Here is a 144,179-nt window from a genome sequence, read left to right as displayed (position 1 = left end):
TATAGTGCAAAGTATTCAAGTCGTAATAGTATTGTACTGAAGTCTTAAGGTCTTCCGCAGGTATATACACTTACTATTAATTGGTAACATTAATTTAAACATTAAACTAAAAATAAATACTAATGAAATAGCGATATTCCTTTCTTTCAAAGTTCAATTGATATACATATGGCAGTTAATACAATCAAATGTCAACATTTTTTATTTCATCGTGACTCAGAAAAATGGTCTTTATTGTAAGAATCATTACATATTGCAAGTAAAATATTTTATGTTTCATATATCAATTAATACAGTCGAGTTTATACGTTTTATAAACATGTCTTCTTTCATTCCCGTTGAGAAAATGTTCTTTATTGTAAAAATCGTTACATATTATAACCGTATGAGTTAGATGCCATTTTCATGTGTTTCACACACAAAAAGTTTTTTCACGTCTTTGCTCCGTGGGCACTTTTTACATTGTCCCTTCTAGTTCCTTTCATCTTCAACCTCTCTGTTTGCCAGTCCTTGTCTTTCAGCTGAAGTTCCTTGGTTCTCATCTTCTTGTGTTGTTATCCTCGCTACTTTCTGTTTGATGGATTTGCGTAGTGGTGTCGTCGCTGCTCTCTTATTGGTCTCATCATTCTTGGTAAATATTAATGACCATTAATTCCAGATACATTCTGTATACAGAAAAATATTGCTCAGGGTGAGCTTCTTGTTTTCTTGTTGTGGAGTAAGTGGTGTACATTTCATCCATTATCTAGAATCGTGTTATTGTGGAATTGTACATTGTGGTAATTTCAGACTTCTTTTTCTCTCCAGTACTGTCATTTATTTTATTGTCGAAGTACACAGAAGAGGATAGTCACGTTCTTCTCCTTTTTTGGCATGTACGGGACGATTGTCAAATCGTTTGAAAATCCAAATAAGCTACTGTTTATTTCACGTTGCTGCACATTCGTTAAATTCATGAGGAAGTTCAGCTTCATTTTTAAAAAGTGTTCCACTTAATTAACTTTCTTCCTCAGCAGCGCTTTCTACAAGCTACAACTAGTAAACGAATAGTCTGCCGCTATATTACTACCAGTCTCATCAGTTACCTTGCTCAGACGAACTACCACACATTTCGGCGAGTTTGACATTCTATATGGCCCAATGGCTGTTCCCGGACGTATATATCGACTGCAAGGGCGTATCAAGTCCTGGCATCACAGAGAGTTAGAATTTTCAGACGACCGAAAACTACACTTTCCTCTGAAGGCGACTAATTGTTCACCCCCATATTCGGACACTGTGTAGTTCTTGTTACATTTCTCCTGAAACAATTCCAGCATTTCCCTAATAGGTGCAAGATTAGCCATTTTCTTTTTACTTTGTATGGTCTGAATCTCATACCACCGTTTGCAACTGAACAGGAAAAGGAACTAGTATAAACACATCGTAGTGTGAAGTATCACAATTCCTAAAACAATGTATCCCATAGATCCCTTAGTTTCATATGTCTCTAGCTGTAAAAACAGCCCAAAACAAGTAAACATACAACCGTCTTAATTTCAGACACATGTGCCTCTTTGGCGTTTCGCTTCCGGGCAAAATTCACCGAAATTTTTGTTATTTAAACATTAGTATGTTCGCATATTTTACATACCTGGCTACACCTCTCACACCTGACAGATGAGTAATAGTACTCTGATGTCGTGTCCTTGCATTTCCTGTTCAGGAGTCTTCATTCATTTTGGTGACTTGTGTTTCCCAAGCAGAAATTGCTATTTCCTAAACTTATTTCCTTATTATATTATCATCTTAGCATCCGTTTCATGCTCCAGTTCTTCCCACGCATCAGATGATTCTGAATCTGATTTAAAATACATTTCTTCTGTTGTAACTTCTTCAGATCACCTCTGTATTCGTATTTCGTTTTCTTCATATTATGCATATTGTAGAATGAGTTGCTATACAGCGACAGAAAGCAAAGTGACTCCAACATTTTTATTTCACTTGAAAAGCAGAAGGAGTAGCGGTGCTAGATAAAAATGGGCTTTGCTAATATAACATGAAATGCGACGACTAGGAAATGGCTGTAACTTGGTGTTACTTTCATTTTTTTTTTTCATATTAGTATTGACGCGGCATCTCCTGAACACTCTATTGTATATTTTTGTAAATTAAACAACAGTGATAATTGAAATTTAGTATATTTTAATTAATTATTTAAATGAGTATTATATAAAAGGCTACCAGTAGTTTTATGTTATTAAAAAAATTTAAATCAATAATACGAGTGGTTTTTAATGTATGGAGTTTCCACGCCGCCCTGCGCCGACACCAAAGGTGTAAGTGTATACAGCATTTCAGGGGGCTGTCCTAATCACAAACGTATTAATGGAAATGTCAAAACTGCCCTGGTCAATGACGTGTAACAAAAGGCTTCAAAGGTTAACATGAGACTGGCTAGTAAGAGCCAGATCGCTGTATTTACCGGCATTTCCTCGTCAGCAGCCGGCTGACTGCAGTGGTAGCGTTTCGCAAGGGAGTAAGCTGCGGAACCCGAATCGCTACCGAATGCTAAATATTATTACAGCACAGACAGGTTCGTCCACGACCGTGGAAATAGATTTAGACTCTACTTACATTATTTTATCTGAAATAAAAACTCAAAATGCCATTTTCTACCATGGAATACAACTGTAGAATAATGTTCGGTAGGAAATTAAAAAGATCACTAAAACACTTATTTAAACAGGGAGTTAAAAAGCTCGTGTAAACAATAAATTACATACAGTGAAGAATTACTTAGTTTACATAGAAATTGGTATCGTAAACAATATAACACATGTAAAGAATTGTCATAGTACATCTCTGATGTTTCACACAACACTTTTGCACTCTAAAATCATGTTTTTATTTTCTCTAAAATTGTTCCACAGGTGTCCAATGGATAATGCTAATATTTTATTCTCTCTCAACATATCATTCATTATGGAATGATGGAGACTCAACTTAATGGGAAGCTACTATACACAAAATTATCCCCTCTCAACATTAGACTCGCTAAGGAGGTATGGAGTCTGTAATTGTGAGGCAAGCAACTGGGAAGCTGCGGTATACAAAATGGAAATCATGTATTTTAGCTTTGGTCCTGATGTGAACTGTTGGTGTGTGACTTGTTACATTGTGAAATAAAATCTATATTGGGCCATTCCACACCAACAGGTCTAGCCTCCCCGCCGTAGCATATTACATTTTGTGGAACTACGATATTCAATCTCTTACGAAAAGTAATTCCGCAAAAATTTAAGCTTTTGACATGCAATACTTGTCACGTTGCACTCAAACCGTTAGGGCTCTTTGTCATTTTTCACTAAAGCTTACATTGCAGATAAGAGTGTTAAGCCTGCAAAATTTGCCTCATCAGCTCACTACTAACTAACTTTCAAATTACAGAATGTCAGGTTAAATAGTCTAGGTCCCATGGAGACACAAATTGGAGAAACAATTCGTCTTAGTTTCTTAGTTTTAGAGAAATTTTAAGGCAAATGGGTTCCAAAATGTTTCGTACCAAACGTTACTACCCTTCCAAGTTCTCAGTCTCAAAGGAAAATCTCAACAAGTTTAACTGTTGAAAGAGCTAATTTTTCTACAGGAATACTAAAACTGTTTTATGGGGATGCTTTGTGAAAAGTATTTTAGCGACAATGATTATTGGCTATCAAAATGCATCTGAGAGTTCTAGATTTAAACTATTGTGTTGATGAATAATAAACTTTCTTTGGTTTTGACCACTACTAAGTTTGAAACTTGACACCCTCTTCACCAAGTGGCCAAACCCGATAGCCCTGTAAGTGCAGTCACAAATGGGGTACATTGCTTAGATTTCCAACCATGTAATGGGTGTCTGAGCGGAGGACCTCGAGCCTCAGGTTGATGTGGTACAGGTTTCCCCATTCCCTAGCGTGCCTGACTACAGGTTTTAGCACGACTCGGCAACCTGAAAAAATTCTAAGAACGAAACTTGTCGCATTAAGTGTCAGTTCGGCTGCGGTTCTCAACATGATCAAGATTATTTACTGTCTCTCTGACAAGACAAAACGAGCAGCTCCTGCAGTTCAACGCAAAAGACTCGTGGCATGAAGATGTTCTGCGGAAGAAACGTGTCCCCACACAGTCAATTTGTACAATTTTTAACAGTAGCGCCGATGGTGTGTTTATTGATCATTAAAATTAGCGTCAGTTCAGTTGTGGTGCTTAACATGATCAAGTGACTTGAGTGTGAAATGAAACCACATTTAAACCAAGACAAGACATATTTCATGTGACGAGCATTCCGCGGCGAACATTGCGCTGGTTTTTCTTAAAAAAGCTTATGAAAGCTCTAAATGCTGAAGGATATGAAAAAATTTAACAGTATTGTTTACCGTGTACAATAGAGGAACAGTTCGAGAATGATGTTAGTTTTTATCAGTATGGCAATCCACCATGTCATAAAACAGTTTCTACGATGTAACTGTTTGTGGATAACAACATTCCTGAACTGGGCTGGCCTACCCAGAGTCCCGATCTGAACCCAGTACCTTAAGGATGAGCTGAAACGCCGATTTCGAAACCTATCCAAGCGTCCTTCGACACTACCTTTTCTGGTACCGGCTTTTGGAGAAGAATGGGCTGACACTCCTTCACAGACATTCAGATACCTCAGCGTTCGAGCCGTCATAAAGGCGAAAGGTGGAGACACTCAATATAAATGTCAACTAATAGTTATACAGATTCTTTTGTTCACATAGTGGGTAAATTCTATCAATGGCTGTCTCTATTTCTTCAGTCTATATTCTTAGATAAGTAGTAGTGTTAGTATTATCTCCCGCGTTCCCACATTTCTCCCAAACTCGAATTGTTCTCCCTAGTGTCGATTTCGGTCATTATTTCCATTCTACAGTAAATAATTTATGTTAGTTTTGTGAAGTATGATTCATTAGTCTGTCGGTTCTATTCCTGGCGAATGAAGGCAATTAATCGATTAGAAATACGAAATTTAGTACCGAAACGGTATGTTGAGAATCTACGGACGCGGAATGATATCTGAATGGACTAAAATGGGAGGCACTGAGGAAAGATGCTATTCGTAACGCTAAAATATGCATTCCAGTTCGTGTACAATTTCGTCGATGTTTGCTGCCAGGCAGTCTCGTACATTATGGAGGGCAGCACAGCAAACTGCCACGCCGGTGCGCTTGTGGCTAAATTGAGCCTGCGGCACCGGGCATGTAATACTCGTCGTTCGCACCGGGGAATCGGTCGCCGCAGCCGTTTCATTATTGGAGATCACGACCGAGGAGAGGCACGCGGCCTCGCATTTCCCTCGGAAAAAATTACGTACGTCTCGCCGCCAACGGAAGTTTCCCACGGATGTTGTCGCCTCGGGACTGAGTGTGGCTCTTTTTCTTCGGAATCTGGCACAATGAGAAAGATGTGCTCGTTTCTTTATTTAAACAACGCTCTCATTGAAGCTCAATATCGGTTTCTGTGTTGGTATCTACTCTCTGTCTAACTGAGGGAGACATGTTAATCAGAAGCACCAGTCGACGTTTCTAGAAGGGAGAGTATTTATTTATTCGCAAGAAATATTTCGAAGAAACAACACTCTGTATTCCTTCTTTATGACTAACCACGTAATTCACTGTTAGGTTTTCCTTTCTCAACGAGGGGCCATCCTACCAACTGAAGTGCAGCCTAAGTAAAAACCATGGGCATCCAGTCGTAAAGGTATCAACTACGCGGAATTTACATCCGTGAAAATAATTCTTATTGTATGCTGTTCGAAAGCAATATTTCCAGTAAAAGATAAATACTTTTAGCCCCAAGGATGCCGACGAATACACACTGTTGACGATTAAAATTTCAACACCAGGAGAGTCTCGATTTTACTAGTCGTGATATGTTCCACTTGTAGTACCACAGTCACGTAATCTTATGTCTTGATACCGTCTGTTTGCTCTACATCAGTCAGTCCACGCCTGATCAATTAGTAAATCGTTTTGTGATTTTATATACATGCTAAGAACAATACACGATCATGAGTCTCCAGTTGAAACTTGTCATAAGGAAGATCCACAAAAGAAGAAAAAAAAGTATTTACATTACGAAATAGGAAATAAATAGAGACCGCGCTTGTTATGAGCAGACAAAAAGTGAATTCGCTATTGTGTAGAAGTAGCTAGAGTTTGGGGTAGCCAAGTTCGACAGGTTCCAGGCTGCTGCCCTAATCTGCAGCAGCTAATGTGATTCTGCGACACCAGTGACTAAACTGCTGCACCTCTTGCGCCGGTAGAGTCACATGGCAACCCTGATGTAACAGTGTCTTCCGATGCTCATCATGTGCGCAGATTGTCCTCACTGGAAGGAGAACGGCGGACAATGGTGAGACCACATATCTGTGGTCGAAAGCGTAAGTGAAAACTGCTCGCATAGCTTTCCTCTTAAGCCTTAGCCACCGGCATGTGGCGCTGCCCACCGCCCACTATTAATAATACATCTGTGCCATGGTGGAATACTTCGATTTTTCTGCCATGGCCGATTGCCCTACTAAGTCCGGTGAGAGCGGATAGGGTTTGAAAGACGGTGTTTGGGAACTCCAAAATTAGACGGGAATGCGTGTAAGCTACTACAAACAGCATAGTGAACGCATTAAACCAGATGGCAGTTATAAGAGTCGAGGGGGATGAAAGGGAAGCAGTGGTTGGGAAGCGAGTGAGACAGGATTGTAGCCTATCCCCGATGTTGTTCAATATGTATACTGAGTAAGCAGTAAAGGAAACAAAAGAAAAATTTGGAGTAGGAATTAAAATTCATGGAGAGGAAATTAAAACTTTGAGGTTCGCCGATGACATTGTAATTCTGTCAGAGACAGCAAAGGACCTGGAAGAGCAGCTGAGCGGAATGGACATTGTCTTGAAAGGAGGATATAAGATGAACATCAACAAAAGCAAAACGAAGATAATGGAATGTAGTCGAATTAAATCGGGTGATGCTGAGGGTATTAGATTAGGAAATGAGACGCTTAAAGTAGTAAAGGAGTTTTGCTATTTGGGGAGCAAAATAACTGATGATGGTCGAAGTAGAGAGGATATAAAATGTAGATTGGCAATGGCAAAGAAGGCGTTTCTGAAGAAGAGAAATTTGTTAACATCTAGTATAGATTTATGTGTCAGGAAGTCTTTTCTGAATTTATTTGTATGGAGTGTAGCCATGCATGGAAGTGAAACGTGGACAGTAAATAGTTTAGACAAGAAGAGAATTAAAGCTTTCGAAATGTGGTGCTACAAGAGGATGCTGAAGATTAGATGAGTAGATCACATAACTAATGGGGAGGTATTGAATAGAATTGGGGAGAAGAGAAATTTGTGGCACAACTTGACTAGAAGAAGGGATCGGTTGGTAAAACATATTCTGAGGCATCAAGGGATCACCAATTTAGTATTGGAGGGCAGCGTGGAGGGTAAAAATCGTAGAGGGAGACCAAGAGATGAATACACTGAAGAGATTCAGAAGGATGTAGGTTGCAGTAGGTACTGGGAGTTGAAGAAGCTTGCGCAGGATAGAGTAGCATGGAGAGCTGCATCAAACCAGTCTCTGGACTGAAGACCACAACAACAACATGTTGCCATTGTATGTTGAATAACTGCGGATAACAGTAAGGTGTGTGGTTAGCGAACAGGCGTGTTAGCCCGAAACCGGTAACCACTGCAGCAGAATTTAATATCAACGCAATTGAGACGGACGAAATAAAAAGAAAAGTATCCAATCCTTCATTTTTCCAAGTAGTCCTCTAATTTTTCTAGATGGACAGACCATACACTTGAAGCTATGCTCACTGAGAAACCTGCTGATCTTGGCAGAAACAGACCGCGCATAGCGCAAGTAAGTCGCAATCTTTGCCTCATCATCCTGTTCTTCTCTACCGTGTGGCATATTGGCTGGCTGAAAGAGTTTCTGAATGTGTTTGGCTACATACCAATTTTTGCAGACGACTGAGCATGGGTGCTCTGTTTCTCATGTCAAACTACCTTAATCTGACAATGTGTGTGCACTGTGGGCCACCGTCTTTAGAACTCCAATCTTCTGCGCTAGTAGAAGACAGGCAAAAGCTAGCAGTTACAATTCAGTGTGTGTTGGTTTGCGATACAAACTGTTGCCAAGAGGCCCATCTGCTGTTATTTTGGCAAGTACACGCAGAAATGTCAGCTGACCAACCTTCTCCAGTTCCATGGTGAACTTGGCATTTGTAGGCACGAGTTAAGATGTCTCAGAAACACATCTAGCATCTCCCAACCATGAGGCCAAATCACAAAGGTTAAAGCCAGCGAACGTGCGGAGCACATAACAAAAACTCTTCAGCAATGGGCGATAGCTGCAAGTGTGTAGTACAAATGAGTGGAGAGTGATATTCATTTCTCGGTATTATTGTCATAGGCAAAGAGGTTCAAAGCGAGGCTCAGAATACGCCAACGTCATATAACCAAATATGTTTCCAAGAAAGTGGTGACAACGACTGAAAAAGCACTTAAATTTGCTGAGCTCTATAAATGGGAAGCTGAAACCTCGTCTGCAACCTATGACCCAGATTTTGACATAAACACCGACTAAACAGGATGTGAATATGTTCTTAATATGAGTCACATCGAGGCTAGAAGAAACTGTTTGTTGCGGTTAGTAGTGTGAATAAATTTATACACTCGTACAGTGCCCAGTACTCCATCACTACATCCAGAAAACCGGTGCCGATAGTGTTCTTGTGTTTGCAAGAACCCAATGGACAATTCGGTCCATAGGTCTCTCAGTAACTGGAAGCTCTCCAGAGGAAATTTGGAAACGTTTTCGTCGTGTAGTCAGAATCGGCAGAGTTCTCTTAAAAACTCTATCAGTCATATTTCGATGACGTTAGGAAACCTTATGTGCAGCAAAATAAGTTTTCCCTAATACTGAATTCAACCGACACGAAACGCTGCGAAAGCACTTTCGTAAATGGTGGTGCTCAATTCACCTGCATCGTGAAAGTGATATCATCCAAATGCACCTCTCTTTGCCAACCGTTTGACGTTTAGAGGTTAAGAGTTTCATCGCACGACTTGAATACCCTGTGACACCAGAGCAAAGCATAGATTTACAGGATAGGGAGGATGCTATCAACATTTATGCGTTGGTCAGCGCCTACCTTTTAAGATATGCCTTTAAACGCTTTCCACGAACAACATATGGAAAAACACGTCAATGGGGCTAAATTTCGTTCGCATGTTGCGCGTGATGCAAGAAATATTTGTTTTGCATATTTCTATCATAACTTTCATCCTAATGATTATGAGAAAGCTCAAGAATGAGCCATCAGTTAGAATTTCGCAATAATATACTTTAGTTGCAAATTTATACCGTGTATCACGATGAAAATAGCTGTTAATACATCATAAATACTTATTTGGTTATTAATCACATATTCCGATGTTTTACTTTAAAAAAAAACAAAGAAAAGTATTCTGATTATCAGAATAATAACAGAAACACCGAAAAAAGTATAGAATGAAGAAAAACTCACGACCAAGAAACGAAAACGTACCAGCGGTTTGGTAGCCAACGCCTCGACTGCTCGACCGACTGCGTCGCTCTGCTAGTCATGCAGAAAGACATTAACAACTCGAACATTATTAATGTTGGACCCTATACTGTATTAATAAAAAATGTTTCTTTATACATTATCTTTCGATGTATAGCATCGAAAATACGATTATCCGTTATAAAATTTGATATCGAATTTTTTTTTCAGAAGCTAGGAAGTGTCTAGCAAAAATCCAAAACACCTATCCATATTTTCAGTATAGAACGTCCTTGCAAAACTTGTCCAAAATCGGTAACCACATGTCGGACCCTCCCCTTGTAAGTTATCCAAGCACAGCTCGCGATCCTCCCTCCCAGTTCTGTTTCGATCAGCACCTGTCTCCTACCTACCAAACTTCACAGAAGTTCTCCTGCATATCTTTCAGATTTAGGACTCGTGGAAGAAAGAATATTGTTGAGAAAACTACGGGGGCCGGTCGTGAGTCATACTTGGATAGTTCAGTTGACAGATCACTTTCCCGTGAAAGGCAAAAGTCGCAGGTTCCAGTCCTGGTGAGAAACAGTTTTAGCTGCTAGGAGAATCCGTCCCCTCCCACCACTTGTGTCAGATCGTCCAAAGTTGTGCCATAAATTAATCTTCTGATCTTTTGGACTCAGTATCCTTCATTACTTATCCGATTTACTCATTTAATCTTCAACATTCTTCTTTAGCAGCATAATTCTGTTCCCTTCCAGGCTGTGGAGCTAGTGTGTGTGCGACTTCCCGTCCTCACTTCGCTTCCGCATACGACTCCACTTGAAAACAATACATAATTTCCATACAATGACAATTATAGTAATGATGTATGTTTGACAGGCAGATGGCACACGCGACTTTTTCATCTTGCAGATGATGGACACTAACTCTGGTAACTGAATGAAAATAAAGATAATTGCATAATCGAGGATGAGTGACATTTCTTCAATAGTACCGAGCGAGGTGGCGCAGTGGTTCGCACACTGGACTCGCATTCGGGAGGACGACGGTTCAAACTCGCGTCCTGCCATCCTGACTTAGGTTTTCCGTGATTTCCCTAAATCTGCCTGGGTGGTTACTTTAAAAGGGCACGGCCGATTTCCTTTCCCGTCCTTCCCTAATCCGAGCTTGTGTTCCGTCTCTAATGGCCTCGTTGTCGACGGGACGTTAAACACTAAACTTCTCCTCTTCACTAGCGGACTACGCCGCATGTGGGATCATCGCTGAAGACGACAAGATATAGGATACGTATTACCATTCACTCCATACAAATGTCTTCGTAACATGTACTAAGTTTCAACAGGACATTTAACATCACATCGACGTTGAAGTCACTGCAAACAAATTACTGAAAAAGTTTTCGGTATTGGTCATACAGTAAGGACCGAAGAATTTTTACTGCTGTCAGGTGTGGTCATGGAACAACTTGCAGGCCGTGCCATCTGCAGAACCCGGTTCTCGCCGTAGAACGCTGGAGGCACTGGCGTATGTCGGTCGCGTGGCGGGTAGGGGACTGGTGAGAGCCTCGTCGCACGCGAGTTGCTTGTTCGTAGCACATTTCTTTCTCAAATGCCACCATAGCGCCCTCGGGCGGCCCTGTCGAGGAGGGGAATTTCATAAGTTTCTGCCGTGCCACGCGACGGCCAAAGCCCCTGTGACAGCGATCAGGGGCATAAATGGATTCCGGAGGGCAAAAGCAGCCGTCCCAGAGAAAGCACCACGAATACACTGCTACTGCACGTTGTTGGTGTTTGAGGGCGGCCTGTAAGCTCCTCATCCCTTCATATTGCCCCAAGAGATTGTGGCTCTTCTTGGCTACAATTTCTTCCACTGAACTCTGAGAGGATTATAGCAGGTTTCTAGAGAAACACGTGGGCACATTTTTAAACATGCAGGGAAAATGCCTTTAGGTAGGTTACATTCTGTCTTCCTAAGCATTATAGAATAAACAAAGTCTAAAAAGATCTTGAAATTTAGATAATAATATGTTTTCTCGAGGATTTCGTTTTATAGATACGTAATCGTTCTTCACGTACAATGTTGTTTAGATTTGTGGCTTACAGGAAAAAATTCTTCCACAACTAAACTTAACGTATTCATTTGTTGGGTCCTAACACGATTCAAGTCTGAACCCCATTTGTGAAGCGCTGACGCTCGCAGAAACCAATCGGCACTGGTCAATCGTCACAAGGAGAGATATGTTATATTTGAACTGACTCTGCATCTATATACATATTCCGCAAGCATCAGTGCGGTGCATGGTGGACGGTATCGTGTAGCACGACTAATTATTTCCTTTCGTGTTCCACTCGCAAATAGAGTGAAGAAAAACCAACTGTCTATCAGCTTTCTTAGAGCCCTAATTTCTCTCACTTTATCTACACGGTTCTTACGCGAAATGTTCGACGAAGCAGTAGTAAAATCGTTCTGCAGGCGGTGTCAAAAGCTAGTTCACTAAATCCTCAATAGTGTCTCAAGAAAAAAACGTCTCCTTCCGTCCAGGATTTTCTCTTTGAGTTTACGCAGCATCTCTGTAATGCTTGTGTGCTGATCGAATCTACCGCTAACAAATCTACCAGCACACCTCTGAATTGCTTTGATGTTTTCGTTTAATCCGACTTGGATGCAGATCCTAAACACTTGAGCGATACTCAAGAATGTGTCGTGCTAGTGTTCAATACGCCGTCTCGTTTATAGATGAAAACGTTGTGTTCTGCCTTACGACAGGTCTTGTTATGGGGGAAGGCTCGTCAGAGAGGTCCACTGCATGAGCGTCTAGGGAAGTGATTCTAGTGGTGGTTTCCCGTTGCCTTCCACTGATGATGATGAAATGATAATGAGGACAACACAACACCCAGTCCCTGAGTGGAGAAAATCTCCGACGCAGCCGGTAATCGAACCCGGGCCCCTTGACGTGACAGACCGCCGCGCTGTTCACTCAGCTATCGGGGCGGACCGTTTAAAGAAGAACTGCACTTAAAATCCTCCAAAAATACGAAGTCGACCATTCGCCTTCCCTACTACTAAACTGACGTGCACGTTGTACTTTATATCGCCTTGCAACTTTACACCGAGATATGTAATCGATGTGACTTCCTCAAGCAGCACACTCCTAAAGCTGTATTCCAACGTTTTTTGGTCTGTTTCTCCTAATCAATCGCATTAACTCCCATTTTTCTAAATTTAGAGCTAGTTACCATTCATCAAACCAACTAGAAATTTTGTGTAAGTCATTCTGTATCCTCCTATAGTCACCCAATGACGATACCTCCCCATGCATCACACCGTCGTCAGTGAACATGCGTAAATTGATGCTCTCCCTGTCCGTCAGGTCATTTGTGTATATAAAGAATAAGAGCAGTCCTATCACACTTCTATGGCGCACTCCTGACGATGCCTTCGTTTCTTATGAACGATCGCTGTCTAGGACAGCGTACTAGGCTCTGTTGCTTCAGAAGTCATGGGGCCACTCATATATCTGGGAACCTAATCGGTACGCTCAGACCTTCGTCGACAGTCTACAGCGAACACCATTTCAAATGCTCTCCGTAAGTATGAGAATATGGAATCTGCCTGTTGCCTCTCATCTATAGTTTGCAGGATGTTGTTTTCGTAGACTTCAGTCCGAAGACCGATTTTCTTCGGCTTTCCAACAAACTACACTACTAGCCATTACAAATGCTACATCACGAAGGTGACGCGCTACAGACGCGAAATTTAACCGACAGGAAGAAGATGCTGTGATATGCAAATTATTAGCTTTTCAGAGAATTCACACAAGGTTGGCACCGGTGGCGACACCTACAGCGTGCTGACATATGGCAAGTTTCCAAACGATTTCTCATACACAAACAGCAGTTGATCGGTGTTGCCCGGTGAAACGTTATTGTGATGCCTCGTGTAAGGAGAAGAAATGCGTCCCATCACGTTTCCGACTTTGATAAAGGTCGGATTGCAGCCTATCGCGATTACGTTTTATCGTATCGCGACATTGCTGCTCGCGTTGGTCGAGATCCCATGATTGTTAGCAGAATATGGAATCGGTGGGTTCAGGAGGGTAATACGGAACGCCGTGCACGATCCCAACGGCCTCGTATCACTAGCAGTCGAGATGACAGGCATCTTATCCGCATGGCTGTAACGCGATCTTGCAGCCACGTCTCGATCCCTGAGTCAACAGATGGGGACGTTTGCAAGACAACAACCATCTGCACGAACAGTTCGACGACGTTTGCACCAGCATGGACTATCAGCTGCATCACAGACAGAAGCCCCTGCGATGGTGTACTCAACTACGAACCTGGGGTGCACAAATGGCAAAACGTCATTTATTCGGATGAATCCAGGTTCTGTTTACAGCATCATGATGATCTCATCCGTGATTGGCGACATCGCGTTGAACGCACATTGGAAGCGTGTATTCATCATCGCCATACTGGCGTATCACCCGGCGTGATGGAATGGGGTGCCATTGGTTACACGTCTCGGTCACCTCTTGTTCGCGTTGACGGCACATTGAACAGTGGACGTTACATTTCAGATGTGTTACGACCCGTGGCTGTACCCTTCATTCGATCCCTGCGAAACCCTACATTTCAGCAGGATAATGCACGACCGCATGTTGCAAATCCTGTACTGGCCTTTCTGGATACAGCAAATGTTCGACTGCTGCCCTGGCTAGCACATTCTCCAGATCTCTCACCAACTGATAACGTCTGGTCAATGGTGGCCGAGCAACTGGCTCGTCACAATACGCCAGTCACTACTCTTGATGAACTGTGGTATCGTGTTGAAGCTGCATGGGCAGCTGTACCTGTACACGCCATCCAAGCTCTGTCTGACTCAATGCCCAGGCGTATCATGGCCGTTATTACGGCCAGAGGTGGTTGTTCTGGGTACTCACTTCTCAGGATCTATGCACCCAAGTTGGGTGAAAATGTAATCACATGTCATTTCTATTATAATATATTTGTCCAATGAATACCCGTTTATCATCTACATTTTTTCTTGGTGTAGCAATTTTAATGGCCAATAGTGTATATCCTGTGCAAGCCCCTTCATCTTCGAATACTACTGCAACCTACATCCTTTTGAATCTGCCAACAGTATTCACCTCTCGATCTCCCTCGACGACTTTTAACTCACCCACCCCCCGACACCTTCCTCCAATAATAAATTGGTGATACCCTGATGTCACACAATGTCTCCTACCAGCAGATCACTTATTCTTGTCAGGCTGTGTCCAAATTCCTTTTCTCGATAGCTCTGTTCAGTCCCTCCTCATTAGTTACGTAACCTACCCATCTAGTCTTCAACATTCTTCTGTAGCACCACATTTGAAAAGCTTCTATTCTCTTCCTGTCTGAACTGTCTATCGCCCATATTTCACTTCCATGCATGGATACACTTCATACAAATACTTTCAGAAAATATTCTCTGACGCTTGAAACTATTTTCGATGTTAACCAACTTCTCTTCTTCAGTAACTCTTTTGTGACCATTTTCCGTCTACATTTTATATCCTCTCTACTTCAGTCATCATTAGTTATTTTGGCTCCCAAACTGCAAAACTCATCTACTACTTTAAATGCCTCGTTTCGTAGTAGATTTGCTTCAAAACCACCTGATTTAATTCGACTACATTGCACTATCCCTGTTTTGCTTTGCTGATGTTCATCTTATATTCTCCTTTCAAGACACAGTCTATTTCATTCAACCCGTGTTCCAAGTCCTTTGCTGTTTGTGAGAGAATTACACTGTCATCGGCAAACCTCAAAGTTTTCATTTCTTAAACACGAGCTTTAGTTACTACCCCAATTTATTCTTTGGTTTCATTTAACGCTTGCTCAATGTACAGCTTGAATAGTATCGGGGACAGGTTACAACTCTCTCTCACTCCCTTCTCAACTGCTGCTTCTCTTTCATGCCCCTCGACTCTTTTAGCTGCCGTGTGGTTTCTGTAGAAGCTGTAAATAGCCTTTCGCTCCCTATATTTTACCCCTGCTACCTCCAGGGTTTCAAAGACAGTACTCCAGCAAACGTTGTCAAAAGCTTTCTATAAGTCTCCATTTTGCTATAAACGTAGGTTGGCCTTTCCTTAACCTATTTTCTGAGAGAAGTTGTAGGGTCAGTATAGCCTTGCGTGTTCCCACATTTCTCCTAAATCCAAACTAATCTTCCCCAAGGTCGACGTCTATCAGTTTTCCACTCTTCTCTATAGAATTCGTGTTAGTATTTTTCAGCCATGGCTTACTAATCTGATAGTCCGGTAATTTTCACATTTATCAGCAGCCTCTTTGTTTGGAATTGCAGGGTATCATGTGAGGAAACGGCAAGCTGAGTATGCACGGGCGACGCTTTTGAAAGCGTCCTAATTTGTGGAGTTAAGGCTTCTGAACGAAATTTATCACATTCTTACCAGGGTGCACGATGACAGCTTGTCTGGGTACAACGAATATGGGAGCTTGATAATGGTGCTTCCGTCTTGAAAATACTAGTAACTTAACGAAATAAAGTGTTTTTGTTCCCGGAAACTGATCAGTACGCACCCAAAACAAAATTCCAAAACAACGGGGATCATGAAGATGTGAGGGTGTTACTATCGCCTTCATGTATACTATGGCTTTCCAGTGATGGAAGTAATAAATTATGCAAATATTTATCTTAAGTGAAAGTAAACCGAACTAAGTTTGTAAAATAATCATGCTTATAATTACTATCGTTTACCGTAGTATTTATGTTACGGAAGTGCTTCTGTGAATGTCTTTCACATGGCTACCTATTATTGTCCATGATTTTCCTTAGTCGATTAAGGTGAAAGCCGGGCTACTACATCTGATACACTTTCTCACTATTCCCCAATTCAAGCGTTTGCTCCGTCTCTAGTGATTCGAAACCCAAATATTACATGATAACGACAGCGTCCCCTAACCGCGTACTTTAAGTTTGTCCTTTGTAAGAAATCCCGTTGTTATCGTTCGGTTTACGAAGTTTCGACTTTGTAAGTAGGCCACTTCGCTGTTTCTGTGCAAGATTGCTAGTGACGTCAGTAATGAACGGAAGGGGCTTTGAGTTTGTGATGGGCTAAAGATCGGTTCTGAGATTAGTAGGCTAAGGCCATAAGACTTGAGAAGTTTACAGGTACCTGAATTTTATCGGGTACGGTGATGCAATTCACGAGAGCACATGCACCGCCTAAGACAGCGTGGTTAATGAATACAACGCGATAAATGCAAAAATCGCATACATTTCTGTGTAAATGTTATCTTTAGTTACAGTTTGTGTAACGTAGTATCAGAAACATAACGTCAGATGACAGAGATGAACATATAAAGTTCTGTATATTCACGCATAATTTTAATCTCCACGTTTTTATTTCACATTTTCTGCTGGGGAGGAAGTGAACATGAAAGTAAATTTAGTACAGTTACACAGTTTTCGGTTAATAAGAAATATTGATAAGCAAAGGTGGAATACTCAACAGCAAAATTACATCAATATACGCTGAAGCGCTAAAGAAATTGGTATAGCCGAGTTTTTTCAAATACAGAGATATGTAAACAGCCAGAATACGGCGCTGCGGCCTGCAACGCCTAAGTAAAACAACAAGTATCTGGCGCATTTGTTAGAGCAGTTAGCCGGCCGTTGTGGACGAGCGGTTCTAGGCGCTTGAGTCCAGAGCCTCTCTGCTACGGTCGCAGGTTCGAATCCTGCCTCTGGTATGGATGTGTGTCAAGTCCTTAGGTAGTCAGGTTTGAGTTGTTCTAAGTCTAGGGGACTGATGACCTCAGATGTTAAGTCTCATAGTGCTTAGAGCCATTTTTGTTAGAGCGGCTACTGCTGCTACAATGGCAGGTTAACAAGATTTAAGTAAGTTTGTATATGGTGTTCTAGTCGGGGCACGAGCGATAGGACACAGCCGAGGTAGCTATAAAGAGGGGATTTTCCCGTACAACCATTTCACGAGTGTACCGTGAATATAAGGAAACCGGTGAAACATCAAATATCCCACTTCGCTCCGGCCAGAAACATTCTGCAAGAACGAGACCAGCGACGACTGTAGAGAATCGTCCAACGTGAGAAAAGTGCAACCCTTCCGCAATATGCTACAGATTTCAATGCTTGGCCATCAGCAAGTGTCAGCATGCGAACCATTCAACAAAACATCACCGAAATTGCCTTTCGGAGCCGAAGGCCCACTCGTGTACTCTTGATGACTGCACGACAAGAAAGCTTTACGCCTCACCTGGGCCCGGTAACACCGACATTGGACTGTTAATGACTGGAAACGTGTTGCCTGGTCGGACGAGTCTTGTTTCAAATCGTATGGAGTGGAGGGACGTGTACGGATATGGAGACAGCCTCATGAAACCATGGACCCTGCATGTCAGCAGGGGACTGTTCAGGCTGATGGACGCTGTGTAATGGTGTGGGTCGAGTGCAGTTGTAGTGATATGAGACCCCTGATACATCTACATACGACAGTAACAGGCGACACGTGCGTAAGCATCCTGTCCGATCACCTGATTCCATTCATGTCCATTGTGCATTCCGACAGAGTTAAACAATTCCAGCAGGACAATGGGACATCCAACACGTCCAGAATTGTTACAGAGTGGCTCCAGGAAGACTCTTCTGAGTTTAAACACTTCCACTGTCCACCAAACACCTCAGACATGAACTTTATGTAGCATGCCTTTCAACATGCTGTTCAGAAGAGATCTCCACCCCGTCGTACCCTTACGGATTTACGGACAGCCCTACAAGATTCAAACTGTCAGTTCCCTCCAGCACTAATTCAGACATTAGTTGAGTCCATGCCCCGCGGTATTGCGGAACTTCCGCGTGCTCGCCGGAGCCCAACACGATATTAGGCAGGTTTACCAGTTTCTTTGGCTCTTCATTGTAATATTCTTGAACTCAAACTTTCACTATTTTTTCATATCGAAAAGAAAAGTGAAATTTTTTTGTTACTGCTGCCCCAGTTACAACGTAATGGGTAAGGATGACATAAAAATTAAGAATTGTGGAAGGAGAAAATATTAGTTTTAAGTCATCATAAGAAAAATATGCCAAAACGAAATATAACAAATGTATAAGTCGGAGTTAAACTACAGAAAGACATAAAATGCATTAGCAAATAGCAGGGAACTCTACTAAACAATCAAATATCGAACGCACTGTAAACGTCCATACCTTCCATGTTTTCAGTGTATAGCACGAGCTCATTTTTAAAAGTAGAGGTTCATCTGTAACATGACTATTGGGAATATTGATACTAAAACGTCACGAGCTTTATACCAATCATGAAACGTTCTTGTAGATTGACACTCGATCTCGGGGCCTTTGCCTTTCACGGGCAGTAGCTCTGCCGACTGAGTTCCCCAAGTACGGCTCACGACCCGTCCTCTCAGTTTCACTTCCGCTTGTATCTCGTCTCCTACCTCCCAAACTTCACAGAAACTCTCCTGCGAACCTTGCAAGACTAGAGCTCCTGAATGAAATGACATTCTACATCTACATCTATACTATGCAAACGACCGTGAGCTGCATGGTAGAGGGCACGTCTCATTGTACGAGTTATTAGGGTTTCTTCCTATTCAGTTCATGTATGCTGCGCAGGAAGAAGGATTGTTTGAATGCCTCTGTGCGTGCAGTAATAGTTCTAATCTTCTCCTCAACATCCCTGCATGAGATAAACGTAAGGGGCTTTATTATGTCCCTAGTGTAATCATTTAAAGCCGGTTCTTGAAACGTTGTTAATAGACTTTCTCGGGATAGTTTACGACTGTTTTCAAGACTGGCAGTTAAGTTCCTTCAGTATCTCTGTGACACTCTCCCATGGATTAAACAAACCTTTGATCATTAATGATGCCCTTCTCTGTATATATTTAATATCCCCTGTTAGTCCTATCTGGTATGGGTCCCATACGCTTGAGCAGTATTCTAGAATAGGTTACTCGAGTGATTCATCAGCAATCTCTTTTGTAGACTGATTGCGCTTCCCCAGTATTCGACCAAAAAACCGAAGTCTGCCACTTGCTTTACACGCGACTGAACCTATGTGATCAATCCACATCATAACCCGACAAAGTGTCGTACCCAGGTATATGTATTAGTTGGCCGATTCCAACAGTGACTCACGGATATTGTAGTTATAGGATACTGCATTTTTTCCTTTTGTGAAGTGCAAAATTTTACATTATTGAACATTTAGAGCAAGTTCCCAGTCTCAGCACCAGGTTGAAATGTTATCAAGATCTGACTGAATATTTATGCAGCTTCTCTTAGGTACTGCTTCACTATAGATAACTGCATCATCAGCAAAAAGCCTGATTTCACTCATAATATTGTCTGCAAGGTCATTAATACACAATATGAACAGTAAGGGCCCAATACACTTCCCCGGGGCACACACGAAGTTACTTCTACATCTGACGATAACTCACCATCCAAGATCAAATACTGTCCTCCCTACTAAAAAGTCCTCAATACAATCACAAATTTCACTTGATACCCCACAAGATCGTACTTTTGACAATAAGCGTAGGAGCGGTCCTGAGTCAAATGCCTTTTTGGAAATGAAGAAACACTGCGCCTGCTTGATTGCCTTGAACCAAAGCTTTCAGTACACCACGTGAGAAACGTGCGAGTTGGGTTTCACTTGATCGATGTTTTCGAAATCCATGCTGGTTAACATTGAGGAGGTCATTCTGTTCAAGATACCTCATTATGATTGAGCCCAGAATATGTTCTAAGATTCTACAACAAATCGAGATCAAGGATAATGGACGGTTGTTTTGTGTATCGCTCCTACTACCCTTGTTGTAGGCGGGTATGATCTGCACCTCTTTCCAAGAACTGGGGACGGCTTTCTTTTATTCGAGCTATCTACGCTCGATTATAGTTACAAGAGGGGCTAACTCAGCCCCAAACTCAGTATAGAATCTGACAAGGATTCCATCGAAGCTGCAGCTTTGTTCAGTTTTAACGTTTCAGCTGTTTCTCTACACCACTGACACTAATACTTATTTCATTCAACTTTTCAGTGATAAGAGGATTAAGTTGGAGCAGTTCTCCTCGGTTTTCCTTTGTAAAGGGACATTTGAAAACGGAGTAAAGCGTTTAAGCTTTTGCCTTGCTACTCTCAATTTCAGTTCCTCTCTCATTCGATAGGGACTGGACACTAACTTTTGTGCCCACTAACGGCTTTTACATATGACCAGAATGTCTTTGAATTTTGTGAAATGTCATTTGACAGTATTCTGCTTCGGTAGTCATTGAAGGCATTACGTATTGCTCTCTCGACAGCCAAATGCATTTCATTCAGCACTTCTCTATCTGTAGCCCTGGCCGGCCGGAGTGGCCGAGCGATTCTAGGCGCTACAGTCTGGAACCGCGTGACCGCTACGGTCATAGGTTCGAATTCTGCCTCGGGCATGGATGTGTGTGATGTCCTTAGGTTAGTTAGGTTTAAGTAGTTCTAAGTCTAGGGAATTGATGACCTCAGATGTTAAGTGCCATAGTGCTTAGAGCCATTTGATTTTTTTCTGTAGTCCTAAGCTTTGTCTTACACCAACTATGCAGTAATCTCTGTTTCTTTAGAAGTTTCTTTATAGTAACTGTATACTACAGAGATTACTTCCCATTATGAACTGTTCTACGGGGTATATATCTATCTAGTACATGGTCAACTATTCTTTTAAATTTGAGCAAGAGTTGCTCGACGTACTCCTGATCTGGGCTGAAAGTTTCAATTTTGCCATTGAGATATGACATTACTGATTTTTTTTTTCTAGTTTGCTGAACATATATATCTTTTTGCTTGTTTTAGTTGTCCTTTGTCCTTTGCTAATCATTGTTGTCACAAATGCGTCATGGTCACTGATACCAGTTTCGATGTGGACATCCTCAGAGAGGTCAGGTCTATTTTCTGCCATTAGATCCAATACATTTCCTTCATGAGTGGGGTTCCTAACTGTCTGCTTTAGGTTTTCAGAGAACGAGTTCAGTAAAGTTTTACAGGATGTCTCATCTCCCCACCACAAACAAAACTGTAATTTGCCCAATTAATTGGTGGATGATTAAAGTCTCCACTGATGCTTACAGTATGATTGGGGAACTTACGTACAAGTGAACTGAGGTTTTCTTTGAAGTTTTCGGTTACATGAGGACATGAATCTGGTGGGCGGTAGAAGGATCGAGTTATGATTTTGTGCCCACCCCTGTAGTCTTGCCAAAACAATCTTACATGAAGCTTCAATTTCCACCTCGGTGGATTTGAGTTTCTTGTCTACTGCGACAAATGCATCTCCTCCATTTCCCATTTGCCTAACCTTTCGATATACACTTAAATTTTTTCTAAAAATCTATTCCTATCTATTTTTTCAGGTTTCAACCAGCTTTCTGTACCTAGTATTATGTGAGCTTAACTACTTTTCATGAGTGATTGATACTTCTGGGTTTCCTACAGCTATTGTTATCTAGATTGGATGGAGAACCGCCCACACAGTCAGCTACCTGAGTAGCAGCCTCTGATGTGTTATGCACACCTAACCTATTTAAAAAAATGGTTCAAATGGCTCTGAGCACTATGGGACTTAACATCTCAGGTCATCAGCCCCGTAGAACTTAGAACTACTTAAACCTAACCAACCTAAAGACATCACGCACATCCATGCCCTAGGCAGGATTCGAACCTGCGACCGTAGCGGTCGCGCGGTTCCAGACTGAAGCGCCTAGAACCGCTCGGCCACCAGAGGCCGGCTAACCTATTTAGGGGGACCCTTTAGTTCTCAACCTTTCCGCGCAAGTCCAGGAAGTTGCAGCGTAGCTTAACACAAACGTCTCTGTTTCAGTCATTTCCATTCGACTCGGAACCAAAGGGGCATTCTGCAGCTTGTGAGCTTCGTAGAAACTCTACGCACAGGGCTGTTCATCCCAACCTTCTGTGCCAGTCTCTGGAATGACCCAAGAATGACCTCGGAGGTCAGACGACAGGCATCATTTGTTCCAACGTGCACCTCAACCTGCAGTTTGGTTCGCCGTGTTCCGTCAATAGCTGCCGGAATAGCCTCTTCAGCATGTTGAATGAGGCCCCCAGGCATACACACTGATTGCACCTGGTGTCCTTTCCTGTCCCTTGCTGCCATTTCCCTAAGGGGTGCCATCATCTGCCATACGTTTGAACTGACGACGATTAATAGACTCCTACCCTTTCGCATTTGCCTCCTCCTGACACCGGAAAAAACAAGTTTCCCTAAAACAGGTGAAGTGAGTCGCTCTGGCTCAGTTTCAGTTTCAGTTAAAGACAGCACTTCAAACTTGTTGGTTAGGGGGATCCGTCCAACAACCTGAGTTCTCCTTGTCACCGTCCACTCTGTACAGGACGCTTATATCTATCATTGACACGCCACTCGCAGACAGGTGGATGGTAAATAACAGATGCTGTACTTTCGGCAGAGGAGATAGGATCCACAGGAGAGGATAGTACTTGAAGTACCTCTGGTGCAGGTATCACAGGTGCACGACTCTCTGGAGCTCTTCCAACTCGCCGATTCGCTGCAGCTGCTAATCGTTTGACAGTAGTCAGGGCGATTTCCAGCTGCTTATGAACGTCAACCAACTCATCCCGTGTTTAAGAACAGCATTCACAGTGGGGCTGTATTTTGGCTGGTGCAATGTATTACAAGGCAGTGGACAAAAGACTTCAAGTTAAACATGCTGTGTACCTTTTAATCTGTTAAGCCAAAGAGCTGCCTAGCATAGGCCTACCGTCCTTAAAAATTTTAGGAGAGCAGAATTTAGTTGAACCTCACAATTGCCGATAAGAATACTAGTTAATCGCGGCACTCGCGATTGTTCGAAATGTCACAGTAAACCACAATACAAACAGGTATTCATAAAATCAATGAAAGATTACGCAGAAGATGGTTCAAATGGCTATGAGCACTATGGGACTTAACATATTAGGTCATCAGTCCCCTAGAACATAGAACTACTTAAACCTAAAGAAAACTTTTGAAAATTGTAACTGTACTAGATACACTTTTTGAAAATTTGACGATATTATCAAGTGAGAAGCGACAAAGACGCTACCAAATGCACGCTGGTTTGACAGGTGACGCTGCGCAGGCGAGTCCCGACACAGGCGAGAGTAAATCGCGAAGACGTACGGAGTGTAGCGGCCTGGTAGCCTAGCAGACGACACTTCAGCCTCTGGAATTGGCAGAATAAGACTGCCACGAAGGAAGTCGGCTAACAGAAGGGTGGCTGGAGAGTTACTGCAAGTGGGCTTTCCCAGGGAGCTTGGCCGTTGCTGGCCGCTTGTGGTGTGAGGTGCCGGCATGGCACGGAGTCAGAGGCCGCAAAATAATTTAGCAGGCACAAACTGCATAAAATCTAAACTAATACAGCCACATAATATGTAGTGACAACAAATTAAAGATAAAAACGAAACGAGAAAGTGTGTTTAAAGGCCCATTCATTATAGACCGAATAATACCTAAGATGTTTGAGATGTAAGATTTGAATATACCTGTAACTTAACAAACTATTAACTTTTAAACGCCTTAGGCGATTTTGAAGAAGCAAGCGCAACAGCTGGCTCTTGAATACCTCTTTCGAGATAAATTTTTCGAATCCTTATTTATGTACTACATACGAAGTTATGAGCGTGAATGTTTGTTTTGAAGATTAAAAAACGTACTTTAGTGCGACATAAATTACAAATTAATAAATTTAGTTTGCGGTATGAGACAATAAACTACCATAATTACCTGTAAATATGTAAGTTACACATTGTTTGATAACAGAAAAGGTCAGATAAATACGTTAACCATCTCACTTACTAAAACATAAATAAAAAAAAGGCCCTGAGCAAAAATCTGATGTCACCACCGGCATCTTGGGGAAATTCTAGTCATAAATTCTTGTCGTGTTTATGTAATACGAATAAGAGCAATCAAAGTTTGTGATTTTTGCAACAACACATAGCTTGTGTTCAAGGACGTTAGCCTCATTGTCAGGGAACAGTTTGCTTTGACACATCACTGAGGGTAGACGTATGTGTTGATGAGAACCGTATCAGTCAAAATTAAAGTGGTTTACATTTTTCTGGCGACTAGTTTAGAAACTCAGAAAATTTTTCAGCAATCAGCCTCGTTGACTTTAACTTTGACCTACATCATAGTTGCACCAGTGAGTTGTTGACGTAGTTTTGTGAACCTTAACTATGGTTCAAATGGCTCTGAGCACTATGGGACTTCTGTGGTCATCAGTCCCCTAGAACTTAGAACTGCTTAAACCTAACTAACCTAAGGACATCACACACATCCATGCCCGAGGCAGGATTCGAACCTGCGACCGTAGCAGTCCCGCGGTTCCGGACTGCGCGCCTAGAACCACTAGACCACCGCGGCCGGCGAACCTTAACTATCAACAGTATCTTTGTAAACCTGACTTACCACTTTCGGAATCTAGCTAATAATTCTATGTGTCGTTATTTCTCTCACGATATTAAACAGAAGTCTAACAAACACTTTTATTCCTATACGACGACTAGCTGATATATCGAACATTATTTATACTACTGACCATAATCCTGCCTGCAATTGATAATTACTAGAAGCTAAAACAACACTTAATAGGGTAATGTGACAGGTGTGTGGCCGTGCCACAGATGCAAACGTAGAATAGGACCATTAAATTGGTCATGCACTTAATACATCCTTTGGTGCGCGATAACCATAAAGAGTAGATGCAGGCAAGCAAATCGCACAAGGATAAAAAAGAGGGACCAAATGGTTATTTACAACCTGTGCAGAAACCAGACTGCAGGTATATAAATTGAAAGGCATGATCGGTAGTAGGCCGGTGTGGCCGTGCGTTTCTAGGCGCTTCAGTCTGGAACCGCTTGACCGCTACTGTCGCAGGTTCGAATCCTGCCTCGGGCATGGATGTGTGTGATGTCCTTAGGTTAGTTAGGTTTAAGTAGTTCTAAGTTCAAGGTGACTGATGACCACAGATGTTAAGTCTCATAGTGCTCAGAGCCATTTGAACCATTTGATCGGTAGTAGTAGTAGTAGTAGTAGTAGTGGTAGCCCAAATGGAAGTGAGACAGGGTTGTAGCCTTTCAGCAATGTTAGTCAAATTTTACACGGAGCGAGCTGTGGACAAAATGGAGAAGAAAGAATATTTTAAGTTCAGGGAGAAGAAATAAAACCACTGAGACTGTCAGATACATGAAGAGATTTAGAAGAACAGTTCAGCTGGATGGATAAAGTATCAAACAGGGATTATAAGATGAACGGCAAAGGAAATAAACGAAGATATGGATTTGTAGTCTAGTTCGGATGATGCTGAGAGTAGACAAGGAAATGAGACATTAAAACTAGTAGACGAATTTTGTTATTTGGCCGGCAAAATAACTTATAACGGCCGAAGTGGAAAAGATATAAAATGCAGACTGGCAATAGAAAGAAAAACATTTTTGATTTATAAGGAATTTAAAATCTAAAATCAATTCAAGTGCTAGGAAGCCTTTTTGTAAGGTATTTCTCTGGAGAGTAGCCTTGTATGGACGTCAAGTCTGGTCAGTCTGCAATTCAGAAGAGGAGAGAGCAGAAGCATTCAAATTACGGCACTGTAGAAGAATGCTGAAGGCTAGACGAGTGGATCAGATCGTGATAAAGGACATTTATAACACAAATTGACTGAAAGAAGGAGGGGATTGTGCAGGATGAACTAGCATGAAGAGCTGCGTATAACCAGGCTTCGGACTAGAGATTACAACATAAATTAGGGACGGCCAAATACTCTGCATGTGCTGAGTGCACACTTTCTCCACTACCACACCACGCTGTCTGAGAGGGAAGGGGGAGAAATTGCGAATGCTCCGCATCAAATGGCTGTGCAGTCATACAAGAAATATTAAACGTCTTGCATGTGGCTTGATTTCGTATTTCATATTTCTCAGAAACGTAGATCACAAACAAAACAGATTTTGAGTATTATTCAACTATCTTTCGCGGGGTTTTGACCGCAACATCGATATCACGTTTGCAACTTCATTATAGAGACGTGGGAACTTTTCCTGAGGGCAACAACATAGAACTCCTGGGCAGCTTGCCTTTTACATCTACATCTACATCTACGTGATTACTCTGCTATTCACAATAAAGTGACTGGCAGAGGGTTCAATGAACCATCTTCATGCTGTCTCTCTACCGTTCCACTCTCGAACGGCACGCGAGAAAAACGAGCACTTAAATTTTTCCGTGCGAGCCCTGATTTCTCTTATTTTATAGTGATGATCATTTCTCCCTATGTACGTGGGTGCTAACAGAATGTTTTCGCAATCGGAGGAGAAAACTGGTGATTGAAATTTCATGAGAAGATCCCGTCGCAACGAAAAACGCCTTTGTTTTAATGATTGCCACTCCAATTCACGTATCATGTTTGTGAGACTATCTCCCCTATTTCGCAATAATAGAAAACGAGCTGCCCTTCTTTGTACTTTTTCGATGTCATCCGTCATTCCCACCTGCTGCGGATCCCACACCGCACTGCAGTACTCCAGAATAGGGTGGACAAGCGTAGTGTAAGCAGTCTCTTTGGTAGACCTGTGGCACCTTCTAAATGTTCTGCCAATTAATCGCAGTCTTTGGTTTGCTCAACCCACAATATTATCTGTGAGATGGTTCCAATTTAGGTTATTTGTAATTGTAATTCCTAAGTATTTAGATAAATTTACAGCCCTCAGATTTGTGTGACTCATCGTGTAATCTAAATTTAGCTGATTTCTTTTAGTACTCATGTGAATAACTTCGCACTTTTCCTTATTCAGGGCCAATTGCCACTTTTCGCACCATACAGATATATTATCTAAATCATTTTGCAAGTCGTTTTGATCATCTGATGACTTTACAAGACGGTAAATGACAGCATCATTTGCTAGGTCGTTAATATAGATCAGGAACAATAGAGGGCCTATAACACTTCCTTGGAGAACGCCGGATATTACTTCTGTTTTACTCGACGACTTTCCGACTATTACTACGAACTGTGACCTTTCTGACAGGAAATCACGAATCCAGTCTCACAACTAAGGCGATACTCCGTAGGCACGCAGTTTGATTAGAAGACGCTTGTGGGGAACGGTGTCGAAAGCCTTCTGGAAATCTAAAAATATGGAATCAATTTGATATCCCCTGTCGATAGCACTTATTACTTCATGAGTATAAAGAGCTAGTTGTTTTTCACAAGAACGATATTTTCTGAATCCGTGCGGACTGTATGTCAATAAATCGTTTTCTTCGAGGTACTTCATAAAGTTAGAATACAGTATATGTTCTAAAACTCTACTGCAAATCGACGTTAGTGATATAGGCCTGTAATTCAGCGGATTACTCCTATTTCCCTTTTTGGTTATTGGTGTGACTTGAGCAATTTTCCAGTCTTTAGGTACTTATCTTTCTGTGAGCGAGGGGTTGTATATAATTACTAAATATGGAGCTATTTTATCAGCATACTCTGAGAGGAACCTGACTGGTATACAATCTGGACCGGAGGCCTTGCCTTTATTATGTGATTTAAGTTAGTTTGTTACACCGAGGATATCTACTTCTATGTCTCTCATCTTGGCAGTTGTTCTTGAATGGAATTAAGGAATATTTACTTCGTCTTGTTTGGTGAAGGAGTTTCGGAAAACCGTGTTTAATAACTCTGTTTTAGTGGCACTGTCATCAGTGAAGGTATTGATTGTGTCTTGCCACATTACATTTCAGGTCGACCAGTAGCATCTGTGTATACACAGGTATCCTTTCAATTGAAACGGCGAATGGTTTCAAAAGAGATCAAAATCATATGCAAGATTTGCAGTGTCCTCAAAACGCTTACATAACTATTCTTGTAATTCTTTCAACATCATAACAAATTCTGCGTAATTTGCGTTATCTTTAGCGCCAGAGAGCTTGAGAAAGTGGATGGTGTTTTACATAAGAAGTCGTCCCTTCTACGATGCAATTCTCTTGTTACTATCATCGACTTTTCCTCCATTGTATCAGGAATAAGTTGCTTCTCACCTAGCAAGGTCTTACGGGAATGATTCACCTGTTTAAAATTCGAAGTCAGTAATCCTTCGAGATATTCTAATTGAACATTAGCAGATCTTAAGTAGATAAATTGTTCCAGGCTGCCCTTTGCCTTAACAAATGTACTTTACAGCAATACGTAACGTCTCTATACTCTTCGTTCAGTTCCATCAAAAACTATTGGAACTGACTACGTGATAATGTGCGCGACTTCAGATTCTTGTCACCAGTTTTATCATATGTTCCGTGCTACAAATATACCACAAAGTACAGAACAATGAATCCCGTTCTTTCATCGTCAAGTAAATCTTTAACTTCCTTCTGGTTGATGCTTTAGTACCGTCTCATAGCAAATTTGCGGGACGAGTCGGTTATGTGACTGCATGATAGATAATATGAATCATCATCCTTCTCTTCTGTGCTAACCATTCATTTTTAAAGGGTTGGGACGGTAGGTCACAAGTTAGATCCTTTTTGTGCAAACAGCAATTAGACTTGTATTCTTCGTTTATACCACGAACAAATAGCGAATGATAAACGGCGCAAATGTAACTATCCTGCCGAACTGAAGATAGTCGTGTCGAACGAATAATGCCCTATAAAATGCCGGAAGAAAATTTCGTGTCACACAGCTAAATGAAATGTTTCTCTGTACAGACAAGGGAAGATGGCCATCGCACCCTCCTCAGGTTTAGTGGTAAGTTGGCGCAGTGGATACCCGTCGGAAACCGAACACAGATCAAGCAAGAAAACAGGAAGAATGTGTACTCTACTGATGAAAGAGAAGCAAAATAGAAGCTGTGAACAGCCCAAGCAGCAGGTGTACAATGTAGAGCGAAGCAGATTTGCCTCGTCATGGTGGTTAGGCGGTCGCGGTATTAGTCTGCAAAGAAAGATGTCCGCGTTCAAGTCTCGTTCGTGTGCCAATTTGTTTTTCTCAAAATTATTCACATTGCGTTCAGTCTTTGACGTGTCTGCCCTGCTATATTCAAATTTATGTGTGTGTTGTGGCGTAACGTCCGTTTGCAACAGCGAGGTGTATGGAAGGGACCTCCATACTGCGTACCTCCTATTTTTTCTACACATTTACCACGTGTTATGACTTGCGTTCCGTATTGGAAGTTTTGACTCACAAATTGCATTGTTGTAACATAATTCACACCAGTTTATTTGTTGTTTCCCTTTCTTAGACATGTCTATGCGGCAACTCCCCTGCTCTCACTATTCATCACATTTATTTGCGACGGTAAAATATTCTGACCACATGACCCATATTCTATAACCAGTATTTCGTATGACAGTTGCCAAGGCTACACATAAGGAGAATGATCGGATGGAATGATCATAATTTGATAGAGGAAAAATATGGGGCGGAAGGAAGATTTGAAGGCGGATCTCTCGCTTTGCAGTCCAGCACCATGACAACGCAAGCAAGAAGCGGTGATTCTTGCAATTTGCTAGCTGTTGCACATCTACCGTATGGACGCTTCACTGTTCCTATTTTGCTTCTTTTTTCGAGTTCACTTTCTACTTGCTTCTATGCTTTACCTGTGTTTAGTTTTTGATGGGCTACTCACTGGACCGTTATACTACTAAATCTGAGGTGGTTGCGACTGGAATTTCCCTTGTGAGTACCTCCGGGAAGGAGAGAACATAGACGAGACGTACCGACTGTACCCGGGCCGGTGAAACATGTCACTTCTCAGCTCGCGTGTGGTTGGCTACACTGCGATTGCGATGTTGCAATAGCTGCCACCGCACACGCCCACAACTCCAAAGTACGTTTTGTAAATGTAAGCTACAATCAACGTTTATACGTAAGTGCAACAAAGTACGTTTTTCTAACAATGGAGAGAACGACGACGAAGACTAAGCGTTTGATGGTATAAGAAACCGGGAAATAAAAAAGCAACCGAAGTTAATGACAATATATATGAAAAGCTGTTCCAAATTGTTACAGTAAAGCTGCATGTGAAACGTCGTATGATAATGTAAATCTAAGCATACCAAATAACACGCTATCCACACTTGTAGAAAGAAATAAAGCAAAACATGCATAGCCTACCCGATTGCAGAGAGAAAAATAATTAATTCTGTACACATTTACACTCACCAATTTACGATGTCAACGGCGCAATTCCATCCAATTCTCCTATACTATCATAGGAATCGGCGCCAAAGCCGTTGTCTTCGTCATCATCATCATTAAGAGAAATCATTAATTGTTCGTTTTCATTTATAATACCATCTATTGTCTGTGCTTCTCTGATCAGGTTAGCAACATGGTCTACTTTTTTGCTCCATGAGGTACCGTCTGCAGTAGCAAGACCTTCACGTAGCAGTCTTTCCATTTCTGTTATAGTAAAAGTCTTGTTGTTACTTCTAATGTACGTCTTCACTTCCCTCCAAACCAATTCAATTGGATTAAAATAGCAGTGATGAGGCGGTAACCTAATTACCAAGTGACCCTGTTCGCTGGCAATTTCATCTACAACGTACTCAGGTGTCACAGGCTTATTTTGTTTCAGGAGCGAGTATAGCAGCAGCTTTGTCATGCTAGTGTCCGCAGCAATATCTCTCGCCTGCAACCACTGCACCATAGTTCCTTTACAGTCACTAGTGGTCGTAGTTTTCTCTAAAATCACGGAATGGTACGGTGCATTGTCCATTACAAGAACTGTCGGAACACTAAAATGTAGCAACAAATTTTTAAACCACTGCAGAAACCGTGGGTGGTCCATATCCTCATGATGGTCACCGGTTTTTTTCGATCGAAAAACTAGAAGTCCTTGAGGCACAAAGTCGTTTGAAGATCCTGCATGGGCCACAATTAATCATGATCCTCTTCCTGTTGGTTGATGACCGTTGCTATTCGGAGTATTATCTGTCCAGCATTTCTCAACTGATTCTCCAGCGTTGACCCAGGTTTCATCTAACCATATGACTGAGTGTATGTCCTTTCCTACAATTTTGTGTAAGAAAATGGTACGAGCTGCTATGACATGAGCTTCTTCTAGTAACAGTTTTCGTTCATCTAACTTTTAAAACGGAAGCCAATACTTTTTAATACCATCTTAAGTGACGTTTTCCCCCTTGAGAAAAGTTCACTTTCTTTTAAAGAAATTAGCAACTTTGCTAAAGTGGGGTATCCTTTCCTTTTATAGTATCCATATTTGTGTCGACGAATTGCATCGGATTGGAAAGAATCAATATCTGTAACAGGAGGAGACTGCTTCTTTTTTCTTGCCCAGAGTACTTAAAAACACACTGTTTCTTCCACGGGGGCTTTCTTCCACACTGTTTACTTCACTGTCTTGTAAGTCTTGAAGTATCACCCCTTTCCTTATAACTGTTCTTTCACTGAATTCTAGAGTTGTTGGGGTACGCTCTAAAACTTTATCGGCAGGAATCGACGCATGCCCATGAACAGAAACAAATTCTTTTTCTTGCTCGTAAAACTCACGCGTCCTCCGTAGCAATTCCAAAGCCTGACTATTTAATGGCACTCGACGGCGTAACGGATTTTCGCTTGGTGAACGACATCGTTGTGGTGACATTGATTAACAAACAAAAACTGCAGTCAAGGTGGTAACACAACACAACAGCAGGCGTTCGTGCACAAACATACAGTGTTTACACGGAAGCTGGCGACGTGGTCGCGTCGACGCCTGAACCGGCTTTTGTTCCGTGCTGTTATTGGTTCAGAAGACGCGGCGCCTCCCGTTCCTCACTTGTTTGTTAGTTATACTACCAACTCTACGGCGCTTCGGGAGTGACCTTGAAGTGACACGTTTCAGCGGCCCGGGTATAGCGCCGCGTGAGGTCGAGTCTCTGAAAGCATGCATGCAATACATTGTGCATGCATGCCGATTTGTACTCTGTAGCTAATCCTGACATACCTGCAATGGTGTTTAAAAGTCGGGGCAGCAGTTCAAAGACACCCCAAAATACAGTGTTGTATAGCAGTTTTCAAGTTGATATCGTTCCTTTGTACATGTAAGACTCTTTCTAACAGTAATATCACAAATTGAGTCCGCCTTGATGCAAAACACCGTATTATTTGTTTATTTCAAACTAGTTTCGGCGACAAATATCACCATCATCAGTGGTTTTTTTTAAAATTTAAAACATGCAGAAAATGGTATGGTTGTACAAACACAGTAAAACATTTTTACATTTTTACACACGCAAAAGAACCACTTCTCCATCACACGCAGAGACATAAATAATGAACAGAAGTCGTCGTAATTCGCGCTACAGTTTTTCATAGCCTATCTCGCCACTTGCGATACGCCTCTCTCGACACACGCGAACAGCGAGATGGCGTAACATTCTAGATCAGGAACAAAGTGCTAAACTTTTGTTTTTCTGTGTAAAAAGCAGCCACACACCATCCAACGAACGTGAGTACACGAATAGCTAAGCAACAGCTAAATACACACCAAAATAACTGGTTTCCACAACACTACCACCACCCTAAGAATATACTGCTGACATACGAAGTTCACCATTTGAGTATTTGTTTACTAACAGCCGCTCACATAGTTGCAGATGACATGATGTTCGCTAAGCAAAAAAGATGGCAACAGAAAAAAGAGCACAGAAAATATGTCACAAACAGCGCCAATAATAGCTTAAAACATGCTGTAGCATACAATAAATAAGGTAGTATAAAAGTATCAATTTAAAACTATATTTCAAAAAAAGGATTTGTAAAAATATAATAATGTTTTACTGTGTTTGTACAACCATACCATTGTCTGCATGTTTTAGATTAAAAAAAAAAAAAAAAAAAAAAAACCCTGATGATGGTGATATTTGTCGCCGAAACTAGTTTGGGATAATAAAGAAATATGCAAATAATACTGTGTTTTGCACCAATGCGGACTCAATCGGTGATATTACTGTTTTTCTATGCAAACACTGACCAAATGGAAGAGTTCGACGATAATATTAAAGACTCTTTCTGTTTAACGATTTCTCAAATGGAAGATCCAAAGCAGTCTTCCCTGCCGGTAAGATTCATTACCTTGTCCTTATAGTAGGTGGGCAGTAAGTACAGATGCTTTGTCACAGTTTCTCTCAATGTATTCAAAACTGTGTCATACAGTTACAGTTGCGAAGTAATGCACCTCACTGACACGAGAGCTTTCCAGTTGTGTGTATACAAGCTGCAGCGGAACTCTGGTAGCATACTAACATTTGGAAGGGCATTTTATTTGTATGCACCATCGACTGCATTGGCCTTGAAAATCTGCGAGATACCTCGAGTCTTTTAGGAGGCAATGTCTCATCAATATGGAATTATTTCTGAGACGGCCTAGCGCAAATAAAGCAGTACAGTAGTGCTAGTTCGGGAGTAGGGGCAAGGGGATAGGCAGTACACATACCAGGGTCCATTCAGGAACAGGGCAAGAGTAACAGGAAAACGCACTAGTGCCATAGATGCAGCCGTACAAGCACAATTTCCAGGTCGCAGGCGACATGACTTCCGCTACTAGATTGCGCAGTTGGGCATATTAGTACAGAATCAAGGTGACTTATGGTATCACTTCTGGTATCAGGTTATGCTAATGAGCATACGAGTGCAGAATTAAGGGCCCCCTCCCCTGTGCCTCCACTATGGCCTACCCACACACTTGGGTGTACTAGCTCAGATTCGAAGTCATCCCGCTCCCATTCCCCAAACCCCTCACAGCCTGCCCTCACAGCAGAGGTACTTCTGATACTAGGTTACCCTTGAACTTGGGCGTAATGGATAGAAAAGAACTTGAGAGGGTTTATAATGTTAAAAGTGAGGCAGCTGGGCATACTAGATGCCTTTCACTATGAGTATTAGGCTACACGTCCAGCCCATGCACCCCTTCCCCTCCCCTCAGGCCTGCCCATGCACGAGAGTGAGATACTACATTCAAGACCATCCTGCAACCCATAAAAATCGAGTACGATTCTGCAAGGACGCTGACATTTCTGCACCTACTCGTAATCAGACTACATGTGCGCATATGTAGGTAACACATCCGTTGATCAGAGAAACACAGTACTTTCTGATGCTCTTCAGCAGCTTTACTGGCCACAATTTGATGACGTTATCATCAGCCGTGTGCCTGTGAGGTGGAGCCTGTGTGGACGCCATGTCCCACACTCCACAGATGCAGCACAGCTTATCACAGGCACTGGCCATGTCCATATATAAAGAACGCGATATCCATGACGTTGAAGAAAGTCCATTTTCTAGATGATTTGTGTTCCTCAGTTCACATACTGAATGACTGACCACTTACCAAGTACAGAGAGGCCCATATCAGCCACTGGATGCTGATGTGGGCAGGTGGTGTTTCCCCTCCTACTCAGACACTTTATAAAGCCTTCCCTTGTCAGTTTACACTTGACTCTGAGAGGGGGTATCAAATTGCACAAGAGGCAACTGCACTATTTATATTAGAGATCATTCCCCATCTACTTGACGAACTGCCTTGAACCAGTTCAGTCCACTGATAAGGAAATTCAGGAACTGCTCATGTGGTCTCGTCAGGGTCGCAAAATGAAGTTCACACTCTGTACAAATGGAATTCAACATACCCCACCTCGTGCTCTCTTGCTTTTATAACTATAGCACTTGAATGGGTGCTTTCATTCTAGTGCTGGACACCATATGGGTTGGCTCAAAATGGCTCTGAGCACTAAGGGACTTAACTTCTGAGGTCATAAGTCCCCTAGAAATTAGAACTACCTAAACCTAACTAACCTAAGGATATCACACACATCCATGCCCGAGGCAGGATTCGAACCTGCGACCGTAGCTGTCTCGCGGTTCCAGACTGAAGCGCCTAGAACCACTCGGCCACTGCCATACGGGATGGATGTGGTTTAGTTAAAAAGTAACGTTTTCTGTCTTTATGGGAGGAATTACGAACTTATAACAATTTTACACCGAATTAACTTGTAGCTTATCAACAATTTTTGTCATGCACCTTACAACAATAATTATTTTACAATTCTTTTTCGATCTCTATTTACAATATTTACAATTTAATAGTATCTTTTCGATCATTTTCTCTTTTGTGACTGTGCCAGAGTTTGGGGAGGTCCAGAATACACATATAGATATATAGGCATCGTGAACTGCCCTGAAACGGTAGCCATCGTCACAGTGACTAGTTGTAGATTAAAGATGGTGGTCCACTTGCAATTTGGCCTGGTGATGTAATCTCTTGTACCATAATGCCTATCCAAATGGTAGATTAAATTAAGTTCAAGGTATCCCCTGAAAATGTTCCGTTTTATCCCCAAATATTGTATTCATTATTAATTAGTAAAGTACTTTATCTGAATCACATATCGTGACAGTCCTCTCTTTAGTATTTTAATAAATATAGTCCTTCAACCAGTATCATTGGTTAGAGGAGATGCTGCAGGTGATTCTCGCAAGTTTCGTCCCCAACCTGAGATGTTGCTGGATATTTCTGTATTTGCACAGTGTACCTCTGCTTCATCTCCTTCTTTGTCATCTTGTTGGAGACATAACCTTTGCGCAGGACTAGGCACTCAGAACACAGCAGAATATCATGCAAATGGGCTGGACATCCTAGCTCTGCCTCCAGGACATATCCCTCACCAGAAACCTAAGTCTGATTTCGGATCTTTGCCTTGTCTGGCGATTTTCCCTTTGGATGTCGATTGCAACCCTCCAGTCGACAGAGACTGTTGCATGGTATACCTGTAGAGATTGCGATAAGTGGCATGTGCATCTCTTCGCTAATTCGTAGATTATTCATCCTGGCGTGTCAGTGAACATATTGGCAACTCCCCCGCCGCCCCCTCCTACATATTGGCAACTCCCCCGCCCCCCTCCCGAATCCTACTTTCGAAATAGAGAAACAGGTCAACACTATGAATTTCGACACATGTTCTTCTTAATACTGCATCCCGCGAAAGACCTGGCCTAATGAAAACATGGCAGGAATGCAGAAAGTATTTGCCCAGGCACACAGTTTGGAACAACTCAAAGATATCTACGAGCAGGCGTAAATCATTGTTTATTAATAAACTTACATATTCCACTACATCAGGATATCGAGCCGCACCTGAATATTAACCACATGCTCATACTCTGAATACGTTCCTGCTGTGCCTGTTGGTTTACTGGAGAATGCAGTTATGTCGGGCATCGTTGTTTTCGTGGAGTCTCTACACTGAATCCATGTATACATAGGGAAAGACCCTCTTCTTCATCACAAGCTGAAACTTGCATTATCGGAGTATGAGGGCCTGGTGATACCCCTATCCTCCTAACACATCATCTGAACAAGCTCCTGAACAGACTCATGCATGAAACGTAGCAGATGCAGGATGCATTGTTTTATTCTTGGTGTGATTATCATCGAAAATGAAATGTGCTTCTCTACTGTATCAGGAATGATGCTGAATTTTCAATCCTTGAGATCGAAATTATCCAAGTGGTCAACAAGAGAGAGAGAATCACACACGCTCAAATTATGGAGGAAGACTGGTATGTGCCATCGCATTGTGGGCAGCACCACGGATCTTCTGTGTTAGATGACAATTGTCTCTACGTGGAATTCTTGCTTTCCTGTCCAAAGGCAGCCCTCAAATAGAGTAATAAGCTGCCTTCTTGCAAAAGAAATCAATCTCTTGCAAGTCGGCCAGGAATACATTGTTACTACACTCCTGGAAATTGAAATAAGAACACCGTGAATTCATTGTCCCAGGAAGGGGAAACTTTATTGACACATTCCTGGGGTCAGATACATCACATGATCACACTGACAGAACCACAGGCACATAGACACAGGCAACAGAGCATGCACAATGTCGGCACTAGTACAGTGTATATCCACCTTTCGCAGCAATGCAGGCTGCTATTCTCCCATGGAGACGATCGTAGAGATGCTGGATGTAGTCCTGTGGAACGGCTTGCCATGCCATTTCCACCTGGCGCCTCAGTTGGACCAGCGTTCGTGCTGGACGTGCAGACCGCGTGAGACGACGCTTCATCCAGTCCCAAACATGCTCAATGGGGGACAGATCCGGAGATCTTGCTGGCCAGGGTAGTTGACTTACACCTTCTAGAGCACGTTGGGTGGCACGGGATACATGCGGACGTGCATTGTCCTGTTGGAACAGCAAGTTCCCTTGCCTGTCTAGGAATGGTAGAACGATGGGTTCGATGACGGTTTGGATGTACCGTGCACTATTCAGTGTCCCCTCGACGATCACCAGTGGTGTACGGCCAGTGTAGGAGATCGCTCCCCACACCATGATGCCGGGTGTTGGACCTGTGTGCCTCGGTCGTATGCAGTCCTGATTGTGGCGCTCACCTGCACGGCGCCAAACACGCATACGACCGTCATTGGCACCAAGGCAGAAGCGACTCTCATCGCTGAAGACGACACGTCTCCATTCGTCCCTCCATTCACGCCTGTCGCGACACCACTGGAGGCGGGCTGCACGATGTTGGGGCGTGAGCGGAAGACGGCCTAACGGTGTGCGGGACCGTAGCCCAGCTTCATGGAGACGGTTGCGAATGGTCCTCGCCGATATCCCAGGAGCAACAGTGTCCCTAATTTGCTGGGAAGTGGCGGTGCGGTCCCCTACGGCACTGTGTAGGATCCTACGGTCTTGGCGTGCATCCGTGCGTCGCTGCGGTCCGGTCCCAGGTCGACGGCCACGTGACCCTTCCGCCGACCACTGGCGACAACATCGATGTACTGTGGAGACCTCACGCCCCACGTGTTGAGCAATTCGGCGGTACATCCACCCGGCCTCCCGCATGCCCACTATACGCCCTCGCTCAAAGTCCGTCAACTGCACATACGGTTCACGTCCACGCTGTCGCGGCATGCTACCAGTGTTAAAGACTGCGATGGAGCTCCGTATGCCACGGCATACTGGCTGACACTGACGGCGGCGGTGCACAAATGCTGCGCAGCTAGCGCCATTCGACGGCCAACACCGCGGTTCCTGGTTTGTCCGCTGTGCCGTGCGTGTGATCATTGCTTGTACAGCCCTCTCGCAGTGTCCGGAGCAAGTATGGTGGGTCTGACACACCGGTGTCAATGTGTTCTTTTTTCCATTTCCAGGAGTGTATAAATGATATCAACTTCCTACACCAGTTTTTTGATCTGAGAGTGCAGTCATCTCACAGGATTATCCCTAACATTTGCTTTGAATTTCTTGCAGCTACTATCATACGAGCATTCAGCTTCATATGCAGCCGCATATGTAAGGTATGTACCATTGTGTAAAGGTACTGTGAGTTGTACTGCGGTCACTTTCAAAACGTGGCACAGGGGCTAGTGTAGGAGACGTTTATAGTCTACATACAGGGCGAATGGATACCGTACCACCGAGCGAGGTGGCGCATTGGTTAGCACACTGGACTCGCATTCGGGAGGACGACTGTTCAATCCCGCGTCAGGCCGTCCTGATTTAGGTTTTCCGCGATTTCCCTAAATCGCTCCAGGCAAATGCCTGGATGGTTCCTTTGAAAAGGCGCGGCCGACTTCCTTCCCCGTCCTTCCTTAATCCGATGAGACCGATGACCTCGCTGTTTGGTCTCTTCCTCCAAACAACCGAACCGAACCGATACCGTACCTGGTGGCGGGCGTTCTTAAAGTTTAAGAAGTTCTTGTCCTCCGTAGGCATTACCACTCGTACTTGTTCCTGGCTACAGCAGTCGATCATATGCCTTTGTAGATAGATTCTTTTAGAAAAACTATTGAGGCACCAGCAGATAGTGTTAAAATCACAGTCAGGTATAAAACCATTACGTAGAATCTGATAAATCAAAAGTGACGAATATATATTAGAGGTACCGCTAGTATTTATTTGGCAGCTTTTATTTATTTCCGATTGTCTGTAATCGTTTTCTGCCTGACTGTGTGATTTTAACACTGTTTTGTCTGGTTTTCACGTAACTGGTTCAAATGGCTCTGAGTACTATGGGACTTAACTTCTGAGGTCATCAGTCCCCTAGAACTTAGAACTACTTAAACCTAACTAACCTAGGGACATCACACACAACCATGCCCGAGGCAGGATTCGAACCTGCGACTGTAGCGGTCGCGCGGTTCCAGACTGTAGCGCCTAGAACCGCTCGGCCACCCCGGCCGGCTTTCATGTAACTGTTTTACACTTGACTGTGATTTTATTCATGCTGAATTTTGGTTTTGCCATGTTCTACTGAGCTGACTTTTTTTCCGACTGTATGTAGTGGCTTAAAGTTGAAGATGTGGTTTTACCATTGTTTTATGTCTGACGTCATGTAAACGTTTTCTACTTGAATGTGTGATTTCATCAGCGTTGTCCGTAAAATTTTCCTATGGATCTAATTGTTGGTATTTTCAAAACATGTTTTTGTTTTCTAGCGTCGTCGAGGCGTTCAAAATTTTTCATCGGCGTGTCGAGTATGGCGCTGGCATGATGATGTATAGATACCTTTTTGTTTCCGATACAAATTGTAACTTAAATATATTCTTTTTGTTGTATTTGACATATGTCATTTGTAATGCTTGTTGCCGGGTGTGCTGTTAACCACTTTATAGGAAACTGAAAAAAAGACGGAAACAAGGAAAACATGAAAACTAAAGTTGCCATCTAGCCTAGTCTTCCACACTGTGATGTCTCAGTTAGGTGAATGAATTTCAGACCTGTACTAATTTAGAAGATGTTTTTAAGTGGAATAGATAGGCATGTGGCTGTCGTCATGGATGTTATAGCACACCTTAGTGGTACGTACCAACTGTCATCACTTACCTTTGTACCATTTCACTGTTTTCTATTGAACAAAGTACTTATTATTTGGTTTCTGTTTTTAGAATGGTTAGATAACGAGCTTAGTCATGAAACTATTCTTCAAGTTATAAAGAAAATTAACACTGCCACTTGGACGTTTCTCTGCAATTTATTGTGTAATTTGGTATTAACAGCTGTTTCAACAAATGAACCTGAACTAGTTGCTTATATAGTATCATCCTCATTACACGAAAGCATTTATCAAATATTTTCTGAGTAGCTATTTAGTTTTTAACATAAAACTCCACAATTGTGGCACACCAATTTTAACCATCAAGTTCAGTACCGAGAAGTGGACTCACCATATAATAGTATAGCGCTAAAAATGACGACAGTAACATTAGTGACCGACAGTATCTGTAGCAAATATTCCATCAACAGAACAACTGCAGTTCACTTCAAGCATCAGTCCCCCAGAGACACATTATTTGCAAGCTGCACACTGCAATCCACCGTGCCATGCACACCTGAGAGCCGCTTACCGCTCCGTCTAGCGTAGCCTCCATAAAACAAACAGCGGAGCGCCAAACCTGCGCCCCGTTAACGACAACTAGCGTACCGTTCCCCAGTGTCTGTCGGAAAAACTGTTAAGCTGTTACACACTCTGTCACCCACTTCGTTCTTCCCGCAAAGCTCAGTCGTTCGTCCTGATAAACTAATTTTAAACCGAGATGTTTTGCTACACCAGGATACCGTACACGGCACAACGTTGAAGATTTTGGATCGCGCTGTGTTCGAGTTTTTAGGCATGACGAATACGTTGTCGATGAACTGAACTGGGGCTATGTAAGCATCACCGAGTAAGATATTGAACTGGTTTGCTGCAGGCGCTAGCTCGCATCAGCATACATCAGCCACATCATCTGGAAATAAAGAAAAAAATATTATAGATTATAGAGTGCAGCAATAAGTCGTCCTGTTTTGATTTTATTATGCAAATCCAGATTTCGGTTTGTAGCCAGCCATTCTCAATACGCTATTTTTTATTCTCAATGGATGTAAGTCCCTGTTGTTCGGGCGTCAGTCACAGTTCTTTGAATACTGAGTATTCAAAGAACAGTGACTGACGCCCTAACGTACTGAGCATTCAAAGAACTGTGACTAACGCCCGAACAGCAGGGTCTTACATGCATTGAGAATAAAAAAATATAGCATTGAGAATGGCTACCTACTAGCCGAAATCAGGATTTGCATAATAAAATCCAAACAGGGTGACTGATTGCTGCACTCTGTGATTTATATGTCACATACAGTCGCTGAGTACATCCACTTTCCGAATCGAAGGTGACCTGAAAAGAAATATTGATACGCACGCGTGGGAAAAGATACATACAGACGCCTACAATAATAATTTTAGTTTTGCACTGACGTCCAAGTCAGCGGCATCCAAGTTCGTCCACGAATCTCTCATCGCATCATTATTTGCTGTGATGTCTTGTTACATCATACCACGACGGTCAATCGGGAGATGGTCTATAGACTGAAGAATGTCGCTGAGTTGGCAAAAAAGCTGTTGTTTTCAGCCCGTACCATACTGATGATGACGGACTGAGCTACTTCTTCGACAGACTGGGCTGAGATGACGAATGGATCACCAGTGTGTAAGGTCATGAGATATTGAAGCACAAATAAGACTAAGTCTGCACACGTGCGTAACATCAGCAAGGGATGAAGAAGAAGAACAAGAAGAAGAAGGAGAAGAGGAAGTTAATTTCTTCAGACTGAAACTACAATGAACACACACAAATAGAATAAGTACCTGTAGGATTACTAGAGTCAGATCTGGGCCACTGATTAGCCTCTGATCATCAATCATCATATTCATATCCGTTATATCACTTCATCTCCTCTGATACTGCCAGTATGTTGATGTTCCTCCGAGCACGTCTCAGACAGTAACAACATTTCGCTCCTAAAAACGTTGCATTTATAGCTGAAAACCACATTTATTTGTTCATTTCATCAAACAGCACTTGACCATGTTTACCTCAAGTCATGTGGTTTTTATGTGGGATGACACCAGGTCGACGCTGGGTGTGGGCGACACTGCCTTACACCTCTTCCGCCAGTTTTCTTAAATGTAGGACCATATTTCGCTGTAGGTGTGCATGCAGTTCCATCATAGGAGCGATGGTGGAATGCTACAAAACTCATGTGATGGAAGAGAATATTATTTTGACGATGCCTACAGGACTGCAGCACGCCACGACCATTATCTGGGAAAACTACCCACGCCTCATCGCTGCTCTCCTATATATGTGTGCGGGCGACAGTGAAAGCCGCAGGGAGCGACTGCGCGAATTTCATAAAATAACACGGGCAGTCTAGGCTCTGGCCCTAAAAAATCCGCTGTTCGAGTTTGTGTAATCGTTTCCCACATTAAATAATTACTTCTACAGACACATAATAATACGCATTAGATCCCAGTCTACTAAACACAGCTCAGTCATGTGCAGTAATAGTTTTACGAAACGGGCTCTCTTGTAGACAGAGCGTAAAATTCGTTTCTGCAGCTTTGTTAACATTCGTTTTACCGTTGACCAGTTTCACTTTATAGCAATAGTGCATTTGATTATTTAAAAAAATGTGATGCATTGTGATAAACTCTTAAAAATTAAAGCCATAGGATGGTAACGGGCGCTGTCTGACCAACAGATAACAATATTGGATGGGGCTGAGGAAGAGAGAATGAGAGGCCTCTTCACTTCAGCAGCGGCAGACCTAACCTTCCACACAGTGGCGATGTGATATGGACAGCAGTCGAGCTGAGAGCATCTCCTGACTCCTTTATCTCAAATGCGCTTTGAGTCTCCTCCAATACAGTCAATGATAATGTGTGTCATAACCAGTATATTTGCCACAACTGATACTAGTGGAAAGATCAATCGAACCAACGGTATAAAAAATGAGAGAAACGCCGATCAATATTATTACTCCATTCAAACAGGCCTTGGAAGACCCAACGGTAGCGACCGGCCGCCGTGTCATCCTCAGCCCAGAAGCGTCACTGGGTGCGGATATGGAGGGACATATGGTCAGCACACCGCTCTCCCGGCCATTTTGTCAGTTTAAGAGATCGAAGCCGCTACTTCTCAATCAAGTAGCTCCTCAGTTTGCCTCACAAAGGCTGAGTGCACCCCTCTTGCCAACAGCTCTCGGCAGACCGGATGGTCACCCATCCAAGTGCTATCCCAGCCCGACAGCGCCTAACTACGGTGATCTGACGGGAACCGATGTTACAACTGCGGCAAGGCCGTTGATCGATCAATATTATTAGGTACGAACGTAATTCATGTAGATGAAATGTATCCTACCCATTCAGTGCTCAGTGACCCTTTATTACCTATCAACAAACATCTCGCCACTTCATCTGTAGTAGCATCGATATGTGATCCATGCGTATCGTTTTTTGTTGATGGAATCATATCACTTTGTACTGCATTTAAATATTTTCCAACTCGAACTCGTATGTACTGAGAGAGCATTCCACAACATTCAGAACACAAGTAAATTACATTAACGTTTCCTCTCGCACACAGAGCCGTGGGAGTATTACAGTTTCTTCTGGTATCCATGTGTCTCTAGAAAGCACCATTTTCCCACTATTGAAGCACATACGATGTCATTCACTCCCTTACACAGGGTGAATCATCTAAAAGCTGAGCTGCAAGTATTGCAGAAGTGGAAATACTATTGATGTGCGATTTCCCACAGAATGGATTGGCAGTCAGGGATCCGTATTGTTAGCCAGTAACTTTTGTGTACACATACACTTTTTAAATGAAACAATGCCTATTGACATTAAAGAACGGAAAGTACGCTAAATTAGAATTTCAGTGGTGTTTGTTCAGGATTCTAGTGCGAGTCGTTTACGAGATGTCGTACTTTGAAAAATTTCCACACCGACACTTTCCTTTGCCATCAACTTGTGTAGTTAGTAGGTAAAAAGTTGTAATGTTTGCTTGCTGTGTGTACCTTGAGTGCGCTGTGACTTGCTAGTCAGTTAGTGTGTGACATACCAAGCAGTAGTTCGTGAATGGACAATGTGATTTAGCAGTGCAGAAAAAGCCGACATGCTCAAGGTGTGTGGAGAGTGTAGGAGAACGCAGTTGGTTTCTGTAAGGTGTATGCGACAAGATATCCCAGTAGACGTCATCAACCATTTCTGCAATTATTTATCAACCTCTTCAAACAGTTACGTGAAAGTGGTAGTATAACACCTATGCAACGTAACACAAGGAAGCAAGTGAGGTCATAAGAGAGGGAAATTAATTTACGAGCTACTGTTGTAGTTGGCATGCATGTCAGTTCTCGCGCAATCGTGCCTTCGCAATCACACAGGGAAGTGGAATAGTCAGGCAAGTGTTCTACACATTCTCCATCGATATGGGTTCCATACTTATCGATTCTCTCTCCATCAAGTGCTCCATGGAAACGATTATGAGAACCGTGTTAACTTACGTACTTAGGCGTTAAGACAGGGTACTCCAGATGCATCATGTACCTTGTTTAGTGTTGAAGCCACATTTACCAATCAGGGCCAGGTAAACTGCCGAACATGCACTATTGGTCTGTTAACAATTCCCGTTGTCATCGTCAGGTGAGACATCAGCGTCCCTGGAGTGTAAACATGTGTTATGGGATAGTCAACCACAACTCATAGGCCCATTTTTCGTAGACTGCACAGTAACGCGCACAGGTGTCGCAGCCTCGTAACTGACCATCTTCCTCGGATACTAGAAGACGTTCGGCTGCAGATTCGGAAAAACCCGTGGTACCAACATGAAAGCTATCCAGCCCATAGTGAACGAAGTATTGCAACATGTCTTCACCAGTTGTTTTCATATCCTTGTATTGGACGCAGACTACCTGTACCTTGCAATGACCTTTTACTGCAGCCTGCTCGTATATTTCCGCTGAAATGCTAGCAAGTTTGCTGCAATCTTTCCGTACCAGATTGGAAGCGTCTATCGCCGCTGCCGGTGGTCATTTTTAACACAACCTGTGATGGCCAGTTGTCTCGTTACCGGTCACAATCCATACAACTAGTGTATGCACTTGTGTTGTCCTTTAGTTTGTTCTGCCACAGGTATTTCACAAGTGTAGGTGTGGGAACTTTTCAAAGTACGATATCTCGTAAACTACTCGCACTAGAATTCTGCAACAAACACCGCTGACATTCAAATTTACCTTACTTTTAGTTTGTTAATGTCAACAGGCTTTTTTCCATTTAAAAGTGTATGCTTGCACAATAAGTACACTTTATAAGTTTTATTACAGTAAGTTTATGATCTAGCAATAAGGGCCTCTGACTACCAATTCACTATATTAAAACCGCACATTCATAGCAATTTCCATTTCCGCAATCTTTGTGGTGCAAGTTTTAGATTTTCACTCTGTTTGTTGTCGTCACATTAATGACCTACAGCCTCTCTCTTGCACATATTCCGATTACTTCATCTGCATAATGATTTTATTTCGAAATTTATGTGTGACGTCATGTCTCGCCCTCCCACTGTATAAATAACGATCTCCATATATTTCTTTTTTTAAAAGTGTCTTGAGCTCTCTCATTCATTAGTGCAGATCTCTCATTAATTTTCGGACCAGACGGAGCTGTAACTCTAATACTTCTCATCCTTGGTACAAACTTGTTCCTTCCTAGAGAAGTATCCAAGACATCTCCAGACAGCTCGACAGAGTACTTAGACATAAATTTGAACTACTCCGTCTGTGTAAATGCAGATATCCTGTATGGACATTCCCTATCGTGCTTTTACAGTATTTTACAGATATTTTACAATTTTCCGTATTTTCACATTACCCATTATTCCATATTTTCCATTTCTTCCGTTTTTTCCATATTCTATATGCAAATGTGGAAGTGTGTATGTGCTCTTATTGCTTACAATGCAAGGTGTGTGCTTTTATTTTTACTCGCATTAATTCCTTGGTAACATTCGAAGGTGGACCCATCTGTTGTAGATCTGAAGGGGTAGGGCATAGCGGACCTCTCCAGGAAACCGACACACAAAATAGCGTAACTGAGAGATATGTGTGTTTATAACAGAATAAAGTGTTCACCCAATCTCCACAGCAGCCCATGCACCTGCGTGTGTTTCAGTGTTGGCTTTGGCAGTTAGAATTCTGCGAGTTGACGTTTGGAAGGATTATACGAGGGTTGCCCAGAAACTAATGTACCGCAATTTTTTCTTCAACAGTTCTTTATTGAACGTAATGAGAATTATAAACAGGAAAGACTGGTGTTTAGGTAAGACACTCTATTTTTCCACGTAATCTCCAATCCGTTCTATGGCCTTCCTCCAGCGTGAAACAAGGTCGTGCATGCGCTGTCGGTACCAATCCTCGTCCTATATGGCGGATCCAGTGCTTACTGTGTGAATCACCTTCTCATCGTCCTCAAAATGACTTCCACGAATGGCATCATTTAATCGCCCAAACAAGTGGAAGTCCGAGGGGCTATGTCAAGGCTCTCAGGTGTGACACGTCTCTCTACAGTGAGAAGTTAAATGACGGCACGTTGCTTGTAACGTACATCACCTACAGGCGTCATTTTGAAACTGCCCTGCAGCTACGCTATCTGTCGGAAGTGTTAGCAACTTGGTGCGCTCACTCAGGAGACTTCAGATAATACATAAGTAACGTTTCGCATTCGTAGCGCTCGACCGAGAAAAAAAAATGGTACATTACTTTCTGAGCAACCCTCTGGCTGGATTGTGGATTGTGTCACATATGGATAGTAAAAATGCAACTTTTAATATAAGCAATAAGAGCGCATACAAACTCGTCCATTTACTTACAGAAATCGAAAATATGGAAAAGTAAGAAAAAGGGTAAAATACGGTAAAATGCTACAAATGTGTAAAATACCGTAATATCTTCGTACGAAAAGGTCACACGGGATATATATATTTATACAGAGGAAGTAGTTCAAGTTTATGGCGTAAGTATTGGATCAAAGTGGCTGAAGATCTCTTGGATACTTTCCTAGAAAACTACAACTTTGTAACAAGGATAAGTACTATTAGAAACACTGCAACATTTGTGACTGAGAGATCTGAGATAAACAATGAGAGAGCTCCTGGTCCCCTTGATAAAATTGTATAGATTTTGTTATATATATACAGAGAGAGAGAGAGAGAGAGAGAGAGAGAGAGAGAGAGAGAGAGAGAGAGAGAGACATGAAGTCACAAATATCCTTAGGAATAATAAAAATCATTGATGGAGTAATAGGAGTACAGGACAGACAGCGTCTGTAGTTCCTGAATGTAACACTAGATATAAGAAAGTGAATGACAAAAAAAAAAAAAAAAATGGCCCTGAGCACTATGAGACTTAACGTCTGAGGTCATCAGTCCACTAGAACTTAGAACTACTTAAACCTAACTAACCTAAGGACATCACACACATCCATGCCCGAGGCAGGATTCGAAACTGCGACCGTAGCGGTCGCGTGGTTCCAGACTGTAGCGCCTAGAACCACTCGGCACCCCGGCCGGCAGTGAATGACATCACACATGCTTTAACAGTGAAAAATTGCGTATCGACAGTTACTATGACACGACCAAATTACCATAATCCGCTATATCTGCGTGCATGAGGACATGGTAATGTTGTTTATTTGGATTCTGAATGTTGTGGTATTCTCTGCCTATACATACGAGTGGCAAGTCATAAAATATTGGGATGTGATGTAAAGTGGTACGACGCCATAAACGAATAGCGACACATGGATCACATATTGACGCTACCACAGGTGAAATCACAAGAAGTTTGGAGATAGAGGATAAAGGAGACCTGTGCTCAAGAGCTGTAGCATGGATTTTATCTATGTGACTTAGGTCAGTACTTAATATACGTGCATGGCATTTACTTAAATTTTAAACTCTTTATCTTACTTTTACCCATTTCTTCCACTTTTCTCAACACTTAGCGCCAGTTGTGGGGAATAGACTTGATTTCGACGCATATACGAGGGACGTTCAGCAAGTAATGTAACACAATTATCTCTGAAAGCAGGTTGGTTCTATTATGGAATACGGTCCACCACACTCTTCCCCGTAAAACTATATTTTTCAACGTGATCACCGTTCAGTGCGCCAACCTTACGTCAGCCTATTGGGACAACCTTATGCCCGCATCGTACTACTCTACTGGCCCACGTCGGAGCCAACGTCTTGCTGCGTCAATAACCTCCCAATCATCCACGTACTGCTTCCTACGGAGTGCATCCTTCATTGGGCCAAACAGCAGGAAGTCGGAATGAGCGAGATCCAGGCTATGAGGAGGATGAGCAAAAACAGTGCATCGTTGCAATGATGACAGACGCCTCGCCAAACAGCTCACTGTGCTTTTGTTCACTGCCAGGTCTCCCTAGACATTATGAGAGTGCCTATGAATATCTGCGATGCTCTGGTTTTCCGCCAAAAGAAACTATCACAGCTATGTACTTGGAACGCACTTCCGTTACAGATACCGTTCTGAAAGCTTCGTACAGCGCCGCCATTTATCGGAACTTCATGAAGTTTTAGGGATTATGCTGAGAGTATTCCACTACCTCCGACAACAAATTCCGCATTTTCTCAACTGACACTAGCCGAGAAAAAAAGTGTCGCATTAGTTTTTGAACTTACGTCGCACAATTGTCTGGTTTGGAGGAGACTTAACGTACAATGGAGAGAGAGGAGTCCTCAGATGCAGTAAGCTCGATTGTTGTCCATTATCTCATAACTACTATTTAGAAGGTTACGTCTGCCTCTTCTGAACTGACGAGACCTCTCTGCGTGTCTATCTTACGGACACAGTGTATGACACTGGACTCTCATTCGGGAGGACGACGGTTCAATCCCGTGTCCGGCCATCCTGATTTTGGTTTTCCGTGATTTCCCTAAATCGCTCCAGGCAAATGCCGGGATGGTGCCTTTGAAAGGGCACGGCCGACTTCCTTCCCTAATCCGATGAGACCGATGATCTCGTAGTTTGGTCTCTTCCCCCAAACAACCCAACCCAACCCACACTGTATGGTTACCTGTTAGCCAGCAAGTGGCTGTCACCGCCTTATAGTTTGAACGTGTTGCATTTTATTTTTAAATAAATAAATACACTCTTTCTATAAAGTGGAATTGATTTACATTAAAATAAGTGTTATAAAATCTGAAAAAACACACTTTAGTCACTGCCTACACCACAGCGCCTTATTTAAAATTATTACTGCACATGACTAAGCTATGTTTCACAGATTTTTATCTAATGCGTACTATAACCTGCGTCTGTAGTTTTCATTATTTAATGTGGAAATCGATTACACAGACTCGAATAGTTGATGTACTCGTATGAAGTAATGTATGCTGACACGTTTATTGCAGAGAATGTCTAAGTCTATTTAGAGCATAGTCTTGACTGTCCATATTATTTTACCACATTCGCAGGGTCACAACCTGCAACATGAGTTGTGACCGGCAAACATACAAGGACGAGCAGTGCATAAGAGGTGGGCAGCACTCGTAGAAAGCGGTCGTGGCATGCTGTAAGCATAAAGGAGTCGGATAATTATTCTTTTCTATCATTGCCACATGTTTGTTGCATTCTACAACCGCTCTAGTGCCAGACCACCATGCACACCTGCATCTTATGCAGAATGACAGCTATTGAATTATTTGAAAAAAACGTAAATTAGTTACAAACTACATCATGCACACGATTTATTGTACATGTAAACGTCACTGCAGATATTCGGATTTATGTTATGACATATTCGACGTGCCTGCCATCACTGGCGATAATGTGGCGCAGACGAATAGCAAAATTCTGCATGACCTGGCTGCTGGATGTACTACTGGAAATGTTTTTGGAAGTGTGTAGCGCTAGCTGATCAGTGCTTTATTATTTTCTTTCTTTTTTTACGACTGAGATAATTGAATACAGGGACCAAAGAGAAAGTTCGAAGTGGCTAAAATGAAATTTGCTGAAAATTATCAAAACAGACGCTCGGGCTAAAATCCTAGAAAAACTGTCTTAAGGTAAGTCAATAAGACAGACAGAAGGAAATGTTTTCTGTGGGTCAGTGGATGATGAAGAAACTGATCATGACTATGTGGATTACCATTTGCCTCATAATATGTAACCAACCGAAAGAATACATTTGGATTTACTGGAGGTGTTAATGGTATTATCTGACGTGACAGGACAGAGTGATTTTTGAATGGGAATTTCTTGGATATTATTTGACGTGACAGCACAGAGTGATTTTTGAAAGGGAACTTCTTGTGTGTATTATTCTCTTTCAGAGATTAAAATCAGCATTGATTTACTAGCCAAATAATATTTCTGGGATCCTGGAAGTTAAATTAAAGTTTTCGATTAAATTTTCTTTTCATAGCTTTTTAGAGCTTTCTGAGAATACTAAATGTGTATCCGATTTTAGTTTATTACTATGATTTTGCTTCTGGTATTTCTCTGTTTAGTGTTCCTGTTTATGTTTGACTAATATGCAGAACTTCGAAGAGTGTGAAATTCGAACTCTTTGCACTAGTTTCTTCATGAGGGCGCGGTGATTAACTATGTCGCAGACTGCAAGTAAGTGCTCAAAAACAGTTATTGTTATTTTATTATCTTCAAAGAAACCAAATAGTTCTCATTAGAGATAGAGCTCAAGTTCGAAATGGTCAAGATTGAGGTGGATATTTGGCTTTCATTTCCTACAGGAATAATCCTGATTTTTACCTCGTGTGAATAAAGGAAACTGCAGAATAGCTTAGTCTGGATGGCTGAACAGGGATTCATTCCTTCGAAACCGTATTCGATATGCTCGGCTGAATACTGGGGACTCAGATATTGGTAGTTCTGAAGCCTGATTGTTGTAGTGTGAAGAAGACCACTGTCGCTACAACGAAATGATTCAGAATTGGTTCAGAAACATCTCGCATATCTTGTACGTTCCCCCGACAATAGCTTTCCGGATCATATATTGGCTTACTTGGCTTCAGCGTAGCCACTGTACTGGTCTTCTTCCAGATCTTTGGTATATGACACATGCTCGGACATTTATTGTAGAACTTGAGTAATAATGCTTCGGTTGTGGGGGTAAGGTGTTGACGTCATCTCATCAGTACCTACCATTTTGTCATTCTTACACTTCAATACAGAAACTTCCCGTGAAGGGGCTTGCAATGTACTCAGTCTTTTTTAATAACTATGATTTTTGTTAGTTCCTTTTGTCCAGATTGCACTCAATTACTCTGTTTAAAAGTACTCAGTGCTTAATATGATTACCATATGTATCAGCATGCGTTGTTTTGGATTGCATTAGTGTTGAAGCAGTTTAGTTGCCTCCACTTCATGTGCAAGCTGATTTTATTTTTATGCCTGGAGATGACATAGGTATTTCCAGACTATACTAATGTATTCAGTAAAACTACAGAGAAATATTGATTCAGTTGATCTGCTATCTCCAATGTTCATCCTTGAGCCTGACATCACAAAAGATTTTTCCTCTGAATACTTGAATGAATGTCGCAAGAAATTGGATCCGGATCGACAGCAAAGCTCAAACCACAGTGAACTAGGACTAGTCGACCTCTCTGAAGTTGAACGTCCTTTGGAGCTTTACGGACTGTGTTACGACTGCTTCATACAGTCTGCACATAGTAATGAGCCGTATTTTGACTAACAATGAGAAGGTCGTGGTTCGTCTCCGGTTTCAACATCGTTTGCGTACCCTCAGAAATAATCGCTACAGTCGATATTCCCAATGATGATATCAAGAAGACTCCATACAAATCTGATACGATCTTGCAGTCATTCCCTGTGTAAAAATGTAATCCAGGAAACCCTTTCAATCAGCAAAAGCTGGAGTGGGGGAGGGAAAAATCGTCATAACAACATTAAATCTTACATTAGGCTTCAGTCTATTTCTGAGGTTATTGTATGGTTTGTTTTAACTGAATATAAAAATTATAGTAATGTTGTGACGAAACTAATGGCATAAAAGAGATAGTAACTAACTTTAACAGAAATAAAATGACGGTCAAATTGTAACAACTGAAAGCGAGTTCTTTCAGTATGCAGACAAGAATACGTAATTACTCTAATTCTTCTTCATTCTTCATTCATTTGACATGAAGGTTGGAGTAATTTTTAACGGACCACTTTTTACAGTGTTCCGTTAAGAACACACTCCGTAAGACTGGTAGCCATGACGGTAGAGGCTCTCATAAGGAAGCGTTTCATTTTTAAGTTCCATATGCAACTTCTGTATGACATTAGTGATTAATTATGTTCAACACTAACACATTTTATTGCTTGTTGACTGAGAACTACGTGTTCCATCTTTTAAGGTGAAATATTTCATTGGTAGCCTAACTGATTATTGTATGGAGATGGAACAGTGGCAAAACACTGGACTCGTGTTATGGAGTGCGCCGGGTGAAATACCGATCCAGCTATACAGATTCGGATTTAGCATGATTTCTAAATCGCTCAAGGTGATGCCGGAATGGTTCCTCTCAAAGGGCATGGCTCATTTCCTACCCCATTCCGAACATACGCTCCATATCTAATGATGTTCTCGACTCGAGACGATACAACTAACCCTCATTCCTCATTTGATTATTGTAATCCACTTCATACAGTCTTTTCTTACTGTCGTTATTGTATTGATTAATGCGCTATTAGTTTTCCCGGCAAAGATCCAAACAAGTTTCAAGTAGGTTTCTCGTCAACATTTGAACAAGTGAGTCACATTAAACTTCAGTCACAAGATGAACCTGGCGACTGTTAATCATGAAGAACAGAGTCCTTAAATTTACATTCTCTATCTTCAGCAGATCAAAAGAAATTGTATCACTATATGTATCATCTTGTGGGCCTTGTGGGAATTCGTACTCTTACTGAACGTGTAGATAGATCTAGCAAAGTTTTCTTCGTCATGCTGGAACTGCCGCTTCCACGGGAAGCTCACCACAAGGTTTACGATCGAGCGGCGTTCTCCCTTGGTGGGGCAGCTAATGGCTAAATAGGAAAGGAAATAAACGCAGTGAGTCAGCAGGGAGCCACACCCTTCCGCAAAAATGCTGAGCTCCCCTCCGCCTTTCTCGCTCCCTTCTGTAACGGAGCGTTACACCAATAACAGCGCGCTCCAGAAAATGCATCAAATTATATGCGTTCCAGGACTGCAGCTACTCGTAACGAATTTTATGTCACTGCGGTTCGACCGAGATTGAGCCTGGAGCAAGAATGACACGAGAAAGTTTATCATTTAAAAATTTACACGATGGTATATTATGCGCGACCGAGTGCAAATACATTGGTTATCATAAATTAAGAAAAAAGTCACAAACACACCAGTAAACTGTAACTTAGTTAACATCATTACCGAGTATGTGGAAGCCAGAGGGGTTACTACACGAAGTGAGTGTCGCGGCAATCCGTATAAGTCATCTGTACGTAGCCGACAATGTTCTGTCTTATGGTGGTACGGCAGTTGTAGCTGCGTCAAAGAAAGAGAACAAGACTGGAATAGTAAATTCGGTCAAATATTGTACGAAGTGTGACTGTGTCAGGTACAATGTAGAAATATATAGCTATACGGGTGAATATTTGATCTATTGTCGTTCGCAGATAGTGCCACAGATGAAGTATTCAGAAAAAAGACTTGCCGGCCGTTGTGGCCGAGCGGTTCTAGGCGCTTCAGTCCGGAACCGCGCTGCTGCTACGGCCGCAGGTTCGAATCCTGCCTCGGGCATGGATGTGTGTGATGTCCTTAGGTTAATTAGCTATAAGTAGTTCTAAGTCTAGGGAACGGATGACCTAAGATGTTAAGTCCCATAGCGCTTATAGACATTTGAACCATTTGATTAGAACAAAGACTTCGGTACAGATGCTGGAGAACATCGACATTAGGGTGCTACTTCTCAGAGAGGCATCAAGTAGATCAGCGGAACTAAATTGTTCACCTTTGTAAAAGTTGAATTATTTTATGAGACAAAAGGGGATTCTGAGCAAAGCGGTAGACCGAGGACTTGCGAACAGTATAAGCCGCGAGGACACCCTAAATGGAACTCCATGACAGAGTAAAACTTCGGTTCGTACCTGGAACCTGGCCTTTCATGGCCAATACTTGTACCGACTGAGCTGTCCGGGCACGACTCACCGGCTTACTTCCGCCAGTACCTCTGTTCCATTTTCTAAACCTCAAAGATGTTCTCCGGCGTAACCTGTGGCACTACCACTCCTGAAAGAAAGTTTATTGCAGAGAAATGGCTTAGCCACCGCCCGCGGGGTTCCTTCCAAAATGAATTTTTCACTCAGTACACAGTTTTATTCTAGAAGGAAGTTTCAAAACGGCTCCCATTCCATTGCAAAATGAAAAAGCAGTGCTTCAGCATTTTCTGTGATGTAGACCAGATGTTTCTTGTTTTCTTCCTAATTCACAACGAATAGAAATCTTCACATGTGTAAATAACGTCGGCTGTACTCCAAGAGCGTGTCACAGGACTATTATTTTTCACAATATATATAAATAACCTAGCGGATAACGTTAAAAATTCTATAAAATTTTCGCTGAGGATTCTGTTGTATAAACAGAAATCGCCACGCGAGAAAATTGTAGGAAGACCTGCTGAGGACCGACGCTTGGTACAAGTATCAGCACTTGACGCTCAACATAAACAAATATTACGTTTTGAGCGTAGGGAGACAGAAAGAACTGTTGTTGTATGATTAAAATATTTCAGAACCGACACTGGAAGCAGTCACGTGCATAACATATGCGCTGAGGTGACAAAATGCAAGAAATACCGACATGCACATAAACAGGTGGCGGTAATATCGCGTACAATGGATGTAAAAGGGCCGTACAATGGCGGAGCTGTCATTTGTGCTTAGGTAATTCATGTGAAATGGTTTCCGGTGTGATTACGGCAGCACGACGAGACTTAACAGATTTTCAATGCGGAAAAGTAATTGGAGCTAGAGGCATGGGACGTTCCATTTTGGAAGTCGTTATGGAATTCCATATTCCGAGATCCATGGTGTCAAGAATGTACCAAGAAAACCAAATTTCAGTTGCCTCTCATTAGGGACATTTAACGACCGAGAGGAGCGGCGTTTGCTTACAAGGGAACCTCCCCATCGCACCCCCCTCGGATTTAGTTACAAGTTGGCACAGTGGATAGGCCTTGAAAAACTGAACACAATTCAATTGAGAAAACAGGAAGAAGTTGTGTAGAACTGTGAAAAAATAAGCAAAATATACAAACTGAGTAGTCCATGCGGAAGATAGGGAACAATAAGAACGATAGGAAGGTGGGGGCGCCGTGGTCTCGTGGTAACGTGGTAACGTGAGCGACTGCGGAATAAAGGGTCCTAGGTTCAAATCTTCCATCAAGTGTAAATTTTAATTTTTTATTTTCAGTTTATGTGACAAACTCTTATGTTTTCATCACTTTTTTGGGAGTGATTATCACATCTACAAGAAAACCTAAATCGGGCAAGGTAGAAGAATCTATTTACCCATTCGCCAAGTGTACAAGTTAGGTGGGTCGACAACATATTCCTATAATGTGACGCACATGCCGTCACCAGTGTCGTATAGAATATATCAGATGTGTTTTCCTGTGGAGGAATCGGTTGACCTATGACCTTACGATCAAATGTTTTCTGTTCCCATTGGAGAGGCACGTCCTTTCGTCTACTAATCACACGGTTTTGCAATGCGGTCGCAAAACACAGACACTAAACTTATTACAGTGAACAGAGATGTCAATGAACGAGCGGACAGATAATAACTATGCAAAAATAAAGAAAGTAAAATTTTCAGTCGAGGGAAAGCTTGAACCAAGGACTTCTCGTTCAGCAGCTGCTCACGCTACCACGGGACCACGGCGCTTCTAAGCACCCTTCGTCCATGATGTTGCTTATGTGGCCCATGGACTACTCAGTTTGTATATTTTGCTTATTTTTTCACAGTTCCACACAACTTCTTCCTGTTTTCTCAATTGATCTGGGTTCGGTTTTTCAAGGCCTATCCACTGTGCCAACTTATAACTAAATCTGAGGGGGGTGCGATGGGGAGGTTCCCTTGTTAGAGCTGCCAGTGTTAACAGACAAGCAACACTGCGTATAATAACCGCAGGTATCAATGTGGGACGTGCGACGAAAGTATCTGTTAGGACAGTGGGGCAAAATTTGACGCTAATGGGCTGTGGCAGCAGACGACAGATGCGAGTGCCTTTGCTAACGGCACGACATTGCTTGCAGCGCCTATTCTGGGCTGGTCGTCATATTGCTCGGACGCTGGACTACTGGAAAATCGTAGCCAGTTAAGATGAGTTCCGATTTCAGTGGATAAGAGCTGATGGTAGAGTTCGAGTATGGTGCAGATCGGACGAAACCATGGACCCAAGTTGTCAACAATGCACTGTGCAAGCTGGTGGTGGCTTCATAATGTTGTGGACTTTGTTTACATGAAACAGACTCGGTGCTCTGGCTACGTTCGTCTACTAGCAGACCATTTGCAGCCTTTCATGGACATCATGTTCCCAAACAACGATGGAGTTTTTTTGGATGACAATGCGTCATGTCATAGGGCCACAGTTGCTCTCCATTAGTTTGAAGAACATTTTGAACGATTCGAGCTAATGATTTGGCCACGCAGCTCGCCCGACATGAATTGCATCTACCACTTATGGAATATAATCGAGAGGTCAGTTTGAGCAAATCCTGCACCGTCCACACTTTCGCAGTTATGGAAGGCTGTAGAGGCAGCATGGCACCATATTTCTGCAGTGGACTTCCAATGACTTGTCGAGTGCGTTCCACGTCACGTTGCTGCACTACGCAGGGAAAAAGGAGGTCATACACGATATGAGGAGGTATCCCATGACTTTTATCATCTCAGTGTATAGGAGCATGCTGATGGAGCGGTTCGAAATGGAATGACCACATAAAACAGGTATGACAGATGCCAGACTGACATTCATTGGAAGAATCCTCAGGAAGTGTAGCCCACATATGATGGAGATATCTTACAAAGCTATCGTTCGACCGACACTTGATTGTATCTCGTCAGTCTGGGATGTGTAGCTGATGAAACTGATAGAGGAAGTGGAGAAGTTCCAAGGACGAACAGTGAGTTTCTTATTAACTAATCTGGTAAGCGCTACTGAGATGATCAGTGAAGACCAGTGGTAGTCTCTGGAAGACTGGATTTCCGCATCAAGCTATAATTTCGTTTCCTGTTAACGACCCGAGAGCGTTCGTTGCTAGACAAATCAACCAGCATATTGCTTCATTAAGACAATGGAGGTAAAATTACAGAGACTTTAACTTACACGGAGGCTATCAAGTAATCGTTCTTCCCGCCAAACATTCGCGACTGGAACAGGGAACAGAGGAAATGAAAGCGGTGGAAGAAGTACCCTCCCCCACACACTGTAAGATGGCTGACGGAGCTTGCCCATTAACGAAAATCATGTCTTCAAGTTCCCTCACCGGATACAGCTCCATTTGGATAGGGCTGATCGATGTTACTACTTCAACTTGTATACACAGGCTGAATCTACTACAGCACACACATTGTACATAAGGACTGCTCATGTCAGTACACAATACGTCATCTGCACTGGATTAGTTGAATTATTATCCATACCTCAACACGTAGATGACCGTCGGCATTGCCTACCCCACTATCATTGAAACAATTGTACTGGTACAAGTACTTCACTGTCAGACACATCAGAAGGACTTTCTCTTAAAATTTTTGACTCTGTCGTTACTGGACAAAGTTTGTTTACCTCAGATTGATGCATTGACCCTCCTCCATCATCCCTGAAAGTCTGTAACATCATCACGGGGTCACCCTGGACATCTAATGACGCTTCGGTAGGAATGAAAATGATTCAATTGAAACACTGTTATTTCACCTAGAGTTATTATATTGTCACGTAAAGGAAGGTGTAAGTAGATGAATGACGAACACTAACGTCACTGAACGAAGGTTTATTCAGCACTTGCACATACAAGAGTGCGGAGCGAACTGCCTCCGACCAGAACACATACGATGTATATAGAGCTACAGAACATTCTGGTTCAATGATACTTTCCTTTTGTGGATACTTCTAGAATGTACTCGAACCGAATATAGAAATTAGAATTGTATAGTCGAGGTGTGTTTTGAACTCACGACCCTCTATGCAACAGTTTAGTACCATATCCACTACACCACGGTGTTACTGAGCTTTTTCTGTGACAATATGGACCCCAATATTAGTCTCACTCAGTTCGACAACACACTTGCCGCTTACCCACGTATGTCGATGTGTTTTATTAAGTTCGCGCTGAACAAATATTGTTTCCGATAGTGAATGATTGTAAACAATGTCGTCTTATTACTTTTAAGCTATTTTTTCTCCGCATTAATTTTTAGCGGTGCATTTGGGTGACAGACGAACCGCCGTGCAGCGCCACTCACTACTGACTAAAAGCGTAGGCAGTTTATCAGGAAATCCTCTAACGTTCGGACTCTTTTACCGTATAGCAGTATCGCAGTCATCGAGAAAAAATTGCTAATATCCGGTCTTACTACGGGTCACGTTAACAGTACCCTTGCAACTGATACATATAATTTGCAAAGAATCAGCACATTTTCAAGTTTTTAACAATATATGAAACAGTTGTAGTACGTAGCTGTGTAAGTTCAGTGAATACAGATACACTTGGAAAATTCTCGCAAATATTTTTCGTAATAATGTATCATTATCACCCAGAAACTGCTTGAAAGTCTCTCAGGCATTCAGCTGTTGTAGAACGAATTTTCGACGAGTAGCGTGCCATCATCATCAGGTTACTTCTGCTGACAGAAATTCTGTACCAGTCGGTGCGATACACATATCGGTTGTCTCCTCCTTTCTCAACCCCGTGTATGGACCGCGCGTTGCATCAGTTGCAGTGGTGAGGGTAGTTCGCGCTCGGGAATCGAGTGGCGGTCCTCAGTCTGCGCTCCGCCTTCCCCCTGCCCACGCTTGACTAATTTGAAATCCATTGCCCTTGACGATTAGGTCGTCATGCAGCCACATTACGATAGCCTCCTTGTATACACGGTTCCAGTAGTGGGATGTAATTTGCAGAATTTTTGTGTCTACGTATTTCATTTTGTGGTTCGTTTCAAGGCAAAGCCTTCCTTCAGAGAAGAAAGGTGCACAGAACACAGACGGCACACCGACCTCCTGAGCCCGCAAAATCAGCAACTGTTGGATATTGCCTTGAAACCAACCACAAAATGAAATACGAAGACAAAGATTCAGCAAAACACGTCCTACTACTGGGATTGTGGACATACGGTGGTTATCGAAATCCGGCTACATGAGAACCTCATCAACAATAACAAAGTATTTCAACTTAGTCAAGAGTAGTGTCCATCTCTGTAAGTTCTCCAAACGCAGCGGAAAGGAACACCGAGCACGGCGATGGCGGAGCGCGAAGTGAGAACTGCCATTCGAATCCCGAGCGCGAGCTACCTCCACCACAGCGGCCGGCTCATCGCGCGGTCTGTACGCGCGGTCAGTGGGGGGACAAACGGTGTGTATATCGCACCCACTAGTCCAGAATGTCAGTCAGCAGAAGTAACCTGATGATGATGATGACACGTTACACTGTCGAAAATTCATTCTACAAAGGTCAATCAAACTGGTTGCGTGCCCGAGACACTTTCAAGCATCAAAATCGCCTGCGAAACTTACGAACGCACAGTAAAAACTGAATCGCTGCTGATGAAAAAAAAGCTCATTCAGCCTGATGAGATAATATATTTCAAATTATGTCTAATTCAGTTTATGAATCATTTTAATTCAGCTTAAAATATTGTACCATGTTTCCCTCATACACTCTGTACCTGTTATTAATTACCAAAAATGGGGGCACCATGAAGATACATAACTCTGGAATATTTAAAAAACGTGCGGTACATCGACATACAGATGACCTGAAGGGGACTTTTTTTCTGTAACTGAATAACAAATTTTTCTGAGGAGAGGCGATTTAATTATAAGGTAGCTTGCACATAGATATTCTGATCACAAACTTCAGAATTCCGAGAGTGACTTACCGAGGGGCGGGACACGAATAAATCTGCTTCCATACAATGAGTTCGATGTTTGATAGTGGAAGAGCTCGTACTGCATTGTTAGTTTCCAGAGACTTGAATTCATTTCTGGTGTATCTCTTACCTTGGCCGAGAAATCTTACATAGTCCGCCAGTACTAAACACGCAGCTCAGTCTGGTAAGTGTTCAGTATCCGTTATCTTAAACGCAAATTCATTTTCAACATTTCTAGGTAAATCCTTAAAGCAAATTCTTCATAGTATTACTTTCAACTTTCTTCCACCAACTTTAGCAAATTTTTCAGTAAGTTCCATTCATTATACGCACCACAAAATATCCAAAAGCTATCTCCGCTGAGCCGGCCGATGTGGCCGAGCTGTTCTAGGCGCTTCAGTCTGGAGCCGCGCGACCGCTACGGTCGCAGGTTCGAATCCTGCCTCGGGCATGGATGTGTGTGATGTCCTTAGGTTAGTTAGGTTTAAGTAGTTTTAAGTTCTACCGGACTGATGACCTCATATGTTAAGTCCCATAGTGCTCACAGCCATTTGAATCATTTTTTTAATCTCCGTTGAAGTTTACTGCTGAATATTAAAACTCCAAGGAGGAAAGGTAATAACGAAATTAATATTTATTTTGTATATCAGTATGTTACATTCCTAGATGATTTGGTGGTACACAAGTGGTACGCAGAGTTGCCACCGCTCACATCAACAGCAGATCTCATCTAGTTGTGCATGGAGACGAACTAAGTTTGGATGACAGATACGGGTGTGTTATTCCACGGTGCTTCAGATCTATGCCAGAGTTCAATGCCGTAGTGGCTGGCGAATGGGAGTGTGCAAGTTTCTCGGCAACCCATGACCAGACTTTGCCGGTGCGTGAGAGCTCTTGAAAACACCTGGACATCTGGCCAGGGGAACAGTCGGAAACCTTCTGTATTAGCAGGGCCAAAATGTGAGCAGAAATTCAGTGTGCATTCTGGATACAAAGTGCCCGTTGAGTACTTTACATTCAGGGATAGGGATAAATAACCTTTGACACTTGTTGTTCGCCTTGACTGATCTCATAGCTCTTACTAGGAAAGTGATAATGTTTACCTTCAATGTCATCAATAGGTAAAGCAGATCAATCAAACAAGCAATAAAAGAAAATAATATCCAACTATCTCATTTGCGATTTATACCTATCCCTCATTCCGCCTCTCTTTCCCCTAACCACCTCAGCCCTCCCCCTTAACTCCACACAGTCACAATGGAGCGTTAAAATGAGAGAGCCACTCAGAAACATCCAAGATGGTGCAAATAGATCATTTGCTGGTTGGGAAATTTATTCCTCCTCCCCTCCTCTTTTCAACCTGTCAGACTGTAGTACTGGAATGAGGTGCAGAAAGTTACTTAACTCTCATTAGAAAATCAAAGATATACATTATAGTCTGGAAAAAGTACATACCTCTAGCATAAATACACTGACAAATTCAATTATTGTTAAAATTCTTTTGATGTATACATCAGGCTACGCCTCTCGAACCTCCGTTGCTACCTATCTCCACGCAATCAGAGCACAGTGCTAAAATAAGACGTAAAAAGACGCCCGACGTGCAGTGAAAACTACGTAAACTAAACTTGAAACCTTAGGATACGCATCATTTCCGTGAAAGTGAAAAACATTCATTATTTCTGAAAGATATTTACATACCTCTGTACTTAGTAAGTGTAATATTATCACGTTGTATAGAAATGGTATCATAATATTTTCTGCGAAAGTCAATGATAATTGTGTTCATAAAGTATTTCTGGTGTAATATTAGAATGACTCCAAGGGTGAAGATATGCATTATATATGTTAACTGGCGTACAGTGATATTGGTGTTTCATGAGTCATACGGATACGAGACAAGAGTTACTCGTATTACACTCTCGATTACCTAGTTTCAACCACTTTTTGGGGTCACTCAGCTACCTACTTCCGACTACTTTACAAGATTACCACCAAAAAGACACATGTATATGATTTTAAATATGAAACATTTGTTACAATTTTCTTTAGGGTAGCGAACAAGAAAACAAATATTTTTGTACACAGTCTTTATTAATTTTTCCATATACATTCGCACAGAGTAAAAACTCGCTTTATGTTTGTTCGGTGTAGTTTTATAATATACAGTCTAGTTTTTTATTTGTAATTTAGATCTACATCAGGATCATCTAATTATTTTTCTCTAATTCTAATCTTTTTACCTATACAGTATGTCTTTTATGGCTTTAACAATTAGCTGTTTTCCTTCTTGCAGTGTTTATACGTGAGATCATACGTGTATGCTAATTTTGCATTTTATTTTTTCATTACACTGTTAATAAAGCATTTCATTTCTCCTTGAATATACGTTCCCAACTCATCTGATTCATTCTTCATTGTTGTGGAATTTCCATTCATGATAACGGATGCATATATATATATATATATATATATATATATATATATATATATATATATATGTTTTATGTACATTTCAAGCCTCCTCCTAAACCAGCGAATGGATTTAAAATAAAGCTGAAACACGTTTTCGCAAAAGATCTTGTGTGAAGTTAGAAATTTAGAAGACGAGGTACTGGCAGAGTCGAAGCTGAGAGGACGGGTCGTGAGTCTTGCTTGGGTAGCTTTGTTAGAGGAGCACTTGTCCGAGAAAGGCAAATGTCCCGAGTTCGAGTGTTGGTCTGGCACACAGTTTTCATCTGCCAGGAAGTTTCATATCAGCGTGCACTCCGCTGCAGAATGAAAATCTCATTCTGGTACACATATTACTTTCTGTCTGGAAGAATCACTGTGTGGGTAAGAACAACCTAACTATGCAAATGGGTGTGGGTGGGGATGGGAATGTAGGTTGTTCGTGACGCGCAAATTCACAGATTTCATTCATACAGTATTTGTGGGTGAAAGCACTTAGTGATATGCAACAAACCTTGCACATAATTTCAAACCTTTATAAAAAAAAAAAAACTTAGCCTCGTTGACAACGCGTACAAACTAAGGATGGGGAAGAAATTTTATCGCTTACTAAATTTTCGCTGTTCATGCAGTAAAACTGCGGCACCAGGCATGACGTTTAAATTTAGGTCTTCTGTGTTACTAATTCTGTTTACAACACTTCTCGCTACATATGCCACTGTTCTTATACAAAAATATCATTGTTCAACACTTGTTTCAGATATGACTTCATAAACAATTTGATGTGTGGAAAATTGCCTTATCATGAATGACGTTTTAATTTATTACGTATTTGCTACTAGCTCTATTCGCAACACGTTTCTCAGGTAATAAAAAAAATATACCACCGAATATACCCCCAAAATTATATCGTCAAATGACAAATTTTCAGAGGGTACGTCATAAATATTTACCTTTGCGAAAACGAAACTGCAGGGCGAAATTCACGACAGATACAGGTTGAGTACATATACAGATATCTGTAAAATGTGTTATAGGTATATGACATGTGCGTACTCTGCAAAGCTGCAGCTGAAAATCACCTTCTAAACAACTGGATCGGTTTCTATCAAACGTGGTATACCTATTACTATCCGAAATGAAATATTATGGGAGTAAGAAACAGCAGCCTCCTGCTTGGGTTGAGCTGATAACGTGGAGAAAGAAGGCGGAAAGAAGAGATGGACTGAGAGAGGGGGAAGGAGGGCGTGGAAACAGATATGGGAGAGGAGGCGATGAACCCAGTGAGGGGGAGGAGAAATGGGCAGAGCAAGGGAAAAGGAGGAGACAGAGAGGTAAGAAACAGATGGACAGAGGAAAGAAACAGGAGCAGATGGACCAAGAGATGGAGGAGGTGGAGATTGACAGAGAGACAGGGAGAAGGAAATAAACAGAGAAAGGGAACAGGAGATGGACAGAGAGAGAGAGGGGAGGGGGGAGGGAGAGAGTGGGAGAGAAAGATGGGGGAGATGGACAGAGAGAGGAGAAGACGAGATCGATGGAGAAATGGAGAGGAGAAGATAAAGGGACTGAGAGGGAGATAGATGGACTCATTGGTGACCAGAGGTGAGGGTGATAGAAAGAGAGAAAGGAGCAAATGGACAAAGGGATAGGAACAGATGAACAGAGAGAGGGGGAGGAGGTGATGGACTGAATGAGTGGGGATTAGCAGATGGACAGAGAGGGGAACAGGAGGAGATAGTTAGCAAGGAATGGAAGAAGTGGACAGAGAGAGGGATGAAGTAAATGGGCAGGGAGCAGAAAGAAGGAGAAGATGGAGTAATGGAATTGGAATAAATACATATACATGTTACACCAAATACTTAATTACCGCTTTAATATAGTAAACAAGTGTGGTTCTGTTTTTTGCGTAAGTACTTTAATCGGTGGCCACTTTCAGTTTGTACTTAACGTAAGTGTTGAGGTTTGACGTTCTCCAGTTTCTCCTTATAACACACATGCATAATACGTTGTCTTGCCTGGAATCTGCGTTAATCATAGTTTCCTCCAGGTAAATAATTAGAAAACTGTAAGCAGATCAAACATACTGTACTTTTTAATCTTTAGTCGGTCTTCATTGTCTGGGAAGTTAACTTGCTCTTCAGTCAACTTCTGTGTATTTTTATTGCCCAAGTAGACAAATTGCAAAACACTATTAAACACCACACAGCAGCTGTTCAGCAAGTTGTTTGTAAGTTGACACCAGATAGAAGCGAGTGGTGCAGGCTGCACACTTATACAGTCTTGCACAGGGTCAAACACACTATCCATTTTATATTTGTACATTTTAGCTGTAAACGAGGTAATGTTCTTTAGCCAACGAAGATTTTAAATTTTCTCATAGTGGTATGACTGGAAACTATAAACAATCGAGATGATGGTTACTGATGCCTTTCTTGACTTCGGTTTTACTGATTTTATAGATAAACTTGTATAGCTTTAGAACTGGAGCTCATCTACGTTAAACAGTTCATCCAACCGGCATATTATTGTTCACATTCACATTCTAATTTCTTTGGTGATCTTCTTGGACACAAAATTCGTGTTTGATAATGAGTACTGACAAAGCTTCATTTTGTTAAATAAAAATCACGGTATGTCTGACGTTATATCCAGGTCCTTAAGGTAATAGGCGCTTCTTCCGTTAGTACATCCATTTTAACGTCATATAATTCCAATTTATAAGGTATTTTTATGATACTGGATTTTTATATTTCCTCAGAACGGTTTGTAGTGATTCCTTGCTGAGTTTTTCCTCCAAGCCTCTGGCTGGTATTTCGTAATTTCCATAGAGGAGAAATAGTAGTTTTGCTGTGAAGCCATATCTCACAGAGATGAACTTGGAAGGTTTAATATGTAGACAACTGATAAATGCTCCAGACATTTATTTTTTAACGTTACAGACTGTCCGTTCTGTAATTGTTCTTGGCCGTCCACTTGATTGTAGCTTTTAACCACCATAGTGTCACAAAACTGTTCAGTAATGAGTGTAAGCACACTCAAATTCCTCTTTCTAAGCAGCACACCACTTTCGGTGTAATTTATGTTACCAATAGCAGTAACAAGACTGACCATGTTCCGCAATAATGACCACAAACCGATGCATTTCTCAGTCGGTCTAATCTTCTTCCCTAATAGTTGACAGATGTTTAGCACTTTGAAGAAAGCCATGTTGATGTTTCCCACTAGAACTGAGAAGTGATCAGTTGCAGCTGTCTGACCTCTTTTTAGACACTAAACATCTACGACAGTTAGTTAAGTTAGTTACATAGATCATCTGAACGATTCTTTCATTGAAAGGATGGTAAATAAGTCAGTTTACTGGATATGTAAATACAGTTAGTGATGAACACGTTGTTTATTTAGTCCTACTCATGCTACTACACATAGCTACCAGTTTTTAAGTAGAAATTCGTTAGTGGAATAGATACAGTTGTCCAAGAGAAATGATATTACGTTAGATTCAAAACTTACGTTGCTACCTGTCAGACATTTTATGTTATTGGGCAAATCATCAAAAATTTCTGTTCCTGCATATTCAGCTCCTTTCTGAAGCACTGAGAGCTTTAACAAAGAGTAATAAAAGTAATTTATTCCTCTAGTGTTGTAAGTATGGACAAGACTGTTCTTCTCAAACTGTGATGGATTATTTATGATGAATTTCGCTAGAGGAAATACGTGTTGTGGCAGTTCAGTTAAAATGCTTAACTCCTTCAGTGGGTACCTACATGACGTCTGTGGGTGAATACTACACATTAATTTTACTGCTTGCTCTTGTGGACTCAATACTTCCTTTCTGAGTGATGAGTTACTCCGAAGAATTATTCCATAACATATTATTTGAGGAAATATGCAAAATATATCAAGAAGTTGATTCGTTTGTTTCCATGATTAGCAATTATATGAAGAGAAAAAAGTAACTGAATTTAGTTATGTGACAATCTCAGTATTATTCTACTTCCAGTTCACGTTTTCGTCAACATGTACATCCAAAAATTTGGAGCATTCTACCTAAGATACTGGATCGTGCTCATAGGCTGCATCAATTGTTCGTATGACTATTTGTTGTACAGAAGAGCGTTAGGTTTGCTTTTTCAGAGTTAAAGGAGAGCCCATTGTCTGAGAACCACTATATAATTCTTTGCAAATTTTTTTTTACCATCTATTCTGTTGATTCTTCTATAATAGTATTTATGTTAACTCTAGCATCATCTTTAAAAACTGCAGTTATGTTTGTTGATTGTTAAGTGGTAGGTAATTCATATATCTAAGGAAAAAGAGTGGACTGAAATTTGAACTCTGTGAAAATTCCTTTGTGAAGCTCAGTCAGTCACTGAAGTTTTCCACCCATCTGACACGATCAGAATTAATCAGTACAACATTGTACATTCATTTTGCCAGGTATGATTCCAAGTAGCTCTACATAAGCCGATAAATTTAATTAATATTGAGTTTTTATGAGAATGTGTCATGATCTACGCGATCAAACATCTTGGAAAGATCAGAAAATATAGCGACTAGCGATATTTTGCTATGTAAAGCTTGTATTAGTTGATGGATAAATGTATTAACAGCGTTCTCAGTCGAGCAAACCTTCTGCAATCGAAAGTGTAATGTGTGTAGTAAATTGTTTACACTTTCTTGTGGCACTAATCTTGAGTAGAGTACTTGTTTGAAAATTTTTGGAAAAATATGCCAGTAATGAAACTGGACAATAATTGTTTAAGTCTATCTTGTCATCTTTCTTATGAAGAGGTTTAACAGCTACACACTTTCAATCTGTCTGCATAAATTTCCTATTCCAGTGCGGCAATGTATATGTCGATAAGGACGTTACTTAGTGAGTTGCAACTACTTATCAAAATTATGTTTGAAATATCAACAACACAAGATGAGCTTTTGTTTTTTAGAAACTTTCTAATTCTATCGATTTGAATGAAAGATGTTGGTGAAACTTTCAGTTTATCAAAGTTTTGCCAAATGACATTTGCAATATATACTGTCTGAACCACTTAATCCTACTTTTGCTGCTACATTTGGAAAGTGAGTGGTAGAAGTATTTACAGCTTCTGAATAATCAGTCACATCATTGTCACTTAGATTAACTGTTATGGCTACTTTTACATTGATTGGCTGTCCTCCACTCCATTTGACAGTATCCCATATAAACTTATTATCAGCATTATTTATTTCTATCAGGGCATGCATACTGCTGGACATTTTAGTGGCTTTCCTTCAAATTCTCCAGTATTTTATATATTATGCATGTAACATCAGTTCTTGACTTACTGCGGCCTTTGTATTAACTTTCTCATAGACGAAATTTTAATTCCCTAAGCATCTTTCAAATACTGACGCCAATTTACTACGTAATAAACTGAACGTGGCGTTAACACCTCTCTCTATATAATCTTAATCCCATACCACCATAACTTACTTTTAAAGCATTGTAAAATGTCCTCATTAATAAGCCTCACAGTCTTTGGTATGTAAGGTACCAGATTTCTGTTAATTATGTATCACGACCTGATAGTCCATTAACATATGAGAACACATTAATTGTTTCAGCCTAAGAATTGCCCATAAACAGTTGTCAGTCAATGTCCCACTATCTTACTGTACACGAATTGGAAAGTTGACAACTGGAAATAGAGGGAAATACCAAACTAATGATTCTAGTTTATTGGTCCTGTCAAAGTGTTTTAAGAGATCTACTTTAAAATATCCGCATAGCACTAACTGTTTCTTGTCTGACAGGTAGCTCAATAATACATCTAGATTTCTCATAAATAGCTGGAAGTTTCCTAGAGGGGATCTGCAGACCATTTGAGGTATCAGAAAAGCATTCTACATCTACATATACAGTGGCGGTCGAAATAATAGAGCCACCTCTATTGACGAGATTAAGAACTAGGATATCTATTAGTTCGCGAAATCGCCACGAGTGCCGTGTTGTCAGTCCCTTGTAGACAACATCAGGGAAGACGTTGCTGCTATCTTTAGTCGTCCGAAAGGAAGCGTTTGAGCTAGACGTGTGAAAAGAGGCATAAAGGTAAGAATCTTATGGGTCAAAATAATAGAGCCGCTTTACACATGTGCCTTTAAATTGATTTTTATGCAGTTGTTTTGTATGTAAATTGACGTGTGGTTTTGTTTACATTCGTCTAGATGGGCAGAGCAAAGCATACCAGTGAAGATGAGCGTATAGTAATGTTCCGGATGTTCAAAAGTGGGATGTCCATGAATAAAATAGCCAATGTCTTGCACGTTTCGCGAAAACGAGTCCAGAACGCCATGAGACGGTCAAAACAAACAAAGCCGCAGGTGGAGAACAGGGGGCGACCTCGTGTAACTACTCCTCGCGTAGACAGACTCATCACTAGGGAAGTGAAGAAAGACCCATTTTTGCCAACACCACGACTGAAAGCCATTTTGTTTAGCGACGAACATGATGTTCAACCATCAACCTCAACGATTCAAAGACGACTGAGATCTGCAAAATTGAATGGGCGCATTGCAAGAAAGAAGCCACATGTTTCACAAGCTAATGTTCGGAAAAGGTTAGCCTTTGCCCGGAGAAATGAACAAAAACCTAATACTTGGTGGAGGAACATCCTTTGGTCCGATGAATCCAAGTTTAATAGGTTTGCCTCAGACGGAAAAGTCTATGTGCGCCGCCCACCAAACCAGGAATTTAATCCCAAGTACACTTTAAAAACTGTGAAATACGGTGGCGGAAGTGTTATGGTATGGGGATGTTTTTCGTGGTACGGCATTGGTCCAATACACCGTATCAACGGCATAATGAACGCAGAAATGTACAAAGACATCTTGGCAAATGTGATGCTGCCTTATGCTGAAGAGGAAATGCCGCTGAAATGGAAATTTCAGCACGGTAACGATCCAAAGCATACTGCAAGGATCATAAGGCAGTTTGTTCAAGAGCACAATATCGAAGTATTAGAGTGGCCACCTCAGTCCCCTGACGCATCACCCATTGAGAACTTATGGGAGATCTTAGACAAGAGAATTGACCGCTCAAAAGCTACATCGTCAGAAAAACTGTGGGAAGAAATCCAGAGAGCCTGGTATGCGATCAGTAGTGACGAATGCAGGCGTTTAGTAGACTCTATGGGTAAGAGGTGCAGGGCAATCCTCAAAAATAAGGGTTACCCCACGAAGTACTAATGCAGTCCTATGCAAAAAAGACTGTTCCTGTACGTTTCATAAGACTGAGATCAAGTACAATATATTTGTTTCAATTGGCTCTATTTTTTTGACCCTGTGGTCTGGTATTCTTTTGAATATTATCGATTATTACTGATTATTTTGTGTTGTGTTATCGATATAACTGACTATAGTACAATGTGACTCGGTTGTAATGGTTTCCATCATAGTTCAAACATGTCAAGTAATAAATGTGCACTTTATTCCAAACCTTTGCCAGGTGGCTCTATTATTTTGACCGCCACTGTATATCTACATGGATAATCAGCAAATCACATTTAAGTGCCTGACATAGGGTTTATCGAACCATCTTCACAATTCTCTCTTATTCCAGTGTCGTATAGCGTGTGGAAAGAACGAACACCTACATCTTTCCGTGCGGGATCGGATTTCCCTTATTTTATCATGGTGATCATTTCTCCCAATGTAGGTCGGCATCAACAAAATATTTTCGCATTCGGAGGAGAAAGTTGTTATTGGAATCTCGTGACAACATTCCTCCGCAACTAAAAACGCCTTTGTTTTTAATGATGTCCGTCCCAAATCCTGTATCATTTCAGTGACACTCTCATCCTTATTTCCCGATAATACAAAACGTGCTGTCCTTTGATTTTTTTAGATGTACTCCGTCAATCCTATCTGGTAAGGATCCCACACCGCGCAGCAGTATTCTAAAAAAATGACTGACAAGCATAGTGTAGGCGGTCTCTTTAGTGGCAATAACTCAGAAGCAAATGCTTCTAGGTTGTAATTATCGCAAAAACAATAATTCTGACATTGTGTACTAGTTTTACATATGTGGGAACTCCTGCTTAACCCACGTTGACTCTACACGAAACTGATGCTAGTCTTCAATCTTTAATATTTAACTTCTTCATCACTGTGATAATGTGGTACTTAGAGAGGCACAGGCCATGTATCACTTCAGAATTTTCCACATTATTTAGATATTGTCTACCTCGTTTTTCAGCCATCTAAATAAGTATTTGCTTGCAATCCCATCCATCTGGTGGGTAAAATTCCGATTATCCATCCTAAATTAAGAAGGATGTGTAAATTTAGAAGGGTTTTAACTTTATATACCTCTATAAACTTATAACACTGTAAAATTAATACACAAAAATTAAAATAAAATTGTTCAAGAATTATTGTTTTATTATTCGTTAACCTGCCAAAATTTGCTAACATTTCTTCATAAAATACCCATGTCTTTTGGATGGCGCTGTTGCAAAATAGCCGGAAGTGGGTAGTTGAGTGACACTGAAAAATAGTACAAACCCTCTAGGTGATAGGACCCAAACCAAATTTCACGCCCATATGAACAGAAACTGACCTTCTTACACAAACTTTTGCGTATCAAGATTTTCGAGGCGGAAATCGTCCAAGTTTTTGGCTCTTCAGCAATATATAATGCAGATGCTAGGGCTATTGAGGAAATAGGGTTTGATGGGACTGATGGTTGAGAATCTTGATGGTAGATATATCTTGCACCCCTTTAGATCAGTCAGCACACCTTCTCCACATTTGATGACGACGTGTTCGGCACTCACTGTCTGATGGCTTGAATCCCCCTTTGTCTTAGATTGTGTACTGCACTCCCAAGATTCCTCACGTTCTGTAACACGGAATTCCTGAAAACATGTATCACAGCAAGTAACTGATAAGCAAACTGTATGTAGAGATTCTTATAAGTAGTAGCACATGACTATTGTACTTACTTTACTTCCTAAAACAGTCACTACAATAATGATGATGATGATATGCCATCTCTGACAGTTCAACATCTGCTGTAAGAATATAAGAAAGTCTTACTGCTTTTATAGTACGCTTCAATTTTGAATCAACAGGAAAAATATGATTAATGAGCACTTCTCAGCAAGATTTTTTCGTATCTTAGTGTTGTTTACAATACACGTGCATTTCCAAGAAAGAAGACCTCTACTCGAAGTATTCCGACAATCTCTTTGTAGAATTACACGTTAAATATCCAGGAGAAGAACCAGATTATGAGTACCTCATTTTTCTGCATCATAAATTTGTATTTAAACAACATTGTGGTAAGAAAGTATTTTTAACGCAGATCCACAATAAATCAAAGTGGTAGTATGTGTGTGTCTTATGAGCAATGGTAGTACAGACCCTGTCAACATTCACCAAGGTCTTATGAGAGATAAAGTTAAGGCGTTATCTCTCACAGATTGTGACCTAGGCATGGCTGCCTGTCTCGTGCTCGCTGTAGCCCGTGGACGTAAAACTGCCTCTATTATTTGGCCAATATTTTTAATTCTTCTGCAGAAGTTAATAAAATTTCTCAACATCGGCCACATAATCCAATGCATGCGGTTCGATATGCAAAATATAAATCATTAATTACAGGGACTGTTTGCAGATCAGCGAAATGAAGTATTTGGGAGTGTTTCTCAAGCAACGTAATGTCTCCATACACAGCATTAAAGTGTTTCACATTAGGATTTACATTATGCACGTTAACTTCTACATAAGAATAAAAGCTTCGCAAAGTTCTTTTTCAATAGATATTATTTCATTAACATGTAAATTATTGCACTGCTAACCAAGTTTTGACAGTTGTGTCTATCTTAATAAAACTGATCTGACAATGAATCACATTTTGTGGACAGTGCAATCTTGAAACACATTTTAGCTTCTTTTTCTGTAGGAGCAAAGTCACATTTCCTTCCTAAGCTCGGCGCCTATTCATTTCCATCCTTCAATCTGACATGCAGTGAGCTATGAGGACTTTTAGAATTTCAGAAGTTTGTTTCGCCTTGCTTAAATGTTCTGTAGTCCATTTTCTACTCATCTGAAAGACAGACAAAAGGATAAGACTGGTTTATTGGAGGACCAACACATGGTTTTATTCGACAACTATGTGAAAAAAAGTAGATCATACCTTACGGTCCGATTTATTTCTGTTCTTTAATGTGCCTTGCAGTGTGCTAAGAGGTATTATTTAAGTTTCATCTACTTGTTGAATAGATAACAGTGTAGCTACAGGACGGTTCACCTCTTAAAAGTCTGATACAGTCCATTTAGCTAGCTCTGTCTTCCTTATACATTTGCTAATCATCTGAAACATAAAGGTAATGGGTAATGTCATTATCCTGAAACGATGGTTTCATTCAACAAAGCCTATGTGATGTAGATTAAGAGTTACCTTCATGCTGTATAGTCAATTGGATGAAGCAGTTAAAGGCGATATGTAGTAAAACTGTTACTCGCCGATGTCCGAGCAACAACTGACAAGATAGCTCGCACTACGCCTTTTAAAACCAGAAGACCAATGCACTCAACATCGTAAATGACTAGGTCAGCAACATTATTATCCCAGTTGGGCTAGTAGCTTATGTTTTTCATGATACACACTATGCCACACGGTACGTTATCTTGAGGCAGCCATAGTCTCTCTCAGATTTTATGTGGTTTGTATAAATATAAATACTGATTCCTTAAAACATGTTTGAACTGCATCGCCAATATTATTTTTAAACGGTGTACAAGCACAGATGAGAATTTCTGGGAGGGGAATACATGACACACTTTTTCAGAGCCTGGGAATTCTCTCTTCGGGTTTCGTGGTATAATACAAATAAATGCTGATGTCACTTGTTTGTCCTATTGATTTTTTTATCCGAGAATGTCTCCTCTGCTTCTAGATTCTGAGCACAGTAAGCTTCCTCCACCTCAACCCCCCTGTGGGAACAAGTCTAAGCTCGATCTTTCCTGTCGGAAAATAAGTCTCAACTTATTTAGGTTTATCTGTTTCCTCATACTTGATTCATAACACGAGATAAGAAATTACTTCTAACACAGTAGGGATGTGATGATATACAAACAGAGCTTCCAACTCCATTAAGACATTTTTTGTTTTGTTAACCCAACTGTCACCAGCATAATCAGCGAGGAGCTGAGAGAAAAAGAGTAGAGTCGGAAATTTAACAAAAATAAAGTAATTACTCCTCTTTTTAACATTCAGTCAGTCATTCAAATTCTTTTGTCAGTTTCATTGAGTAGCCTAATATTATTATTATTATTATCAGTGAGTGCACCAAAACCTGTTAAACTAAACCATCTCGAATTTGTTGCTATTGAGTCTGCATTTAGAAGACGAATATATGGTAACGTCACATTGAAGTGAACACTGCCGATGTTCGACGTTAACATGCAATAACAATTCACAGATGGCAGGTGACACCACTAGCAGTGGAGGGTATATAAGAGGTATAGCATGACGATGAAAACAGTTCAGTCGTTATCGTAATGTGGAAATATAGCCATTTATCTGACGTCCAGAAGTTCATTATCAATGGCTGTCGGGCCAAGGTTGGAAGCATTTTTGAAACGGCTAAGTTTGTAAACTTTCTGCGTGCCGTCCTGGTAAAAGCATACAGTGCATGAGAAGACTGCTCTATCCAAAAACCGGCGCTGAAGCAACTGTATAGCACAACGGGTCATAAATGGCAGGGGTGAACGACACTGCGGAGATGTATATGGGAGTATAGGCGTGCTACTGTTAAGCAGCTGAGCACTCAGATGAACCAAGGGGCTACCAAAAGAGCCTCCTCAATGACAGCACAGGGAACATAACTGCGTAGGGCGCCTGATTAATGCAACCATGCTGACTGCTGTTCATCAGCGTCGAGGTCTGGAATTTTCTCGCCAATACCCCAACTGGCCTTCCACTGAGTGGTGGCAGGTGACCTTTTCAGATGACTCACGTCTCATGCACCATCATACAGATGGTCAATGGATCGTCAGAAGAGTCCATGCGAGACTAGGGAGTGCTATGGTCTGGGGACTGTTTTCGTGGCATTCCCTAGGTCATCCTATCATTGTGAAATGGATCGAAAATGTACATATCCACCCTCCTGAACCAAGTCAACCACCACCTTCAGTTTGTTTTCCCTCGGCTCGACGGTATCTACATCTACATCTACATCTACATGATTACTCTGCATTCGATGTCCTCCGTCAATCCCACCTGGTAAGGATCCCACATCGCGCAGCAATATTCTAACAGAGGACGAACGAGTGTAGTGTAAGCTGTCTCTTTAGTGGACTTGTTGCATCTTCTAAGTGTCCTGCCAATGAAACGCAACCTTTTGCTCGCCTTCCCCACAATATTATCTATGTGGTCTTTCCAACTGAAGTCGTTCGTAATTTTAACACCCAGGTACTTAGTTGAATTGACAGTCTTGAACATTGTACTATTTATCCAGTAATCGAATTCCAACGGATTTCTTTTGGAACTCATGTGGATCACCTCACACTTTTCGTTATTTAGCGTCAACTGCCACCTGACACACCATACAGCAATCTTTTCTAAATCGTTTTGCAACTGATACTGGTCTTCGGATGACCTTACTAGACGGTAAATTACAGCATCGTCTGCGAGCAACCTAAGAGAACTGCTCAGGTTGTCACCCAGGTCATTTACATAGATCAGGAACAGTAGAGGTCCCAGGACGCTTCCCTGGGGAACACCTGATATCACTTTAGTCTTACTTGATGATTTTTTAAAATTTTTTAAATTTATTTATTTATTGTTCCGTGGGACCAAATTAAGGAGAAGTATCTTCTGCTTTCTGTTCTTAAAGTAAGAGGCGAACCAACTGTAAGCTACTCCCCTTACTCCATAATGGTCCAACTTCTGCAGTAATATTAGGTGGTCAACACAGTCAAAAGCCTTCGTTAAATCAAAGAAAACACCTAGCGTTCGCAACCTTTTATTTAATCCGTCCAAAACCTCACAGAGGAAAGAGAATGTAGCATTTTCAGTTGTTAAACCATTTCTGAAACCAAACTGAACATTTGACAGCAAATTATGTGTATTTAAATGCTCCAGTAACCTTGTATATACAACCTTCTCGATAACTTTAGCAAACACCGATGGCATAGAAATAGGTCTAAAATTGTCAACATTATCAATGTCTCCCTTTTTATAAAGTAGCTTCACTACCGAGTACTTTAATCGGTCAGGAAACCGACCACTCCTAAAGGAAAAGTTACAGATATGGCTAAGTACTGGGCTAATATACATAGAACGATACTTCAGTATTCTGCTAGATACCCCGTCATATCCATGAGAGTTCTTGGTCTTTAGTGATTTAATTATTAACTCAATCTCCCTCTTGTCAATATCATGGAGGAGCATTTCAGGTAACAGTCTCGGAACACTTTTTTCTAGGAGCGCTATATGATTCCCTGTTGGGGCTAGGTTTCTATTTAGTTCACCTGCTATATTGTGAAAGTGATTATTAAATACTGTACATATATGCGACTTATCAGAAACACGGACATTCCCACTACGCACTGATTCTATATCCTCGAGCTGTCTCTGCAGACCAGCCACTTCCTTTACGACTGACCATATGGTTTTAATTTTATCCTGAGACTTAGCTATTCTATCTGCATACCACATACTTTTTGCCTTCCTAATAACATTTTTAAGCACCTTACAATACTGTTTGTAATGGGCTGCTGCATTGAGATTTTGACTGTTTCTAACGTTTTGATATAATTGCCACTTTGTTCTACAAGATATTCTTACCCCTCTAGTCAGCCACCCAGGCTGCCTATTTGTGCTAGTACCCTGTTTTGAACGTTCTAACGGAAAGCAACTTTCAAAGAGCACGAGAAAAGTCTTGAGAAAAGCATTATATTTATCGTCTACTGTATCAGCGCTATAAACATCTTGCCACTCTTGTTCCTTGATAAGGTTTACAAAGGTCTCTGCAGCAACTGGATTAGCTTTCCCAAACAGCTGATGACTATATTTAACACGTGTTGCAGCACAAAAATCTTTTAGAGTTAAAATTTGTGCATCATGATCTGAAAGGCCATTCGCCTTTTTGCTAACAGAATGCCCTTCTAGTAATGAGGAATGAACAAAATTGTTGTCTATAGTTGTTCTACTGTTCCCTTGCACTGTCGTTGGAAAGAATATGGTTTGTATAAGATTATATGAATTAAGGAGGTCTACCAGCATCCTCTTCCTTGCACAATCACTTATACAATTAATATTGAAGTCACCACATATAACTAACTTTTTGTATTTCCTATAAAGTGAACCAATAACCTCCTGTAGCTTTAGCAAAAATGTCGTGAAATCGGACTCTGGGGATCTATAAATAACAACAGTTAGAAGTTTAGCACCATTAAATTTAACCACACCTGCACAACATTCAAACACCTTTTCAGTGCAGTACTTTGAAACATCAATGGACTCAAATGGGATGGCGTTTTTCACATACATGGCTACTCCCCCACACCGCAAAGAGCTCCTCGAAAAGCTGCCAACCAACCTGTATCCTGATAAAGGAAGCCTCTGAATTATCTCCTTATTTAAGAAGTGTTCAGATATACCAATAATTTCAGAGTCAACATCTATAAGCAATTCACCAACTTTATCTTTAATACCTTGTATATTTTGATGAAATATACTAATTCCCTCATTACTCGGATACCTAAGCTTTGTCAAAAGTGATTCCTTTGTTAGAGAGACTTCCCTTAAGCAGGAATACCTATCAGCTGACTTCAATCTAAAAAAGGTGCAGCTCTAACACCCACTACAGCAGGAATTTTCCCATGAGTGATCCCACCAACCCCACCTATGCCGTCTATTACTACGAACTGCGACCTTCCTGACAGGAAATCACGAATCCAGTCGCACAACTGAGACGATACCCCATAGGCCCGTATCTTGATTAGAAGTCGCTTGTGAGGAACGGTGTCAAAAGCTTTCCGGGAATCTAGAAATACGGAATAAACTTGAGATCCCCTGTCGATAGCCGCCATTACTTCGTGCGAATAAAGAGCTAGCTGCGTTACACAAGAACGATGTTTTTTGAAACCATGCTGAATACGTATCAATAGATCGTTCCCTTCGAGGTGATTCATAATGTTTGAATACAGTATATGCTCCAAAACCCTCTTGCAAACCGACGTCAATGATATAGGTCTGTAGTTCGATGGATTACTCCTACTACCCTTCTTAAACACTGGTGCGACCTGCGCAATTTTCCAATCTGTAGGTACAGATCTGTCGGTGAGCGAGCGGTTGTATATGATTGCTCAGTAGGGAGCTATTGTATCAGCGTAATCTGAAAGGAACCTGATCGGTATAAAATCTGGACCTGAAGATTTGCCCGTATCAAGCGATTTGAGTTGCTTCGCAACCCCTAAGGTATCTACTTCTAAGAAATTCATGCTAGCAGCTGTTCGTGTTTCAAATTCTGGAATATTCCATTCGTCTTCCCTGGTGAAGGAATTTCGGAAAACTGCGTTCAATAACTCCGCTTTAGCGGCACAGTCGTCGGTAACAGTACCGTCGGCACTGCGCAGCGAAGGTATTGACTGCGTCTTGCCGCTTGTGTACTTTACATACGACCAGAATTTCTTCGGATTTTCTACCAAATTTCGAGACAATGTTTCGTTGTGGAACCTATTAAAGGCATCTCGCATTGAAGTCCGTGCCAAATTTCGCGCATCTGTAAATTTTAGCCCAATCGAGGATCTGTGGGACGGATTAGAAGCCCAATAGCGGTTCTGTGTGACCAATTCGAACGGGCTGTTTGCTCCACGGATTCCCAACCGAGAAACCTAGTGCATATGGCCCTGACACTGGAGTCAACATGGCTTCACATCCTTGTCAGTTCCTACCTGAACAGCAAGACAATACAACGTGTCACACAGCTCGCAGTGTACACGCATAGTTCGAAGGTCACCAGGATGAGATAACCATGCTCACTCCGTTGGCAACCAAACTCCTCAGATTAAAGCCTAATCGAAGATCTGTGAGACGGATTAGAAGCCCAATAGAGGTTCTGTGTGACCAACTCGAACGGGCTGTTTGTGCCACGGATTCTCAACCGAGAAACCTAGTGCAGCCCTGCCACTGGAGTCAACATGGCTTCACATCCTTGTCAGTTCCTTCCTGAACTTCATTGACTATCTTCTTGCACGTATCGCAGTGGTTCTTGCTGCAAACGGTGGCTATTTAGGGTTTTGACAGGTGGTAACATTTATGTAACTGGAAAGTGCATGTAATGGTTTTGCCCGAAATGTACTTAGATTTAAGGAGCCTAGACGTTTGTTATATGCCTCATTTCACGTTTTCAGGACCAAAGTTTGTCAAATTAGGCAACATATTCTGCAGTTTTTTCGTGCCAAAGACGGACCAGGAAAACAGATGTACCCCAGTAAGAAGACTGCGCCACTATCACTGCTGATATCAATGAATGGTATCCAACCAATATAACAGAGAAACATTTAGAAAAACTGGAAAATTTGCAATGTCACGATTCCGGCATGGCAGTGAAATAAATAATTTAATTGCATATTAACGATAATGTAAATAAGGAACTTTATGCAGGAGTATATAAGAAACTGGCTATGATAATACCAGATAAACATGTAGTAATATAGGTCAAGTCAATAATGCATGTTCTAAGAAGTCTATTCTTGCAGGATTGTATCGTGCAAATAAGCATGCACAACGTCACTCTAAACATTGGCGGTTTAAAAGCGAGCTACACTTTTCCAATATGTCATTCCTTGCAATAATGAAGCATGTTCACATTTTCTAATAACAGGATAATGATGTGGCTGTAAATGTCTACAGCACCCAGTATTCAGATTATGATTGTACGACTGTGGAAGATAAGAGGAAAGGCAAGGAATTCAGAGCTCTACCGCTGCATGTTACAAAATACCGTTTCAAGGGACATGGGTATCTCTTGATGTTCCAAGTTGCTAATAATACAAATACATGATATTTCTATCGCAGAAGAAACTTTTGAGTCTCACAAGTGATAGTACCACGCCTCATCATTCAGCTGCAGTACTCAAACGCTCCATGTGTTATTTTCATACATGAATGATCTTATGTGCATTTATTTAACGGTCCATAGTATATTCATGACAGCAAGAACGAGATTGCAAAATTTATAAAATTTAGTAACAAACTGAAAGTGCTTTTCATAATCTATGCTGATATGTAATACGTCTTGGAACCAGTCACTGATGGCAGTCATAGTACTGACTCTGGTTTGCATTCGATAAGATACATTTACATAAACCCATCAGCATGGGTTTCGAAAAAGACGATAGTGTGAAACCCAGCTCGCGCTTTTCGTCCACGAGACTCAGAGGGCCATGGACACGGGTTCCCAGGTAGATGCCGTGTTTCTTGACTTCCGCAAGGCGTTTGATATTGTTCCCCACAGTCGTTTAATGAACAAAGTAAGAGCATATGCACTATCAGACCAATTGTGTGATTGGATTGGTTCAAATGGCTCTGAGCACTATGCGACTTAACTTCTGTGGTCATCAGTCGCCTAGAACTTAGAACTAATTAAACCTAACTAACCTAAGGACATCACACACATCCATGCCCGAGGCAGGATTCGAACCTGCGACCGTAGCAGTCGCGCGGTTCCGGACTGCGCGCCTAGAACCGTTAGACCACCGCGGCCGGCTGTGATTGGATTGAAGAGTTCCTAGATAACAGAACGGAGCATGTCATTCTCAAAGGGGAGAAGACTTCCGAAGAAAGAGGGATTTCAGGTGTGCTACACGGGAGTGTCGTAGGACCGTTGCTGTTCACAATATATGTAAATGACTTTGTGGATAACATCGGAAGTTCACTGAGGCTTTTTGCGGATGATTCTATAGTATATCGAGAGGTTGTAACAATGGAAAATTGTACTGAAATTCAGGAGGATCTGCAACGAACTGACGCATGGTGCAGGGAATGGCAATTGAATATCAATGTAGACAATTGTAATGTGCTCCGAATACACAGAAAGAAAGATCCTTTATCATTTAGCTACAATATAGCAGGTCAGCAACTGGAACCAGTTAATTCCGTAAGTTATCTGGGAGTAGGCATTAGGAGTGATTTAAAATGGAAAATTAATCGTCGGTAAAGCAGATGCCAGACTGAGATTTATTAGAAGAATCCTATGTAAATGCAGTTCGAAAACAAAGGAAGTAGGTTACAGTACACTTGTTCGCCCACTGCTTGAATACTGCTCACCGGTATGGGATCCGTACCAGATAGGGTTGATAGAAGAGATAGAGAAGATCCAACGGAGAGCAGCGCGCTTCCTTACAGGATCATTTAGTAATTGCGAAAGCGTTACGGAGATGATAGATAAACTCCAGTGAAAGACTCTGCAAGAGAGACGCTCAGTAGTTCGGTACGGGCTTTTGTTGAAGTTTCGAAAATTTACCTTCACCGAGGATAAAATCAGAGATGTTAGAGCCCACACAGAGGCATACCGACAATCTTTCTTTCCACGAATAGTACGAGACTGGAATAGAAGGGAGAACCGATAGAGGTACTCAAGGTACCCTCCACCACACACCGTCAGGTGGCTTGCGGAGTATGGATGTAGATGTAGATGTAGATGTACCTAATATACACACTACAGCTTTAATCACTAAACCAGGAGTATTCCCAGTGTAAATTATGTGGAGGCTGCAGTTTCATGTAATGGATGACCGAACAGCTCTATACAATCGCTGGGACTGTAAATGACTTTTTTATTACTAAATGAAATGATGATATTAAGCCCCAAGGCAGAAGCGGATTTTTACTCAGCAAAAGTCTGTCACGTTCGCAAGAAACCCTTTCAGAAGGGTGATGCAAAGTACGGAGACCTTTGCCATTTCACAGGAGCGTATCATCCAGGCTGCAATGAGAATTACAGGCACCAATTATAATATGTCCAGTAAATACCAAAATATGAGGAATTATGATACGCGTATCACAAACCTATATGTGAAAAAGGCTGAAGACAAGAATGAAGAAGAAATGAAGCTAAACCATAGTATTTAATCTGTCGTCCAGTATGAAAAAATAGAAATCATTCACAAAGTGTATTCAGATAACTCACCTAGGAAGTCACTGCAACATAAATTTTAGAGTTATTGATTCGCTAAATTTATTGATAATCTGCCTTGAAAAGTGTGCATAAGACTTACAACCAGAAGAACTCAAGATAAAGGGACATATTTTTAAAATCATCAGGAGTTCAGTGTTGTGGATCAGAAGGGACTTTCCCATATGACAATGTGAGCAACGAATCGATTCTGCTGGAAGATTGCCTCCCGTCAATCAATAGTTTAAGAGTTTAATCCCAGGTGAAACTATAACAAAGGCTGAATATCAGAGGGCCTATGGTGAATGGAATTCATTCATATGTCGGACACTTTCAGAATACTCTAATCTGTGTTTAAAAATGTTTGTGCTATTCCTTGCGGACGTCTTCGAAAACTATCACGTCTATGACTTAAGACATATGAATCTGATCCTCTTCATTATTTTACTTGACATGGCTCGGCCTGCGATGTTCTGATGAAAATTAGTAAAGCATAATTACTGTTAATAGGTGAAATCGAACAACTCCAATTTATTGAATGAGACATCAAAATAGGAATTGTTCATTATCTTGCCGACATACAGATACCAATAATAGATTCATGGTTGATTATGATGGAAATATCGACAAATCTTACATCATATATGTCTCCGTGAATAACTTATTCAGCTGGATAGTGCTGTAACATCTTCCCGTATCCAATTTTGAATTGCTTCCTCCAGAGAGCGACAAAATTTTTGTGGTGTGGACGTATCAGACAATTCAAAATTTAGTTGCAATACCAAGTGATGAAACGAGAAAAGAGTATAGTACAAAGAAACAGACATTGTCCCAATATCCTGCAAACCCATATTAATCGCAGTGAGTGGCGTGTCGTGTCCCACATTCTGACTTTAATAAACATTTCATTAATCGTCTCACGCAGCCCATGAGTTCACACAAATTAATCGATGACTCCCCCCCCAAAGAAGTGAATTGCATTCCACTTAATTCAAATCATATTTCTGGCCAACGCATTTTACTCATGTTACCATTGAGAGGTATTCGGAACCTTTTGATCAGATAGTGTACTCTGATTTCCTACTCGTAGGCCTATATTTTAACATTTTCTTCTCCAGTATTAACCTTATGACATGTGAACTTGCTGCTCTGTTCTTAAATCCGATATCAAATGTTGTTGTTGTTGTTGTGGTCTTCAGTCCTGAGACTGGTTTGATGCAGCTCTCCATGCCACTCTATCCTGTGCAAGCTTTTTCATCTCCCAGTACCTACTGCAACCTACATCCTTCTGAATCTGCTTAGTGTATTCATCTCTTGGTCTCCCTCTACGATTTTTACCCTCCACGCTGCCCTCTAATACTAAATTGGTGATCCCTTGATGCCTCAGAACGTGTCCTACCAACCGATCCCTTCTTCTGGTCAAGTTGTGCCACAAACTTCTCTTCTCCGCAATCCTATTCAATACTTCCTCATTAGTTATGTGATCTACCCATCTAATCTTCAGCATTCTTCTGTAGCACCACATTTCGAAAGCTTCTATTCTCTTCTTGTCCAAACTATTTATCGTCCATGTTTCACTTCCATACATGGCTACACTCCATACGAATATTTTCAGAAATGACTTCCTGACACTTAAATCAATACTGGATGTTAACAAATTTCTCTTCTTCAGAAACGCTTTCCTTGCCATTGCCAGCCTACATTTTATATCCTCTCTACTTCGACCATCATCAGTTATTTTGCTCCCCAAATAGCAAAACTCCTTTACTACTTTAAGTGCCTCATTTCCTAATCTAATTCCCTCAGCATCACCCGACTTAATTAGACTACATTCCATTATCATTGTTGTGCTTTTGTTGATGTTCATCTTATATCCTCCTTTCAAGACACTGTCCATTCCATTCAGCTGCTCTTCCAAGTCCTTTGCTGTCTCTGACAGAATTACAATGTCATCGGCGAACCTCAAAGTTTTTATTTCTTCTCCATGAATTTTAATACCTACTCCGAATTTTTCTTTTGTTTCCTTTACTGCTTGCTCAATATACAGATTGAACAACATCGGGGAGAGGCTACAACCCTGTCTTACTCCCTTCCCAACCACTGCTTCCCTTTCATGTCCCTCGACTCTTATAACTGCCATCTGGTTTCTGTACAAATTGTAAATTGCCTTTCGCTCCCTGTATTTTACCCCTGCCACCTTTAGAATTTGAAAGAGAGTATTCCAGTCAACATTGTCAAAAGCTTTCTCTAAGTCTACAAATGCTAGAAATGTAGGTTTGCCTTTCCTTAATCTTTCTTCTAAGATAAGTCGTAAGGTCAGTATTGCCTCACGTGTTCCAGTGTTTCTACGGAATCCAAACTGATCTTCCCCGAGGTTGGCTTCTACTGGTTTTTCCATTCGTCTGTAAAGAATTCGTGTTAGTATTTTGCAGCTGTGACTTATTAAGCTGATAGTTCGGTAATTTACACATCTGTCAACACCTGCTTTCTTTGGGATTGGAATTATTATATTCTTCTTGAAGTCTGAGGGTATTTCTCCTGTTTCATACATCTTGCTCACCAGATGGTACAGTTTTTTCAGGACTGGCTCTCCCACGGCCGTCAGTAGTTCCAATGGAATATTGTCTACTCCGGGGGCCTTGTTTCGACTCAGGTCTTTCAGTGCTCTGTCAAACTCTTCACGCAGTATCATATCTCCCATTTCATCTTCATCTACATCCTCTTCCATTTTCATAATATTGTCCTCAAGTATATCGCCCTTGTATAGACCCTCTATATACTCCTTCCACCTTTCTGCTTTCCCCTCTTTGCTTAGAACTGGGTTTCCATCTGAGCTCTTGATATTCATACAAGTCGTTCTCTTATCTCCAAAGGTCTCTTTAATTTTCCTGTAGGCGGTATCTATCTTACCCCTAGTGAGATAGGCCTCTACATCCTTACATTTGTCCTCTAGCCATCCCTGCTTAGCCATTTTGCACTTCCTGTCGATCTCATTTTTGAGACGTTTGTATTCCTTTTTGCCTGTTTCACTTACTGCATATCAAATGTATCGCCTATATATAATATACAAACCGACTGTTTCATATAATTCTTCTTTGTAAACCATGACCTAAAATTTTACATAATAAATGTTGGTTATTCAGTAACATAACAATCACTTTCGTCCACTGCATAAAAATACTTGAAACTACGTGTACATTTCGAAGTATATCCTTTTACTTGTATGTACTTCATCATGTCTATTCACGGAGTTCAAGTTTCATATTTTCTTCTGTCTTAAAATTTAATGTCAACCTTACCAGCATGTGTTGGAACCCTGTACAATACCTTTTGGGAGATAGCTTACGTCAACCAATCCTGTATGGTCTTGGGCGACTTGTCACGGTTCGCGCGTCTCCCGCCGTCGGAGGTTCGAGTCCTTCCTCGGGCATGGGTGTGTGTGTTGTCCTTCGCGTAAGTTAGTTTAAATTCGATTAAGTAGTGTGTAAGCCTAAGGACCGATGACCTCAGCAGTTTGGTCCCATAGGAACTTACCAGAACTTTCCAAAATTTCCAATCCTGGAAAGCCTGATATGAGGCACAGCTTATCTTAATTTTGACACGTTTAGAAATGCTTGTTGAAGCGACTGTGATATTTTAATCAAAGCGGGAGGTAGAAATACTTTTTGCAGATAATACTAGTGTTGCAATAAGTCCTATTAGCGAGAAAGCAACAGAAGTGATTGTGAATGGTACTTTAGAAAGAATTATTAAGTGGTTCTCTGAAAATGGACTATCGCAAAATTTTGAGAAAGCACACTACATTCAACTCTCTACAACAAATAGAGTCATAACCTGCAATAATTTGCCTAGGCAAAATCGAATTTCACTTTTGTAATTCTCTGTTCACATGAAATATACCCTCTGCAAGGCACTTAAGTGTGATTTACAGGTTATCTATATAGATGTAGATGTAGACGTGTGTCCGTGAGAAAAAGGAAATTTGTCAAATTTGATTTCACGAATTTATATGTATATATATTATGATTTTTGAAAAAAAACAATATTCTGTTTGACTTATTTTTTATTTTACATTCCCATCCACTCCTTTGGAACCGGTTCAGAAACAATACTGGTATGCGAACAGAGCCGGTAAGTTATAAAGGGCAGCCAATGTCCTTCGTATTCACTTATTTCTCTGTATAATTGCCTCTCAGAATAGCCAAAAATTCATTAAACTGAATTTTTCTGAGAAGACAAATCGTGATTGTACGTAGCGGCTGTTTAACGCCATGAGAATGACGCCACAACCAAACAGTAAAAGAAATAACCTCAGATGAAGATGGGGAGCATTGACTCGATGTGCACAGGTACGGGAAACACGGGCTACATATGTGAATGTTTTCAGGATGAAGCTGTATGGTTTATGGCTAAAGTGAAGGTGGAAACACTGGTACAGCGAAATATTTGATTGCACTGCAGTTCTGTTATTGTTTTGTATTGAGCAATAATGACCAAAAATTACTCAAAAATGTTTTCCTTTTTTTAAAGTTAAAAAGACACCTCAAACAATAAATGGATCCGTAGATCTGCAACGCTGGACAAGCAACGACCACCATGTATGGGGCACTTTTTGGAAGGCCGTTTCAAATAAATTGCAGTTGTCGCTCAACGTTATCAACATATGTCTTGAACAACATAAAAGAAAAGAAACCACTTTGCCTCAATTCATTCCATAACTCTAAACTCTTCCAACAGATGGTTAGTTATTTTACTGTACCTTCACTGTTGTTATGAAGCTGTTTTACTGTCATTTTAAATCTGCGTGCTCTGATTGCATGTAGCTAATTAATTTCCTCTAGCGATTGATTGATGACCAGTGCGAGTATTTTTTGTTTTTTATTTTTATTGGTTTTCACGCAAAACCCAATCACCAGTTACAGTAATGCAACATACTGACAGAAAGACAACATCATTTTAGCTTCATTACTGAAAATAAAACATAATTGTACGAGATAATTAATATAGAAATACAGTAACCTTACTGCATCATTACCATAAAAGCCACACGTTTTAATGTAACATCCAGTTACACCTGTACAACACAAGGAAAGAACTTCGAATTATAAACTTCCTGTTTGTAAAGGCGAATGATACGCGAAATAGATTTGGCAACTCTTCTGTCCATGGAGGTAGGAGCTGCTCTGAGAAAAAAATAATCCTTAATTTTTAAAACATTTTACAGCGCAATTATCGCTGCTTACTTATATTTATATAGTTCTGTTAGTTTAGGTAAAACATACTTGTTATTGCGGTATGAATAACAGCTTGGAGAGATTGTTTATTTTAAGAAATGTATTCTTTGTTATTTATAGTCTGTTATTTATAATTGCTTTGTACCTTAAATGCTGTCTAAGGTGGACCTTCGCCGACCTCTGTGGCCGTGCGGTTCTAGGCGCTTCCGTTTGGAACCGGCTGGCCGCTGCGGTCGCAGGTTCGAATCCTGCCTCGGGCATGGATGTGTGTGATGTCCTTAGGTAGGTTTAAGTAGTTCTAAGTTCTAGGGGACTGATGACCACAGATGTTAAGTCCCATAGTGCTCAGAGCCATTTGAACCATTTGAACCATTTTTTTAAGGTGGACCTTCGATGATTATAACACGCCCAACTAACGTTAACAGCTGTGCTACTGTGCATTTTATTGTGTAATGTGTTTTTTATGACATAACAATCAACTTCGAGGGTTATATATATGTATTTGGTCATTTCCACAGGGTGCTGTTTGATTTTAAACGTTTTATTTATGAATAACCTTTATATAATGTGCTGCACTTTGTCAACATGGCCACTCGGCGTGACGTCCAACACATTTTATATCATAAATGTTTGAAAATCCGTAGATGACAACAAAGTTTATGGAAACTGGCTGTTTGTAAATAAATAAATATTTGTGCGATCTTGGCTTTAGATAGCTTTTTACCAAGGAAAAGAGTTTCCTCTTTTTAATTTCTCAGCATGAAGATATTGAATAGCATTCCTCAGACTTGATCTTTGGAAGTTAATAGTAACAAATTTCTATTTCTTGAGGTCCTGGTTGAGAAGCCGAGGCTGGCGTGGAATCTGTTACTGAATCGCTCAATACCATGTGCCTTTCATGTTTTCGGTCCATGTCCACTAACATTGTCAATATGGGTTTTGTTTGGTGGCGAGCATACTATCAAAATCAATGTGTCATAGCAGTATGTTTCTGAGAAGTAGATCCTGCAGACCTTTTCATAATTGGTCGGGACGATCATTACCTGTAATACTAACGTTTCCCGGTATCCACGGTAAGAGAATCAGTTGACGCCGCTCCTTTATTCCATTCTATAGAGAAGCAGCTCACTCATACGAACACACGTGTTTTTGTGGTACGACACAATTTGAGATAGTTTTGGTAGCAAAATTTTTGCGGAGAGAATGACTGATGTAGTGCCCGAATGTCATCAAAAACGCACTCTGAATGCCAGAATAATATGTTCCTCGGAGTACGATTTGACGGTGGAAAGAGCATATAAAAATTTTTCTTAGGTGCCAACCTTAAGCAGTGTGACTTTAGATATAAGTAACATGATGAAATTAGCTCTTTAATTGTTGGATATGACACTGTATTTGAAGAAACGATTAGTGTGCAGACTTAAGCATTCTAGGAGCAGGTGAAAACGTGAAACATTTTACTTTCAGCGACGCTGAACGGCTCACAAAGCCTTTTAAGGAGGACGAGCGACGAACACAATTGCAAACTGTAATTAAGACGCAATATAAAAGGTGAAAGATCTATAATGAGACTGGAAGTCTACTTATTGGAGCACTTTGAACGAATCGAGCTACAACAATGAAGAGCAGTTTATTGTCTAAAGCCGAAACCACGCTATTAATTTCTGTATTCCTGTAGAGGAACGGTTTACAAAATAAAAAAAAAGGAAAGGCAGTGAAAGCGGAGAAGGGAGGAGGGAAGCACAAAGCTTTGAGGGCAGTCGTTTGAGGGATTCAAATAACGCGGCCAATCTGCCGCCACGCGCCAGCCGCTAGCCGTCTATTGTTCGGCGCACCCTCTTCCCTTCGCCGGCTGCCACAAAGCATTTTTTCCCGTCGTACTTGCACTTCACGCCTTTCGTTCTAAATTCCGCGGACAGCAAAAGAACTATCATTCATAGCTGCGGCTTAGACCCGGCTCTGCCGTACGATTAACTCCAGCAATACCAAGGCGTTTTCCGTAACGCACAGTCGCACGGTACCACAAATAATTTCAATAAAAGACGAAGTTCGTTAGTTGATGAGGAATTATATATCGACAACATACTTATTAAATAGTTACTGATGTTCTAGTAGGGTAAATAACCTGAAAATATCTTTGCGCACACTCTTAGCAATATCAATGCGCTTCCAGTAACGTGTACTACCGACTTCGTAACTAAAACAAATAAATTAGAAAAAATGCAAATCTGGTTCATTGTCGACCTTTCATCCGAAAATTCTGTTTAAAGAGATACTGATGTGTAAGTAAGGTCCTGAATCTGGTAATTTTAAATTTACTTAATGAGGAAATTGATATCTACTACTGAGAGACAACATGTATGGAAACTGGTAGAGGAAATGAATAAAAGTAACATATTTTTTGATAATTTTAAAATATAAAGTATAATTTTAAAATATAAAAGTTTTCCGAAAGGTGGGCTTGAGGTAACAGCCCTGCCCTCCCTTAAATTGGTACTGCGAGGGTTAAACTTTATGTGAGACGAAGATACAGTATTCCAACACTCCATGCATTTCCTTCCTTTCATGACGACGGGTGACATTTTGACAATTATGTGGACTCATAGGAAAATAACTTACGTGTGGCCTGCAATCTGTAAGTGACACGTGTGAGTTTTTGCTATTAACGGTGTATAACAATTATATCTCGTTTATTTATTCATAAATCTCGTAACTCAATTTCTTGTGGAATGTTTCTTGTGGAATATTAAGGTGCAATACTGCAATTATATTCCAGGACTCTCCTGGGAGACTTTCGTGGAGAGCTTCAGCGTATAGGGAGGAAGTTCTCACTTGCTAACGTAACGGCGGCAATAGGCACACCTCACAGTTTGGGAGGGGGGAGGGGTGAAGAGAAAAGCCAGAGGAGTGCCAACACTATTTAAAATTATGGCATTGAGGCTAGATCACATCGAATAATAAATTCTTGAATTAACGTTTATAGTGAATAAAGTTATTATAAATGTACTGTAATGGAGAAAATATTTACTCATTTAGAAATTAGAGAAAAGGATATCATGAAAATTAACTGTATTTCCGAGGACATGCGTTACTTCGTTTGAGTTCTACAGTGATCGTAAACTTATAAGTCAGTTTGTAGACTTCTCATGGCGGAAAGTGTACGAGGAGGATTCAATAAGTGATGCAACACATTTTTTCTGAAAGGAGGTTGGTTTTATTCAGGATTCCAATACACCATATTACTCCCTAGTCTTTTGGCTACAAAACGCTATTTTTGAACATGATCTCCGACGGCCTTTCGCCACCTTACTGGGACGGCATGTATCCCTGCATGGTACCACTCTATTGGTCGACGTCGGAGCCAACGTCTTGCTGCATCAATAACCCTCCCATCATACACACGCTGTTTTCGACGATGTGCATCCTTCACTGGACCAAACAGAAGGGGGTCGGAAGGTGTGAGTTCAAGAATGTAGGGTGGATGAGCACGAACTGGCCAATGAAGTTGTAAGTAGGCTGTTTAGGTTTTTATGTTGGTAACGCCATGTAGCGCTCTATATGAAAATCACTGACTGTGCTGTGTGCAGTCTGTGGCTGGTTTGCATTGTTGGAATTTGCTATTGTAGTTTTGGACAGTTGGCTGTTAACAGCGCGTAGCATTGCGCAGTTGGAGGTGAGCTGCTAGCAGCGGTGGATGTGGGGAGAGAGATGGCGGAGTTTTGAGAGCGGATGATATGGACACATGTCCATCAGAGACAGTAAATTTGTAAGACTGGATGTCAAGAACTGATATATATATATATATATATATATATATATATATATATATATATATATATATATATATAATGACTTTCGAACACTATTAAGGTAAATACATTGTTTGTTCTCCATCAAAATCTTTCATTTCCTAACTATGCCTATCAGTAGTTAGTGCCTTCAGTAGTTAGAATCTTTTATTCAGCTGGCAGTATTGACGCACGCTGTATTGCAGTAGTTTGAGTAACGAAGATTTTTGTGAGGTAAGTGATTCATGAAAGGTATAGGTTATTGTTAGTGAGGGCCATTTTTTGTAGGCATTTTTGAAAGTCAGATTGCGTTGCGCTAAAAATATTGTGTGGCAGTTTAGTGTTGATCAGAATAGGTAAAGAGCGAAATGTCTGAGTACGTTCAGTTCTGCTCAGCTGTTTGAAAATCAAATAATGTAAGAGGTTTATCAGCACAGTCATTCATAAATTTTTCTAAAGGGACGTTTCAAAGTTTCGTGCTCGCCTTTCTCGTGCGCAGACTTGTGTGAGGCATTGCGCTGTCATGGAGAAGGAGAAGTTGGTTTGCATTTTTGTGGCGACGAACACGCTCAAGTCATTTATTCAGTTCCCTGATGGTGGCATAATACGTTTTCGAATTTATCGTTGCACCATGAGGGATGACATCAAACAGAATAACTTCTTCAGAGTCCCAGAAAACCATCGCCATGACTTCACCGGCTGAGAATGCGAGAGTGAACTTTTTTTCCGGAGGAGAGATGGTGTGGCGCCACTCCATAGATTGGTGTTTTTCCCATTTCGAAGAAGATAACCCATGTATCATAGCCTCTGACTATGTTCGAAAAAAACTGGTCACGCTCAGCCTCATAACGCGCTAGCAATTCAAAGATGGTCCTGCGTTGCACTTTCGGTCTTCCATTAGGCTGCGAGGTACCCAGAGGGCACAAACCTTTGAGTACCCCATGTGGTGGACGAGTGTGTCAGCACTACCAGCAGAGACGGCCACTTGAGCATCGAGGCGTTTGATTGTGATCCGTCCATCACCCCGAATGAGAGTGTCCACACGCTCTAACACTGCAGACATCAGAGCTGTGTGTGGCCCGTTGGTGCGGTTCGCCAGCACGCCGGAGATCGGACTAATTTGCTCGACCTTCCTGCAGCGACGACAGATGTCTTACCCACCGACTCACGCTGCTTTTGGTCACTGCCACGTCTTCGTAGGCATTCTGCAAGAGCCTGTGAATATCTGCGATGATCTGGTTTCTCGAATCTCAATGAAAGCTCTCTGCTTGGTACCCACATCCCCTACAGATGCCATTTCGAAAGTTACGAATAGAGCCTCCAGCTGTCGGAACTTCATGACACTATAGGGCCTAAAGCGCGAATATTCTACGATATCGCACAGCAAATTCTACGTTTTCTCAACCGAAATCGGCCGACAAAAACGGAGTGTTGCATTACTTACTGACCACCCGTCGTATATATTGTTTACTCCCTTTTTTTATGAGTGATGACTGATGCATTTCTTTTTCACTTCAATTACAATCGATTTCGGACACACAATTCCATCTTTGGGGACACAATGCGGGAATCGACATCCAGAAGTACATCATGTGAACATGAGACAGATCCCATAACAGATAGAGAAACACCTCAGCTGACTGTCAAGGGATGAATGGGGAAGGAATTCGACCACTACCTCCTCAAAGTAACGACTCCGCAACTAACATTTATGAAATTATAGTAGCACATAAAACGTAGACTTGGACGGTCATACATGGAAATGTAAGCCCACTCTTCTCAAATGCGAGTCCACGATATTCTCGCCCGGTTGTTTCGGTTACTCAAAGAGAACTCCTCATAAAATAATGGAAACACGTCAAATTATTAAAACGACCTTAACTTATTGTTCAGCTCCTCAATGGGTCCACGCAGGGTGTTGCGCAATTAGTATTACTGACTTCAAGGGATTGTAGAGGCGACGTAGTAGATATATCTGTGACGCCGGCAATGTAATGAGCCAACCACCATACATTATTACAGAGTTAAACCAGTGAATAAAACCTACATAAAAATGTATCGCTTGGGTGTAATATAAGTTTGAAGATCAGATCACTTTCAAATCTCCCGCTAAAGATCACGCACGCAGCGCACCCTGATGTCATTGCACAAGGTTTGTCTGTGTCTCATGCTTCCATATAAACGGCCCAAAAACCCTGGTGTGTGTTGAATAAATTCTTTAGCTGCCAGAACTTGTGCAAGGAGATATTCTTTCGATGGTACAGTGAACTGATTCACAAGACTCTTCATATGGTCGCAAAAGAAAAAGTTGGGAAGTTAAATCTGGCAACCGAGGTGGCTAAGAAGTTAGTCCAACCCGACCTACCTGCCTCTCACCGTGTGTTTGGTTGAAAGGTCGGCGGCAGAGATCTGCAAATAGGGCGTTTTGCCTCTCACTCATACTTGCTGGAGCGCATCATGGTCGGGCATAGGGTGCGCGAGTATGAATGCTCGGAGCGGGCGGCTGTGTTCGAACGAGGCTACGATGGGAGGGCAGTGGCACTCACCGCGATGCTTTTGTGACCGTCATAGCCGTGACTCTGTACGCCTGCAAGCTGATACACTCCGTACAGTTGATGGATCTACACTCACATCCATTTACTTATTACCAATTACTTGAAAGCACTAAATATGACAGTAATAATAAGAATTTTAGGTTAGATATAGGTTAAGATATGATAAACTGTTAGTATAAAACTGCAACGAATTGAAGATCTTGGATCAGCCCGGTGAAAGGGCCATGCCCACTGGGATTAGCTCGGTACGCACGGCCGATAATGTAGGTTTGTACACCACGCTGGCACACCTGGAATGATGCAGGTAGTGCAGACTAGTTTAAGTATTTGCACAACGTAGTATAGAATTAGTAACAGACATCAACGTATATAACTTATTGCTAGCTCAGCAAGTCAAAGTAACATGCAGAGTTGTATGGTGGCTATAATTTCGCACCTTACAAGCACTCATCCACATACTTTGCCTGGAACTACAACCACAATTAGATATCATGTGATAGGTTGTACATCGTATATGTAGTATTTAAAGGAAACTGACATTGTCACGTACGCCTTGTAATAATTGATAACGCTTATTGCATGAAAGGTGACAGAGTGTCTTATAAAAACGGCGTAATGAACGAGTGGCTATTGTAATAGAGGTTGGAACGCCAGTGGAGATGAAATGGCAGGCAGAACTCAAGCTGTGGGTGGAAGGCCCGCACAGGTGTTGGTCTTGCTTAAAAACATTAAGTAGCTAGATGGACGTCGTGGCACCTGAGCTCTGGAGCACAACAGGGTTACGGCCGGCCGCAATTTTAGTAGGGCCGGAAGGATAACCAGATAATACTTCCAAACTCTGCAAATATTAGACACAGGAGAGAAGAATGAAGAAGCGGCACCTCGGAAACCACGCAGGCTGGATTATTTCAAAGGATTTTTACTCAAAAGCGTACCATTGTACGAGTGTAGGTATTTCCTCGAAAACTTTCCGCGCTGGACGACAAAAGACTAAAATATGGTTGGTCGGCATTCGGAAGAATCTGTAGAGAGGGAGAATATTCCGTAGTTTCGGGAATATGATTTGTTTTCGGAATTACGAGGGTGGGGAGCCGAGCCTTGTTGGGAAGACAGCAGTGGAGAGACGTGGTCTTCCGTTGTGAGCGCCGGTGTGTGACGGTCGCTCGATATCAGCTTTATTGGTACGGACGGCCTTGCTGTCTTTGCTCTCAGGAGAGTTTATAGTTAGAACAGTTAGGCACTGTACTGTTGTGAACCTATACGATTCTGGATTTCACCTCCGGGGTGGAAGTCGTCATTGAGTACGCAGCGTTCACTAATTGAGAGCACTTCCTCTGAGTATACTTACGTTGAGACGTTATCTCAACTCCGTCCTTGTGGCTGGGAGTTCGTGTTTCTCGGCTGTAGAACACAGAGAGGAGAAGACAGTATTAGAGTATATTAATCAGGGGACCGCCTTCTGCCGTCCTAGTGTTTGAAAGAGTTTATTTGTGGCTGGAGTTCTTCCATCATCGCAGACGAGTACAAGAACCATCACTTCGACGCACCGGACGCAGTACATACGGTGATATCGCAAATTGATTCGGTTTATTAGGGCTATAAAATCTAAACAGCTGTGATCACGTTAGTTTATTTCCACTGAGGTTCCACACCACCGTGGATCATCTTTGAAGGTAGTGTCTTCTAGTGTTTGGTACGTAGATGATGTCAGTCATTTCGCGTTATTGATATTAGACCGTTCAGGTATAATAAGGGGCAGAGTTGGGCAATTGATTAGTAATTTTACTTAGTAAATTTAAACTTTGTAATATAAAGTTTTTTTTAATCTAAAATAAATGTATAAGCAGCAACAACGTTTATCATTTAGTAGGATTAGTTGCCTTCATCATTCATTTTTGTTTAGATTGCAATTTATGGAGTTAAGAGAGCCTAAGATCTGCTTCAGGGGGTAGTTAGACAGTGCCAAATCTTCATTTTAACGTTTATTATTCTCCGTTGCGCATATTCATTTTACACCCGCCTGGAGCAGCATCCTGGGGAGTTAATAATGATACACTACGTGATCAAAAGTATCCGCACACCGTCAGAAACATCTGTTTTTTCGTATTAGGTGCATTGTGCTGCCACCTTACTCCAGTTACTCCATATCAGCGACCTCAGTAGTTATTAGACATAGTGAGAGAGCAGAATGGGGAGCTCCGCGAAACTCACGGACTTCGAACATGGTCAGGTAATTGACTGTCACTTTTGTCATACGTCCGTACGCGAGATTTCAACATTGTAGGTCCACTGTTTCTGATGTGATAGTGAAGCGGAAACGTGAAATCACATGTACAGCACAAAAGGATACAGGCCGACCTCGTCTGTTGACTGACAGAGACTGCCTACAGTCAAGAGGATCATATGTATAATAGGCAGATATCGATCCAGGCCATCAAACAGGGATTCCAAACCGCATCAGGATCCAATGCAAGTACTATGACAGTTAGGCGGGAGCAGAGAAAACCTGGATTTCATGGTCGAGCGGCTGCTCATAAGCCACATATGATGCCGGTAAATGCTAAACAACGCCTCGCTTGGTGTAAGGAGCATAAACACTGGACGATTGAACAGTAGAAAAACGTTGTGTGAAGTGTCGAATAACGTTACACAACTTAATCTGCCAGCGTGTGTAGTCCCAACAGTAAAATTCGGAGGCGGTGGTGTTTTCCATGGAGGGGACTTGCATCCCTTGTTGTTTTGCATGGCACTATCACGGCACAGGCCTACATTGATGTTTTAAGCACCTTCTTACTTCACACTGGTGAAGAGCAATTCGGGGATGGCGATTGCATCTTTCAACACGATCGAGCATGTGTTCATAAGGCACGATCTGTTGGGGAGTGGCTACACGACAATAACATCCGTGTAACGGACTTACCTGCACATAATCCTGACCTGAATCCTGCAGAACACTTCTGGGATGATTTCCAACGCCGACTTTTTGCCAGGCCTCACCGACCGACATCGATACCTCTCCTCCGTGCAGCACTCCGTGAAGAATGGACTGCCACTCCGCAAGAAACCTTCCAGGACCTGATTGAACGTATGCCTGCGAGAGTATAAGCTATCATCAAAGCTAAGGGTGAGCCAACACCATACTGAATTCCAGAATTCCCGATGGAGGGCGCCACGACCTAGTAAGTAATTATCAGCTACGTATCCGGATACTTTTGATCACATAGTGAAGCATAATCAAGAGACACCCATAGTGGAATAATAACACAATAGCCCACTAACTGTACTAATTAAAGGAACTGCTGTAGATATTTAGAAATGGGACCCATTAATGAGTAAGGTAGTTGTTTTGAATAAAGAATTTTTTATTTACCTTTCCTGTAGACGTAAACTCCTGGATGCTAGTGTCTAGCAGCACCATCATTATGAGCCGTAGGAGAAAATACTTCGTTTTATACAATAACGAAAATTAGGAATCGTTTAATCCTTCCAGTACCACTGGGGTCGATATGACCCCATAAAAACATTCTAAATATGTATCTCCTTTGTTATTAGAATTATTATTTTCTAGATATGCGGTTTTTTCCCTATGTATCAATTGTATCTAATGATGTTTCTATAATTTTTATGTTCACAGCATATTAAATGGTTCAAATGGCTCTGAGCACTATGGGACGTAACTGCTGTGGTCATCAGTCCCCTAGAACTTAGAACTACTTAAACCTAACTAACCTAAGGACATCACACACATCCATGCCCGAGGCAGGATTCGAACCTGCGACCGTAGCGGTCTCGCGGTTCCAGACTGTAGCGCCTAAAACCGCTCGGCCACTCCGGCCGGCCAGCATATTAAATCCTCTAATCATTGGTTTAGTACTGAGTATTACTGAGGTCAATATGACCCCAACTTAAATTGTTTCTCTGTTTCATGAATCTAACTTGTATGAAAATAGAATGATGAATTTTAGTTTGAATACCTGTTATGTAAAACACCCGCAACAATGAAAAAGTTATTTTCCGCTCATTTTTGTAGTCATTGCTAGAATTCCCTTCATCAGCTGTAGTTGTTCCCTCAATAGTATCCTGAGGTCAATAAGACACCATGAGCACATTGGAAAATCGTATATCCCTTATTATTAAGGCTGTTTTTTTTATTCAAAATATATGACTTTCTGTCTTTTAGTCAATGGTATCGAACGATGTTTTGTTCACTTTTACATTTAGAACACGATAAAATTTACTCGTTTTTTTTTTTTTTTTTTTTTTTTTTTTTTTTTTTTTTTTTTTTTTTTTTTTTTTTTTTTGCACTGAGTATCTGGGGTCAATATGAATCCAACTTAAATTTCTTTTTGTTTCTTGAACGTAACATTTCTGAAAACACAGTCATAACTCTCACACTGAACCACTTTAATGTATGTTTTTACGTTAGTTCATTAAAATACTGTCGATGTAATTGGTTGGGGTCAGTATGACCCCAGTGATAATCAGTGACGATAACAAATCTTAGTAGTAGGAGGGTTAAAGGTTTCACAGGAAAATTAGCTATCAACTTTTGTACTGATGGACGTTCTCGGAATGAAAAGCCACACTGTTTTTTATAGCACCATCAGCTTCATCGTTCCAGAGTTACATATTCTAAGGTGAAAAAAGTTATGGGATACCTGCTTATGACGAGAAGGGACCTTCTTTGGCACGGCGTAGTGCAAGGACTCGATGTGGAATGTACTCAGCAAGTCGCTGGAAGTCCCCTGCAGAAATACTGGTCCGTGCTGCGTTTACAGCTGTCAGTAAAGGCCCAAGGCCCTTGGATCGGTCTTCTGTTGTCATAGACAATTAACGCCAAATTTCGCCACACTGTCCTAACGGATATGTTCTTCGTACGTCCCACATAGACTTCTGCGGTTTTTTCACGCAGTGTTGCTTGTCTTTTAGCACTGACAAGCTTACACAAACGGTCTTGCTCTCTGTGGTTAAAAGAAGTCCGTCGGCCACTGTATTGTCCGTGGTGAGAGGTAATGCAGAAAATTTGGTATTCTCGGCATATTCTTGACACTGTGGACCTCGGAATACTGAATTCTCTAACGATTTCGAAATGGAATATCCCATGCGTCTAGCTCCAACTTCCGCGTTCAGAATGTGTCAATTCTCGTCGTGCGACCATCCTCAAGCCGAAAACCGTTTCACTTGAATCACTTGAGTACAAATGACTGCTCCACAATGCACTGCCCTTTTGTACCTCGTATACGCGATACTACTGCAATCTGAATATGAGTATATCGCTATCCTATGACTTTCGTCACTTCCGTGTAATTATGTCTGTGACACCAGCTAAGAAATTAGAAATATAATAGGAACGAAATTGTCTCAAAATTATTCTCTGTCAGTGTTATCATTACAATGAATTGTCAAGATATCATCTACTTGATCCAAAATAGGGCTCTTTCGTCTCTCTGAGATAATGTTCCCTGCTGACTGAAATATCTGTCGCTAGGCAAATTTGTGGCTGGAACACAAAACATTCTACTCGTTAAATTAGATAGCCCGCGAAAGATACTACAGTCATGCTTCCACCTCTCACTCGGATTGTCGACGTCGCTACCATCCATTCGGGTCAAATACAAGTCGATATCATCGGTAGATTGTGATATGGCCCATAACCTTGTCATTCCGAAAACAGAGATTACATTTCTTTGGCAGGTAAGTGCGGCTGCCATTTTCCCTGCAGCCGTAAATAAATATTTACAGATATCACAAAAACAGAGCGAGGTTACTGTTACTTTCTAATTTTTAATAGCTAACATGGAAGGATATTTCGTACCAAGTTTCACGCAAAGCAAAAACGGAGATAATTTTTAATAATCGGGTGGGCAGCCACGGACATGTTACTACTCGATGCTACTTCCCAAATTGGACTTTCCCCTCTATGGGACGGAACAGTGCTCTTTCTGTGCCCTGAGTATCTACAGTTAATAGACAATAATACAAAAAATGTGCTGTACTGTCAAAATACGAGGGAAACTGAAATGACCATTTTACAGATAAGTACAACTTAAATTTCCAGAACATGTAGCGTATATAGCTATTAAGAAAACATAGCTCCCTATCTTCAGGCTCTTCATTACAATAATTTTGCAACTTAATCACCCACATTAAAACAATCTGAATTGAAGAATACTTATTTTTTTTCTTAATTAGTAAGTATTTCACAGACGTCCTCTTCTGCAAACCTTTCCTTGATTTTATTGTACTGCCTAAGTACAAACTATAGCGTTCTAGAAAGCAGCCCCATCTGATCGCGTCTAGCTTCAAGCTTGTCCGTATAGAATACATGTCATCAATTTTATTCATGAAACAGACAGTATCTTAGGCAGCCTAAGTCGCAGAACAAACCCCCGCAACTACATTTTTCTATTAACGTCATCAAAAATGTGTTTCAGAACTGTATTCAAAAATTTTGTAACACATGCTTAATGCCAAAAGGATTGCAGTGCCTTACATATATTGGGGCGTCTGTCAGAGAAAAACGAAATTTTGTTGTAATTCTCGGGTTTTACTCCGAAGTTAAATGTCCCCCCAATGTGCTTCTTGACAAATTTTCCAGATGTTTTCTTCTCAGGAAAGTGAGTTGTCACCAGTACCATGTTTTGCAGTGCCATAAACAAAATGCGCAGTAATAGCCAAGTGATACATATGCCTATATGTTTCGGTCACGCATCTGCTTTTCATGCACATGCATTCACGCCTACAACTTGCTCAGTACTGGGCACTGGACTCGCCTGTATTTCATCGGCTTGTCTTTCAGTGTTTCCCGCAACTGTGTAGGATGCGGAAAAATGGTTGAGATCCACATTCCCAATTCTGAACCGATGTTAGCAAGCTCTTGACATAAGGTGCAAAATAGTTCACCTCATTTTAATTCGAATGGAAGAAGATTTCTGTCACACATTTCTACACAGATCTTAGTTCCCATAACTTTCACTAGTACTGGTATTGTTTTTAACTTGCATTTTACATTGTTCTACAGACATGTGCCTTCAGATACATAGATAACACAGGACAGCGGAGCACCTGCTACAGTACACGACACGCAATCAGTCACTAATGAAAACCTCTTCCACACACTGTTTCAACCACCGTCTTTCGCATTCAGGACATATTCTTTCGAATCAGGATTTGCTTTCACACTCTCCATGTATCACGTTCATACGTCATGATTCTGCAAAGGGCGACTGAACAGCGAACGGATAACTAGACACTCGACCAGTTAGAACATCGGATGCCCTAACAAGCGTGAAGCATGTCGAGTGCATTTGATCCCCGCGTCTGCTTGGTGTCCGAAACGGTTATATTTACATCTGCCAGATTTTCGCGGAACTACATGTACCGTGAAATTCGAGGAAACATAAACGCCACATGCATACCTCTAGCCGGCGGACCCAACGTGCCAAAACGCGCAGCCGCGCCATCACGTTGGAACCACCGTCACTGACGAAGTAACAGTAGAAATACTGCAACAACTCCACAAATACGTCTTGCAGGAACGTCCAGTATCTGGCATCCATTAGGTTCCCTCTTCTCAGTTTGTGTGCGTACCATGAAGTGGGAGATTTGAATCAAACTTATTTTGGATGGAAGCCTTATATTTCAGGGCATGGGACGTTTATGAAACTTTATTTACTAAATCGCCAATATAAACTCTAGGAGACTATAATAACAATCACTAAACACCCTATATACTGCAGGAATTGTTTTCTGCGTGGCGATAGAACAGGTATCTTTATGGATTCGTATTGCAAAGCTACTGTACCTAAGTTCACGTCTGCACGTACAGATTCGTTAACACAGATGCTCCGGAAAGCTCTATGCAATGTTTGACAAATAGTCCTTTTGATCAATATCATGCAGTCACTGTCGTATTACATTGGTTATGTAGCCATGGACTAATTTCTGTATGCCTGTGTGTCTACATAAGCGCCCAATCTCTCTTACGTTATTGTGATGGTATCAACGTGAGATACGCAGTGGAAGCACTGGAGCTGTTGCAAAAACTGCGTATATAAGCGAGGCGTCTATGGTAGTGACAAGATACTGGGTTCGCTTTAGGGAAGAAGGCAGTACAAATCCTTATCTGGCCATCCAGCTTTAAGTTTTCGACACTTCCTTCCAAACACTTAAGACAAATTCCAAAACTGGTCCTTTGCAAAGGAGTATGCCAATATATACCCCTACCCTTCTTCTATCTGACTATCTAAGCATGTGCACCGACTCTAAGGACAACGTCATCGACGGGGCCTTAAATTCTAATCATCCTTTCCTTGCCAGTACCAACTGTGTAAGTCAAGTCAACATAATTAGGTAAGAACGGCAACTTTTTTTTCTATATACATCAGCATCTGTAGTATACTTCCGTACAGACAACGCACAACTCTGCATTCCTTAAACGCCTTTATTTCCTTACATTTATTTAGTGGCGATAATGTGCGATTGACGACAGTATCGACTAAATAAAATTAAACTGTTCTTGTCCCACTCTGATAAACTGGTTATTTTATTGAGAACTTCTGCGGTCCCGATACGTAACCCTCTGGCATAAGTTACGTTATCGCCGTATCTGTGAAACATTCTCTGTCCGACGGTCCTGTATTAACTCTATTAGAGCTGCATAAAGCACTTCATCCGACGACGAATGTCGTCACGATTCCTTAAAGAGGTCGTGACCGTTTCGTTTCTCCTTCGTCTTCAACTGAGTTAGTGTTGTTAGCGTGGCCTTCAACTCTACGTTTTCGTCTTACTTGCTGTTGTGCATTCGATGTGCCAAGAGTAGAGTAATTACGTACCTTAAGTCAATGGTTTCTCTTGTAGCTTCTTTTGCTTTTTGCAAGTGGGGAGTAACAGTCAGAGTTCCTATCGCTTAGAACCAGAAGAAGCACCGAAATGTCACAAAATTACTGTACCTGAAAAGTACATCATTTATAAGCTACCTTAACACATTATGAAATAGACAGACGTAAGCGAAAACAAAAATTAAAACCGACATGAAAAGTTCGCATCAGACAGTGAGACACACGAGCCAATAAGCAAAATGTAACACTTCATACTATCTTTCAGAACTGCTGATGTAGTAATTTTAATGTTTACCATCGAACTGCCATATCCTTTTCATGATATTTCGACATGCTGCCAAGTTGTCATCTCGGGGTACTGACAGTTCGTTGTTTGAACGCCAACCAAACTGTACATGAGACACGTTGCATTCTACTCACGAACACTGTCAACGAATAAAAAAGGCGCACAGGGATCTAGGATCATCCTAAAAATTACGCCAAACACTAAAGACAAAAACAGTTACAGGTATCGAAAAAAGGCACTTAAGAATAAGCAGAGAGAGTGAGAGGAAGACAGCGTTGCTGTTTTCCGACGCAATTTCAACAAATAGAGCGTCAGATCCTACGACTGACTGGAAATAAAGACTCTGATCCTGTTAAATAAGTTATTAGCCACTCTAATATCGATTACATACTTTGTTACACTGTCACAGAAGTTCGGCTTCTGTACCTCAATACTCGTAGCTTCTTATTTTATTTCATGGCCTCAAGTGAGGCAATGTTCTGCAACAGCTCATTTACTTGACTACTTACTTCTGATATAAGGCGACCCGTAGACGTTCAGTATTTTGTCCTGTAATATGTTCTAAATATTGTTGAGGTTCTCCCTAGACCACACAATATAAATGTGTAATAATAGTCTGTTGTTGTTGTGGTCTTCAGTCCAGAGACTGGTTTGATGCAGCTCTCCATGCTACTCTATCCTGTGTAAGCTTCTTCATCTCCCAGTACCTACTGCAACCTACATCTTTTTGAATCTGTTTAGTGTATTCATCTCTTGGTCTCCCTCTACGATATTTTCCCCCACGTTTCCCTCCAGTATTAAACTGGTGATCCCTTGATGGCTCAGAATATGCCCTAGCAACAGATCCCTTCTTCTAGTCAAGTTGTGCCACAAACTTCTCTTCTTCATAATTCTATTCAATACTCCTCATTAGTTAAGCGATCTACCCATCTAATCTTCAGCATTCTTCTGTAGCACCACATTTCGAAAGCTTCTATTCTCTTCTTATCTAAACTATTTATCGTCCACATTTAATTTCCATACACGGCTACACTCCATACAAATACTTTCAGAAACGACTTCCTGACATCTAAATCTATACTCGATGATAACAAATTTCTCTTCTTCAGAAACGTATATCTTGTCATTGCCACTCTACATTGATATCATCTCTACTTCGACCATCATCAGTTATTTTGCTCCCCAAATAGCAAAACTCGTTTACTACTTTGAGCGTCTCATTTCCAAATCTAATTCCCAAAGCATCATCCGATTTAATTCGACTACATTCCATTATCCTCGTTTTGCTTTTGTTGATTTTCATCTTATATCTTCCTCTCAAGACACTATCCATTCCGTTCAGCTGCTCTTCCAGGTCCATTGCTGTCTCTGACAGAATTACAATGTCACCGGCGAACCTCAAATATTTTATTTCTTCTCCATGGATTTTAATCCAACTCCGAATTTTTCTTTTGTTTCCTTTACTGCTTGCTCAATATACAGATTGAATAACATTGGGGAGAGGCTACAACCCTGTCTCCCTCCTTTCCCAACCACTGCTTCCCATACATGCCCCTCCTCTTGTAACTGCCATCTGGTTTCTGTACAATTTGTAAATAGCCCTTCGCTTCCTGTATATGATCCCTGCCACGTTCAGAATTTGAAAGAGAGCATTCCAGTCAACAATGTCAAAAGCTTTCTCTAAGACTACACATTCTAGACAGGTAGGTTTGCCTTTCCTTAATCTATTTTCTAAGATAAGTCATAGGGTCAGTATTGCGTCACGTGTTCCAACATCTCTACGGAATCCAAACTGATCTTCCCTGAGGTCTGCTTCTACCCGTTTTTCCGTTTGTCTGTAAAGAATTCGTGTTAGTATTTGGCAGCCGTAGCTTATTAAACTGATTGTTCGCTAATTTTCACATCTGTCAACACCTGCTTTGTTTGTAATTGGAATTATTATATTCTTCTTGAAGTCTGAGGGTATTTCGCCTGTCTCATACATCTTGCTCACCAGATGGTAGAGCTTTGTTAGGCCTGGCTCTCCCAAGGCTGTCAGTATTTCTAATAGAATGTTGTCTTCACCTGGGGCCTTGTTTCGACTTAGGTCTTTCAATGCTCTGTCAAACTCTTCACGCAGTATCATATCTCCTATTTCATCTTCATCTACATTCTCTTCCATTTCCATAATATTGTCCTCAAGAACATCGCCCTTGTATAGACCCTCTATATACTCCTTCTACCTTTCTGCTTTCCCTTCTTTGCTTAGAACTGGGTTTCCATCAAAGCTCTTGATATTCATGCAAGTGGTTCTATTTTCTCCAAAGGTCACTTTAATTTCCTGTAGGCAGTACTATCTTACCCCAAGTGATATGTGCCTCTGTATCCTTACATTTGGTCTCTAGTCATCCCTTCTTACCCATTTTGCACTTCCTGTCGATCTCAGTTTGGAGACGTTTGTATTCCTCTTTGCCTGCTTCATTTACTGAATTTCTGTATTTTTTCCTTTCATAAATTAATTTCAATATCTCTTCTGTTACCCAAGGATTTCTATTAGCACTCGCCTTTTTACCTTCTTGATCCTCCGCTACCTTCCCTATTTCGTCTCTCAAAGCTACCCATTCTTCTTCTACTGTATTTCTTTCCCCATTCTTGTCAATCGTTCGCTAATGCTCTCCCTGAAGCTCTGTACAACCTCTGGTTCTATGAGTTTATCGAGGTCCCATCTCTTTAAATTCCCATCTTTTTGCAGTTTCTTCAGATTTAATCTTCAGTTCATAACCAACAGATCTGCCCCTGGAAATGTCGTACAATTTAAAACCTGGTTCCTGAATCTCTGTTTTACCATTATATAATCTATCTGATACCTTCTAGAATCCCCATGCTCCTTCAATGTATACAACCTCCTTTCATGATTCTTGAAACAAGTGTCAGCTATGATTAAGTTACACTCTGTGTAAAATACTGCCAGGTGGTTTCCCCTTTCATTTCTTCCCCAATCCATATTCACCTACTACGTTTGCTTCTCTCCCTTTTCCTACTATCGAATTCCAGTCACTCATGACTATTAAATTTTCGTCTCCTTTCACTATCTGAATAATTTCTTTTATATCATGATGCATTTTGTCAATCTCTTCGCCATCTGCGGAGCTAGTTGGCAGATAAACTTGTACTACTGTAGTAGGCGTAGGCTTTGTATCTATCTTGGCCACAATAATGCGTTCACTATGCTGTTTGTAGTAGCTTACCTGCATTCCTGCTTTCCTGTTCATTATTAAACCTACTCCTGCATTATCCCTATTTGATTTTGTACTTATAGCCCTGTATTCACCTGACCAGAAGTCTTGTTCCTCCAGCCAACGAACCACTAATTGCCACTATATCTAACTTTAACTTATCCATTTCCCTTTTTAAATTTTCTAACCTATCTGCCCGATTAAGGGTTTTGACATTCCACACTCCGATCCATAGAACGCCAGTTTTCTTTCTCCTGATAACATCGCCCTTCTGAGTAGTCCACTCCCGGAGATCCGAATGGGGGACTACTTTACCTCCGGCATGTTTTATCCAAGAGGACGCCATCATCATTTAACCATACAGTAATGCTGCATGCCCTTGGGAAAAATTACGGCTGTAGTTTTCCCTTGCTTCCAACAATTTGTAGTACAAGCACAGCAAGGCCGTTTTGGTTAGTGTTACAAGGCCAGATCAGTCAATCATCCAGACTGTTGCCCCTGCAACTACTGAAAAGGCTGCTGCCCCTCTTCAGAAACCACATGTTTGTCTGGCCTCTCAAACATACCCCTCCATTGTGGTTGCACCTAGGGTATGGCTACCTGTATCGCTGAGGCATGCGAGCCTCCCCACCAACAACAAGGTCCATGACTCATGGAGGGGGGGGCGGGGAATAATAGTCTCTTCTGCAATAATTAGACTAGATGGAAATGTAGGACGATCAAGACACTGCTGCTTTGGTTTTTGCTGTACTTGGTGCAAGCAGAACAAAAACAAAATAAAAAGAGTTTTAATGAAAATTCGGTAGACAGAGCCTTAAAACCTCATTTAGACAATACAGTAAGAATTTAGGCTTAAAGAGAGAAATGGTCACCAAAACTCTTTACATGTTGATGATGGGCCAATATTTTATACATTATTGAAAAGGTGGCCCTATGATCGAAAAACGAAACACTACTGTTGGAGATGTAATTCCATGAATTTTGTTGATAAATGGCTGAATTTTTCGAAAGATACTCCCTTGTAGCTGTAGGCTCGTTCTCTACATATTTAATAAGCTACAACTCATAAGAAACATTCTTAATTTAAGAGCTTTTATATTCGTGCATACTAATATTCAGGAATACCAGCCATGAACAGTGAACTTCAGAGCATTATAGTGTGAATTGTCTTTCTTTTTGCGTTTGAACCCACTTTACTAGATGAAATCAACAGCAAACAGAAATTATTGTGTATCATTCAAGAGACCCACAACAAATACAACGAGAGACTGCCACCACACACGAAAAAAAAATTGCCTTGCACTTTTAAGTTACATGCAGCAGCCTTCAGAAGGGGCTCAGAAACCTGGCCCTCATCTTGTTTCTGTGGCACACTCTTCAGTGCACTATATCCAATGCCCAGTAGTGAAGACACCAACCAAGAGGAATGCTGTCAACTGTAGACTGTATTACTTCTACATTGTACTGTTGGATATGGAAATACTTCCGCCAAGATGCACAAAACACAATGAGAGTTCTGGCTCAGAGAGCATATTGATTGGAAGTTCCACAATATAAATCAACATTTTAGTTCACCACATCACCGACCAAAAATTTATCTATACTCACACAATGAAATTTTAATTTAATTAAAAAACTAAAATACTCTTTTAAAATTTTATACCTAACAATTAAATCAAAATATCTAAATTCCACTGAAATTGAATAACTTGAATTGGACCATATTTATTTTGTTTTACCTCAATAAATAAATTGTAATCTAATAATTTTCTCTAATTTAACATTAACTTCTGAAAAGATTTTAGTACAATGATCTGGAAGAGTAATTTAAATTTATCATGTAATGTAATAAACCTTTTTCACCATACTTAGTTGGTAAAATTTCAGCTTTCGAAATGATGTAAGATTTATATGTTTACAGCTGTGATAATTTTTGAAAAATGTTTTAATTTTTCGTAATTTAATTGGTTAGTTTTTATTTTCTCTGTTTTCCTGCAAATATTTCAAAAGGGAATGACATCATAAAGTCGAAACTTAGTTAATTTTTCCTTTTTTTTATTCATTACTGCAATTAAAAATTTTCAGTAAGCATTCTATGTTGTGAATCAATAGTAAAATTCTTTTTAGCATACATAACACATGCAATTGTATAATTACCTATATTTTTGTTAAAAAATGCTCATAATCTCATTGTTGTTTTTCATGAAGCTACAACATTTATTCTTCAATACATATTAATTACAAATTAGGATAATTTTGAATAATACTAAATGGACTTACATTGAGAACGTTATTTAATTGGGTTATGGCCTTAAAATCTCTAAAAGCATCATAACATTTTAACAGTTATTTTGTGGGTAAGGATTCCACAATTCTCGAGGAATAATTTCATTTCTTAAATTTTTACATAGATATTCTCTAATTAAACATTATCCAGTAAAGAAGAATCATTTAGCTGGTTATTTTTTCGATTAATATGGAAAACTACGAAAATAAAGCAAGGCATATCGAATTAGGCAGAATTATAATAATTAGTAATATATAGCTCAAAATGTCTTTACCCATATAGCCGAGAAAATTAAACTGTTCATAGTTTAACCAAAGAAACTGCAGTTTTTTGAATTTTTCAATCTCTCTTGTACTAGTTTAAGCGAATATTTTGGTTCATATTGGAGAAGAAGAACAAAAATTTCCAAACATTTTACAACAATTTTAGCTTCTTTTTGGAAGTGTAATATTATCATTATTAGTAGTCCATTGAAGTACAGAATCAATTTGATTTTTTCCTGGATTCCAAGTAAAAAATACAGTTAAATCACCCTCCCACTCAATTTTTTAAAATCTTTAAAAAATCCACAACTGTTAAGAATACTTTTCGGAAGTGTAATATTATCATTAATAGTAGTCCATTTAGTACAGAATCAATTTGTTTTTTTCCTGAATTCCAAGTAAAAAATACAGTTAAATCACCCTCCCACACAATTTTTTAAAATCTTTAAAAAATCCACAACTGTTAAGAATATTTCATTCCATATTTCATTCATTTGGTAGAGATGTAATTAATCGAATAAGAGTTGATGAAGACATAAATGGATTTTCTGTTCTAGACTAAGTATTGTTTCCTTTTTTAACTGTAATAACATCAAACAATTTTAATTAGTTTAATATTCGATGTACTATCATATGTTGAAAATATATTACATTTGTGTGAATGTCATGTAATAGCTGTATAGAATTAGGATTAATCCAACCATCACTAATGTTAATATTAATTTCTGTTTTTTTGCTAGGTATTTTTTCTGTCCTAATTAGCATGAAATGAGTAAAACTGATAACTCTGATGTTGGTCATGTTTTATTAAGGGAAAATTTGCTAATTTATTTTCAGAATTACTGTTTTGTAAGCACCATTGAAGTCAATCAGATTATCCTTTTCATCAGTTATAGTTATTTCTAAATTCTGAATAGTATCAAAAATAGGAATATTTATTGGATGATCTGGTTCATAAATTATTGGTCCTCCATATTCAGCACTTCGTTTAATTGAAGAAAGAATATTACTTTCTCTACAAAAATGCTCATTATGCTTAACAAATATTCCATTATTAATTCAATTGGAAAAACTTTAGGAACATCATCACCATTAGTTGTTTCATTAGCTCCAATAATTTGATTATTAAATTGTAAAACTTTATCAATAGTATTTTTTAATCCACACATAATTTAATATCACTTTCTATAACTTATTGATTGAATCAATTTTTCAAAATTTTGTAAACTATATTGACCAACATGAATTTCTAACGTTTCTTCATTGGTATCTAATTTATTATTATTTGATGTAATATTTGCAGTTAAAAAAATTGAATAAAATCGAACTACTAAAACACCTTTATAAGTTTCTCTTACTGGAACAGTTAATCTTCAGAACAGATGACTTATCACTCAATTGAAATAATGTACTAATTATATTAATAAAAGCTATGTAAATAAATGAAAGATTGAAAATCAAAAATAAAAATCCCAGAGAACTAATTTCAAAATAAATATGGTAAACTTAAAGCAAATTCTTTTCAATGTGCAATTATAAGACCAATTGGCAGTAGAAAAACAAACTTAATAATTTATAATTATATTCTAGCAGTAAGATGGTGAAGTTGGAAAAATTTAATCGTTTGTACGTTTATTTAAAAATTTTAGATCAACCATAATACAAGGAACCTATAAAAACATGTTACAAATTGAAGATAAAATTAATGTAATATTTGCAACTTTTATTGAAAATGATGATGAAATTATTCCATTTAATGAGTGTGAAGATAATTCAGTTGTAGTTTCTGATGATTTCGTTCTTGGAAATCAAAATATAGTTTGAGACTATTTCACTGAAGATAGACATAAAGTAATAGACTGTTTTTATTTAAGGCAAACATATTTTTCAGGAATAAATCTTGATGATTCATGGGAATAAGTTGGTGATGGTTTAGTTAAAAAAATATTCCATAAAATCACCGAATGTATTTGGATGAACAATGTTCGTCAGCTGACTGATAGATTATCAGTAATCCATGGAGAAGAATTAGCTCTAAATAAAAATTATTGTAATGAAAATGTAGGAATAACTAAAATGTTAACAAATAAATTTAGTAATTTTATTATTAACTGCCCGAAAGGAATTCCTTACTCAGTCAGATTTTTGGTGATTACTACACACGTTTTCAATCAGTTTAAACCTTGATAAAGGTTTAGTAAATGGGGTTTTAAATAATTTACCACTGGCAGAGTTGCATCTACCAGGCTAGTCATACTGTGGACCTTTAACTGATGTAGAAGAAAGAATGGCAGGTGATGTTCCAGGATAAAATACGTTAGATGAAGAATGTAAAAAACATGATATTGCATACATTCAGAGAAAATTAAAATCTAGAAAAAATACATGAAGAGGATAAAGAACTTCATTTAGCTGCAAAAGAAAGAATGCATGCTAGTTATGCTTCATTAGGAGAAAAATTAGCAGCAACTGCAGTTACAGAAATAATCTATGGTAAAAGAAAATTACATGTGGGTTTAGCTGTAGATGTCAAGGGATGGGGAAAATAAAAAATTGTTTATTAATTTTTAATCCATATGAATGAATTCCTTTTTGCTACTTAATGGCTGAATTAAACCAAAATCAATTGAACTTAAACTCGATAATGAGCAGCTACATAGTATTGGACCATTTTTAACTGATGCTCAAAAAGCAAGCATAGAGAAAATGACTAGTGAAAATTTAGTAGTTATATTAGGTTTTCCTGTTGTGGAAATATTGTTAAGCATCTTATGGAAAATGCAGAAACAAAACATGAAGGTGAATTTTTTCCCATTACTATTCGTAGCATTACCATATTTCACTCCTATTGATTCACTTGTTACTGGTTCTGTAGCAATGGGAAATGCACTTACCAATAAGAAAATTAGACAAAGAAGAAACAATGGAAAAGAAAAGAAGTGGACATGGCAATAAAATTTAAGGAAATTATCGAAAAATTAAATAACACCATATCTAATATGACACTGAAGAATCAGTTAAAAAACTAAATTAAATATTATTGTAGTGTTTTTATCATTGATAAATTACCTAATGAACCAAAAAATTAAGAGTGTTGAATAGTTCATGTAGATACATCTGATCATATTGTTGATCATTGGATATGTTATTACCAGTCAAAAAAGTTGAATTTAATTTTTGATTCATCAGGAGCAAATATACATACACACCTGGTTATCTTTTAGGAAAAAAATGATTTACTACATCGAATGAGTACAGAATTTCGATGGAGTAATATGTGGGACTTTGCATCTTTTGTTTTCAAACCATTATGCATGTATTATAAGTTAAGTTATACTTTAAACTTAGTAAATTTTTGGAAATAAGTTATATGATTAATTCAATATCGATTTCGAAAAATTAAAAGATTTTCAATCATTAGAACCATAAATTAGTGCTGTATTAATTTTTAAATTTGAATATTTTCGATAAAATGTCAAAAATAATGATTCACCAGTAGATTACAAAATACTTAATGTAATTAAAAATTTCTAAAGCATTGAATGCCCTTTTTAAAGTAACTAGGTATTACATTGGGAAAAATTACAAATGGAAATGAGCAAATGAATGTAAAAGATGTAGTTAACAAACAATATATACAGGATGAGTTATCAAATTTTGTTACAAAACCCATATACAAAAGTACTCTAAAACAGCTCATTAATTATATTGCTAAATAAGAACAGAGTAAACACTATGCAAAACATGAAAGCAAAAAGTATTAGCACAGTATTTAATACCAAATGCTTTAATTAAATGTCTCACAGCGTTTAAATGTGAAATAATCAGTGATAAGCAAATTATTGAATTCTCATTTATCATTCATGGCTAAAAAAAAATGCTAATTTCGAGTATGATTTTATTACTAATAAGATTGTGTTATTGGTGTAAATATGAATAAAAATTATGTGTTAATGATTTTGATATCGTATTAAGTTTATTTGATAAAATTATTGAGTAACCACTGATATCGTATCAATATACATTCGCATAAATCAAATTTTCTAACTGTAAGATTAAAATATTGTATGCCAGTAGATGTAAAAATAATTTTCTGTACAGTAAAGAGGTTATGCAACAATTTTTTGTTCTACTCCATTGTTTTCACATGTATAAATATTAATTGCAATATATATCTTTTCTAATTCTGGAATGTCTTTTAACTGAACAGGAAAATTAATTTTGTCTTTTTCATAAACTGTATATAATTCTGATCCAAAATTTTTTAAATTAGTAACTCTTTCTTAATTTCTACCCACAGGACATAATGGTGATTGTATAGCCCTCAGAATACATTTTTAATCTGTGTTTCTTACATTAATTACAAATCTTTTATCTTTAATTTCCCTTGGTACATCAATAAAAGAAATTCCAGAATGTGGATTGTGACTGGTGACACTTAATTGTAAACTATGTATATAAAATAAGGATTACAAGACTTTATCCTTGGCATATCTTCCATTTCAGTTAATAATTTATGTGTTGGTTTTTGATGATGTTCTTAATAAAACTTGATTAGTTGCATTCTTTCTTGTCTTTTAAAGCAACAACAAAATTTCGTGTTAGCTATAATCACTGTTATTTGTATTAAAGTATTTTTAATGTGGTGATTATTTCTTCTTTAATCTGATTAAAAAATTCTTCTCTCTCAGGAGATTTATCATTGTTATTAATTCCATAAGTCATTATTCTTGATTTAAATGCAGAAGTTTTTCTATAAATAAATTTACATGACTTTAAAAAATCGTCATAATCTAGAAAATTTAAATGGATAGTTTTTCTGATAATTTCTTTCAATTTCTCGATATTTATTTATTAGTAGCTTTGGAAAATAATAGTTTTATCATTATTAATAATAATTTTCTCAGATATATTGACAAGATCATTAAGTTCTTGTTTATTAAGATTACAATAATTTTTAAACTTTTTGTTTTACTGGTTTTACTAAGATCATTTAAAGATTTTTTCTCAAATCATTATTGTTTTTATAAATCTTATCTTCAGATCTTTCGATACAAGCAATTAATTGTCTTTTATGAAGTCAAGATTAATTTCTTAATTTTTTCGTATTATGTGTTTTATGGAGTTCCTTTTAATTAAGTTATTTTCAGTTCATTATCGTTATCATTATTATTAATGTGGTTAACAGTATGTACGTTAAAACTGATTAATGTTTCTTATTAAGTTCACAACAATTCCTTAAAATTTCTGTATTACAGATTGATTTCAGCTCTTTTATATTTTCATATCTTAGTTCCCTCTTCTTCATTTCTTTTCCATTTTCTTCTTTTCAAAATATTCGACAAATTTCATCAGATAATGTCTAGTTATATTTGAATAACTATTTTCTTTACAATAAATTTTGCAAATCATTACAAATTAATGAAATTTGCCTTTACTATAATTTTATGAATTTTCAAATAGCTTAACTTCTTTCTTTTCTTTCTTATTAAAATAATCAATGAATTCCAAGCAGTCTTGTCTACCTACATTTAAATAACCATTTTCTTTATACTAATTTTCTAAATCAGTAAACCTTAATTCATATTTACCTTTCCTATAACTTTCTGAGTTTTGAAATGGCTTAGCTTTGGAGTGCATTATGTTTTGTTTTTATTTATAAAGAATAAAATTTAAATTTTCTACATAAAAATGCTTACAGTTGAAAAGTACCTTTGAGTTTTTAAATGAAACTTGCAATTACTGATATCGATAGACATAGTTTGGAAGAACGTATTTTTAAAAAGGAAATTATATTAGTTTTTTATTGTTTAAATAAATGAGCATTTCGTTTGTGTGTATAGATTTATGAGGTTTAATAGCTACTATTTATAAAGAAAAAAATTTATTGGACATGTAAAATTTTAAGGAAAATGAGAATCTCATTTTTATGTATAGAGAGATGAAGTTTGGTGGCTCTTATTTACATAGAAAAATGCTATTATACGAGGGCAGTTCAATAAGTAATGCAACACATTTTTTTTCTGAAACAGGGGTTGTTTTATTCAGCATTTAAATACACCAGGTTATTCCCCAATCTTTTAGCTACACAACACTATTTTTCAATGTAATCTCCATTCAATGCTAGGGCCTTACACCACCTTGAAATGAGGGCCTGTATGCCTGCACGGTACCATTCCATTGGTCGATGTCGGAGCCAACGTCGTACTGCATCAATAACTTCTTCATCATCCGCGTAGTGCCTCCCACGGATTGCGTCCTTCATTGGGCCAAACATATGGAAAACCGACGATACGAGATCGGGGCTGTAGAGTGCATGAGGAAGAACAGTCCACTGTAGTTTTGTGAGCTCCTCTCGGGTGCGAAGACTTGTGTGAGGTCTTGCGTTGTCATGAAGAAGGAGAAGTTCGTTCAGATTTTTGTGCCTACAAACACGCTGAAGTCGTTTCTTCAATTTCTGAAGAGTAGCACAATACACTTCAGGGTTGATCGTTTGACCATGGGGAAGGACATCGATCAGAATAACCCCTTCAGCGTCCCAGAAGACTGTAACCATGACTTTACCGGCTGAGGGTATGGCTTTAAACTTTTTCTTGGTAGGGGAGTGGGTGTGGCGCCACCCCATTGATTGCCGTTTTGTTTCAGGTTCGAAGTTATGAACCCATGTTTCATCGCCTGTAACAATCTTTGACAAGAAATTGTCACCCTCAGCCACATGACGAGCAAGCAATTCTGCACAAATGGTTCTCCTTTGCTCTTTATGGTGTTCGGTTAGACAACGAGGGACCCAGGGGGAACAAACCTTTGAATATCCCAACTGGTGAACAATTGTGACAGCACTACCAACAGAGATGTCAAGTTGAGCACTGAGTTGTTTGATGGTGATCCGTCGATCATCTCGAACGAGTGTGTTCACACACTCCGCCATTGCAGGAGTCACAGCTGTGCACGGCCGGCCCGCACGCGGGAGATCAGACAGTCTTGCTTGACCTTGCAGCGATGATGACACACGCTTTTCCCAACGACTCACCGTGCTTTTGTCCACTGCCAGATCACCGTAGACATTCTGCAAGCGCCTATGAATATCTGAGATACCCTGGTTTTCCGCCAAAAGAAACTCAGTCACTGCCTGTTGTTTGCAACGCACATCCGTTACAGACGCCATTTTAACAGCTCCGTACAGCGCTGCCACCTGTCGGAAGTCAATGAAACTATACGAGACGAAGTGGGAATGTTTGAAAATATTCCACAAGAAATTTCCGGTTTTTTCAACCAAAATTGGCCGAGAAAAAAAAAGTGTTGCATTACTTATTGAACTGCCCTCGTATATTTAGAATTTGAAATGAAAATTTTATTTTTTGGTTATAGATAAATTGTTAGTTGGGGGATATCCTGGAAGTTTTAATCAATATGCTCTTTGAGTCAGAACTCTCATATTAACACTACTCGCAACGTGCCACTGCAACTCAGAGTTCCGAACCAGCAGTTACATAGTTCTTTTCAGTGGCCATAGCCAGGTTAGTACAGTTCTCTGTAAGACTAAATTCCAACTAAGCAGTCATATGTGTATAGGGTAGTTAGGACAACCGTGGTTTATAGTGATAATGCCAGCAAAGATATTTAGATTCAATTGTATTAGATACGAGACATCAACTGCAATGTATAATACTGTTCCAAAGTTAACTACTGTATTGTAGCATACTTAAAAATGTTCTACACTATCTATTATTGTGTTGCTATAGCTCTTTTCTAGTGTCGAACTTCTTGGCGTCCAATTATTCATCTTTAAAGAAGTATAATAGTGAAACCACTTTTTTTCTACAGTCGATGATTGGGCTGAATTTATCGTTGCTTTGAGTTACACTATTCTGAAAATAAATGAGCGCAAGTGATTGTACTTGAACGAAGCATGTAAGCGGGGGACAACTACATTTTTTGTTGTTGTAATAATATATTGCCTTTCTGGGTGTGCCAATACAGTCACCTCAACAGTTGAATATCAGTTAAGACAATACGAACGTAGGGACAAAACAACTCCCAGTTCCTGAATGGAGAAACTCTCCAACCCACCTGTGAATCGAGCCCAGGTCCTTTCGGCGAATAATCAACCTCGTTGATGAAGCATTTCTACAGATGGCGAAATATTTCTCATGCACCACAATACACTATTACATGCTGCCTGCTGGCGTTGTGGGCGCGTGACGCAGAAAGGACGTATACAAGAGGAGCAGAGATGATTGGGGAAACACGACATGGACCTTACACGGGGAAATCCATTGACACAAGTGACTTTGACAAAAGAAAATCGTTACAGCCCGGCCATTGAGAATGAACATCTAGGAAATGGCAAAGCTATTCGGTTCCTCTCGTGCTACTGTCTTGAGGACTACGGAAAGTGGTTGAAAGACGGTGAAAGCACGGGTAGACGCCTTATCGCAGAACTCTGAGGTCTGCGGCTTCACAAGTAGATCTGACGACAGATTATAATGCTGGTGAGGGTACGAGAGTTTACGAGCACACTGCTCAGCGCACTTTCCTGAACGGGGGCATCGTAGCAGACGACCTCTACTTGCTCTCATGTTGACCACACGAAATCGTCAATTACCAACGAAATCATCGAGATTAAATTGTGCATCAATGCAGTGGTGTTGCCTAGCCTAAAGAGTAATGTTTCTTGTTACACCAGATGTACAGTCGTGACCAGATACGCCATCAATCTGGCTAACGGCTGCTCTTAACATGCACAGCGTCACGGACACAGGCAAGTAGAAACAGTATTACGCTATGGAGTCATTCACCTACGCTTTCACGGGGACTGTGGTAGTGATCGAAGCCACCACGACTGCTGCGGACTACGTGAACACTTTTGTGTCTCCCTTCACCCACTGCGCGGGATTAGCCGAGCGGTCTGAGGGCGTTGCAGTCATGGACTGTGCGGCAGGTCCCGGCGGAGGTTCGAGTCCTCCCTCGGGCTTGGGTGTATGTGTTTGTCCTTAGGATAATTTAGGTTAAGTAGTGTGTAAGCTTAGGGACTGATGACCTTAGCAGTTAAGTCCCATAAGATTTCACACACATCTGAACATTTTTTTTCCCTTCACCTCCGACAGTGATGGTACCTTCCAGCAAGATAACTGTCTGTGTCATAATGCCAGATTCGTACTACAGTGCTTTGAGGAAGATAGCAGTGAACTCAGGTTAATGTGTTGGCCACCAAATGTACCTGCTCTGAAACTCATGGAGATCTCGTTCTGTGGATATCAGATCGACAACCAAGTAATCGCCCAGTTGAGCCCCCCCCCCCCCCCCCCCAGCAAAAATGCAACAGCTCATGAGGCCTGTGAAAGACGATCTAGTGTTTACAACGCCTGCAGTGTACAAATTACCACTTTGGAGCAACGCCGGGCGGAACACGAAAGGTGCTTACGCCTACGCTATCCTGAAAATCAGCCTTGGCAGAATACACGTTAGAAAATAGACACCGAACTCTGTTTGATGATTCATTTGTCATTATGAAATGAGAAAAAAGGGATAGCGTCATAATAGAAGTGGTAGAAATAAAAACAATATCTCAAAACACCATCGACAAGGACGGCGGTTTGCAGTTCAGTACAGCCTGAGACCCCGTCATCGGTTGCAGCGGGAACGATGGACGCGAGACGGAAACATTACCTATTTGGTGAGGAAGAGGGCACCATTAACATCACAGCCAGCAGTGCGGCTATATAATAACGAGGCCATCGTGACACGGCAGTCATTTTCCTCTCGACAATGGCCGAGGAAACTCGGTCGAAAGTACGTGGGATTTTATTCACCTGCCACCGCTGGACGCCCGAGAGGATTTTATTAAGTGCTTCCCGCGTTCGGCGCAGCGTGCCCCTGTCAATTTGTTCAAAACCACTGCTGATGCTAACCTGCAGTTCTGGTAGATTTGTGGGTCAGGCATAAACACTGGAGCTTTCACAGAACCCCACACAAAAAAAAAAAAAAAAAAAAAAAATCGCTACAGGTTGAGTGATTGACACAGCTTATTGTAAGCAGCAGAATGGTCCGGTATTCATGTCGGGAACAAGGGGAGATGGTGTTTGTGTACAGCCAAGCCGATGAATACGGTCGAGAGTTTCTCCTCCCTACACGTTCGTCTGTCTGAAAAGACCCATGGAACACAAACACCCAAAAAGAGCTTGAAATGTTTTATGATGTTTTTGGCACCTGTGAAGGTACTTGTTTTCATATAGCCGTGCTGCCTCTCGACAGTTTCCATCTACTTGGCCGGACAGAAACACCATCCTTGTTCCTGACGTGAATACCAGACCATTCTGCTGCCTACAGTTCGCTGGTTTAACCCTTTCCGACTCTCTGGCTACAATTGTGTACGTTAATATTTAGTGCGTCTTAGCTGCAACAGAAATATTTTTCCTCAATGGAAATCACATGTACACGTCTGTTAATGTTCAATCTTTTCATCATGCGCAAGTGCTCGCACCTGTTGGTCATCACTGAAAAAATATCACTAAATCAATGTAGTAGTGCGTAGCAGCTTCGGACCGCCAGAATTCACGGACGTTTTTGGTTAATTATACTGCACTGTATAACTGAATATTACTATTGTTATTTTTCATGCAGTTACTGAATCATCAGTTTATTTATTACAAAAGTGACTATTCTAAAATTATTTATTTAAGTCCATAAAAGAAGGAAATTGTTCAAAGTATGTAATGAAAACGGGTACACATATTTGTATTAATCATGCATCTAAAATCATTATAAAATCACCTAAGAGCATTAAAACATAAAGAAAAATCTATCTTCCTCCAGAAAAAAATCAGGTCTGAAAGGGTTAATCACGTAGCCTACATCACATATGGAACACACGGCACGAGGTCACAGGAGCTGTCGTTCTTCAGCGCCATATAACGCGGCTGCGATGCATATCCGGACAAACGTTCATAGGACCTTTTTCCCTGCATTTCCAGTCAGGAATACATCCCTGCAGTTTGTCGCTTTTATTAATGTTCACCCCATGAACCATGGACCCCCCATGAACCATGGACCTTGCCGTTGGTGGGGAGGCTTGCGTGCCGCAGCGATACAGATGGCCGTACCGTAGGTGCAACCACAACGGAGGGGTATCTGTTGAGAGGCCAGACAAACGTGTGGTTCCTGAAGAGGGGCAGAAGCCTTTTCAGTAGTTGCAGGGGCAACAGTCTGGATGATTGACTGATCTGGCCTTGTAACATTAACCAAAACGGCCTTGCTGTGCTGGTACTGCGAATGGCTGAAAGCAAGGGGAAACTACAGCCGTAATTTTTCCCGAGGACATGCAGCTTTACTGTATGATTAAATGATGATGGCGTCCTCTTTGGTAAAATATTCCGGAGGTAAAATAGTCCCCCATTCGGATCTCCGGGCGGGGACTACTCAAGAGGACGTCGTTATCAGGAGAAAGAAAACTGGCGTTCTACGGATCGGAGCGTGGAATGTCAGATCCCTTAATCGGGCAGGTAGGTTAGAAAATTTAAAAAGGGAAATGGATAGGTTAAAGTTAGATATAGCGGGAATTAGTGAAGTTCGGTGGCAGGAGGAACAAGACTTTTGGTCAGGTGATTACAGGGTTATAAATACAAAATCAAATAGCGGTAATGCAGGAGTAGGTTTAATAATGAATAAAAAATAGGAGTGCGGGTTAGCTACTACAAACAGCATAGTGAACGCATTATTGTCGCCAAGATAGACACAAAGCCCATGCCTACTACAGTAGTACAAGTTTATACGCCAACTAGCTCTGCAGATGATGAAGCAATTGATGAAATGTATAACGAGATAAAAGAAATTATTCAGGTAGTGAAGGGAAGGCCATTATCCTCGGTATTGACATTTCCTTGTTGAAAGTATAATGTGGAGCTCGTAATTTATGATATTTACTGAAATGCCTAATGAAATGACGAGAAATATTCGTACATCTGCACACCTGATTACGACAAGCGTCTTTCTACGAGAGTTGAGAGAATTTCTACTAACTTATGAAATGTCACATGACTATTGAATGATATTTTTATGCTTTGGTTTGCGTAATTGCTTATTTCATTTGATACCTGTTTTTCAGCTGTGTTGCAGCATTGCTTTTATAAAATGAAATGCATTTGCTAATGTGAACACTTTCTGTCAACAGATCTATTAAATAATTATTTTATGATCCACATTCTTTAAAAAAAGGAGCACTTGGAAAGGAAAGAACAATAAGAAGGAACTAGTAACTGCATTCATAATTTTCTTTTCAAGTAATTGGTAACTTTTTGGTAGAATAACTTCTTGTGGTGCACCACTTTAATTACTTAGACATTAAGATGTGATTATACATTTCCCTTATCTGCATTGTTGTTTTTACTGTAATATCTTTTTTGCTTGAGCTATGTCATGTTTTGATATAAGTTATTACATTTGCTGCTGCTAGCTTTGCCAATCTGTATTTCTTGTCATTGCTGCTTATATTAATTGTTTTATGTGCTGCTGCATTGCCTCGTCCCTTAGTTTAGCATCTGAGCTCAGTAGATTTAAGTTAGCTTATGAGGGGGTAGACTATATAAGAAACTGACTATGGAGAATAGGTAAAGAAATGCATTGAGAAAACAGGTTTAGGTAGGATTTTCTTGGAAATAAATGTTGAGGTAAGAAATGTATGAACATATAAATACAGAAAGCATGCTTAGATAGAATTTTTTGGGTGGAAACAAAGGATGAAATAAGAGGAAAGATATATGAAGTTTTGGGTTGGACTGCAGTACCACATGTTACACTGAAAACGAACCCTATCCTTTCCCTTTTGTGTTATCCCACTATATGTTTGTGTACCCTTGTGTATTTGTTTTCTTCCTGTCTCTGTGCAGTTTCATAGAATTTTTTTCTTCTATTAATATTAAGCTACATTCACTATGATGAGGAATACTGTTATCCTCAAATATAATTGGCATTCATAATATGTTATTTACCTTATAAATATGCTTACACATTATTTATTCTGTTTAAATGCTCATGTGTGAAGTTGATGTTTCAGTAATTATTCGGATCTTCTATGTATGTACTCATGTCATAATTCCTGTAACACTGATGTATATGTCTATATCTATTCTTTTGTAAAGCCTGTACTACAAATGTTATCTGTATTGTTATGTTCTTTAATGATGTATTTTGTACCTTTGTTATTGTATTCTTCTGTTATAAAATTGTAATTGTCACCAGTTCATGATATTATTAACTTGTAAGTTACATTTCACTGCACACGTTTCTGTTGGTCACAGTATATGGACAATATGTGAGAAGTAGGGACTGATAGTGTTTGCACGTGTGTTGGTAATTCAGCAAGGGACTGGATAACAGCATTGCTGGTTCTAAGGACAATTCCAAAAACTTTGTGAGTGCACAAGTGGTGGTTTATGGACTTGCTAAATTCTCCGCAAGACTCTTCGAGGGTGATTGTGCACCTGCACAGTCGCAACAGATGGCTGCTGGCCGTCTCTACAAGGACTCCAGTGGGTCTGCACCTCTGGTGGCCCACCAATACCATTATCTCTACAAGGACTACAGTGGGTCTGCATCTATAATGACCTACCAACGCCATTATTTCTACAAGGACTGCAGTGGGTCTGCACCTCTGGTGGCCCACCAATACCATACTCTCTACCAGGACTACAGTGGGTCCGCTCTGTGATGACTTACCTACCAATACTCTTCAAAACTTCGAATGACTCTGCTGTGGGTATGATCGTAACGACAGACCTGAATTGCATCAGAACTGGCGGGATTCAAACAGAGCAGGGCACTTTCGACAACGCGAATTTGTAGAAGTTAGGTCTCCTAATCCCAATAACGACCCGCGCCAACAAAGAGACAGACAATGACTCGCACAGCAGGCAGCTGCGTGCGGCCGCTGGCTAAGGTAAAAATAACAAAGACGCTAGCCTTGAGAAAAGATTTAGCATTCTTTACCGATGTAAACAACATGATAATTGCTTTGAAGCTGAAAGTCTGCGTACTAGGAAGAGTAAAGGATTGCACCACACTTCACATGTAAAACCGCTTACTGAGAGATAATCTGCTTTTTAACTTAGTCTTTGTCATAAAATTTTTCGCTTCACATTACTAGTATGCTTTGTCAGACTTAAGAATCTGTTAACATACAACAATGTTTGAAGTTAAATATCCAGTCTAGAACCTAGGGAACATTTTTAAACAGAAATTACGAATGCATTGTTATAGTGAACAGACGACACAGTATTGTATTTGTACATTCTTGCTTGTTTGTTGCACGATTATGTAACGACTATAAGGCTCACATACTTAGAACATTTACCAGTACTGCTAATGAGATTTTAATGCAACATTTTGGTTACCTGAAAATACATTCTGTATTTAAAGTGCTTTCTGAGAGATACCAGATGACACAGAGGTTAGTTTATGTGACAGATACACGATTTTATCACGACGCTACTAATGAGTGACAATTTACAATGTTGCTTTTGCGGTGTATCTGTTTTATATCTGCACAGTTTTCTGAATTCTTCTGGAAATCAAAACATGTTTTATTAGTAACTTTTGTGGTATAGCTACAAGGAGACAGCCTTTTCCATAGCACAACAATACGTTACAGCACAGTACTTTCATCATCACAACAATAAGCGTAATAACTAAGATATCTCTACGCAAAGCATTTCACTTTTGTTTATCATGAGGTAAGTACATTGGCTTCTGCAGAACTTAGCTTTTGGAGGAAAATAACTACGACACTTTCACAGAGATTATGCACATTTAGCGCTACAGGACACGCATTTCAGTGATTAATTTTGTACTTAAAACATTTATTTTTAAAGATTTTTGAATTACAAAGAAAGTTTTCATGATACATTTCATTTCATTGCTGTAATCTGTAACACCTGAGGGTATAATTACATTAATCCTCAGGGGGGTACACGCCTACTTTGTGTACCATGTGTGTGGCAACCACAAGGAACCCTAGCTAATATGGTATTTGCTTATACAACTTTACACATCGGTACCATATTTCTCTAACACACAAATTACACAGCTATCTGATCATTTAACTGAGAGATAAACATTTTTTTTACTACATCAGTGACACATGTTTACGCAATTATACAGTTGGATAACTTCACAGTTATGAAACTGTATTTTGTCTGTGCATTGTAAACTGTTCATATTTTTTCGGAACCATTGTGATACTATGAGAGCTTTGAATGATGTATTTGGTATGGATTCATGATTTTTAAGGTACGTTTGAGGCGGATGACGCTTTTGACATGAGCGGAGAATTTTTTTAATTATTGGAGGAGGCTACGACGATTTTGAGATTTGACTGAGGTGTTGTGATGTTGTTTTTGCGACGACGATGTGTATTATGCTGCTGAGGTATGTTTATGATTAATAGGCTGAGGCTATATGAGTTATTTGAATATGCTTCATATTTATAATGACGAAATGTTGACGAGTGTCGATGGATACGTATATGTGTAATAAGATAAGGAGTAGGGGTTAGGGACTCTGATTTATGAAAAGGTTGTTGGAAACCAAGAATCGTACTTTAAGAGTTATGAAATGTGTGTGTATATGCATGAATGTATTACAATGCAGACGAAAATTTTTTGGACACTGTTATATTCATAGGATTTTGTTTCTACAGATTTGCAACGCTAATTCTTGACCTGTGAAATATTTCTATGTGAGACGGTAGCAGAAACTGCTGTCGTAAATATTTCCGTACGAAGGTTAGGTGACCACCTGCACATAATGCGTCGTGGGCACCCAGGTGTGTCAGACACCTGGAGAACAAGCCATTAGTGTGAGTGCCTCGTCAGAAGCACAGGTAAAAAAAAACAGAAAGGGAAGGCCATTGTCCGCGCTACTGACATCTCCTTGTTGAAAGCATACTGTGGAGCTCGTAATTTATGATATTTTACTGAAATGCCTAATGAAACGATGAGAAACATTTCACAGCTATTGTCTTGCTAGTTAAGAAAAATGCCATATGGCTTGCTTTATGTATTTATTTACACATTTTGTTTAATATCAAGTTTCTAGCTGCACTGCAGCATTGGTTAAAATAAAATTTAATATATGTACTAATATAGTTATTTTATGCCTACAGATCCAGTCAATAAGAAATTTATGATCTACTTACAAGAAAACGAGGGCACATAAATAGACATTTCCCTTCACAGGAATTGCATAAATAATTTCTTTACGATTTGGTAACTTATCTGCTAGTGTAAGTTCTCGTGATGCATCACTCTAGTGTTAAGATGTGACATAGGTTTTAGACATGGCCATTTTAGTGTAATATTTTTTCTGCTTGAGCTATGTCATGTTTAGATATAAGTTATTGCATTTGCTGTTGCTGTTTGCCAGGCATAGTGCTACTAAATTTCACATTACATTACTCTGCTAAGCCAATTTTTCTACTCATTGATTTTTCATGTTGCTGCACATTGGCTCATATTAGTTGTAATTTTGCATTTTATCTGTAAATTAGATTTACTGCTGCTTGCCTTGCACTCTGCATTTTTTTGGTCATTGCTGTTTGTGTTACATGTTTTGTGCTGCTGCATTGCCTCGTCCCTTAGTTTAGCATCTGAGCTCAGTAGATTTAAGTTAGCTTAAGAGGGGGTAGACTATATGAGAAACTGACTGTGGAGAATAGGTAAAGAATGCATTGCGAAGTTATATAAAAAGGATTTGGGCCCAAATGAGTATTGTACAATCAGAAATAATTATTTTGAAAGAAATATGAACGGAATACAGAAAGCATGCTTGGATAAGATTTTTTTGGTGGAAGCAAAGGTTGAAATAAGACGAAAGATCTATAGAATGAAGTTTTGGGTTGGACTGCAGTACCACATGTTACACTGAAAACGAACCCTGTCCTCTCCCATTGGTGTTATCCCACTGTGTGTTTGTGTACCCTTGTGTATTTGTTTTCTTCCTGTCTCTGTGTAGTTTCATAGAATTTTTTCTTCTTTTAATATTAAGCTACATTCACTATGATGAGGAATCCTTTTATCCTCAATACAATTGGCATTAATAATATGTTATTTACCTTATAAATATGCTTACACATTATTTATTCTGTTTAATGCTCATGTGTGAAGTTGATGTTTCAATAATTATTCTGATCTTCTATGTATGTACTCATGTCATAATTCCTGTAACACTGATGTATATGCTATTTCTATTCTTTTGTAACGCCTGTTTTACTACAAATGTTATCTGTATTGTTATGTTCTTTAATGATGTATTTTGTACCTTTGTTATTGTATTCTTATGTTATAAAATTGTAATTGTCACCAGTTCATGACATTATTAACTTGTTAGTTACATTTCACTGCACACGTTTCTGTTGGTCATAGTATGTGGACAATATGTGAGAAGTTGGGACTGTTAGTGTTTGCACGTGTGTTAATAACTCAGCAAGGGACTGGATAGCAGCATTGCTGGATCTAAGGACAATTCCAAAAACTTTGTGAGTGCACGAGTGGTGGTTTGTGGACTTGCTATATTATCCGCAAGACTCTTCAATGGTGATTGTGCACCTGCACAGTCACAACAGATGGCTGCTGGCCATCTCTTCAAGGACTACAGTGGGTCTACATCTTTGATGATCCATCAATACCATTATCTCTACAAGGACTACAGTGGGTCTGCACCTCTGGTGGCCCACCAATACCACAATCTCTACCAGGACTCCAGTGGGTCTGCTCTGTGATGACCTACCTACCAATATTCTTCCAAACTTCGAATGACTCTGCTGTGGGTTTGCTCTGTTGTGGCCCATTACCTGTCAGCATGTCGAGAGTCAGCACTGTCTTTCCATTGGAAGGACAACACTACTTCTTCAAGACTGCATGGAAATCCACTACTTCCGTGTGCATTTTCTTTTACTGCTCAGACTTTGAGAAAAACTCTGCATTTTTACTGTGATGAACAATGTGGACTGTCTTTATGGACTGTGAGAAATTTTTAGCTTTTGACCAACATTGTATCAATAAGTGTGTGCATTTGATTTCTTTGTTATTGTAATTATGAAAAATTTTTTTCAAATCTGTATTGGCCACTGCCCCATCCAATTTGTAAAAATTTTTGTGGGGAGCATGGGGGCTATGTAAGTAGGCTGTTTATGTTTTCTCTATGTAAGTAGGCTGTTTATGTTTTCTCTATGTAAGTAGGCTGTTTATGTTTTCTTATTGGCAACGTTACGTAGCGCTCAATATGAAAATTATGTAAGTAGGCTGTTTATGTTTTCTCTATGTAAGTAAGCTGTTTATGTTTTCTCTATGTAAGTAGGCTGTTTATGTTTTCTTATTGGCAACGTTACGTAGCGCTCAATATGAAAATCACTGGCTGTGCTGTGTGCAGTCTGTCGCTAGTTTGCATTGTTGTCTGCCATTGTAGTGTTGGGCAGCGGCAGCTGGCTGTGAACAGCGCGTAGCGTTGCGCAGTTGGAGGTGAGCCGCCAGCAGTGGTGGATGTGGGGAGAGAGATGGCGGAGTTTTGAAATTTGGCATGAACTGATATATATATTATGACTTGTGATGATATTAAGGTAAATACATTGTTTGTTCTCTATTAATATCTTTCATTTGCTAACTATCCCTATCAGTAGTTAGTGCCTTCCATAGTTTGAATCTTTTATTTAGCTGGCAGTAGTGGCGCTCGCTGTATTGCAGTAGCTTGAGCAGCGAAGATTTTTGTGAGGTAAGTGATTTAGTGATTTGTGAAAGGTATAGTTTAATGTTAGTCAGGGCCATTCTTTTGTAGGGATCTTTGATAGTCAGATTGCGTTGCGCTAACAAAATATTGTGTGTCAGGTTAAGCACAGTCCTGTATAAAGTGTTCAAAGGGGACGTTTCAAGGTGAATATGGATTGGGGGGAAGAAATGAAAGAGGAAGCCGCCTTGTAGAATTTTGCACAGATCATAACTTAATCATAGCTAACACTTGGTTCAAGAATCATAAAAGAAGGTTGTATACCTGGAAGAATCCTGGAGATACTAAAAGGTATCAAATAGATTATATAACGGTAAGACAGAGATTTAGGAACCAGGTTTTAAATTGTAAGACATTTCCAGGGGCAGATATGGATTCTGACCACAATCTCTTGGTTATGAACTGCAGATTGAAACTGAAGAAACTGCAAAAAGGTGGGAATTTAAGGAGATGGGACCTGGATAAAGTGAAAGAACGAGAGGTTGTAGAGAGTTTCAGGGAGAGCATAAGGGAACAATTGACAGGAAAGGGGGGAAGAAATACAGTAGAAGAAGAATGGGTAGCTCTGAGGGATGAAGTAGTGAAAGCAGCAGACGATCAAGTAGGTAACAAGACGAGGGCTAACAGAAATCCTTCGGTAACAGAAGAAATATTGAATTTAATTGATGAAAGAAGAAAATATAAAAACGCAGTGAATGAAGCAGGCAAAAAGGAGTACAAACGTCTCAAAAATGAGATCGACAGGAAGTGCAAAATGGCTAAGCAGGGATGGCTAGAGGACAAATGTAAGGATGTACAGGCTTGTCTCACTAGGGGTAAGATAGATACTGCCTAAAGGAAAATTAAAGAGACCTTTGGAGAGAAGAGAACCAGTTGTATGAATATCAAGAGCTTAGATGGCAACCCAGTTCTAAGCAAAGAAGGGAAGGCAGAAAGGTGGAAGGAGTATATAGAGGGTTTATACAAGGGCGATGTACTTGAGGACAATATTATGGAAATGGAAGAGGGTGTAGATGAAGATGAAATGGGAGATACGATACTGCGTGAAGAGTTTGACAGAGCACTGAAAGACCTGAGTCGAAACAAGGCCCCAGGAGTAGACAACATTCCATTAGAACTACTGACGGCCTTGGGAGAGCCAGTCCTGACTAAACTCTACCATCTGGTGAGCAAGATGTATGAGACAGGCGAAATACCCTCAGACTTCAAGAAGAATAGAATAATTCCAATCCCAAAGAAAGCAGGTGTTGACAGATATGAAAATTACCGAACTATCAGTTTAATAAGTCACAGCTGCAAAATACTAACGCGAATTCTTTACAGACGAATGGAAAAACTGGTAGAAGCTGACCTCGGGGAAGATCAGTTTGGATTCCGTAGAAATGTTGGAACACGTGAGGCAATACTAACCTTACGACTTATCTCAGAAGAAAGATTAAGAAAAGGCAAACCTACGTTTCTAGCATTTGTAGACTCAGAGAAAGCTTTTGACAATGTTGACTGGAATACTCTCTTTCACATTCTAAAGGTGGCAGGGGTAAAATACAGGGATCGAAAGGCTATTTACAATTTGTACAGAAACCAGATGGCAGTTATAAGAGTCGAGGGGCATGAAAGGGAAGCAGTGGTTGGGAAAGGAGTGAGACAGGGTTGTAGCCTCTCCCCGATGTTATTCAATCTGTATATTGAGCAAGCAGTAAAGGAAACAAAAGAAAAATTCGGAGTAGGTATTAAAATTCATGGAGAAGAAATAAAAACTTTGAGGTTCGCCGATGACATTGTAATTCTGTCAGAGACAGCAAAGGACTTGGAAGAGCAGTTGAACGGAGTGGACAGTGTCTTGAAAGGAGGATATAAGATGAACATCAACAAAAGCAAAACGAGGATAATGGAATGTAGTCAAATTAAATCGGGTGATGCTGAGGGAATTAGATTAGGAAGTGAGACACTTAAAGTAGTAAAGGAGTTTTGCTATTTAGGGAGTAAAATAACTGATGATGGTCGAAGTAGAGAGGATATAAAATGTAGACTGGCAATGGCAAGGGAATCGTTTCTGAAGAAGAGAAATTTGTTAACATCGATTATAGATTTAAGTGTCAGGAAGTCGTTTCTGAAAGTATTTGTATGGAGTGTAGACATGTATGGAAGTGAAACATGGAGGATAACTAGTATGGACAAGAAGAGAATAGAATCTTTTGAAATGTGGTGCTACAGAAGAATGCTGAAGATAAGGTGGGTAGAGCACATAACTAATGAGGAGGTATTGAATAGAATTGGGGAGGAGAGAAGTTTGTGGCACAACTTGACTAGAAGAAGGGATCGGTTGGTAGGACATGTTTTGAGGCATCAGGGGATCACAAATTTAGCATTGGAGGACAGCGTGGAGGGTAAAAATCGTAGAGGGAGACCAAGAGATGAATACACTAAGCAGATTCGGAAGGATGTAGGTTGCAGTAGGTACTGGGAGATGAAGAAGCTTGCACAGGATAGAGTAGCATGGAGAGCTGCATCAAACCAGTCTCAGGACTGAAGACCATAACAACAACAACCCTATATATTTCGCCATACAAAATGGGTGAGCAAAGGAATTAGGATATTACGCTATTGGGGCATCTATAATCAGTGGTAGCTGCCATGGGGGACGTCATATTTTCCCGGGAAGGTCATTATTTTTTAATTCGCAATTTAAAATTCTACTATAAATCTATTTGTCTCATATAGGTATGAGTAGCTATGTGCATAAACCTCATGACAGTATTTCTTTTCTTATTTCAGTAACTAATCTTACCTGTGCTCTTTCCCAGCCATTGGAGACAGTTATCTGCTCAAGTGATTTGCGGGAAATTATGGATAAGAATAAATCTGACTGACGAGCTAATACAGTACAGAAACTGACAGGTACTTCTCCGTATCTTACGAACATGTTAATTTTTATCTATTTTACACGTTTTTCAGCACGACACCATATCTTCTATACTGCTCCCCGCAACAGTAGATAATTAGTTACGTAGTTTGTACTTATCATTCCGTATTTTTATTAGATTACAAACTTGGCTCGTTTTTATAGACTCTTCAAATAAATATTAAACGAAACTAACAGCTGAGCATTTCAAACTCTTTTCTTCGTTCTTCCTACTATTTCTGTTCTGTACATATTTCCGTGATATTATTTCCAGCAATAAGCTGATTAGTTTTCAAATGATTTATTTATTACTTGTTCAGTTGACTACACTTCACTATGAACGATTAGTTCACAAATGCGGTTCCATTTCATTTACTGCACTTCACATATTGTAAGTAATGATTTCTTCTAGCCTTCTGTGGTTCCTTCCGTTGATTAACTTCCGCTCCACCCTCAGAGGCAATTTCTTGCTCAATGAAAGGGACGTCCCCTAGTTGAGTTTTCGTCATTCCATTGCGGATCTCTGGCAGATGGATTGGAATTACATTACCGATAACATTTACGAGTGAATCTGTGTCGGTCAGAACACAGTGGAAGCGAGACACACTTCTCCAGAAGAACCCTTAAAACCTTCGTGGTGTTTCACCCGCTTCACCTGAGTTTTGCGATACGTGTTACCAACGTATAAAGCCTTAGAACTAAATGCGACTAAACATTTTTGTGTAATATGCCATTCAGTAGAGTTTTCTTGTTGGCTTTGTCAAACTGGTGGTTCCAGCGGGACAAAATCATCTTGAAGTATTAATCATTTGCCCAGTAACATAAAATGACTGACATGTGGCACCGAAATTTCTGAACCTAATCTAACATTATTTCTCATCGAAAATTACTTCTATTCCTTGGACGAGTTTCTATTTGAAACACTGGTAGCGTGTAAAATACATAAAGATAAAAAACGATTTTTTAAGTGTAGTTGCAGGAATAGGAGTACAAATTAATACGTTTATTGATGTTAACACTAACCACGTATACATATCATGTAAACGGACGCGTTTCACATAATATCACTACATGTCTATTAACACATGGTTACACGCTCTGGTGTGACGGGCCATCAATGTGTGTTCGCTTGGGGCTTACAAATTCCAGTAAGCCGCATTTTAACTGAGTGCATATTATAGTTTGATGAGAGCGGAGAAGTAAACCTGAATCAAAATTATACTATTACATGTAAATATGACGAACTCTTGAAAGATGGTGTTCCAGGATAACTACATGCCCGCATCTCGTGGTCGTGCGGTAGCGTTCTCGCTTCCCACGCCCGGGTTCCCGGGTTCGATTTCCGGCGGGGTCAGGGATTTTCTCTGCCTCGTGATGGCTGGGTGTTGTGTGCTGTCCTTAGGTCAGTTAGGTTTAAGTAGTTCTAAGTTCTAGGGGACTGATGACCATAGATGTTAAGTACCATAGTGCTCAGAGCCATTTGAACCATTTTTGATAACTACATCACATGTAGCTGTATGAATCAAATAAAGATAAAACTGAACCAATTACTACGGCATTACTCACATGGATACGGTGAAATTTCTATTAGGAGTGTGAAAATCAGTGCACTACATATTAGCTATGTATTCGGTCACTTCCGCAATGTGTCTTTCAGGTGTGGTCAGTTGCCTTAAAGAGTGAATTACAAGTTAATGAATTCATTTCATAAAAATGGTGAAAGAGGTAATGCTGACAATTACCGCCCACTGTCTGGTGTTATCAAATTTTTTTGAGAAATCAACGTGTGGGAGAGCCGTGTCACATCTCAATACCCATAGCGTGTTGTCACACTCGACATTTTGATTCACGAAAGGAGTATCAGCAGAAAATTCGGTTTGTTTAGTTGTGTGTGGGGCACTAGCAGAGCAAAACGATAAGTTGTGGACAGAAGAATATATCTTTGATTTAACAAATGCTTTTGATTTTGTAGACCATATAGTACTTCTCCATAACTTAGGACTTTGTGAAAAAGCTCAACAAGTGTTAACTTCCTAGAAAGCAGAAAGTGGTCCTCCAGTGTGAACAAATAGGGATGGTTGGAGTGCTCACACATTATCTGCGTATCCAGTAATGCTGGCAACTGATGTGTTATGCATGGGGATCATATCAACCTATATCGCATCAAAAACAACCTGAAGATAACGCACTGAAGCGTTGAAACTGGTAGCAACAAATAAAACAAAATCCTAAGGACGGCTGCAGGTGTTTTTATTTATTTATCACGAAAATAGAGAAGAGGTTAGAATGTGACTGGGTCATGTAAAACTGGGGGACACTACAGGATTCTCTTCTGGCTCAGTTGGTTTTCTTGACATATATCACTGACTACTAAAATGACAAACGATCACAAATTTTTCTCTTTACAGACAACCCAACTGTTATTGTGAAAGATGTGGAATGTAATGTAAACGATGTAGCTAGCCAGGTAATCGTTAACTTCATCACGTGGTTTTCAGTGAACAGATTGTCGCTTAACTGCAACCCAACGAAATTCATTCAGCTACTGACACGGAACACGCGGAAAAGCAAAATTGTGCTGTCCCAAGGTGGTCAGTCAGTGAGTGAAATCGACCATTTTAAGTTCGGAGGGTAGATGGAGGCTTTCGTGGAAGTATAACATGAAAGAAAATGTGCAGAACGTGAATGCTTCTATCTTCACTTTAAGAATGGGCTCCATTTTCTGTCACGGAAATGCTAACGCATGTTTACTTTTCTTATTTCCAATCTATTATCTCGCAAGGTGTTGTGTTTTAGGGCACCTCTGTGCTCTCATCAAAAGTATCCTTATCTTAGATAATGACGGTCAGACAAATCTGCAATGAAAGTTAGTGAGCTGTTTAGGTTTCACTGGTATTCCGTCATGGTAATTGTTGTCACAACACTGACTCATTGAGGAGAGACTGTAATATTCATTCACTGAACATAAGATAGAAAACCTATAAGCACTTGGCTAAGAGGGCCTTAAAAATGTTCAGAAATGTGTATATTATTCAGCAGGTTTTATGTTTCAATAGGCTTCCAGCGTAACTAAAAAAAATCGAATGATAATCTTTGAGTAATCAAATCGAAGTTGAAATATTTCATTGTGGCCTACTACTTCTAAACTGTACAGTAGTTTCTCGAAGTAGTTGACGACATTTCACTTTAATGTATTACGTCTTATTCTCACATCTTCATGTTTAATTAATGTCTTTTCGTTTTGTTTACAAATTTCCTAATCAGCATTGTAAACTATATACTGACTCATTAGACGACCAAGTAGCTCTGGCTCACATTTTGTGTCCATGTCACTGTTTTTAAATTGTTAAAAGATAACCATATTTAGTTACATAATCTGTAAGATTGATCATTTTACACAGAATTTTCATATCCTTGGTTATAGCTGCTCCACACTGTCTCATTTCTATACTGTGGATAACTGGCTAACGATTACAACGTACAATCATCTTCTAGCTGTTATCGGATCAGTCGCGTCGTCTCACTGCGTGTCTTTCGAGACCTGTGGCAGACGTCAACGTGCGGCACGGAGGGTTACCTTTGTATACCATGAGTCGAAGCGAAGAGAGCGTCCTCTGGTGGCGGTCATGGTGTCACCAAACGGAGGACTGCGAGCTCTGGAGGGAGCGAGGCTCGTGGCGGCACGTTGACGAGCAGTTCAAAAGTCTCTTCTTCCGCTACGAAGTACCCGGTGCACAGCGCACAGTGTGTGTGGTCGACAAGGAGAACATCGATGCCGTATTCCTACTGCGCCCCGTCGACGCATAGTTTGGATGTGGGTGACTACGTGGGGAAGGTCTTTGCAGTGGTGCAGCTGATGGATTTGATTCTAGCGCGATGACACATGATTCCAACCAAGCAACGTGTCAACATGCCCATTGTGAACCATCAGGAAGATCTGCCTAAACACCAGAGGCAGGACGTCTATGAAGCAGCACAAGTCGGTGCATTGTAAAGGAGGGAGAAGTAGGCTGTCGGGGTGTGGCCTGGGTTCTCTGTCGAAGATGGAGGATGTGGACAGCAGCAGCTGCGGGTCCCGGTAAAATTGCAACTGGAACTATGCACCACGGACCTCTTTTGTGCTGTCGGCTGGGGGGAGGGGGGTGCGGGGAGCGTGGCAGCTGGACAGGTCAGTGCCCTGTCTCAGCGGACATCCCCGGGGGCGTCTGTCTTGCGCCTCCGGAATGCGAGGCCACCTGAGACGGCAGAAAGCGACCACTCTGCGGTCACGGGCAGCCACCATGTCTTCTCTAATGCGGAAGGTCGAATCGTTCCAGTGGCACGTCGAAGGCGGCTCCTGGAGTCGACTTCTGAACCGACGGTGAGGAGTAGGGTCGGGCGATTGTGCGGTGTTGCCTGCACGGGCTGGGCAGACTGGCAGAGGTCTCTCCTTCGCGGATCGGTGGCAGCAGAGTTCACAGCGAGGATTTACAGCTGACACACAGCAGCAGGCGCAAGGTGTGGCCCTGCTGTATCCGAATGTGACGTACTCAGCTGGGCCAGCGTTTAAACGCTGGTTCCTGGAGCTGAATTCGCGGAAGGGCTGCTTTTGTGGGCCATGACGAACCATCAGGAACAGGGCAATGACCTGGTCCTGGCGTAATAGTCGACGACGCGGAAGTCAGTCGAGCCGGAGTGATTTCTCGAAGGCTGGCCCAGGGCATTGACTCCTGGGGTGGTGCCACGGAAGTCTCACTTCTGCTGACGGACGCTGATCAAGCACGAGTGTCAGCTGACTGCGGCCAGTCTCCGCATCTTATGGTCAAATTTCGGCGCTCGCAGTCCGACGACACGGGAGCTGATGGCGCAGCTCGAGAACCAGCATCTGCTAGCTGGATGAGGTCTCGTTGCAGTTCTGGGCTCTAACGCCTGCTCCAAGTTCTCCCACAGTTTTGCCCCGTTACACCAGCACGGGCGCTGCTGAGGACACTGCAGGTTGCGCGGCTGATGCAGGACTGACTTTCATGACTGACATCACTGTGAATGGCGGTTGAAGCTGCGGCTGTGGCAGCGACTGCGTATGCAGGCGGGAGGAGGGGACGTCCTCGTTGGGATAGTCGTCTGTTGATCCATGCGCCCGAACGTCGGGCAATGGCAAGGTTTACTCGGAGGAAACACTAAGAGTTGGAAACAGCGTTTCTGAGTTATGAATATCCATAAAATGATCAAAAAAATCACTAAAGCGAAATGGGTTTTGGTGACGTCGATGGGTGCCTATTTTTCCGCGAACGGTACAATGAGCTCAGAGAATCATCTGATTTATGATGCCAGATTCTCATATGTGGTGCTTGTAGCAGACTCGATAGAAAACTTTGTCGCTCCTGTGGAACTTCATTGTGAAGGTACAGTCCGATAAAGAGTGGCGAGGATGGGTGAGACGCAGCACACTGTGGTGGCGACGACCAAGTAAGAGGTCATGAAGTGAAGCAGCTCCAGCTGTATAATGGAATGACGACACTGAAAATTTGTATTGGACCGACACTCTACCCTGATTTTCCGCATTACGAGAGCGGTCGCCTTAAGCGCTTCGACTATCAGAGCACGACCGCCGGCCAGACACAAACTTCCCACCCAGTCTCCGAGCGGAGAAATCTCCGACTGTAGTGTAACGACGTAAGTTTTTTGTAACCGATTTTCGTTTGATATATGACCATGTGCAGACTTCGTCACCTACGTCAGTTACAACCCACTTCAAAATGATTTATATTCTTTTTAAATTGTCATAGAATGGTTCTTGAACGAAACTGTAAAACATCAGTTGAGTCGTATGCAAAGAATTACATCACTTGGGCCAATTGGTTTTCGTAAACTTTTTCGATTTAAATTTCGTTTGTTTCTCCTCAGAAATTATATTGACACACGTTATCTTGATTTAATCGATATCAGAATCACACATTGAATAAACCTTTAAGATTCAAAGTTTCGATGAACGCTGTCAGAATTCAATAATCTTGTCAAATATATTATTAATCCATTCACATAATTCTTCATAAATAAATCCTCAGAACACGTGTTTCAACTTTAGTAGCATCCACTATTTTATTAGCTTCCTACACATACAGATGTGAACTTAACCGTTGACAAACTAGGACTGACTTTTCAATAAGATTAAGCTCTCTATGACGCCATTGTTGTACAAAAAGAGTACAAAAAATTCATTTTAATTTTTAGAAGCACGACGCAACAACTCGGTTCCAGGATCTTCTGTTGCTCTTTGGCTGTCGACCCGCGACGTATAGTGGCCAGCAATTTCCTCTCTGGTCGCGGCAGCGAAGATGCTGTCTCCGTTCGTTGCGCCGCCCTCTCCGTACATGAAACATAAAAAAATACAAAACTTTTAGATAATTCACAGCTATTACAAATATTAAGAAAAATACATAAACAAAACTAAATTAAACTTATATTCACCTGCAAACTGGGCTGACACTGGTGGATGGGTGACGCTTCAATTTCGTCCCACTACACGACCCGACCGAGAACTGAACCGCGGCATGTCAGACGCTCTGAACACTCACCTAAAGGCGCAGACCAATCGAGGAAAAAACGGAATTGTTCGGTTGTATTGGATTCCATTTTATCGAAAAAACTGATGAAATTCCAACAACGAGAACCGCGCACTGTTGTCCGAATCGATAGGCTGTGTTAATCTTTCTAAACCAATAACAAAAGCAAGTTTTTTTTATAGTGCTTAGCGCTACTTGTCTAATTCATTGCAATGCCATACGGAAATCGACTGTACCCATCCACTATGATTAAGTACAGTGTTTTCCAGAAAGGACTAGTAAAATCAATGTGGATGCTTTGCCGGACACCGTCAGGTAGAGGTCAATTGAAAAACACTTGGTGCGGTACTGCCTGATGATCCACACATTTGTGGCAATGGAGAGTTATCTCTTTAGTCTGCTTGTAATGCAGGGGTCCTAGTTACTTAGTGTCAGCGATTCCCCAATGTCCTCTCTGTAATAGTTTCAAAATATTTTTCTGCAAAAATGGAGGAATCATGACTCGAGTTTTTTCATTCAAAGTATGCAGTAACTTTTCAGCATTATGAAGAGAAAGGTTTTTGTGTTGCATATGGTACTTTAGCACTACCGCATCTGAAATTGGGTTTGGAGTTCGAGGCATACCCGAATGTAGTATTTCGGCAGTCATAGTGACTGATCTTGTTCAGCAACCTCTGCAATCCACTGACAATCAAAGGAGAAAGAATTGCGGAGCTTGAAAATCACGTTGATCTCGTATTTGAAGATAAGAAACTTCTGATGCCTCGGATTCCGGATTAAGCGAGACAGAGTGTCTGCGTTTGCATACTGAGCTGTACCGTGATAAAGAATTTTATACTGGTAATTTAAAAGAAACAATGATCAACGTTGGTGCTTCTGTGCTGTGCGATCCGACACATGTTTTGTCGGATGAAAAGAGCAGTCAGTAGCTTATGACCAGCCACGAGAAAAGGATTTTCTTCCATGCAGATATTGATGGAATAAAGCGACACAATGTATGATGGCTAAGACTTCCTTCTCCAGATTACTGTAGTTGGCGTGGGCCTAGTTCAACGTCTTAGACGTTAGTGCTACGTTGTTGTGTTTCCAGCGTTATGAGGTAAAACTGTCCATATTCCTAGAGGTAATGTATCAACTGCAAGCTATACTGGTTTCTGCAGATCGAATTCATTGAGACATGACGACTGAGCAATGTAGTTTTCAACTTATGAAACCGTAGTTTGCGTTCTCCAGCATATTGGAATGGAACATTTTTACGCCATAGGCGATGCAAGGGAGTAGAAATTTGCGATGAGTTCGGAATAAATTTTAAGTAGTTGATCAGTTTTTTTACTAACTTGTACTTCTCATATATTTTAAGAAGAACGTAATCTCTTAATGGTCTCTAAATCATTAGCCTAGGGACGAGCGTCGTGGGCATCAATACAATGCTCCAAATATTCGAATTCAGTACTGAAAAATGAGCGTTCCTGTAAATTACACTTGTGTTATATACGTCAGCTAAAGCTTGAAAAATAAATTCTAAATTTGAAAAGTTGTTCCGGTGTTGGTCCGGACGCAATACTGTCATCCAAGTAATTTAACAATACGGAACTTTCGACATAACTTGTCGAAGGAAGTGCCGAAACAAATTTCTTACAATCTGTTAAGTTCAGAGCGAAATTCATCGCGAGTGGCGTTACGTACGTGATTTGCACAAAAAAAAAAAAATTGGTTGTGCATTGTCCTTGAGTGTAACGTGAATCTGAAAATTGTTTGTGTATCCAAATGTGTCATCGAACGAATGTCCATATTTGTCACACAACGGATAAAAGCTGGCGTGGGAAATCTGAATATCGATAACATACACGTTACACTGTCCAGTCACATTAATGTGAACACTCGCCAAAAGCCTGCGTAACTACCTTTTGCAGTATGGATCACTGCGATATGCGCAGGAAAAGAGACAGTGCGGTTCTGGAAAGTACCCACAGCGATGTGGAGCGGTGCCGTACCCAGTGGCGCTCGGTTACACGGCTGAGGATCTGCAGCCCGATCAAGGTGGGCCCTCAGATTCTCGATGAGGTTTAAATCCAGGGAGTTTGGTGACCAGGGGAGTGTGGTAAACACATCACACACTTACACTGCAAGCTGTGTGACATGTTACATTGTCCTGCCGCTAGATGCCATCGTGCCGAGAAATAACAAACTGCACGTCGAGGTGGACATGGTTGTTTGTTGTTTTTTTTTTGGGGAAGGAGACCAGACAGCGTGGTCATCGGTCTCATCGGATTAGGGAAGGATGGGGAAGGAAGTCGGCAGTGCCCTTTTAGAGGAACCATCCCAGCATTTGGCTGGAGTGATTTAGGAAAATCACGGAAAACCTAAATCAGGATGGCCGGACGCGGGATTGAACTGTCGTCCTCCCGAATGCGAATCCAGTGTCTAACCACTGCGCCACCTCGCTCGGTGGTGGACATGGTCCCCAAGAACAGATACACACTTGTGCTGATCCATTGCGCCTTCCAGCATGGGGACATCACCAAGGAATGCTATGAAAACATTCCGCAGTCCATAAGGCTCCCTTCTCCGGGTTGGACCCTTCCGACGATTGTTGCAGATAGTTTGCTCTCAGATGTTATATTCTGGTGGAGCATAAAACGTGATTCATCTAAGGCCATCTGTCGCCACGCAGTGGACGTCGAGTTGCGATATTGGCGTGCAAATCCACCTTCGTTGCCGATGAACAACCTCAGTATGGTTACATGAACCAGGCACATTCTGCAGAGGCTCATAAGCAGTAACATTCCTTGTTGGTCATTGAGGAGACACTGTCGGTAGCCCTTTGTTAATGTGGGCGGTCATTTGGTCCACATTTGCACGTTTATTCGTCCGTACACACTTCCACAGCCGCCGTCATGTCCCATCACCTACGGAACCAAATCTGGGTGGTTTGATCACCAGGTTTTTGAAGACTGGTTCATTTCTCTCATGTTGCCTATTTTGAAGAAGCAAACGGGTGTCAAAGTATTGATAGGAGATATTGAGCTCCCACACAAATTTCGAAGTGCTACGTCAGTATGAGGACAACGAAATCAAATTTATAGCCCGCCCACCAAACACAAACCACCTTCTGCAACCTCTCGATGTAGCATTTTTCCGTCCTTTGAAACGCCTTTGGAGGGAAATACTTTCTTCGTGGACGATAACAGCTTCTGATCCCAATGATCAGTTTCCTGGTCTGTTAAAGCAGCTTGTGGAAGCCATGGAATCGCATGTAGAAAAAAAATCTGAAGTCTGGTTCCCGCAAAACAGGAATTTTTCCACTAAACAAACGAGCAGTTTTGTCAAGACTTCCTAAAGTAAATCTAGAAAACAATATTGGTGATATGGCAAACCACATTGGAGAATCACTTCTTCAGGAGCTCCAGAAAAGAAGGCAAGAGGAGACAAAGCCAAGAGAAAAGAAAATACGTAAGAAGTTACATGTTCCAGCGGGGAGGAGCATTGGAACAGCAGATGTTTTAAATGTGGAAAACAACCGAACTGAGGAAAACATGACAACTGATGCAAACAAACAAGGAAAGACGAGAATAAAGCAGAAAAGTAAGAAGAGTCAGTTAGATGATGAAACTGATGTCAGTGAAACATTTTCTATACAGGAATCCGATGATACTGATTTGGACTTTTTACATGAACAGTTGTCTGATTCTGATGAAGACGACTTTCTTGATGAAACAAACTGTGTAACTCAAGGAACGTTTACCACTGAAGAATCCAATAACACAGATGTTTCTGTTGGAAGTTATGTTGTTGTCAATTTTGGTGGTAATTTGGTCCCAGGGGAAGTCATTGAGAAAAAGATTGGTGGTTACATTGTCTCTGTTATGGAGAGATCGAAGAAGGGTTGGAAATGACCATCAAAGCCTGGCGCCATTTTTTATGATTCAGAAGAAGTTTTGTACAGCATAAACCCACCCAAACAAATAAGTGACAGAAGTTTATTTCGAGTGAATGGTGTAGATTAATAAGGCCAAGTTTATTGTCAAGTTGTTGAGCTTTAACGCCTGAAACAATAGCTATTAGTATTATCAAGGCTTAGCATTTAAAATTCATTTTTATAATTTTTTTTATTTGTTCATGATGTTAAAATAAAGTTTTATGGTGGTTAAATTGTGGCTGTATTATTTCCCTATTAGTTTTAGTAGAAAAACCAGACTGTCACAAAGTCACCCCCATTGTGGGGTGACATTGTGACAGATATTTTTAACTGTAATTAGGTCATACTTTAGTATTTAGTTTGTGCTTGTATGTTGTTATATAACCAAAGAGTGTAGTTACACATTGTAGTAAATATATCTGAGATTGAATCATTTTCATCTGGTTCCCATGAATAAAAATAAGAAAAGTGTCCCAAAGTCACCCCCCCCCCCCCCCCTTACGGTATAGCCCGAGTTGCATCAAATTGCCTCGACGTCTGTTTTGGATAACGCAGTTTTGACGAGCAGAGTGTGGTTTAACCACGGCAGTACACAAACTCAGCCGTTTCGCAAATGCTTCCGTCCTAAGCCCCGAAGCCAATGATGGTGCCCTTTTGAACATCAGATAAATCGCTCCCTTTCCTCTTTACGACAACGACTGCACTGTTTTTCGCATCTCCCGGACACTCTTTATATACCCTCCACTACTAGTACTTCCACCTTCCACCTGTAAGTGGTTATTGCACGTTGATGTGGAACACAGGTGATTGTCGCATTATTGTGACTGGGCCATATATCGTCGGTATCTAATCCCAATAAATCAAATGCATCCATGTCACAAATATTTGGGTTAGAGCGTAATTGCACTACCGTAAATGGCAGCAATGTAGTCGTATGTTTATATCATATTTTCAAACCTTTTATCTCGAGGACAGAGGTACTGTCACCGTTGTAGCCCATAGGGTGCAGACTGTTTTCTGTAGCTCGGGATGTACCAATTGCTCATAAGAATTCTGATTAATTATGTGACTGAAGCACCTTTGTTTAACTGAAAAGCTACATTTCGATTACTAATCTATAAAAACATGGACTGTTTCCGCTTATTTTTCTCAATGTGTTTGACAGTTCTGACTTCCCGAAGACTACTTTTGTCCGATGTGTGACTGACAAAGCCTTTAGCTGTTTGTTTATTTGGGGAGAGTTGACTGCAACGAGCAAATTTGTACATCGAGCGATTAGCTTTACATTTCTTGCTCTTGCGTCAGTGGTTTATGTGTTTCCAGGAGTAGCAGGTGAGAACCGAGAATTTCTATTCATATTGATTCCCATTTTAGCAGCTATAGCTTTCTGTGGAACAGTAGTGACATTGCGATACTTTTATAGGCACACTTGCTGTGCGTGTCCTGCCTTATGGCAGCATCGGCGTTCCACTTGGCTGAAGAAGCAAACTTTGTCATACGTTAGGTACCACATAACACAAGACTTCTGAGCGCGTGGGTTTGCAGGCTAACAAGCTTGACGCCTCGTGTAATATTACCCCGGTGCTTATGGCTGTTGTCATAATGAGGCATGTAGGGTTGGACCCACTTAGAAATATCAACGGTCGGCATTGCAGTGATAGACACGTTGAAGTCAAGTTCCGCGAAATCTTGGAAATTCTAGAGTCAGCCACTTTAAGTACATCAGTGAGGGCAGGATTGGGGTTCTTTAAAATCTCAGCACATACTTTACTATCAGTCAGGTTTTGAGGTTCATTGCATCGTGATGCATATCGTCTTGCAATGAAGCTCCACATGCACCGTTAAATTTACATGTCCTCGTCATACTCTTGAGTTCAGTGATCCATTTCTTGCAGGTTTGTTTACTATGATGACACGTACTAAAAGTTTAAAACGACCAGCACTATATGAATTTGGGCGTGAAGAATTTCGTCTAACTTCCCAACGACTTCTTCGTAGGTTAGAGTGAGGTGCCGTGCTTGGGGGAATAATTTCCGATATAATCTGAAAATTGACGCCTCAATCCAAGAAAAAAAGGACATCGTGAGTCACCAGAAAGTTTATAGACTGAAAAGTGTTCATTGAGGTGTGACTCTACTGTGTCAAATCCTCTTGTCTGTCATCGAAAGTGGCCGAGTGGTTCTAGGCGCTTCAGTCTGGAACCGCGCGACCGCTACGTCGCAGGTTCGAATCTTGCCTCAGGCATGGATGTGTGTGATGTCCTTAGGTTAGTTAGGTTTAAGTAGCTCTAAGTTCTAGGGGACTGATGACCTCGGATGTTAAGTCCCATAGTGCTCAGAGCCATTTGAACCATTCTTTGTCATCGAAAAAACCTCCTGAATTGTGTGTTTCAGTCGTAGTTTGGTGGTGAGTTTGTAGTGCATCTAACAGTCTGGTAATGGGCGACAGCAATGTTTAAATTTGTAGGCCCTGAAACTGAATAAGTGCACTGAGTGGTTGTTACCCTTTGGTTGCCATACAAAAATGAAGTATGTATGTATGTATTGAACTGGGGACCTAGAAACGACGGAGAGGCTTCGTCCCCGCCATAGCCCTCAGCGATACACAACCCCACAACACGCTACACACCGAACCCAGGGCTACTGTGCGGTTCGGCCTCCAATGGACACCCCGCCCCCTGCGAACGTCTCATTCCAGACGAGTGTAACCCGAGTGTTCGCGTGGTAGAGCAGTGTTCGCGTGGTAGAGTAATTTGGTGTATGCTTACCTGGCTACAGTGTTCGCGCAGCAATCGAGGACACAGTGTAACTGAGGCGGAATAAGGGGAACCAGCCCCACAGGCTGGCCGGCATGCCGGACCTCGACACTAATCCGGCGGGCGGATTTGTGCCGCTGCCGGCATGCCTTCCCGCTCGGGAAGCAGTGCTTTAGACCGCACGGCTAGCCGGGAGGGCAAAAAAGTTAAGTATACTTCACTATATATTAGAATGTCAAATAGCGAAGTTCGATATTTGTACGTTGCTGAGAAATTTTTTTTATTAAATAGATGATTATCCTTGATCCAAGATTGGACAGCTATTACATCTTCGTTACCAGAAATTTCTTTTAGGTACACAGGTAAACGAGATGGCAGAGACACTTTAGCGGTTATTAAATAATTAGGAGATGAACATATTTATTTACATCCCTTTATTTCCACTATTTATGAGATTTAGGTATTTATACATAACTTTTATATCTTTGATAGTAACCATTCCATCTTGTTCCGTCCACTACTTGTAATCACAGGCTAGCGCTTATTATTAAGAATGACTTGCTAGCTCTTGTCAGAT

The sequence above is a fragment of the Schistocerca serialis genome, chromosome 3 (genome assembly GCF_023864345.2).
Source record: "Schistocerca serialis cubense isolate TAMUIC-IGC-003099 chromosome 3, iqSchSeri2.2, whole genome shotgun sequence".
NCBI lineage: Eukaryota > Metazoa > Arthropoda > Insecta > Orthoptera > Acrididae > Schistocerca > Schistocerca serialis.
Note: the sequence above shows the minus strand (reverse complement) of the source record.